This window comes from Lithobates pipiens, unplaced genomic scaffold (assembly GCF_037356315.1).
Source record: "Lithobates pipiens isolate NorthernLeopardFrog02 unplaced genomic scaffold, aLitPip1_a1.2 Scaffold_18, whole genome shotgun sequence".
Classification (NCBI taxonomy): Eukaryota; Metazoa; Chordata; class Amphibia; order Anura; family Ranidae; genus Lithobates; species Lithobates pipiens.
This window is the reverse complement of record NW_027507758.1, coordinates 135,223,786-135,367,964: the sequence shown is the minus strand read 5'-3', so window position 1 is coordinate 135,367,964 and position 144,179 is coordinate 135,223,786. Positions and strand designations below refer to the sequence as shown.

General features: G+C 42.6%; 1 protein-coding gene across 1 annotated transcript in view; it reads right to left on the bottom strand.

The window, feature by feature from the left end:
• Positions 1-142,273: 142,273 nt before the first annotated feature.
• Positions 142,274-144,179, bottom strand: part of DLL1 (delta like canonical Notch ligand 1) — a 10,556-nt gene continuing 8,650 nt past the window's right edge. Inside the window, exon 11 of the mRNA XM_077486158.1 lies at positions 142,274-143,019. Coding sequence (XP_077342284.1) covers positions 143,014-143,019 — 6 coding nt within the window. The 3' untranslated portion in view covers positions 142,274-143,013. The remainder of the gene's footprint in view (positions 143,020-144,179) is intronic.

Sequence of the window (144,179 nt, the reverse complement as noted above, 5' to 3'; positions counted from 1 at the left end):
ACTGCATTTCCCCATAGTAAAATATCTATAGAGGAATTGGGATTGGGTAAGGAGCCTAGAGAAAATGGAAGGAGGGATGTTAGTGAAGGATAGGGGAAGGTGCTCCCAGCAGGAGTGTGCAGGTGGCAACTGGCAAGAGGGAAATGAATGCTCAGCAGTCACAATGATGTTGTTGCAGAGGAGGCCCACAGTCCTATACAATTCACCCATCACATCACCATAAGATAAACAGAGGAAGGGTATTAACATTTGTTTGAATTAGTGCACATAAATTCCATCCAGTAAAACCATGTATTTCTGAATTTGGGGTGTGCGTTCTTTAATGAACAAGTAAGACTCTTCATCTCCCTGATATCCTTAACCTGTTTGATTCATTGCTGGACAGGCGACTGTTGAGTAGATTTCCATAGTGCCAGTATGCAGGAGCATGCTGCATTGACCAGGCAGTAAAGTATACATTTTTTAGCAATTGAGTTATGATGTTGGAGGAAAAAATCAGGTGTTTTGGGAAGTGCCTGGTCTGTGAATTGTTGGGAGATCTCATAGACGTGTGTACAGCAATTGTCATGAGAGGGGCAGGACCAGAACACATGTAGCATATCTCTCCGCCCATATCCACATCTCCAGCAGGTATTGGTACGGTGGGATATATAGAATGTAGCAGGGCAGGGGTATGATACCATCATGTAACTATTTTGTACCCTGATCCCTGGTCTAATGGAGGATCCAAAGCCAATTTTTAGCCTGCAAAAATTAAATTGGGTAGCTCATCTCACAGTACTGCTAGGGGGATAACAATTTCAACTAACATTCTATCTCCGAATAAATATTTCTAAAGTTTTCCCAAACCTTTCTTTTTAGGTGCAATCAGTTTGAAATATCTGGGGACACAGGGACTAAAGTATGTTCATAAGCACTAGGCACCCAGTTAGTAATGATTAGTGATGATCTCTGATTATATAGTAGATTTTTGGAAATTGTGAACCAGAATTAGTTATTTTAATGTATGCCTGTGATAAAAGAAATACAGACTGCTGTTACTGATCTTATGAAAATGTTAGTTTGTGTTTTTTTTGCCAACTTACTGATTTGAAAACCCTGACTGGATGCAGGTCAGGAAATTCAGAGAAAAGTCTTAAGTACCCATTCACTTGTTTGAAGAACAGTAACTCTATGTATTGAAGAAAGAAAGAATTTTCAGAAGACAGGACAGCAATGAGGGCCCCTGTGCAGAGTAGGGCTAGCACAGGGGAAACTGAGCCAGTCACCTCGGGTGCTGTGGTGGGAGCTTCTCCTGGCTTTACATCAGCCCAGTTGTCTCCTACACTGTGCAGGACTGTGCTGTCAAATGACAATCCAGCCCTGCTGGTTACACTGCAGATCCTCACTTGAAGTTTAATCAGTGGGCCATGCTGTCAATTTTTAGTGTCTTTACAACAGGGAAAATTGTAGAATAAAATGTCAATTTTTAATGAGTTATAAACTCTTAATTCCTAAATTGTATACATTTTATTTATCATTAGCTATGATTCTAAAGCTTAATTTTTTGTTTTTATTGTTTAAATAACAAACATGTTATACTTACAAAGCCATTGCACAGAGCAGCCCCAATCCTCTACTTCTTGGATCCCCTGCCGCCGCTCCTGGCTACTCCCCCCTGACCAGTGCCCTCATAGCAAGCCACTTGCTATAGGGGCACTGGTGCCTGCTCACTCCTGAACCCTGCTCTATGCATCCATGTGACACATAGAGCTGCGGCTCGGCCCAGCCCCCCACTCTCTCCTCATTGGCTCACTGGATTTGACTGACAGCAGTGAGAGCCAATGGCTCCCACTGCTTTGTCTCAGCCAATGAGGAGAGAGAGTAGGGTCTAGTCTAGGCTGCAGGGGGGGCAGCACCCAGAAAGTTTTTTTACCTTTATGCATGGAATCATGGTCATTATGACTTAATCCAACTAGTTTAACCATGTTGTATTAGTTTGTTATGCCTCCATTTTTTCATGGACCAAAAGGTGATAACTATATGGCCAGAGCTAGTGGCTATCAGATTTTATAGCACTAGTTAAGTGTGAAATGCGTCACCTTTTCTGTGTCCTTTGTCTTGGTGGCAGTTATGTTGACATGGATTAATCAATAAATCAACATTGGATCGATGGTGGTATGAAGCCGTATCTTTCTTTTTCCTTACTTTGGTGGCGAGCTGGGGCTTGCACCCAGCCCATTCTGATCCATCGGATCGCAATCACCTGGAGCAGCATTACCTTTCTCTGGATATCATTTCTGCCCCCCATTCCAGCTTGGACATGCTAGCTCCATTGTTCCATTGCTCCATTCTTCTCATCTGGGGTGACTGAGGGAAGCCTCACTAGAATCTTAGCCTTGGGTGCTCAAGGAACTTGTCCAGCACAATCGACAATTTTCACCTGACAGGTTTCTAATAAGACATTTTTAGTTACTGTGGTCAGTTTCTTGTGATTGTTTATATAATTTGTGCTGAAAGAAAATTGGTGAAAATTCCATGTGCACAACATACCCAATCTAAAAAAACAATAAAAAAATATACAAACTAACTAGCTAATTGTTTTACTTATGGCTTTCAAAGATTACCACTTTGGAAAATGTTGTTGAATCTAACTGTAGACCTAGAAATATTTGCCAAATTAAATCAGTGTTTATGTTGTGCCTTATACTGTGAACGTAAAACAGCGAAAGACACCTATAGTTGAGATCCCTGTAGACTGGAAAAATGTCACTGAAAGGGACAGAATTATAGACAGAGTGAGTTAAGTGCTGTGTAAATTTAGAACATATGGTCTTCATTAATTGCGTCCTTGGCCTCATGCCATCATAGTAACTTGCACTATGTCACTTCTTTGCATCTTAAATTTTGTTCCATCACTTACCCTTTATTAGCTGCCTCCTCCCCCTTTATCCTTGTTTCAAGGAGACTGGGAACTAATAATTTTTTTTTTTGGGAGGGGGGGGTTGTTTATTGTTTTTCATTCCAGTTACTGAGTGTGACATTGTGTGTGGGTTTTCTTTTTCTTTCCCAGGCCATTCCATTTTCTTTCCTTTTTGACCAATAACAACTTAAACAAGATCAAGACCAATCAAAACAGCTCCACAAAGGTCACATAAGAGAGGACAGGAGCCCATCCTTTGTGCCGTATGGCAGGTGACCACTTTAAACAAAAGCTGGGTCAGGCCTGAAGACAATCCCTTTTTCTCAGGCCCCTTGTACTGCACTCCTCACAATCTGTCCAAATTCTACTGGCCATTGAGGTGCTAAGATGAAGAAAACTGCTTTATGCTCACTAACCCAAGCAGAAACTTTGTTAAAACACAGACAGCACCTCAAAAGCATGATAACTCCAAGACATTCATAAATAATTAAATCATTTGCCTTTACTATAGTATATATGTATATATATATATATATATATATATATATAACATTTTGACTTAGCAATAGGTATAAAGACAAAATTTATAACCATCTTAAACAATCTTCAAGCTGTTAACAACAGCTCCAGTCTTTGTCTTGTCATGCTAATTCAGATTAAGGAGTAAAATCTATCCCTTTGGTTCAGAGCAAGTCAATTGATTTCAGCTGAGTCTTTCTATCTGTACTGTAGAATGCCTAAATGGCCCCTGCATTAAAAAGTAAAATAGGATGTATTTGTGAGCTTGGTCTTTTAACCCCATTGCACACCCATAAAAGAGATGTATTCCCAGTTCTCCGAATGGGTGTTGAGAGAACAGAGGAGATTCACAGGATGTTGCCTATCCTTGAAATCACTGTGACAAGTATAAAAAGGTATCAACAGACAGATGTATAACATCAGAGACCCATAAAAACATAGACTAATAAGAAATCACTTACGATATCGCAAGCATGACCACGTCTTTGTGAAATTTGTATAAGTAAAAGTCGCAGTAGGCATATTTTTGCATTTGTTACGTTGTTAAGTGCTTAAGTTCAAAAATAGTGCCATAGGCTTATTTAGTAATGGATCGCAAAGAGCAATAATTTGCAAAAATGCTTTATGTGTACGACAACGAGAATTCAACTTTTATCAATTTATGTGCATTTTATTTCATTTTATAAAAGACAAGTAAAGGAGAAAAAAGAAACACTCAGGACATTATACATGCAACAAGCCAAGGATGTATATGAAGATGTTCATAGGAAGCTATCATAAAGTCACAGTTGTTTTATTTATTTATATATATATAAATATATATATAAATATATTTATTTATAAAATATTTATATATATATATATATATATATATATATATATATATATATATAAATAAAACAACTGTGACTTTATGATATGTATGTATGCATATATATATATATCATCCAAAAACATTACATTTAAACAATACCATTGTGCAGTATTTTACTGCAAGTAGTTACAAATTTATTAGCTATTAGATCTGAAGTTAAAGGGAGACAGGAGGATGTGGAAATGATAGAGGGGGTTATTTACTAAAGGAAAATCCACTTTGCACTGCAAGTGCACTTGGAAGTAAAGTTGCTGTAGATCTGAGGGGGACATGCAAGGAAAATAAAAAACAGAATTTTAGCTTGCACATGATTGGATGATAAAATCAGCAGAGCTTCCACTCATTTCAGATCTACCCCTTAGTTTTAGAGCAACTGCACTTCCAAGTGCACTTACAGTGCAAAGTAGATTTGCCTTTCGTAAATAACCCCCAGATTGTAGTACTATATCTAGAAGGGTGAGGAGGGTATAGGAATAGTGTGGGAGAAGGAGGGGAAAAGATGAAAACAACGGGAAGGGGGAATGAATATTTATGTTATGCTTCAAATTCATTCCTTGGCAATGCCTGGAAAGGACTTACAATGCTTCCAGTGAGGCCAAATCCTTTGATATTGGTTGCATTTGTCTTTCTTCCTAGAGCAACATCCTGTCAAGTTGATCAATTGAGTTAATTTCACAAACCCACTCTGCCACTGAAATGGGGGTTCACATGATCTCTAGTGTCTAAGCCCTTGTACACACGGTCGGACATTCTGACGTAAAATGTCCGATCGGACCATGTTGTCGGATAATCCGACTGTGTGTGGGCTCCATCGGACTATTTCCGTCGGAATATCCGACCGACAAAGTTTTAGAGCTGGGCTATAAAATTTTCCGACAACATGATCCGATCGGACATTGTCCGATCGTTTGTAGAGAATTCCAATCGGACGAAGTGCCACGCATGCTCAGATCAAATTCCTAGACCAAAGCTATTGGCTACTAGCCTGAACGTAGTCCCGTCGTAATGAAATAACGTCATCACGTTCTGAATGATCAGATTTTCCGACAACTTTGTCCGACCGTGTGTATGCAACACCAGTTTCGGACAAAATCCGACGGATTTGGTTGTCGGAATGTCCAACCATGTGTACAAGGGCTAAGAGATGATGGTATGGGCTGCAGCCAATAAATGGCATAATGGACTAATATGCATATATTTAAATTATTCAGGTATAGATAGTTTATCTCCGCATTTCAGCATGTGCTTTTCATTTATAAATAGGAATATCTGTATTCCAGAAAGGTTGGAAAAGTGGGTCGTCTGCTGGATATATAATGTTTGTGTGAGAAAGCAAAGGCTTTGTCCCAGTTTGCAAGGATTATAGTAATGTGGGGTTCCTTTCATAGGTTCATAATATAGGCTGGCTTGTCAGGAATATTGAATAAAGGAAGGGTGACCCCTGGAAGTTGCACAAGGAGACAAGGGGGGGGGGCGGGTTTCATCTAGTGCAGTGATGGCGAACCTTGGCACCCCAGATGTTTTAGAACTACATTTCCCATGATGCTCATGCACTCTGCAGTGTAGCTGAGCATCATGGGAAATGTAGTTCCAAAACATCTGGGGTGCCAAGGTTCGCCATCACTGTTCTAGTGTGTCAAAAATCCTTGCACCAGCCCTGGCTCCATCATCTAGGGTGGGGCAGTCTAATGCAGGAAGCGTGTTACTGACCAAATCACCAAGTGAAAACAGAGGGGAAAATCCTAAAATGAGAACTAATGCAGCTACCAGACCCAAGGATTGGTTAGCTGGAATATATTACATTTTTGGTTTTGAGTTTATTATTGCTTTAACTAAATGATGAAACCTTGCTCATATTAACTTTTTAATTATCTGTATGGTGACTTATACAAGGTATGCTCCTCTATTTTACTGCATGTTACAGCAATGCGCGTTAACACACTGAAGTTTTCTATTGTGTGTTTTGGTGGGATTCAATGCAATGGCACCCAACACACACAACTGCAGAAGTGTGAAATGCACCCACATGCCATGTGTTGTAGTGCATTTCATTACAAAGAGGGTTTTTGTAGGTGTGTTTTAGGTAAGTTGGCAGCACATTCAGAAATGAATGGGTGACCTTAAAGCGGGAGTTCCGTCGTTTTTTTTTTTAAAAGCCAGCAGCTACAAATACTGCAGCTTTTTAAATAAGGACACTTACCTGCCCAGCGCGCCCGCAATGTCGGCACCCGAAGCCGATCTCTCGATCATCTCTCGGGTGCTGCCGCCGCCATCTTGGGTATGGGAATCAGGAAGTGGAACCTTGCGGCTTCATTTCCCAGTTCCCTACTGTGCATGCACGAGTCGCGCTGCGCAATAAGGATGGTCCCCGCTGTCTCTGGGATCCGTGTGTTTCCCAGCAGACAGCGGGGGACCCGCAGGAAGTGGCGTAAATATCCGCAGATTCTGCGGATATCTATGCCGGAACAGTACAGGTATCTGCACCCCCCTCCCCCCTGAAAGGTGCCAATTGTGGCGCCAGGGGTGGGAGGGTTCCAATGAGCGGAAGTTCCACTTTAGGGTAGAGCTCCGCTTTAATTAATGCAACACACATTTATGTGTCAAATACATTATATTAAGGCACATACAGTCTGAAGGGTGACAAAAGGAATCAGCAAGTCAATACTGTACATACAATTCTATGCATTCTATATCAAACAAAATAAATACAATAAATAATCCTAAGTAAAGAACCTTTTCTTTATAATTAGGTAAGAAAACACTCTTTGAAAATTCTCTTTGGAATAGTTCTAGTAGGGACAAGGGAATATAAGCAATCAACAACCTGAACTCTTTCCAAAGTTTTGAATATCATAAACACCGAAGTATAATACAAGAGACGCCACATAAGATATAAAAGCTTCCAAGTTGTATCAAATAACAATCCCTGTGGCATCAATACAAGAACTTACTTACTGTAGTAAACGTCCAATATTATATTTAATAAATAATTGAGTTTCATCATTGCCATTGTATATCTTATTTAAAGTGGTAGCAAAGTCATATTAACAAAGACCACTGACAGGCAGGGTTTTTTTTTTATAACAGAAGAGATCCTAGTTGTCTCTTCCGTCATAAATGTCCCTCCTGTCTGTCAGTGGTAATGTGATCTCAGCCATGCATGCACAGCTCTAACCACATTTACGGCCCCCACTGTGTTCCATAGAGATGTGAATCCCATATGCATGCGCTGTAGTGACATTACCTTGGCACAAGATACAGAACCCGGAACGAAGATTGAAGAGCCAGGAAGTAGGAGGAACTAGGTACCCAGACTTCAAAAAATATATTTAAAGCTTAGGGCAGCCATTTTCAACCAGGGTGCTGTAGAACCCAAGGGTTCCTTCAGAAATTGCTATGGCTGTTACTGATAGATGCCTGGTGCCTGCATAGTTCTGGTACCAACGCCAATTGCCAAAGCCAGCAGCATGACACCAGTTATTGTTTTAGCTGTATTTAAGGGTGCCATTCTGAACGCCACTGTAAATATTGCATTCTTTCTCATGACCACCAATGTAAAGGTCATTTTCCCCATCCTTGATGAATTGGTTTTACTAAGGTAAAGTATGTAAGCAGAGACCAGTATCAACATCTACATGAGTTATGGCACCAACATCCCGTATATATAAGTGTAAACATTTGAAATATGTGCGACCGCCGCACACAGATGTACATCGGCACAATTGCACAGGCAGGAAATTTGGGCGTAGAGGTACATCAATTTGCATGCCCGCTACAAGCCAAGGGAGCGTGCCCATGTGTTCTGGGAACTCGATATTCTACGACGGCCCCCGATTGTGGTGTGGAGAGGTGGAACTGGGAAGTGCCATAAACAAGGCATTTCCCTGTTCTGCCTTGTGTCATGGCAGAGATGCTCTGCTCCTTGTAATTGGGAGCAGTGATCGCTGTCGTGTCTTATGTAGCCCCTCCCCCCACAGTTAGAATCACTCTCTAGGACACACTTAACCCCTTCATCACCCCTTATTGGTTAACCCTTTCCCAGCCAGTGTCATTTACACAGTAATCGGCGCATTTTTATAGCACTGATCGCTGTAGAAATGAAAAATGGTCCCAAAATAGTGTCAAAGGTGTCCGATGTGTCCGCCGTAATGTCGCAGTCATGATAAAAATTGCAGATCGCCGAGATTACTAATAAAAAAAATTATAATAAAAATGCCATAAAACTATCCCCTATTTTGTAGATACTATAACTTTTGTGCAAACAAATCAATATACGCTTATTGCTAATTTTTTTTAACAAAAATATGTATAAGAATATGTATCGACCTAAACTGAGGAAAAAAAATGTTTTTTATATATTTTTGGGGGATATTTATTATAGAAAAAAAGTAAAAAAAATTAGTTTTTTTCAAAATTGTCGCTCTTTTTTTGTTTATAGTGCAAAAAATAAAAACTGCAGAGATGATCAAATATCACCGTAAAAAAAACTCTATTTGTGGGGAAAAAAGGACATCAATTTTGTTTGGGTACAACGTCACACGACAGTGCAATGGTCAGTTAAAGCGACGCAGTGCCAAATCGCAAAAAGTGCTCTGGTCAGGAAGGGGGTAAAATCTTCCAGGGCTGAAGTGGTTAAAGGTGCAAAGCCACAAAGTATGAATCAACAATATATAAAAATATATATATATATATATATATACAATTTTTATTAAATGAACATTTAATAAAAATTGTATATATATTTTTTTTTATATATTGTTGATTCATACTTTGTAGCTTTGCACCTTTAACCACTTGCTTACTGGGCACCCCCCTCCTGCCCAGACCAATTTTCAGCTTTCGGCGCTGACACACTTTGAATGACAATTGCGCAGTCATACAACACTGTACCCAAATTAAATTGATATCATTTTTTTCCCACAAATAGAGCTTTCTTTTGGTGGTATTTAATCACAGCTGTTTTTTTTTTTTTTTTGCTAAGCAAACAAAATAAGATGGAAAATTTAGAAAAAAAAAAATCATGTTTGTTCGTTTGTTATAAAATTTTGCAAACAGGTAATTTTTCTGCTTCATTGATATGCGCTGATGAGGTGGCACTGGTGGGCACTGATAGGCTGCACTGGTGGGCACTGATAGGCTGCACTGGTGGGCACTGATAGGCTGCACTGATGGGCACTAATAGGCACAGTTAAGGTGGCACTGATAGGCACAGATAAGGTGGCACTGATGGGGACAAACAAGTCAGTACTGATGGGCACAGATAAGGCAGCACTGATGGACACTGATAAGATGGCACTGATGGGCCCTGATGGGTGGCACGGAATAAATAATTATATTTAAAAACAAAAAGACAACTTTGCATTGCATATAAACTGTGACGAGCGCATCAAGCACAACAATTATACAAAACAATTGCATGTGAGTGAAGGGCACTCAGTCAGGCTCACTCTACTAGCTGAAGTCTAATATGGGGTAAATATAAGCTTCTGTGCCCATCACTTTTTGTTTTTTAGTTGAAAAGGTGGAAATGACAGAGAAGGAGAAAAAGGGAAGGAGAGAGAGAGATGGATGAGAGAGAGAGAGAGAAAATAAAGGGGGGACACACAAGGGAGGGGTGGCTGGATCACCCCCAGGGAGCCAAGATCGACAGCATTAAACCAGCAATGGAGATCCTAAACATGGTGGAACTCGTCAGAGAAGCAAAAGAGACCCCAATAGAACCATATGGACCTATGTTCCTCTGACTTATCTCACAAAGCAGAGGTCAGATCTTCCATTGGCTCAATGTCCTTCACTCTTGCGATCCGTTGGGCTACCATTGGTGCTGACTGTTGCTTCCAAAGAGGTGGGATGCTTGCCTGTGGAGCATTTAGGAGATGCTTGAGAAGGGATTTATGATAATGTTTCCTTGAAAGGGGGTAAGGTTAAGGAGGACCGCAGCTGGGTTATCATGTAGGGAGATGTCTGTGAGTTTCTGCATGAGCTTAGGTGCTCAAAACAGTTTGGAGCACAGGGCAATAAGGGGTATTCTCTAAATGTTAGCAGGAATATCTCCTTTCTTAAAGAGATGTCTGTAGAATATTATTAAGGTAAGTATTTGCAAAAAGTATTTCTTTTGAAGAAATCACAGATATCTATCATGCTGAAAAGCAACACATCCTCCAAGATCCATCCGATGCCTCTTGGAGTAGGGTGGGTATTGCATGACATAACAGCATGTCGGTCCTGAATGAAGCAGAGCACTAAGAAGATATCCACAGCAACAGTTGTATAAATATAACAGAGCATGAAAAGCTTATTGCATTTCAGTTGAGGTCACTGGGTGATCAACATGACAATGTGCAGTCATGCTTGATAAATCCATGTGGAGCATGTGGAGCTTGGGCACACCGTTCCATATTGTAAATGTACCTGACTTCTAATTGGTTTTGTACTATTGAGAGCTATCAATCTTCTCACTAATCTCAAATGACATTTGATAGTGGAGGAACACATTTATATCAAGATTAGAATCAGACATCAAAAAACGCATGTTCAATTAATTCTACAAAACACCATAAATGCACTGGACAATGGATCATAGCAATTTCAAGCATATTACATGATAGACAAAGCACATCATTACACCTTTTAGAAGTGCGTAGTCATTTGCTTTTAGGTTGTTTTTTGGGTTACAAAGACAGGTACATATTTACAAAGGTTCCACTTAGACCACCAAGCTTGATCCAAAGGTTGTGTGAACCTGGGCCTCTAGAGGTGATGAGTGCATTAACCCACTGTATCTATGGATAAAGCTTTTTAGAAGGACTAAAAAGAGCCTTTCATTTAAAATAATTTTCTTCATTGAAGCCCAGCATGGGGCTGACTGCAGGGAGTTTTTGTGCGAGTGCCTGTCAGCTTACATCTCGAAGACAGTGAAATTCAACTAATTGTGAGCGTGCATTGTTCTCATCTAGGACGCACACTGCCATGCACACTTCTGGCTTGCCTGAAACAAAAAGGCTCATCATTTATTTTGTTGACTACTTTCTCCAAAATAGTATGGAGCATAGTCTTTGCAAAATGAATTGAATATTGTTTTCCAAAAAGATCTCTAAATTTATTTCAGTTCATGCTAGTCTCAACAAGAATGCACATAGACATTTTTTGCAAAACAGAGTACTAAAACCAGCCAGAGATGGATCAAAATGCAACCAGTTCAGCAGGGACCAGACAAATGTTGAACCAACGTTGGCCCCATATTAGATTTTCTGCAGATTTTTGTCTTCAGATTTACCAAAACCATCTAGTGCAAGGGCCTGCCTGATTGCATACAAATTGAAACTCTTATGCCCTCTACACACGTTCGGAAATTTCTGACGGAAAAGGTCCGATTGGATTAAATTGTCGGAAAATCCGATTGTGTGTGGGCTCTATCGGACTTTTTCTGTAAGAAAAAATTTGAGACCACTAAATCTGATCGTTTGTAGAGATTTCCGATCTGACCAAGTGCCACGCATGCTCAGATCAAATTACGAGACCAAAGCTATTGGCTACTAGCCGCAATGTAGTCCCGGCGCAACGAACGAATGTCATCACTTTCCGCACGATCAGATTTTCAGACAACTTTGTCCGTTTGTATGCAACATCAGTTTCGAACAAAATCCGTCGGGAAAAAATCAGACGGATTTTGTTGTCGGAATGTCCGACTGTGTGTATGGGGGCTAAAGGTTTGACCTCCATATTATATGGTTTTGGTAAATCTGAAGACAAAAATCTGCAGAAAATCTAATAGTGTGTACGGGGTCTTATGGGTAAGCTGGTTGTACAGAAGGCCATCTCTGTACAACCAGCTTGTTGCTGTTTTTTTTTTTTGCCCAATCAGTGCCACTGTCTCTAGCTGGAAACACTGATCATTGTATTCTGCCAGCTGGGAATACAATGGCACAGTGGGAAGAGTTCCCCCATCTACATCAAATGTGCGAATCGGGGAATCTGCACATTTTTTTGTTGATGTTTGTTCAACCTACTGGTTGAACAAAAAAATGCATAATGTATGGCCTGCCTCAGGATTAGAATTCCTGTATGAAGGCTACAATCGTATACTGGTATTAGTGGTCATAAATAAGTAATACAGTTCTGAGAACACCCAAGACAGATTCTTTGATTTTAAAACGTAACATCCTTCTTAATTTACACATGAAAATAAACTGAACTATTATAATGTACTAGAACCCACGATAATGTTGATACAAGTATTAGGTTTATGTAAACCTAAATTTTAAAACTTTGGGATTTTTCCAATATAAGTAGAAGCCATATTAAATACCTAGCAACTCTGCTGGTCTCCTTCTTAATGATGTGCTTTCTCTTGGCTTCTGACCTGACCACAACACGATAGAACACCTTTGGGATGAATTAGAGCAGAGACTGAGAGCCAGGCTTTCTCGTCCAACATCAGTGCCTGACCTCACAAATGTGCTTCTGGAATAATGGTCAAACATTCCAATAGACACACTCCTAAACCTTGTGGACAGCCTTCCCAGAAGAGTTGAATCTGTTATAGCTGCAAAGGGTGGGCCAACACAATATTGAACCCTATGAACTAAGACTGGGATGCTATTAAAGTTCATGTGCGTGTAAAGGCAGGTGTACCAATTCTTTTGACAATATAATGGATCTTATTTTAATTTTCCTCCCCATTCCTCTCATGGTGGCCATTTTCACTAAGGGCAGATGAATCCATCTCCCTTTACTTCCTGGAACTCTGCATAGAACACTAGGCCTGCCTCCTGGAACATGTGATGGATACTTTCCAGGATGAAGCCATAAGGCCATAGTGCCCTCACCAGAAGAACCAAGAAACAAGTACTTGTATATAAAAGTAAAAAATTTTAGTTTAACCACTTAGCGCAAATCACCATCATTGTACGTCGGTACTTTGACGCTAAATACCGTTGTTATGGCAGCAGCTAGCCCAGTATTTTCAACAATGGTGAGCGGCTGGCTTTCAGATAAAAGTGGTCTCTGCGGCGTATTCGCCTCAAGATCACATTTATCATGGGAGGCCCCCCCCCTCCCATCGCGTTACGGTCATCTCTGCCGTTTTCTAGAGCCATCAATAGCGGCGGTGACGATCGTGTCCTTCCGCCTCTGAAACATGGAGCCGAGTGAGGGAAAGATTTTTTTTTTATTGCATTTTAGTGTAAATGTTAGATCTGAGGTCTTTTTGACCCCAGATTTCACATTTAAGAAGTCATGTCATGCTTTTTTTTCCATTACAAGGGGTGTTTACATGCCTTATAATAGGAATAAAAGTGAACCAATTTTTTTTTAAAAGCACAGTGTAAAAATAAAAAATAAAAAGTAAAATAAATAAGAAAAAAAATTAAAAATTTAAAGCGCCAGTCCTGCTAAACGTAATTCGCACCCGCATATGAAAACGGTGTTCAAATTACACATGTGAGGTATCGCCACGATCGTTAGAGTGAGAGCAATAATTCTACCACACCTCCTCTGTAACTCAAAACATGTAACCTGTAGAAAATTTTAAACATTGCCTATGGAGATTTTTAAGGGTAAAGATTTGTCGCTATTCCACAAGTGGGCGCAATTTTGACAATATAATAATAATAATATTTGGTAATGCTGACATGACATGACTTGTTAATTAGTCAAAAGTGTAAATTCTAACGACAGGTCTATATTAAAATTCAAATTAATTCACAATATTAAAGTATATATTAACCTTTTCTGTTTTAAAAAGTTATTAAAGTGACAGTAAATATGCAACGGTCAGTGGTCAGGCTCGGGGGGCAGTAGCTATAGCAATAGAGATGCTCCCAATGACCAGCTGGATAAGTGAACAAGCAGGTCATCCTGGAGGATGATGCAGGCTCACCCGCGGTGCGAGGTCTAAGCACTATCCAATGTTTACTAGAGCTCCTGATGGTGGAGATATTCCAGATCACGGTCTTCGCAAGCCAGGGTCCAGTAGCAAATTAGCAGGTAGGGATAAAGCAGAAGCATAGTCAGTAAACAAGCCAAAGTTTGGGAACAAGTGGTTGCAGGTTGGGATCCAGCAGAAGCATAGTTGAGGAACAAGTCAAAGATCAGTAACAAGTGGTAATGTAGATACAGATGGGAGCAGTGACAATTATTAGCATGACATGTTGGGTATCAATTTACTCGGCTTAACATTATCTTTCACAATATGAAAAAAATGGGCTAACTTTACTGTTGTCTAATTTTTTAAGTCAAAGTGTATTTTTCCCCAAAAAATTTGTTTGTAAGGCCGCTGCGCAAATACGGTGTGACATAAAGTATTGCAATGACCGCCATTTTATTCTCTAGGGTGTCTGAAAAAAATATATATAATATTTGGAGGTTCTAATTTTTTTTTGGTAATTTTCTAGCAAAAAGAACTGATTTCAACTTGTAAACAACAAGTGTAAAAAGAAGCTTGATCCTTAAGTGGTTAACTAATGAATATAAGATGATTTCATATCAGCTTACAGAGCTGTATGTTGCTGTCATTTTTAGTGATAGGGGAAAAGATCCACTTTAAATAGTGAATGTGTATGGATTATTTTGGAGAATAAGGATATCATTTTGTCAGGGCCTGGACCTAGGACCTGTGCTGTGTCTGGCAGTAACTCTTCTCACTCAGCCATCTAAGATGCTGGACAGCTCCTTGCGTGATTGCTTGGACATCCTTGCCTTATGCCTTGCTTTTTGTGAACTCTTCTGCTCCTTCCATGAACCTCCTGATTTAAACCATGTCTCTGCATTGCCTGTGAGCCAGATTATTGTGCTCTCTCCGCCAGTATCTCGCTCTTGTTACTCCTGTTGCCATCTGTATCTTCATTACCACTCGTTACCGATATTTGACTTGTTCCTCAACTACGCTTCTGCTGGATCCCAACCTGCAACCACTTGTTCCCGATCTTTGGCTTGTTTACTGACTATGCTTCTGCTTTATCCCTACCTGCTATATTTGCTACTGGACCCTGGCTTGCGAAGACCGTGATCTGGAATATCTCCACCATCAGCAGCTCTAGTAAACATTGGATAGTGCTTAGACCTCGCACCGCGGGTGAGCCCGCATCATCCTCCAGGGTGACCTGCTTGTTCATTTATCCAGCTGGTCATTGGGGGCATCTCTATTGCTATAGCTACTGGCCCCTGAGCCTGACCACTGACCGTGGCATATTTACTGTCACTTTAATAACTTTTTTAAAACAGAAAAGGTTAATATATACTTTAATATTGTGAATTAATTTGAATTTTAATATAGACCTGTCGTTAGAATTTACACTTTTGACTAATTAACAAGGCTATGTCAGCATTACCAAATATTATTATTATTATTATTATTATTATTATTACTACTACAAAAAATAGAGTACCACTTTGGCAAAAAATCAAAAATTGTTTTGTTATGTGATCTAAAGCCTAGAGAGCTTCAGCAGCCCAAATTATTTTATATTGATGTAAAGTGCTATATTGTCAAATCAAATCCAATTCATAGAGCTCACTGTCTCTGGTTAGGCTGCTCTTATTACCCAGTGAACCTTCTTCCGAGTGGCCATCTCCAGTGGTTGGCACAGGATGACATCACTCCAGCACATGCACAGGAGTGCAGTCTTCCCGGCACACAGGCTCTGTGCCAGCATGTAAACTGTGTTGCACTTGCGCAGCTCAGTGTACATTCCAAATTAGACTATGAGCAGGCAGGTAGGTAGGTTTCCTATATTGCAGAAGAGACATTGCATCTCTGTTTTTGGAATGAGCCTGTAGTTTACTTTAAAGTTTTTGTAAATGCAGAAAGTTTTTTTAACTTAAAGTGGTTGTAAAGTCTCGTTTTTTTAAAAATAACAAACATGTTATACTTACCTCCTCTTTGCAGTTGGTTTTGCACAGAGCAGCCCCAATCCTCTTCTCGAGTCCCCCTTTGCTGCTCCTGGCCCCTCCCTCGTATAGAGGGGGAGGCCAGCAGATTCCTATGGGGACACCCAAGCCAAGTCATAGCTCGGTGTATCCATTCAGACACGAAGCCCCGGCCAGGCCCCGTCCCCTCTCTCCCCCAATTGGCTGACTGAATTTGATTGACAACCACAGGAGCCAATGGCGCGGCTGCTGTGTCTCAGGAAGTCAGGAGGAGTGTCCCGGAAGGCTTAGGCTTCGGTGCCCCCATAGCAAGCTGCTTTCTGTAGGATCACTCAACAGGAGGGAGGGGCCAGGAGTGCCGAAGAGGCACCGAGAAGAGGAGGATTGGGGCTGCTCTGTGCAAAAAACAAGACTTTAGTATAACTTTAAAGTGTTACTAAACCTAAAAACATTTTTAACTTAATGCATTGTTTGCATTAAGGTAAAAAAAACTTGTTCAGTCTACCTGAAGAAGAGGAGGATCGGGGTCACGTATAACAGGTTTATTATTTTAATTTAAAAAAAATGACTTTAGTAACACTTTAATTTTGCTCAAAGTGTTTAGGTGAATTTACTTGTAAAAAAAAAATAAAAATAAAAAATTACAGTGCTCAGCCTTTTTCATTTTTTATTTAGAGTGCATGGTTTTTAGGTGTTGCATTTAGGGTATCTCGTTCCATTAAAAGAAAAAAATATGTAAAGAGGGCTAATTCTTGGCACAAGAACAGATGCAGTATAACCGAAATAAGTTTCTAGTAACCTCAGGCACCGTGTTTAGTTCTTTGCTTCCTAAAAATCCACCAGACACCACCTTCATTTCACCTTACCTGTTGGGTCTTTTGTATTTTGATAAAATAGAGAAATTTTACTGAAACCTCCTGATCTTCACCAAGATTTTGCGGAGATAAAAAACACTAATGCAGCGTACACACGAGCGGAATGTCCGACAGAAAAAGTCCAACGCAAGATTTTCATCGCATATTCCGATCGTATGTATGCCTCATCGAACTTTTTTTTACGGAAATTCTGACGGACCTAGAAATAGTACATGTTCTAAATATTTCCGACGGAACCAATTCCTATTAGGAAAACCGCTTGTCTGTGTGCTGTTCCAACGGACTAAAAACGATGCATGCTTTGAAGCAAGTACGAGACGGAAGCTATTGGCTACTGGCTATTGAACGTCCTTTTTCTAGTAACATTTGTACGTGCTGTACATCACCACGTTCTTAACGATCAGACTTTGGTGTGATCGTGTGTACGCAAGACAGTTTCAGCGGAACTCCGTCGGAAAAAATCTCTGCAGTTTATTCCAACAGGAAAACCGGTGTGTGTACGCGGCATTAAATTTGCACATCCCTTAATTGAACCTTACAAGCAGCGGTCCCACTTTGGCAGTGCGTAATAGTTCAATAAGGCTGTATACTCCGCACTTCCTTTGTACTCGACATAACTGACAACCTGATGTAGAAAGGACCCAGACATTCTTATTCAGCTGACTTCCCCTGCCCTCATTTTCACACAGTGTCATGTTAACTGGTTTCACATTACAATACTTCCCATATACTGACAGGGAACACCCTCTTATATAATTCAATCTTCTCTCATAATGACAGGGACTTTTTCTCACAGACTGATCAGGTGTTCTCCTACTCTCGGTCTCTGACATTGCATCTGCTTGAAGGATACCTGTTGTGTTTTTTAAATCCAACAACAAACTTTCTTACTTAACCACTTGCTTACTGGGAATGTAAACCCCCTTCCTGCCCAGACCAATTTTCAGCTTTTAGCGCTCTCGCACTTTGAATGACAATTGCGCGGTCATACAACACTGTACTCAAATGACATTTTTATAATTTTTTTTCACACAAATAGAGCTTTCTTTTGGTGGTATTTAATCACCATTTGGGTTTTTATTTTTTGCTAAGCAAACAAAAAAAATACATTTTATATGTATATATATATATATATATATATATATATATATATATGTTTCATAGTTGTAAAATTTTGCAAACGGGTAATTTTTCTCCTTCATTGATATTCGCTGCTGAGGCTGTATTGATGGGCACTGATGGGCTGCACTGATGGGTATAGATAAGGTGACAAGATGGCACTGATGGGCACAGATAAGATGGCACTGATGGGCCCTGATGGGTGGCACTGAGGGGTGACACTGACAGATGGCACTGATGAGCAATGATAGGTGGCACTGATGGGCACTGGTGGGTGGCACTGAAGGGCACTGGTAGGTGGCACTGGTAGTTGCTATTGATAAGCAGCACTGGTAATGACGCACTCATCAATTTATAGGCGGCACTGTGGGCACTGAAAGGTGGCACTGTGGGCACTGATTGGTGGCACTGTGAGGTGACATTGTGGGCACTGATGGGTGGTACTGTGTGCAGTGGTAGGTGGCACTGGTGGGCACTGGTGGGCAATGGTAGGTACCTTCACGATTGGGACCTACGTCCCTTTCACAGCCGCCGTTGATTGGCTATCAGCGTGAGGAGGAAAAATAGCCGATTGCCAGCTCTGTTTACATCACATGATCAGCTGTCATTAGCTGACAGCTGATCACGTGGTAAGGGGTCGGGATCGACCCCTTACTCCGATCTCTGATCAGGCGAGTCTCATAGATTCACAGAGTGCGCCACGTGCGCCCTGCAGGGGGCACGCAGGCCTCTAGAGCATGGGAGGAAGTCCAGGGATGCCCTCCCGACAAATGAAGTCTGCGCTGTAGCCGTCTTTCGGCTATAGCGTGGACGGCAAGTAGTTAAAGAGGACCTTCAGTCGGACCGTCTTCCTTTGGATGATATATGCCAACCCCTCCTCTGCATTTATACCCCAATTTCCCTCATGGGAAAATATGTTTGATTACACTATATCCTACCTATTTCACCCTCCTTATCCCTACAACTTGTATTCCCCCTTCTAGTCCCTCTATGCCCCCCTCCTTTTTACACTTGGAGGCACTCCAGTGCTGACCTCCCCTCCCTCACCTTTGATTATATTTCATCTAATATATACAATGAGATTTCTCTAATGACCCGGATCGAGTCTCCTCTCATATTGCACCACAAAGTTGATGCCTCTCAACCATCCACAGTGTGATCCCATATGGGGTGGATGGCAGCACGGGAGATTTGTTGGGATCCAAAACTATTGCATTGTTCTTTGCTCAGATATCCCTGTTCAATATATTTGTTCTCAATATTTGTTGATCTATAGTGGCCTTCTCCACTCAAATTGTTCCCTTGATTGCTTTTTTACCATTCAATTGATGTACATTGAAATGTATGTTCTTGTGATCTTCTATCATTACTGTTGTACTTTGGTACTCGTACGTACACACTATGCTTGTATTCTATGCTTTTCAATAAACCGTTTTTTTTGAGAAAAAAAAAAAGAGGACCTTCAGTCATTTTTGCAACTTTTCATCTATTAAATCTTCTGCTCTTGTTGTTTTAACTTCAGATAGTAAAATGTTTTTTTTCTGCCAGTAAATACCTTATAAAGCCCACAGCTCTCTCTCTCTCTCTCTTTCTCACTCTCGTAAGAGTTTGCCAGGAAGGGAGGGGGGATGAGTTATGAGAGGGCCAATGTGAGCTGCAGAGCTGGAGGTGTGCCTCTGTGTGTCTGTGTAAATCCAGGAAAGTGAACAGGAAGCAGCTTCAGCTGCCCACAGTTAAAATGGTTGCAGCCAGACTTAGTAGAGGGAGATTTCTGCAGTATATTTGGCAAGTACAGAACTACAGTATATATAAAATAATATGCAAAGTGGTTGGAGGGAAGTTTCAGAATGGCAAAGATGTTTTTATTACAAATTATGTAAGCAGACTACAGCTCCTCTTTAATAGCAAAAGCCACAATGATCCTGCAATTACCTTTATTTTAAAGTGTACGTAAAGTCGAATGTATTTTCTTTTTGTTTTAGATAGTTGCTGTTTATGTCTGGAGAGATTCTATATATCCTGGTGAGCACTGACACTGGCATAGAAAATGGTGGGAAATCCAAAACTTTGGTTGTCATTGGAGCAGAAGTCAATAACAGTTATATAGAAGAAGTCAGTAACAGTTATATAGGAGAAGCCAATAACAGTTATATAGGAGAAATCAATAACAGTTATATAGGAGAAGTCAATAACAGTTATATAGGAGAAGCCAATAACAGTTATATAGGAGAAACCAATAACAGTTATATAGGAGAAGCCAATAACAGTTATATATATAGATGAAGCCAATAACAGTTATATAGGAGAAGTCAATAACAGTTATATAGATGAAGCCAATAACAGTTATATAGGAGAAGTCAATAACAGTTATATAGGAGAAGCCAATAACAGTTATATAGGAGAAGCCAATAACAGTTATATAGGCGAAGCCAATAACAGTTATATAGGAGAAGCCAATAACAGTAATATAGGAGAAGCCAATAACAGTTATATAGGAGAAGCCAATAACAGTTATATAGGAGAAGTCAATAACAGTTATATAGGAGAAGCCAATAACAGTTATATAGGAGAAGTCAATAACAGTTATATAGGAGAAGACTTCCCCTACCTGTGGAGATTTCCTGTTTTGTCTCTAGGATGGAAAGTGAGAGGGAATTTCAGAAAACAAAAAAAAGCATTGACAGAAGTCCTAGGCCCCTTTTACACAGACGCCATAATGCGCATCCGTGTGCTCAGCAGGAGATTTCTACACTGATCCCCGCTGAGCAGGCACATGACAGGTCTGTGTCCGTTCTGCTATGTCAAGTGGACACAGACACAGTCCTGCTGTTCTCTATGTAGCAGTCGGATGGAAACGGGCCTCCTGTCCGATTCCATCCGAATATCATCCAATCTGATCCACCAGACGGATGGGGAATCCATCTGTTTTTGATGGACAGGATTGGATCGGATGCCGGCGGGTGTCAGCGGGTGTCAGCGGACACTCCGTAGAGAACAATGGCTGGCCCGATCGAGCCAGCCTAAGAAACTGACAGGCGGACCTGATCAGACCACCCATGTGAAACAAACCTTAAAGCCCAACTATCAACCAAATACAAAAAAAACCTTGCAATGGGGGCCCCACACTGCAAGCATTACATTCTCATTAGTCTAGGGCAGGGATCTCCAAACTACAACCCTCCAGCTGTTGCGGAAATACACATCCCATGAGGCATTGTAAAACTCTGACATTCACAGACATGACTAGGCATGATGGGAATCGTAGTTCATTATCAACCGGTGGGCCATAGTTTAGAGTCCCCTGATCTACTGATTGCAGAAGAGGCTGTATTACTTACCTAATTCCCTGAGGCTCCATCCATCTTTGAGACTGATCACCCACAGCCTTTCCTGTAAGCTGCTCCCGGCCATGGTTGCTAGCTTGCTCAACCACATACCGTACAGGGTTAATAGAGATGCATTGTATGTGATGACACCCAGACTCCATCCACACATCGGAGCTTTAGGGAGAGGAGGAGAGCGCTAGAGCCTGCTGGAGTGGGTACTCAGGTAAGTAATTTGACCTTTCTGCAACTTCCTAAACCTAATGAACATTTAACCATTGCAGTGTTGGGGGAGGGGGCACTGCAGGGGTTTTTATATGCTGTGCCCCAAGTTAGGCTTTAAAGCAGAGTTCCACCCAAAATTAGAATTTCCGCTCATTTGTCTCCTCCCCCCTCCGGTGCTACATTTTGCACCTTTCTGAGGGGTGGGGGAGCGGATACCCATCTTTGACAGGTATCCTGTCCCCACTTCCAGGAGCCATGGCCATTGATGTCACCGGTCGACTCCCTCCTCCTTCCCCAGCACTGGGCCAGTAAGAGAAAGGCCTCGCGCATGTGCAGTTGGGTTCCCGGTGTGAAGCTGTAAGGCTACACTGCCGGGTTCCCTTACCCACATTGGTGGCGGCAGAACCCGACAGCTGATGGAAACATTGGCTGCAATGCCAACATCGCTGGACTCCAGGACAGGTAAGTGTCCTATTATTAAAAGCCAGCAGCTGCAGTATGTGTAGCTGCTGGCTTTTAATTTTTGCAGCGGTGGGCGGACCTCTGCTTAAACTATTCATTACTCTATTCCAAAAAAAAAGTTGCAGCTTTACATACACTTTAATAATATCCTCTTTCAAGTAAATTTAGCTCCAACTCTAAGCTATGATCTACAACCTGGCAGTGTTATTGGGCTTCTTATGCCTCGTATGCATTATTGGATGCATACCATAGTACATACAATACCATCTGTGTGATGGCATGCTAAGTTATCCCATTATTGTAGGGAATACCTGTTTTTTTTTACATGCAAGCAGTGTAAGCAGAATTTGATATTAGCTTTGTGAAATCCCCCATAGAGCAGAGCTTAGACTGGCAGAGGGAGAAGCAGCCGGTTAGTTGGTCCGTCGTACTTGTGCTAACAAGGAGTATGCTGATAGGGGAAGGGAGCAGAATGATGAACACATCAGTCTACTGATTCTTTTCCATTGTCCAATCACAGGCTGGGGAGAGACAAGACCTGTAATGCCGCGTACACACAACCGGACTTTCCGGCAGACTAGGTCCGAAGGGATTAGTCCATCGGACAATCCAATCGTGTGTGGGCTAGTCCGATTGTTTAAAAAAAAAAAAAAATCAGATGGACCTACAAATAGAACATGTTTCAAATCTATCTGATGGACTCAATTCTGACGGACTAAAATCGGGAAAATCGTTTGCCTGTGTGCTGGTCCGACGGACCAAATACGACGCAAGGAAAGCTATTGGCTACTGGCTATTGAACTTCCTTGTTTAGTCCCGTCTTACGTCATCACATTCAAAATGAATAGAATTTCCAACTGACTTAGCCCGTTCGCGTGTGGCCAAGTCCATTAGCTCGGAAAGTCCATCGGAACTCCGCCAAAAGTCAGTTGGGAAGACTGTGGGACCTAGTCTGCCGGAAAGTCCAGTGGTGTGCACGAGACATAAGGGTTACTAAGCTTCAAAAGTCTTTGCCCTGTCAGAGGGGCTTTTTTGTGTTGCTGTAAATTTCAGAACTGGATGAACAAAAATACTAATTCTTTGCCACTCATGTTTTTATGGTTATTTAGGTTTGTTGTTAGCTGATGTGTATTTATATGCTAATATTTGAGATATTCTTGTGTATTGACAAGGTATGTGAGAGAACCATTTTCATAGAGTTACAGAGAACTGAAAGTGATATTATACATTCAGGTTTTTTCAGGTACTTTCAGAAGTTGATTTAATCACTCGCTAAGTATGCAGCTTCTTTATCTTTTAACCCATGGCTACGTTCCAGTTTAGTCCTCTTGAACGCGGGGCTGTCTAGGAGCAGTGCATCCCTTCCAGTATTTTAGTGCGTCGGAGAGGGACGGGTGCAGTGCCCAGCCTTGTTGCATGCAGCCTGTCAAAGTCTATGGCAGGCAGCAGTTGGATGGGGCTGGATGCTTTATTGAGTGATATCAGCATTTAAGACTCTGCACCTGCAAGGGACACAATGGTCCTTGAAAGCCACATGTGCACAGGGCCTTAATGTGTTACTAAACCCAGGACCCTGCATTCACTATATCTGGTCTCCCACAGTACACAGAACATGGAAATGCAATTATTTTAGTAATTATTTTAGTAATTATAGACTGCTAAATACCTTTTCTTATCACCAGTTTATAGCAGTCTTGTGACGTCTATCAGTGTCTGGTTAAAGCATGTAGGAGGAGTTTTCATTCTACTCTGACCATCCTATGCGGCTGTAGAACCCCTGACCCTCTGTCTGGACAGTGCTGATTGGCTCTGTGCTGATCATGCACCCTCCCAAGAAAATAAAAACTCACTAGCAATACACACCAAAGTGAGCATGTAACCAGTGACTCCAAAGACTCTGTCTTATCAGGAGATGGGTTGGGGAAGTGGAAGAAGGGGAGGATCAGAGAAGACAAGCTCAAACAGCCTTTTTACACAATGCACAGGATTAACCATTAGGTTCCACAGTGAGTATAACAAGCATGCGTTACTGCATATACACACTGGTTTTACTGTTGTGGGTTTAGTAACACTTTAAGCCCTAACTGCTTCAATACAGGGTACTTTCACCCCCTCCCTGCCCAGGCCAATTGCATGGTCATGCAATGCTGTACCCAAATTAAATTTTTATATTTTTCTTCACACAAAGAGAGCTTTCTTTTGGTGGTATTTAATCACTGCTGTTTTTTAAATTTTTCCCAAAAACTTTTGGGGAAAAATTTTTTTTCTTAGTTTCTGTCAGTAAATTTTGTAAATAAGTATTTTTTCTCGTTTACTGATGTGCGCTGATAGGCTGCACTGATGGGCACTGATGACCCGGCACTTATGGGCACAGATCAGGTGGCACTGAAGGGCACTGATAGGTGGCACTGATGGGCAGCACCAATTAACAGGCACTGAAGTGCACTGATTGGCATCACTGATGTGCATTGAATTGTGTCACTGATGGGCACTGATTGGTGTCACTGATGACCACTGATTGGTGTCACTGATGAGCACTGATTGGTGTCACTGATGAGCACTGATTGGTGTCACTGATGTGCATTGATTTGTGTCACTGATAGGCACTGATTGGTGTCACTAATGGGCACTGATTGGTGTCACTGATGGGCACTGCTGGGGCTACATTTCTAATTAGGGTACTGATGACCTGATTACCTGTACAGTCTCTGCTGCGAAGAGATGCCACTGATCGGCTTTCCTCACCTCACACTCTGTCAGTGTATGGCGAGGAGAGCCGACAAACTCCACTTTTGTGTTTATATGTGATCTCCTGTGATTGGACACAACCGATCACATGGTTAAAGAGCCACATCATCGGCTCTATACCCAGATTGGGATTGCACTGTGTCCTAGGAACACTGCACAACCGTGATCACCGCACTGTGCGCCCCCGGTGGCGCTCTAGAGCTGTGACACTGGGGCAACATCGTATGACACTGCCCCAGAATGAGAGAGACTCCTGCCCACCATCATTTTACAATACAGCAGGTGGGAGGTAGTTAAGCTGGTGCCATGACCATGAGCATTGCAGCAGATTTCCTGTTTCAAAATGGCTCTTTTCTCTCACAGAATTCTATAGAGCCACCCTTACATGCAGGGACTAGAGCTGTGTGCCTTTACACTGTGTACATCAAAGAAACACATAACCGCGTAGCCTCCACTATAACCTTACTCCTCCACCCCTATCCTTCTCCAAGCTAACAGACTGTCTGGAGACTGCACTGTCCACTGTTAACCCAATCCGGTGAAGAGCAGAAGTTCAGGGAAGCAGCACTGAGAAAGCAAGAGCAAACAGCATTAAAACTTGCAAGCTGCAAGTGCTTGGGTAAGAATTTTAACAAATAGTTTACTGGGGAATATTTATTTTATTGTGCTCAATGTATTAAGCTAATAAAAAAATGCTGAGGGTTTAATACTACTTTAAATTGCTGTATTTATCGGTGTATAACATGCACTTTTCCCCCCTGAAAATAGAGTGCAAATAATGTGTGTGTGTTATACGCCGATATATATACATTTTTTAAAGCCAATTGGGGGATGGCAACAGTCAGGGCCGATCCTGGTTGGGATCACAGGATGCACCACGCCCAGGCACCACGAGCTGGGGTGGGGGGGCGCCCAGGGCCTGGCCGAGTGGAAGGGAGGCGAGTGCCACCAGATTAAGCAGATCAGGGATCTTCCGCTAACCGGCCGCTGTCATACGAAGTCCTGCCTCCTGGACCAGCTCCTATGATAGACAGCACACTGGTCCAATGCCAGGATGTGTGACGTCTATCATAGGAGCCGGTTCAGGAGGCGGGACTTCGTATGACAGCGACCAGTAATCTGGAGATCTCTACTCTGTGTAATCCGGCGGTTCTCCTCTCTCAAATCCCCACGCTGATGGGCACTGATCATGCTGTATTCATGGACACTGGTGGGGCTGCATTCATGGACACTGTTGATGCTGTACTGATGGGCACTTGTGAGGCTGCATTCATGGGCACTGGTGAGGCTGAGCTGATGGACACTGGTGAGGCTGCATTCATGGGCACTGGTGAGGCTGCCTTCATGGGCACAGGTGAAGCTACATTCCTGGGCGGGACTTCGTATGACAGCGACCAGTAATCTGGAGATCTCCACTCTGTGTAATCCGGCGGTTCTCCTCTCTCAAATCCCCGCACTGATGGGCACTGATCGTGCTGCATTCATGGATACTGGTGGGGCTGCATTCCTGGGCACTGGTGAGGCTGTGCTGATGGGCACTGGTGAGGCTGCATTGATGGCCACTGGTGAGGCTGGATTGATGGCCACTGGTGAGGCTGCATTGATGGCCACTGGTGAGGCTGCACTGATGGGCACTCGTGAGGCTGCATTGATGGGCACTGGTGAGGTTGCAATGGTGGCCACTGCTGAGTCTGCGCTGATGGGCACTTGTGATGCTGCATTGATGGGCACTGGTGAGGCTGCATTGATGGCCACTGGTGAGATTGCGCTGATGGGCACTCATGAGGCTGCATTGCTGAGCTACCCTTATTTTGATTCAACTTTCCTTATTTAAAATTGAAGTTTTTTTCCCTGAAACTTGTTTCTTATAAAAACGTGCGTGTTTTATACGCCGATAAATACGGTATGTTACTTTTATTTTTTATTTTTTTTCGGGGGAAACAATATTTACTAGTATGTTGCATTTAAATATATTTTTAAAGATATAAACACATAATTAGATTGTAAGCTCTTGGGAGCAGGGCCCTCCTAACCCCCTTGTATTGACCTGTATTGTAACAGTTTTTTCTCTTTATATTGTAAAGTGTTGTGCAATTTTTTGGTGCTATATAAATCCTGAATAATAATAATAATAATACATGTATTCAACAAAACCTCTTGTCAGAATTAAACCGGAAGTCCACCCTGGTCCTGCTTGGTTGTAAATAATCCAGTACACAGTTCATCTACAGGATAATACGGCTCTTCCTTACATCAGTGCACATTGCTCATGTTACCCACATAAAGGCTGGCTGCAGTGGCAGCCGGACAAAGTGTGATGTCATGTAACAGTCCCAAACAGTATAAAAAGAGGATCAGGAACTGCTGAGGAAACAGGCAGACAACACTAAAGCATGGGGATTATACACAGACATAGCTGAATGGACAAAAAAATGAATGTAATGTAAATGTCCAGAAAATAACCCAGCCGGGACAAAACATGCAGAAAGTTCATTTTTGCATAATGAAGAAATGTAACAGCTGGATCAATAGAGCTGTCCCAAGACAATACCCTGAGACCACGCAGGGATATACCATTAATCCTTCTCAAGTGAGGACTCACGGGATATGTATGACATTGTCAGAAGAGATGCATCTACTTGTGATATAGCCCTAGGCACGGTGAATTACATGACTAGTTGTAGACATGTAACACCACGGGTATTGTTAACTACTGCATTGACTTGCAACACCTGACCATAGGTGTATCACTGGACAGGAAATGACTTTACAATGCCCCTACTACTATGTCACAGCCAGTAAGATGAGAACATCACAGCTCTTTTTATATCAGAGAAATCTGGTGCATATAAGGTTATTTTTTTCTCTAAACAAAGGTTCTATCAAATATTCTAATACTTTTTCATTTCCGTTTAGTTCATGTACAGCAGCAACAGTAGAACTTAGAATGTAGTTTATATTTAGGATAGTTTATAATATAACTTAGTTTGCTTTTTAACTTACTTTATTACTAGTCACACTAGAATTATTACTAGTCACAGTTGTATGGTATGGATTGAAGGTGCAAATACTGGAATATGAAATTCATGTTTAAAAACATTAATACAAATCATGTAGTCCAAGGTATGTGCTGTTTATGTTTCTTCTTTGGAGGTGTGATCCGTTTGCAGGTACAAGCACGTAGAGTTCCAGTAGAGGCTTAGAAGATGCCTGCTTGGCGTCAGCCCGTGGAAACTCTGGGCTCACGAAACTCAGAGGCTCTCCTCTTTGAAGTGATCATGCTACCAGACCATTCATTTCAGCAACAATCTTGCCATAAGATTACATTTGATGTATTTTATGCATGTTATTTATCTGTATAAATCTAGCTTGTGTAGACATCCAAAACACCTGAGACTGTTCCTGGGCACCACCAACTCGGATCTAATCTCAGCCTCTCCAGCAGCCTCACAGCTATCATTCAATTGACACTCTATAGCAGCATTTCTGTGAAACCCTATAGGGTTCCTCCAGAGGTTAATAGGGGTTCCTTGGGCTGTGTCCTACTTCTGCCTCTCAGATGAGTATCTACTGACATCAGTGCTAGCTATCTGTATGCCCTTGTACACACGGTCGGACATTCTGACTGAAAATGTCCGATAGGACCGTGTTGTCGGATAATTCGACCGTGTGTGGGCTCCATCGGACTGTTTCCGTCGGAATATCCGACCGACAAAGTTTTAGAGCAGGGCTATAAAATTGTTTGTAGAGAATTCCAATTGGAAAAGTGCCACGCATGCTCAGATCAAATTCCTAGACCAAAGCTATTGGCTACTAGCCTGAACGTAGTCCCCGTTGTAATGAAATAACGTCATCACGTTAAGAACGATTGGATTTTCCGACAACTTTGTCCGACCGTGTGTATGCAACACCAGTTTCGGACAAAATCCGACGGATTTTGTTTGTCGGAATGTCCGACCATGTGTACAAGGGCTAAGAGGGGATTTTTCCCAGTGACCACAGATGAGAGGCGCATTTTTCCCAATGACTATTACCAATGTACTCTAAGCTGTAGATATAATATTTTTTATCAGGGGTTCCCTGAACCCAGAACATTGTTTTAAAGTGATTTTAAAGGGTTTTTATTTATTTATTTTTTTTAAATAACAAACATGTTATACTAATGTAGCACCCTCTACCATAGGTAGGTGCTACAGTGAGGATTTTGTAAGGGAAACTGTCAGTGCAGGTAAATTCAGGCAGGCCCATGCTTCAGGCTAGGCCTGTTTGTTTTGGGGGCAGGGAGTGGTTAGTGCAGCAGTGGATGTGACCACCTGTGCTTTAGTTCTGAGACACCTTCCCTGCTTCCAGGAAGAATGATCTGGAAGAGGGGCAGGGTCTAGGACTGGAGTGGCGGGCAGCTCAAGTGAGGAGCTCTGGCCAATCCCCAACTGGAATTGGCAGGGGGCAAGCCTCCCATATAAGCTGGGGTAACAGCTCACTGGGGGGAGAGTTGTCAGCAGGAGATGTGGAGAATGGAGTACTAGGCAGCAGCAGGGGTCCCATCCCCACATGGGGGGGTGCGAGGCCTATCGGAGGAGCCCGGGAGAGCTGGGAGGGAGCTTCATCTTTACATGGTCATGGACAGGCATGTACTGGCCATCGGGACTACCAAGAGTTTCCCGGTGGGCCGATGGCTCAGTGGGCCACTCTGATGTAAGGGGGCTGGTGATGGGACACTCTGATGTAAGGGGGCTGGTGATGGGACACTCTGATGTAAGGGGGCTGGTGATGGGACACTCTGATGTAAGGGGGTGCTGATGGGACACTCTGATGTAAGGGGGTGCTGATGGGACACTCTGTTGTAAGGGGGCTGGTGATGGGACACTCTGATGTAAGGGGGCTGGTAATGGGACACTCTGATGTTAGGTGGTGCTGATGAGACACTCTGTTGTAAGGGGGCTGGTGATGGGACACTCTGATGTAAGGGGGCTGGTGATGGGACACTCTGATGTTAGGTGGTGCTGATGGGACACTCTGTTGTAAGGGGGCTGGTGATGGGACACTCTGATGTAAGGGGGCTGGTGATGGGACACTCTGATGTTAGGTGGTGCTGATGGGACACTCTGTTGTAAGGGGGCTGGTGATGGGACACTCTGATGTAAGGGGGCTGGTGATGGGACACTCTGATGTAAGGGGGTGCTGATGGGACACTCTGATGTAAGGGGGTGCTGATTGGACACTCTGTTGTAAGGGGACTGGTGATGGGACACTCTGATGTAAGGGGACTGGTAATGGGACACTCTGATGTTAGGTGGTGCTGATGGGACACTCTGTTGTAAGGGGGCTGGTGATGGGACACTCTGATGTAAGGGGGCTGGTGATGGGACACTCTGATGTTAGGTGGTGCTGATGGGACACTCTGTTGTAAGGGGGCTGGTGATGGGACACTCTGATGTAAGGGAGTGCTGATGGAACACTCAAAATGTAAGTGGGCCGGTCTGGATGAAGTCCAGGGCCAAATTTCTGTCCCAGTCCAGCCCTGGTCATGGATGAAGTGGTCTTGAACAGAGGGGCTGCCGGAACATATGTCCGGTTAAAGTTCTCCATCATGGACTCAGGGCAGGAGAAGGTCAGTGAGTGGACCACAGTGGAGTTCTGGATGAGGCATGCCAGAGGAGCTGGGTGTGAGGCCAGAGGAGAGATTGTGGGGAAAGTGTCAAATCGCTGCGGCCTGAGAGTGCAGGATTTGCAGGCTCGACTAGCTTGGAGCAGTAGTCCACCAATCAGCACGTTACTAAATAACTAGGCCGCCAGGGAGAGGTACTGCAGACCTCTGGCCTAGTAACAGTGCAACCAATTCTAGCCAGCAACTGAGACTGCTCAGAGTGATCTCTTTTTTCAAAAGAGGATGATGTGACAGGAAGAATAATGATCTACAATGGAAGTTTGTGCAGGAGGGTGGAAGTCCTGAGAGCAACAGTCTGCAGGAGATACGCAGAGGAAGAGAAATAGTCTGCATGGTGTTATGCAGGAGACGTGCCTGTAGATATTATGTGTACATCTGTATTTCACGGGTTAACCTTTTGATATAATTTCCAAATATGATGGCAAAGCAATTGTTGTATGGGCATCCCATATTTCTTTTCCCCCAACCAAGTTATATTCCCCAATAAACAAAACAAAAACAATGCAAAATGACTGTTCATTGTCTCAGAAGTGATAAATGGAGGTCTGGCAGCAGGGTGACATGGTGGATGTTAGTTACTAGTAGAAACCAAGCGCTACACTTACCTGGTCTGTGCAGTGGTTTTGCACAGAGGAGCCCCAATCCTCTTCATTTCTTGTCCCGTTTCTGTGCTTCTGGCCCCTCCCACCGGCAGAGTGCTCCAGAGCAAGAAGCTTGCAATTGGGGAACCCAAGCAGGCTCACTCTCAAGCCGCTGTTCTGTGTTTCCATTCACACACAGAGCCGTGGCTCGGCCCTGCTCCCTCTCTCTTCTCATTGGCTCCCTCTCTCTTCTCATTGGCTCACTAGCTGTGATTGACAGCAGTGGAAACCTATGGCTCCCACTGCTGTCTCAGCCAATGAGGAGGGAGAGTCCATGGAGAGCTGAGGCTCTCGTGCACATTGCTTGATCACAATGGGGTACAGGTAAGTATTAGGGGGGCTGCTTCTAAAATCCATGAAGGTAAAAAATCTTGAGCTTTTAGAACCACTTTAAGGGTCCCTCAGTGTTAAAAAGGTTCATACCCAGCGGCCACATATCAGGTTATGTAGGGAAGTGAGGAAATGGGAGCTAGGCTTCTTTAAGCTTACATGGATATGCTGTGTGGAAGAAAAATTGCTTAAAGCGTTTATATAGCCCAATTTTTTTTTAATAGACTAGAGAATTGTTAAAACTCTTTTCAAGTGATTTTTTTGTCATCTGTATCCGTCTGTATCCAGCTGGATAGATTTCCTGTGCTGGAGATACAACAGGAAATAAAAGAAAATCTTTCCAAAGGGACTTCCAAAAATGATACATAAGCCCTCATTTAAATCCTTAAGTCTTCTCTAAATCCTTAAGGTTTTTTGTTTGTTGCTCATCAACTCGCAGTTTCAGCCCCCTCCATACATTTTCTATAGGATTAAGGTCTGGAGACTGGCTAGGCCACTCCATGACCTTAATGTGCTTCTTCTTGAGCCACTCCTTTGTTGATTTGGCAGTATGTTTTGGGTCATTTTCATGCTGGAAGACCCATCTACAACCCATCTTCAGTGTTCTGGCTGAGAGAAGAAGGTTCTCATCCAAGTTTTTATAATACATGGCTCCGTCCATTGGCCCCTCAATGTGGCAAAGTCGGCCTGTACCTTTAGCAGGGAAACAGCCCAAAGCATGTTTCCACCTCCATGCTTGACTGTATAGATGGTGTTCTTGTGGTCATAGTCAGCATTTTTTTTCCCTCCAAACACGAGTCGATTTAATGCCAAAGACTTACATTTTGGTCTCATCTAACCATAGGGCTTTCTCCCAATCCTTCTCTGAATCATTTGGATGTTCTTTGGCAAACTTCAGATGGGCCTGTACATGTGCCTTCTTGAGGAAGAGGACCTTGCATGCGCTGCCGGATTTCAATCTACGGCGGCGTATTTACCAATGGTTTGTTTGGTGACTGTGGTCCCAACTGCCTTGAGATCATTCACAAGCTCATCCCGTGTAGTTCTGGGCTGATCCCTCACTTTTCTCATGATCATCCTTACCCCATGAGGTGAAATTCTGCATGGAGCTCCAGACCGAAGGCGATTGATGGTTATTTTGTATTTCTTCACCAGGCCAAGCGTTCCTTGCCATGGTGAAGCAAACATGGGCAGGGACAGCAATGCAAACTAGGTACTACATTTACAAAAATGGAAGTCCTAGGCCTATACATCACCTTCTCCCTAGGACATGCAGGAATGCAACAGATTATAGATGCAGTTTGGATTGTGACATCAGCTGTCATAGACTGGAGGTTGTGTTTTGTTTGTAGATGGTATATACAACTATTTTTACACATTTTATTATTCACATATTTGCATTTGGATGCTTGGAAGGCAGGCAGCAGCAAACTGAGGGGGGAAGGAAGTTATATGAACAGGAGGAAGGGCAGGCAGTAAAAAATAGGGCAGCGGTAAAATTCAGAGGCTACCTACCCTTCCTCAAATCTTCCTTCAACAGTTAAAAAAAATTGAAGTTTAACATGTATCCTCACAGGGTGACACTGTGGATGCGCTAGTAACAATGTGCCAATGTCACAATATTAATTGGCAAAAACAACCTAAGAAAATGCAAAGATGGACTTTGTAGTCATACACATAAGATACAAGATATTGAATTTTTTCAATTGGATAAAGTTAAAAAGGTAATATACATAAACATAAAAAAACACACATCATACTATGATAATATAGAAAATATGACCCCAAAGACTCAAGTAACACCTCCAATTATTGTAATCTAATCCAATGGGATAGATATGAATAATAAATAATAATAAAACCAGTAACAATATCCAATAGGAATGGGGTGCCTGGAGCATGATTGGTACTGTGGAAAACTCTGTAAAATGTTTCATAAAAATTATAATATATATCTATCTATCTATACACACACACACATATATATATATATATATATATATATATATATATAAAGTATGCGCTGGAGTTAAGCTTCAATTTGTTAGCTTATTTAAATCTGCTAGTCCATCTAATACTACCACCCCATGCTAACAATGCTGCTGTCCAAATGTGCCCTTTGTGCTCCTTCATCAAGGGTGGGGACACTCTAATACAGGAGGTATGTTACTGGCCAGATCACCAGGTGAAAACAGAAGGTAAAAAGACAAAAAAAAAACTTATGCAGCCACCACTCTAATGATTGTAAAGCTGCAATATATTACATGTTTTGGTTTGGGATTTAATAATGCTTTAATCGAGCAATGAGAGGGTAAGCGCTAGCTCAGAAGAAAGAAGATACTGCAGAGAATACAACAGTTAAAACAGACCAGCAGCAGGACAGTTTTAATCAGGGATAATAGGACTAACCCGTGTATGCCTACATTTTATTTTATCTATGGGAATTGGGGGGGGGGGGTGCAGTGAAGGGGATTGATGTAGTGTGTGGTGGCTTAGCTGCACACTGTTCTTTTTAAAATAATAAAAAAGGAGGAAAAGACCCAAATTAACTGAAAAAGTAGCTAAGGTGTTGACAATTGAAGAGCTAGCTATTAATAAAATATTAGGACACTGGTCCCTAAAAGGATTTTTGGATATTCAGATCTGTGCACACAGGCCCTTAAGAAAAAGTATGCCAACACTGCAATTCATAGTACTTAAGCACAGTTTGTTAATCTAATGATGGAGCATTTCTTTACGGGGATACAAATAAGTAAAAATAGGGTCACAGATAGAATTTAGATTGAAGAACTACCTACTCTATGTAGGGCTAAAAATAAAGTATTAGCTTTACATACACTTTCAAGTAGGAAATAGGCCCCCTTGCCAAGTCTCTAAACCTAAAGTTAAAAGGACAGAACTGAATTGAGTATTAGGCACATTAGGTCTGTAGCTAAAAGTGGCAGAGGCAAAAAGACAGTTTTCCCTGTATAGTTCAGGAAAGGTTATACCATTTGTGTAGACTGTGCAGCTGCAAAAGAGCCTTTAAGAGATCACGGAGTCCATGTATATTTGACGGGTGTTGGGCAGATGCTGGGACTACTCCAGCTGTCACTGAAACCTAAAGAATGTTTACTTCTATGGTACTTTTGAGAAGCGGATACCCTTCATGGCCTAACCAGGCTCCTCATTTGTGTAGCACCCAACCTGACCCCTGGAGACATGGTGGCACATTCAAACGCAGGGGTGTGACAGCATTTCATCCCAGGGTTGAGTCCATGACTAAGATTAGTGGACTCAAAGAACATTGGGCACCAGTCACTTTCATTTTTTTTTAGGAGTTGTATTGGACAACACACACAAGAAGGTGAGGGATAGGAGTCATAGATACCCAAGCAGATCACTTACAGACTCTTCCAGATCTATCTCCAGTTTCACAGTGTAAGCCAGCCTAGCAACACTGTAGGCAGCATCCTTGATAGTTCACAAACGTATCCATTTTCTAGGCTCCGTACAGCCTCCCTAAGCCCCATTAGGCCCTTCTAAGAAACCAGCTTTCATCCTGATTTTCTCCAGCAAGGTCTGATGTTTGTACCCCTCTTTGACTGACAGGACAGTTCCAGGACCACTTTAGGCCTATCTCCACATCCAGAGAACATGTCAGGCCCCACTCAGACCATGGGCCTAATAGCATATCTTAACCCAGCAGCACCTCCCCAGGCCTCAGCCTGGGATAAGAAAACAATCACAAGCCCTGCCCTAAATATTTATTCCCTCCTAGCATGCACCAGTGGCTTGAACCTCTTACTGGGATGGCTGAAAGAAGTATAAATATTCATAACTAAGTCCCCAATCACACTAAATCTGACTTTGACTTCACTTCACTTGAAGTTTTAAAGCCGCAGGTCAGTGCGCCTTCAGGTGTGACTTGGCTGACATCTGTGCACCTTCATGCACAGGTGTCTATGCAAGTCGCAACTGAAATCGCAAAAAATACTGCAGGAACTTTTTTTTCAAATCAGTGCAGCACCGCAAAGTCGGAGTAGCACCAATTGGAACAATTTCTACAATAGGGTGAGATTTGTCATGCGATTTGGACCTGTCAAATTGCATGACAAGTTTCCCCGGTGTGAAGTCTTGTTATAAAATCTCATACTATTGTCAGTGGTACCAGTAACACAAGCTGGCATCAGTGAGAAATCACAACCCTACTGAGCTTAGGGAAAGAGCAAGTGAAAAACTATACAAATAAGGCTGGACAGACTACTACCCAGCCAAAAACTAAATGTGGGTAGTTGTTCCTGTTTAAGACAGGGTGATACATTTGTAATATGCAAATGGTCCCAGGCTGAGAGCACTTTTGCTTGATAGGCACTAAACAATGCAGAATACTTCTCTCATTTCCTCCTGGCACAATTTGGACTGGAAGTGAAGGAAATAGTGACAGTCTGGTTCTAGTTGCACATTGAGAGAGTCCAGGATACCACAAAGGCTACTCTTTATATCTATCTATCTATCTATCTATCTATCTATCTATCTATCTATCTATCTATCTATCTATCTACAGGGATTTAGAGCCTTGACCTTGGCAGTATCTGAATTCCCATCATCAGAAGAATTACAACCATATCATGAAAGTTTATTTACACATATTCATAATACTGTAAGCCATGTTAGGACTGGGAAAACAAAAAAAAATGTTCTGTGTGAAAGCCATGAACCTAGCAGAGTGGTGCTTTGCAGGTTGTGTGCCTAGAGGCTCCAGTTATAGAAATCTGACCCTGGCAAAGGATAACCCACCCTAGATCAATGAATAGTGAATGCTTCATTCTACACATAAAAAAATTGAAAAAATATTCTCACTTCTAATCAACCATTTTTTCTGTATTCTTTCTGTACAGGATTATGTTTTGCTTGAATGCTGTTTATTTAAGTAATTGTCAGCGCTTTTCCTGTCCTTCCGTAACCTCAGGAAGTAACTTTATTTAAATACGTTTCCATTCTGGGACAGCGCTTATCATCTCAATCTCCCTGCATGCACTTCCTTAGAAAGACCCGAAAGGGAGTGTACAAGACAAATCCAAAGGTTCTACATATTTGTGGACTGATTCGTACTCATATTTTATCTTAAACTGTTTATAGCTTATTGTGCAGATTGCAAGCTCTCTACAGAACAATAACCAGTGATACAAGCAAGGGAAATGAGCAAGAAATTACATTGTTAAAACTGAAGGTCCTGCATCTATTAAAAGATAAGTTCTCCAAAAATTGAATTTTCAAATTTACTTAAAGTTAATGTATTATTAAATCACAACTTATTTCTTTAAAAGTCCTAATAATAAGTCTTGTGCTGTCCTGTCTGCCACTACTACTATTCTAAGTTCTATTTCAAAAATTAATCCTTGCAGCTCCAGATTCTTATTACAATATAAGGTACATTAGGCAAAATCAGCTTACTATTTTGTGTGATATCATTGATGGATCCTAGGTATCACTCTAGTGATTATTTCTCGCCTTGACTACTGCAACTCCCTCCTCATTGGCTTACCTTTAAATAGGCTATCCCCTATTCAGTCTATCATGAATGCTGCTGCCAGACTCATCCACCTTACAAACTACTCAGTGTCTGCTACCCCTCTCTGCCAATCCCTACTCAACTCACACAGGCAATTCAATTCTAAATACTAACAATAACTTACAAAGCCATCCGCAACTTGGCCCCTAGCTACATCACTAACCTAGTCTCAAGATACCAACCAAATTGTTCTCTTTGTTTCTACCAAGACCTCCTGCTCTCTAATTCCCTTGTCACCTCCTCCCATGTTAGCCTCTAACTTTTCCCGAGCCTCTCCCATCCTTTGGAATTCCCTGCCCCTTTTTATCTGATTATCTCCAATTCTATCAATTTTTAGGCAATCCCTAAAAACTTTTCTCTTCAGAGAAGCCTATCCTGCCTCCACCTAACAACGGTACTTTTATTTTCTCTGTAGCAGGGAGCTGGCTATCTTACCTGCAATATCAGAAGACACTCTGCAACAATGTTGCAGTGAGACTGTTTCCCTCTAGTGCCAGCTGAGACTCTGTGTCATTACATCCTGTCAGCAGTGATTACCACCAGGGAGAAAAGTATACAGGGAATTGTAGTCCCAGGACTCAAGTTTCACACTAAGATTAACCTGTATGGAACTACAAGAGCCAGCATGCTCTGGAGAAAGAGGAACTAGAGACTCCATCTTGCTGATCTGAGGAGATTTCTCAGACTACACGAGGCAGAAAAGGAGATTAGACCTAGGGAGAGAGGCTGCCTCCCAGGTCAGTCCACTGCATGATTTCAGGCATCCACAGCCAGTTGGGATATCCAGCCTAAGAGAGGGGTACATATCCAGATGCACCTGCACCAACGGTGTGAAGTATTTCAGTGTGAGGCCCCTAAGGCCCCTTTCACACTGAGGCACTTCTATACTTCCAGTAAAACATTTGAGCGCTTTTGAAGAGTTTTTCCGGAGCTTTTCAGGCACTTTTGAAGAGCTTTCCATTAATTTCAATGGAGAGGTGAGTTTTTTCCCTGCCCTGCCAGCCCACTGCCCCAGTGTGAAAGCATTCATTGATTTTAATAGAAATAGGTTTTCTTGAGCTTTTCTGGCTTTTTTTTTTTTTAGTGTGAAAGCACTTGAGCAGCACCTCAGTGTGAAAGGAGTCTAAAAGAGCCTGCCTGATCCAGTACGTTAGCTTGGGTTTTTTTTTTTTTTTTAATCTTTATTTAAATTTTTTCCATACAAAAAGTATAAAACATAGTATACATATACATATGCATCCTACTACCCCCCCCCCCCCCCCCTATAGCCCTACTACCTCTTCATATTTCTTCGTTGATTTAAACAGTTTCCATAGCTTCCATTTCTTTCGAAATTTCTTTTCCCCGCTCTCCTCATCCTCTTCCCATCCCTCCATTCTATACATGTCCTCTACTTTTCCTATCCATTCCCTCAATTTTGGGGCTTCCACCTGTCTCCAGTTTTTTGGTATCAAGCTCTTTGTTACGTTTATTAGGTTTCCTATGAGGCCTTCTTTGTACTTTTGAGTTGGGGTGTCTGTACCATGGAAAAGACATGTCCATGGGTTTTCTAGTACCTGAGTTCCTGTTATTATTTTTATTAAAGTTAATGTTTCTCTCCAGTAATTTCTAATTTTTGGGCATTCCCACCAGATATGTGCCGCACTCCCTTGCTGTCCACACCCTCTCCAGCACATCCCGAGTTGCTCTTCCTGGTATCTCCTCATCTTGTCTGGTGTCCTATACCATCTAGCGAGGCTTTTATAATTCATTTCTATTGTATTAAGATTTTTCGATGTCCCGTGTGTTAAGTGTAAGATTTTTTCTATATTCTGTTTCTCCCCTCGTGGCCCTATTTCTTCTTCCCATTTTTTTATGTATATAGTTAGCTTGGGTTTTGACCGCAGGATTGGGTGAGAGGGCTTTTGCCCATTTGCAGGAAACACTGACACTGCACACAGATAGAGTTGTATGGACACTGTATAGAGACATCATTGCTCTTAGTCACCTTGGAGTTTAAGTGCGCTAACGAGAGTGGCTAGCTAAAGATACAAAGCCTCATCTTTCTTCAAAGGGACTGAAGCTACTAGTGCCATATGGGCACAGTTTATCTGGGACGCTAATCCATTTAATGTTGATTTGAATACAGTGTTTGTAGTTGGGCCTGTGGTGTCAGGAAACAGAAGAGAGGCCTGACATTACGAAGGTCAGTCTTCTTCTTTACTCTTTCCTGAACTCATAGAGCCACATTTGAGTAGAGGTAAACAATCCAATATAAAGTGTCATATTGTGATTTATTTGCCATTTAAGTGTGCCTCTGCTCTTGGGGTAATTATAAGTTTGGAATTCCCTGAAAGCAGCCTGAATATAGTATTGAGCTATATTGCTCTTAATCACAGTTATTGCTCTTCAATTGCTTACTTGAATATATACTGTTACTGTCTGGTACTCTTCCACATAAATATTGCAGTAAAGACAATTGCTGTATTTTATCATAACGTTTGTGTTTCTCATTGGTCATTGCACTTACACTATTACCAGATGTGCCAAGAGGGGCAGAGGCTGTTATTGAGGTTGAGAGGCAGAGTACGCAACAAACATACTTACGTGGCTCCTGCAGGGGTAGCGCTACATCTCCATCAGCTCATCCCTCGCCTTTTATTACCTTTTGTATAACTTGATCCTCCCTTTAAGATTGTAAGCTTTAATGAGCAGGGTCCTCTGATTCCTCCTATATTGAATTGTATTGTAACTGTACTGTCTGCCCGTATGTTGTAAAGAGCTGCCCAAACTTGCGGTGCTATGTAAATCCTTTATAATAAAATAATAGTGATTGATGTGTTCATTCTAATATCTGATTCCATAAAATGATAACATTTCAGTTATACTTAAAATTACAATGTATTATTCTGAATCCACTATTTAGCCAGGTACACTATAAGCCTAAAATTATAAGGCCACCCTTCGAAATGATAAAGTTCAGGTGCAAAAATCCAATCCAAGTTCATAAAGACTAGGGATAAGCCGAACCCGCCCCACCTTCGTTCAGTTCGCCCCAGAACTTGTGAACATGCAAAAAAATTGTGCAACAATGCGAACACCATTAAAATCTATGGGACACGGACATGAAAAATTGAAAGTGCTAATTTTAAATGTTTATATGCAAGTTATTACCATAAAAAGTGTTTGGGGATAGCCCCCCCCCCAAGTCCATTACCAGGCCCTTTGGGTCTGGTATGAATATTAAGGGGGGACCCCGCACCAAAATGTTAAAAAAAATGGTGTGGGGGACCCCCTCATAATCCATACCAGACCCTTATCCAAGCACACGACCTGGCAGGTGATAAGAGAGCAGCTCCCCTCCTGAACCATACCAGGCCACATGCCCTCAACATGGAGAGGGTGTTTTTTGGTTCCCCCCAAAACACCTTGTCCTCATGTTGATGGGGACAATGGCCTCTTCCCCGCAACCCTTGTCCGGTGGTTGTGGGGGTCTGCAGGCAGGGGGCTTATCGGAATCTGGAAGTCCCTTTAACAAGGGGACCCCCAGATCCTGTCCCCCCATGTGAATGGGTATTGGGTAAACATTCACCAAAAAAAGTGTCAAAAAAGTCAAAATGACAGCAGGCAGTTTTTGACAATTCCTTTATTAAAAAAAAAAAAAAAAAGGCCGGCAATGTAAAAAGTCCCTTCAATCACAGCACTGGTGACCCAAGAAAAAAAAAACGGAAAAGCTCTGCTTCAATGTCCCATAATGTCAGAGGAGGCTGGGTCACACCTTTACATCACCGGGTGGCCCGCCCTCAGCTATATAACAGCTGTCACCGCAAAAAGCCTGCAGACCTGGGAACGCCTCTCATCGACACAGAGTTTCTTTCATTTTCTTTTTTTTTATCGGTCTGTCGGCGCTTTGACCAAAGATGAATGGGCATCGTGGGCCATTTTTAAAAAAATGCCCGTTTATATGGGGGGCTCGGATCTGGGGGTCCCCTTATTAAAGGGGGCTTCCAGATTCCGATAAGTCCCCTGCCCGCAGACCCCCACAACCACCGGGCAAGGGTTGTGGGGTTGAGGTCCTTGTCTCCATCAACAAAAACAAGGTATTTTGGGGGACCCCAAAACACCTTCCCCATCCTGGGGGCATGTGGCCTGATATGGCTCAGGAGGGGGGGCGGTCTCTTGTCCCCCCTTTTTCCTGTGGCCTGCCAAAGGGCCTGGTAATGCACTGGGGGGTTACACATGACGTTTTGTTCAATGATTTTTATCTATATTGTCCGAATCCGGCAATACATTACAGCCGTGAACAGTTTTAAATTAAATTTTTTCCTTTACAAATGTCATTTTATTGCTCTCATTCATAAAACTATGTTCAGCTGCCGTGTAAGCAGCATTGCAAAGTGTGAGGCATGGACTTAGCCCCCTGAGCAGCAGAGCATGCTGTGATTGGCCAAAGCATTTGGGTCAGATGCGATCTCGCAGTGCATTGACAGTCTCATCGTTCATTATGGAGCTTTCCACAGGCGCTCAAATTACCAACGAACGCCCCATAATGTTCTAAATTCGGCACCCGTTTGAGTTGAACTTCCGTTCAACTCAAGCATTGGGCTCATCCCTAATAAAGACACAGTTTGATAGGTTGGGTGTAGAGGAACTCAAGAAGCCTGTGCAGAGCCATGAATTCTACCCTATTGTCTTTGGGATAAATTGGAACACTAGTTGCAAGCCACATCTTCTCATTCAACATCAGTACCTGTCTTCACAAATGCTCTTTTGACTGAATGTGCACAAATTCCCACAAATACACTCCAAAATCTTGCGGAAATCCTTCCCTGAAGAGTGAAAGCTGTTTTAGCTGCAAAGGGGGACCAACATCATACAACATATTATTGCCGATGTTTTTGAAATGGGTTTGTATATAGGCGTGATGGTCAGCTATCCACAATCTTTTGGGCTATAATGTATATGTGGAAGGGAACCTAAATATAGATATATAAATATGCTACAGAGCAGTTTGCAGATTGTTCATACAGATGAGTAGAGATACAGATGTAAGATGTAGTAGGAACTAACCTCCAATACAGGAGTGGGTTAGGTTAAGGGAAACGTATATGCTTGTTCTCCCTCTTACTTTTACGTTGTACTAGGTCCCTATTTTACCCACTATATCATAAAATGCTTCTATGCTCACGTGTGAGAATTATTTATTAAAATATTTTTATTATTATAATTATTTATTATATTATTTAGAATAATTTACATTTCATTACTCCATTTTATTTCTTAATCACTTGTAGACGCTGGTTTATATTCCTGAAATTACTACCTTGAAGGCCTTAGATTAAAGCCTAGTACACACTACTATTTTTTTTTTATTCAACCCAGCAGGGCTGAACAAAAAAAAAGTGACAGCTCAGGGGGAGCCGCTGTATTAACTATGCAATGTTAGTACAACAATCTCCCTCGCTGTGCTATTGTGTTCTGATGGGGGAGACACCCCCCCGCCAGAACACTCCAGGCAGTGCCCATTCGTTGAGAAAGCTGATTTGAAGCCAATCAGCAGACCATTTTTGGTCATGCCTCTTCTGAAGTACACACTGGCCGAATGTCGGCCGGTTTCTATTGAACCATCGCCCGACATTCGGGCTGTGCGTATTAGGCTTAAGGTTGCTTTCACACTGAAAGTGTCGGCCACTTTAGCACTGTTTAAGCGGTGCTTTTTCGCAACTTTTCACCAGCTAGCGGGGAGCTTTTTACCCAAAAGAAGGGTCAAAGGTTCAGTTTTGCAGTGCTTTCAAAGTGCTTTTAAGGTGCTTTAAAAGCGCTGCCCATTAATTCCAGGGCATTTTGGGAGCACTAAATACAACCCTCCCAACCAGCCCCAAAGATGCTACTTGCAGGACTTTTCAGGACATCCCGCAAGTGCACCGCCCCACTGTGTAAAGACACACTGTAATGAATGAGAGACGGTTTTCAGCAGAGGCTATTTCCAGCACTAAAGTGCCTGAAAACCTCCCCAGTGTGAAGCTGGTTTTAAGGTTATCTCTACATTTCCTCAATATTATATACAATTATAATAAATACAAAACTAAAGTTTACTAACTAGTGTTTGGTGAGCAGCTAGGGTTTCTGGTGGAGGAGATCACAATGTGGACACACAGATCGGAGTAACATGATCACTGTTTCTTGGATAAACTTTGCTTGCACAGGGATTTTGTTGTACGTGCTTTCTGCCCTCGCCCCACATCAGCTGGTAAAATGCAAGAGCACCAGAATAGTCAGATCCATAGAAATAAAATCAAAGGAGCTCATGTATTAGTACTTATTATTATTAATAGTAGTATCACAATAGTTTTTTATAATGATAAACTTTATACGTTTTCCCTTGTACGTCTTTTTAATTAGTTTTTAGCCAATATGCTGGTCTAGCAAATTACTGTTGATTTTATATAGAATAGGAAATGAACTAAAAAAAGAAATGTTGGCCAGGGTGCTTTATTTTCAGGATTAGCAGTTAGCACAACACTGTTTGGTTAAGATACTATTTTAATCCAATGGGATTTTATTCAGTTCACTGGTAGGGTTTGGAGACATCAGTTAGGGATAGAAAAGGCTAATATAAATCAAAAAAGAGGCAAACCAAACCTTGATGATTAGGTACTGACTGATGAAATGCTGTTGCACAGGATGAAGAGACAAAAGAAAGGGTATTGGGACTGTCTCCTGGTATTATTCAACTCAGCAAAATAGCCATTGTCTGACCCGAAAACAAAGTTAAGTTAAAGTTGACAGCTTAGTGTTTGAAAGCAACCACTCAACCATTGTTTAACACGGCCTCCTATGTAATGTCATTTTACCCTCTTTTTCTACACAAGTTCAACTTACTTCTTTTTTTTTTCAAAGGTCAAACGAAATAATGAAGCCCCTACATTTGCACTTGATATATTTGATATTAAAGTTTTGTTTCTTGTTTTAATTTTTATCCTAGAAAATACAAACAGGTTTGCTACATTGGTGATTTTTGAATTAGAGAGGTTTAAAAAGTGTATTAGTGATTATTGATGGATTTGAAAATGGTAATGACAGGGGGGGTGCAGACCAATGGTTGTGAGATTTTCTTTATTAAAGGTTTTATTAAACTTGAATGATCAGTTAAAGTACAGTCAAGAGAGAAAACTCACCTTGTACCTACATAACAGTTTCAGTGTGATGTGTTAGCATGTTTGACAGATTGTGCTGCCACATTCACAAAGTCATATAATTAGGGCTTTAGCCTTCACATATTGATATGACTGCAGTGGCAGAAAGACAATTATGGAAGACTTCCTGATGTGTTATGAACTTTGGAAAATAAAGTTAAATATCACAGGGTCTATATTATTTGACACAAGTTCTGTAAAAGATTAATGAAATGTCTAATAATGTTTAATTTTTATATATATGTGTAATAACTTTGTACTCCCCCTTTAGATCAAAGACACAGGCTGTTCACTATGCAAGAGGACTTTCTCTCATCCAATCATGTGCAAGTAAAAATTGTGGGGTTTTTTTCCTTACAAGTGGCACATTCTTTGCAAAGTGAATTTTTACCCCATTTATCAAATTTTGCAAAGTGAACAGGCAGCTTATTTGTTTTTAGTAAATTAACACCACTCAGCTGCAGGTCAAACTTCCAACTGAATATCAAATCCAAAAAAACTGCACTTTCCATTTAATGGCCATCATCAGGGGTACACACTCACTACGTATAACCACTCACAGGTTAGTCATATAGCACTTATGTAAGACTCCTTAACCTGCTTCTCAACCTTGCATACCACCACTTTGGTTTTACTGTTGCTCTCCTCTGAAAGGTCACCTTGTGCTGCCTTTTAGAGATGTCAGTTTTAGGCTCTCTTTTACCTGTCTGTGGCCAGAAGCTGGCTAATATTGCCTGTATCTTCAGGAGACACTCTGCAATATTGCTACAGTGTGGCTGTTTTTTTCCTAGGGCCCAGCCTGGACACTATGTCATCATATGCTGCAGTCAGTGGGAATAAGAACTAAGAATAGAGCAATGCATCTTGGGATGTGTAGTTCAAAGATCCAAGTTCTATATTGTTATGGACTACAAATCCCAGATGGCTGGGGAAGTAGAACAGAATGCTGGGAGAGGAAATAAAAAGCCTTTGGGGGGTTAGAATCATTCTCTTGGGACCACAGCCTGGATCTGCAAGCAGTAACTTAGTGTAAGACAGTGCTGCGGCCGAGTTGCAGCTTCTACAACTGGGAGAAGGACAGTAATCACAGGCGGGTGCGGGAGCATACGCTGCCATCCACTTATGGTTGTTCAGCAGCAGCTAAAAGGCCACTCTCATCACATTCACGCCAGATTCAGCTGGGCTACAGCACCAGGCAACATGAGGTCAAACTCCATCCTCGAACCAGCCTCTACAGAGGCCTACTGTTGAAACCCTCATGCCACTCTTCATTAATGAAGGTCACTGGGATTGGTGAGCGGGCACTTGCCCAACCTCCTATAACAAAGGACACTGCTTGCAGACACTATTGTCTTGTTTCCCTGACTAATCTGTAGAACTTTGTACTACACTTAATCTTTGCTGAGCAGCGACAGGGTTCTTGCCAGAACTACGCAAGCATACTTTGCATCACCCTGTTTGCCAGGGCACCATAAACATACTTTATTCCACCCTGCTTGTCAGAACACCTCAAGTGCACCACCAAAGAGCTAGCTGAAGATGCAAGATCTTCCTTTCTTCTGAGAGACTACATCCTATCCCCCCCACATGGGATTAAATCCATTGGTGTCATAAGGGCCCATACTTTCACCCAGCAATCTATTTACTAAACAAGCGGGTCTAAAGATTTAAAGGTTAAATTGTTTGAACTAAACTAAATACAGTGCTGTTACAGTTCTTTGGGACTGTGGTTTTGGGGATTATAAGGGAGTGGTTTGACGCAAATTTGGTCATTCCTCTGCCCTCCTCCTGCCTAAACCCATAGAGCTCAATCCAAGCAGAGTTTGTTGGTTCAATATACTGGCATGTGCTTGTTTTACATTTCTTTCAACTGTTATTCTTTGACTTTTTCTGCTGTCAGGGTTATTTGTCAGAGGTGTTGGAGGACTTGCAAGGTCAGGGCAACCATTGGAGTACAGATCTTTCAAGTGGCCCTCATGAGGGTAGCACTACATTTCGATGGGTCCTTTTCGTGGAATCTTCTTCTGTCCAACTACGCAACGGGGTACATACATGGAGCATTTAACACGTAAAATAAATAAATGTGTAAAATCTTTTGTTAACGCAACACCATCAAAGTAAAAAAAGTTCAAATAAAGGTGCCGTGCTACCATGTGTCTTATCTTCCTGCGCAGCATACAAGGCCTTGTAGCATGACCAACCTGTGCCAACCCATGTGTGGTTATAAGAAGTAAGTTAGTACCCTGTATGGGTGTTTGGTGCTGATCACTGAACATGGAGCGTTCGTATTTCAGATTTTTTACATATGTCCTTGTTTTGGTCCATGCTTTTAGTTCCATGACTTTTAACTTAAGAATACTTTTTGACCACGAATCTGATGTCATGTTTTCACATTCTTTTTCACATTCTTTTTCACCTATTAGCAACACTATATGGAAATTACACTAGTCCTGTTACATAGGAAGAACTGGAAGAACTTTGTAACACAACCAGAGAAAAGATAACTAAATCCTATTAAAAGTATTCCACAGAATTTCATAAACCCATCAATATCAGATGCCGCAGTTAAAGCTAAACATTTGACATTGCCCTTCCTTTGTCTTAATGTCTGAGTACATGTAGGCCAAAGAACAACTTCTTTATGAAAAAAGAGCTGTACCCACCTGACACATCTGATGTGCTAAAATGTAAAAGGTGAAGTGTTCTGTATAAAGGTAAAAAAAAATATTTGCATTGGAACACTTCTTAACCCCCGGAAGAATTTCCCCCCTTCCTGACCAGAGAACTTTTTGTGATACGGCACTGTGTCGTTTAACTGACAACTGCGCAGTCATGCAACGTTGTACCCAAACAAAATTGACGTCTTTTTTTCCCCACAAATAGAGCTTTCTTTTGGTAGTATTTGATCACCTCTGCGTTTTTTATTTGTTGTGCTATAAACGAAAAAAGAGCGACAATTTTGAAAACTATAATAAATATCCCCAAAAAATATATAAAAAAAATGTCTTTCTTAGTTTAGGCCGATATGTATTCTTCTACATATTTTTGATTAAAAAAAAAACACAATAAGCGTATATTGATTGAGCATATCCAAAATAGGGGACAGATTAATGGCATTTTAATTATTCATTTTTTTATTAGTAATGGCGGCGATCTGCGGTTTTTATCATGACTGAGACATTGCGGCCGACACATCGGACACTTTTGGCACTATTTTGGGACCAGTGACATTTATACAGCGATCAGTGCTATAAAAATGCACTAACTGTGTAAATGACACTGGCAGGGAAGGGGTTAAATACTAGGGGGGATCAAGGGGTTAAGTGTGTCCTGGGGAGTGATTCTAACTGTGGGGGGATGGGCTCACTACAACATGACAGAGACCACTGCTCCCGATGACAGGGAGCAGTAGATCCCTGTATCGTTGTTTGGCAGAACAGGGAAAGGCCTTGTTTACATAAGCATCTCCCTGTTCTGCTGCTCCATGTCACGATCGTGGACCCCTGGCAGACATCCAGTCTGTTGGGCCTGCGGGCACACTCACAGAGTACGCGGTGGGCATGCACGCGCCCACTAAGCCACGTCTTAAAGGGGACATACAGGTACCCCCATTTGCCCAACCGTGCCATTGTGCCGACGTACATCGCCATGCGCTGGTTGGCAACCAGTGAATTTTGCCATGAAAAGTAATTCTCATGCAAAAAAAATGTGAAAATGAGTAATACTGCAAGCTAACTTTTTTATTTTATTTTATGGGCAAACCATATGAAAATGAACACTAATGATGTGTACACACGGCCGGAATTTCTGATGGAAACAGTCCGATGGGAGCTTTTCTTCAGATTTTCATTGGGTATGCCCATCGGTCTTTTTCTGTCGGCATTTCCGACGGTCTTTAGATTGAGAGCTTGTTCTTAATTTTTCCGACGGAAAACCTTTCTTTCTGATTATTCAATCGTGTGTATGCAATTCCGACACGCAAAATTCCAACGCATGTTTGGAAACAATTCGACGCATGCTCGGAAGCATTAAACTTCCCTTTTATAGTGCCATCAAACGTGTTGTATGTCACGGTGTGTTATTGACCGTCGGAATTTGGTGTGACTGTGTGTAGGCAAGACAGTTTGAGCAAAATTCAGCCGGAATTCCAATAGGAAAACCATCAGAGCTTTTTCCAACGAGAATGCCGATCGTGTGTACGATGAGAGGGTTATGCTCTGTCTGTAGTGTTCAGTCTATCCATGGAACTAGCACTAAGAGAATCCAATGTTATTTGAATCTATTTAATCTATCTTTTTTACATTTATAAAAGACATAGTGGTTCCCTCCACTTTCCAAAGGCTACCAGCTACTTGTCAGCACTGGAGAAGTGTAGTGTTAGGCATTCCAAAGAAAGTAACTACCACTCAGACCACCATCACCCACTACCAAAAGGTAATTTGCTTCTTAGCACTCTTATGCCATGTACACTCGGTCGGACTTTCCTGCAGAAAAAGTCAGACGGAATAATTTCATCGGATATTCCAATCGTACGTGGGCTCGAAAGTTCTGACAGACCTAGAAATAGAACATGTTTTAAATCTTTCCGACGGAATCAATTTCTATCGGGAAACCGTCCGTCTTTATGCTGTTCTGATGGACCAAAAACGACGCAAGGGCAGCTATTTTCCTTTCTTCCTTTTTCTAGTCCTATCATATGTGTTGTACGTCACCGCGTTCTAAACGATCGGACTTTGGTGTAATCGTGTGTAGGCAAGTCCGTTTCAGCGGAACTCCGTCGGAAATCCGTCGGAAATCCGTCAGAATTTATTCTGATGGAAAAAAAACGGTCGTGTGTAGGCGGCATTAGAATTGATGAGGAAGTGTCAGCACTGAGCTGTTTGCAATACTCCTGCCAAGTGAACTGACTGAGATCCTTTAGATGGCTGTAGCTATGTAGTTGCCACTAATAACAAACAATCCACCAATTCACCCCACTGCCTGACTTCATACATCACTTCCAGAGACAATGAGCAGTCTTTTGCTGGTTTTGGGATGCCCAAATAATCACTTATTTGCCATCATCTTTTAAAGATTATCTTCTTAGAACAAAGTTAGAGCCAAAAGAGTGATGTGCATGTGTATTAAGTATAATTCTCCTCCTACATCTCCATAGTTGCCAACTGTCCCGAATTTCCCGGTACATTCCCGGGATTAGGACATTTGTCCCGAATGAATTTTGTCCCGGGAAATGTCCCGGGAAATTCGGTTTGTCCCAGGAAATTGAATTTCCCGTTTTTTTGCCGCCGGCCGCCGACCTCTAGCCAATGGTATGTCGGGGTCCAGTCTGTGGATGTCGGGGGCCAATCTGTGGATGTGGGGGCCAGTCTGTGGATGTGGGGGCCAGTGGTATGTCGGGGGGCCAGTGGTATGTCAGGGGGGCAAGTCTGTGGCTGTCGGGGGGCCAGTCTGTGGCTGTCGGGGGGCCAGTGGTATGTCGGGGCCAGTGGTATGTCAGGGGCCAGTCTGTGGATGTCGGGGGCCAGTCTGTGGATGTCAGGGGCCAATCTGTGGATGTGGGGGCCAGTCTGTGAATGTGGGGGCCAGTGGTATGTCGGGGGGCCAGTCTGTGGCTGTCGGGAGGCCAGTCTGTGGCTGTGGGGGGGCCAGTGGTATGTCAGGGGCCAGTGGGATGTCGGGGGCCAGTCTGTGGCTGTCGGGGGCCAGTCTGTGGATGTAGGGGGCCAGTCTGTGGATGTCTGGGGCCAGTCTGTGGATGTCGGAAGGCCAGTGGTATGTCGGGGGCCAGTCTGTGGAGTATGTGGGGGCAGGTCTGTGCAGGATGTGGGGGGGGCCAGTCTGTGCAGGATGTGGGGGGGCGGTCTGTGCAGGATGTGGGGAGGGCCGGCCTGTGGATGTCAGAGGTAGTGATGGCCGAACGGTTCGCCCGGCGGTCGTTTCGCGGCGAATTTCCGACATTCGCGGTCCGCACGTTCGAACGCCTTTTTCCGTCGTTCGCCGCGGCGGACTTACGTGTTTAATGTATACAAGAACTTTAACCTTTGGTGACACGTTTATCATGTGATACAGGACAGCCAATTGAGACATGACAGCACATGGACACTTGTACATTCCCCCTAACCTATAAATACACCCGATCCGGTGGCCATTTTACATTCTTTCTTCTGTTACGATAGGGACAGGTTCCTGTGTGGAGTAGGGAGAGATAAACCACTAGCTATTTGGTACACAAAAGTTCTTTTCAGGACTGGTATAGGTGTTAGGTGTTGATAGGTTTGCTGTGCTGCTGATTCTTGCAGCAGCCTGAGTGTCTTTTGTTAGTTTAGAGAAAGGGAAAGGACGGTGTATGCTACAGGGACAGCCAGATTAGTCTTTCATCATCATCATCATCATCATCATCATTAGCTGTTACTATCAAGGTCCACAAAAGAGCTGTTCCAGTAACCACTAATCGTTCTCTTTTTTTGCCAATTTGTATAGGGACAGGAAGGAAGCAGTGTTGTCAGGCAGTGAGGGTAATTTTAAAGACTTGCTGTTATTATTAGTTCCACAAAGGTTCTTTTCAGGACTGGTATCAGTGGTACAGTAATAGGCTTGTACATGTATAATATTCTTTCTTCCAAATATAGAAAGGATATTATACTTGACTGCTGCCCTTCTGCTGCAGTCTGCTAAACATTCACAACTCACTTGTTCCACAAAAGTTCTTATAAGGACTGGTAACTTGGTATAGGGTGCTACGGTACATAGGCTTGAGTGCGGTACAGTCTGCTGTTCTGTAAGGACCGCTATCGGTCCACAATAGATAGGGTTGACGTGCACCACTGCTGACCGCTGCCCTATACTGCAGCAGTCCTTCAGCGGTATAGGGACTGACGTACAGTCTGCTAATCACTAACACACAACCTGCTTGTTCCACAAAAGTTCTTATAAGGACTGGTAACTTGGTATAGGGTGCTACGGTACATAGGCTTGAGTGCGGTACAGTCTGCTGTTCTGTAAGGACCGCTATCGGTCCACAATAGATAGGGTTGACGTGCACCACTGCTGACCGCTGCCCTATACTGCAGCAGTCCTTCAGCGGTATAGGGACTGACGTACAGTCTGCTAAACACTAATACACAACCTGCTTGGTCCACAAAAGTTCTTATAAGGACTGGTAACTTGGTATAGGGTGCTACGGTACATAGGCTTGAGTGCGGTACAGTCTGCTGTTCTGTAAGGACCGCTATCGGTCCACAATAGATAGGGTTGACGTGCACCACTGCTGACCGCTGCCCTATACTGCAGCAGTCCTTCAGCGGTATAGGGACTGACGTACAGTCTGCTAATCACTAACACACAACCTGCTTGTTCCACAAAAGTTCTTATAAGGACTGGTAACTTGGTATAGGGTGCTACGGTACATAGGCTTGAGTGCGGTACAGTCTGCTGTTCTGTAAGGACCGCTATCGGTCCACAATAGATAGGGTTGACGTGCACCACTGCTGACCGCTGCCCTATACTGCAGCAGTCCTTCAGCGGTATAGGGACTGACGTACAGTCTGCTAAACACTAATACACAACCTGCTTGGTCCACAAAAGTTCTTATAAGGACTGGTAACTTGGTATAGGGTGCTACGGTACATAGGCTTGAGTGCGGTACAGTCTGCTGTTCTGTAAGGACCGCTATCGGTCCACAATAGATAGGGTTGACGTGCACCACTGCTGACCGCTGCCCTATACTGCAGCAGTCCTTCAGCGGTATAGGGACTGACGTACAGTCTGCTAATCACTAACACACAACCTGCTTGTTCCACAAAAGTTCTTATAAGGACTGGTAACTTGGTATAGGGTGCTACGGTACATAGGCTTGAGTGCGGTACAGTCTGCTGTTCTGTAAGGACCGCTATCGGTCCACAATAGATAGGGTTGACGTGCACCACTGCTGACCGCTGCCCTATACTGCAGCAGTCCTTCAGCGGTATAGGGACTGACGTACAGTCTGCTAAACACTAATACACAACCTGCTTGGTCCACAAAAGTTCTTATAAGGACTGGTAACTTGGTATAGGGTGCTACGGTACATAGGCTTGAGTGCGGTACAGTCTGCTGTTCTGTAAGGACCGCTATCGGTCCACAATAGATAGGGTTGACGTGCACCACTGCTGACCGCTGCCCTATACTGCAGCAGTCCTTCAGCGGTATAGGGACTGACGTACAGTCTGCTAATCACTAACACACAACCTGCTTGTTCCACAAAAGTTCTTATAAGGACTGGTAACTTGGTATAGGGTGCTACGGTACATAGGCTTGAGTGCGGTACAGTCTGCTGTTCTGTAAGGACCGCTATCGGTCCACAATAGATAGGGTTGACGTGCACCACTGCTGACCGCTGCCCTATACTGCAGCAGTCCTTCAGCGGTATAGGGACTGACGTACAGTCTGCTAAACACTAATACACAACCTGCTTGGTCCACAAAAGTTCTTATAAGGACTGGTAACTTGGTATAGGGTGCTACGGTACATAGGCTTGAGTGCGGTACAGTCTGCTGTTCTGTAAGGACCGCTATCGGTCCACAATAGATAGGGTTGACGTGCACCACTGCTGACCGCTGCCCTATACTGCAGCAGTCCTTCAGCGGTATAGGGACTGACGTACAGTCTGCTAATCACTAACACACAACCTGCTTGTTCCACAAAAGTTCTTATAAGGACTGGTAACTTGGTATAGGGTGCTACGGTACATAGGCTTGAGTGCGGTACAGTCTGCTGTTCTGTAAGGACCGCTATCGGTCCACAATAGATAGGGTTGACGTGCACCACTGCTGACCGCTGCCCTATACTGCAGCAGTCCTTCAGCGGTATAGGGACTGACGTACAGTCTGCTAAACACTAATACACAACCTGCTTGGTCCACAAAAGTTCTTATAAGGACTGGTAACTTGGTATAGGGTGCTACGGTACATAGGCTTGAGTGCGGTACAGTCTGCTGTTCTGTAAGGACCGCTATCGGTCCACAATAGATAGGGTTGACGTGCACCACTGCTGACCGCTGCCCTATACTGCAGCAGTCCTTCAGCGGTATAGGGACTGACGTACAGTCTGCTAATCACTAACACACAACCTGCTTGTTCCACAAAAGTTCTTATAAGGACTGGTAACTTGGTATAGGGTGCTACGGTACATAGGCTTGAGTGCGGTACAGTCTGCTGTTCTGTAAGGACCGCTATCGGTCCACAATAGATAGGGTTGACGTGCACCACTGCTGACCGCTGCCCTATACTGCAGCAGTCCTTCAGCGGTATAGGGACTGACGTACAGTCTGCTAAACACTAATACACAACCTGCTTGGTCCACAAAAGTTCTTATAAGGACTGGTAACTTGGTATAGGGTGCTACGGTACATAGGCTTGAGTGCGGTACAGTCTGCTGTTCTGTAAGGACCGCTATCGGTCCACAATAGATAGGGTTGACGTGCACCACTGCTGACCGCTCACCTATACTGCAGCAGTCCTTCAGCGGTATAGGGACTGACGTACAGTCTGCTAATCACTAACACACAACCTGCTTGTTCCACAAAAGTTCTTATAAGGACTGGTAACTTGGTATAGGGTGCTACGGTACATAGGCTTGAGTGCGGTACAGTCTGCTGTTCTGTAAGGACCGCTATCGGTCCACAATAGATAGGGTTGACGTGCACCACTGCTGACCGCTGCCCTATACTGCAGCAGTCCTTCAGCGGTATAGGGACTGACGTACAGTCTGCTAAACACTAATACACAACCTGCTTGGTCCACAAAAGTTCTTATAAGGACTGGTAACTTGGTATAGGGTGCTACGGTACATAGGCTTGAGTGCGGTACAGTCTGCTGTTCTGTAAGGACCGCTATCGGTCCACAATAGATAGGGTTGACGTGCACCACTGCTGACCGCTGCCCTATACTGCAGCAGTCCTTCAGCGGTATAGGGACTGACGTACAGTCTGCTAATCACTAACACACAACCTGCTTGTTCCACAAAAGTTCTTATAAGGACTGGTAACTTGGTATAGGGTGCTACGGTACATAGGCTTGAGTGCGGTACAGTCTGCTGTTCTGTAAGGACCGCTATCGGTCCACAATAGATAGGGTTGACGTGCACCACTGCTGACCGCTGCCCTATACTGCAGCAGTCCTTCAGCGGTATAGGGACTGACGTACAGTCTGCTAAACACTAATACACAACCTGCTTGGTCCACAAAAGTTCTTATAAGGACTGGTAACTTGGTATAGGGTGCTACGGTACATAGGCTTGAGTGCGGTACAGTCTGCTGTTCTGTAAGGACCGCTATCGGTCCACAATAGATAGGGTTGACGTGCACCACTGCTGACCGCTGCCCTATACTGCAGCAGTCCTTCATCGGTATAGGGACTAAGAGTTTTGTCACAGGGTCATTTAAAAAATGACAGGCAGAGGAAGAGGCAGGCCCTTCCGCAGGGGTGGTAGGGGTAGGGCAGGAGCAACAGGCTTGAGCCAAAGTGGGAAGTTGCAGAAGGTGCGTTCAATTACTTTAAAGGATGCACCAGACTTGGTTGAGTGGCTCGCTCAGCCTTACTCTTCTGCACCCTCCTCATCCTCTCGATCTGCACCCTCTTCTTCACTCTCTGCTATGTGCACCCCCAAAGACACTACCACCAACAACACGACCACCACCACCACCACCACATACCTTCCGCTTGAGTCACTGGAATTATTTTCCGATCCATATCAAGAGGACATTTCTGATGCGCAGCCACTCTTGGTATTGGATCAGGAAGAGGAGGTAGCAACAAGCGCTACTCAGCAGTCTGACGCCAGTACCCAGATCAGCCCAAGGAGGAGGTTGGTCCCCGGTGTTGCTGCCTACTCCGAGATCTCTACTTATAGCGGTGGGGAAGGTGACGTTGATGATGACGTGTCTAGTGATGTCACGTGGGTGCCCACAAGAGAGGAAGAGGAGGGGAGTTCAGAGGGAGATATGGACCAGCAGATAGGGAGGAGAAGCAGCAATGACTTACATTGCACAGCAGGGACAAAGCAGACTGCAAATGTATCAGGAGCGAGTCATCGACCATGTACGGTCACATCTGGCGCTCCCAGGACACCGGCACATGGCTCCGCAGTGTGGGCTTTTTTTAACGTGTCCGCTGCTGACAATAGCGTTGCCATCTGCAATCTTTGCAGTCAACGCGTTAGTCGCGGTAAGCCCAATACTCACCTAGGGACGACCGCCTTAAGAAGGCACATGAGCAGCCATCACCGAGCCCAGTGGGAGCAACGGAACACACAAAGCCACACTGCAGGCTCTCACCGTCCAGCCTCGTCTTCTACTTCTCCTTCTCCTCTCTCCTCACAATTGTCCTCCACTCCACCTTCCATCACGCCAAGCTCACATTTTTCTGCAAAAAGGCAGGCTTCCGTGGGCCTAATGTTTGAGCGTAAAAAAATGATGACGCCGGATAACCCTCTTGCCCAACGGTTGGCGGCTGGCTTGTCAGAACTCATAGCCCGCCAACTACTGCCATATAAACTGGTGGACTCGGAGGCCTTTCGCAAATTTGTGGCCATTGGAACACCACAATGGAAGGTCCCAGGAAGGAAGTATTTCTCAGAGAAGGGCATCCCAGAGCTATATGGCCATGTTCAGCGGCAAGTGAATGTATCTCTGGCACACAGTGTCGGTGCCAAGATACATCTGACCACAGACACGTGGTCTAGCAAACACGGGCAGGGAAGGTATATCAGTTTTACTGCCCACTGGGTGAACCTTCTGACGGCCGTCAAGCATGTAACCCGTGGCACCCGTGTAGATTTGGTTTTACCGCCACGGATTGCATGCAGGCCTGACTCTTCTTCTCCTCCTCCTACTCCATCCTCCTCCCTCTCCTCCTCAGCTGCCTCCTCCTTTTCCGCTGCTAGCGTCTCTTCCACTGCACCGCCCAAGCTCCCCAGAACCTATTCCACATGCCAGGTGAGACGTTGCCATGCCGTGCTGCGTCTGTTGTGCCTGGAAGCAAAGAGCCACACTGGCCCGGCACTCCTTTCAGCTTTGCGTTCACAGGCAGATGAGTGGCTAACACCGCTCAATTTGACAGTTGGTAAAGTGGTGTGTGACAACGGTGCCAATCTGCTTAGCGCATTGAAACAGGGCAAAATCACGCACGTGCCGTGCATGGCACACGTCTTAAACTTGGTCGTGCAGCGATTCCTTGTCAAATACCCTGGGGTCCAGGACATCTTGCGGCAGGCAAGGAAAATCTCGGCCCATTTCAGAAGATCTTACACAGCCATGGCTCGCCTTGCTGACATTCAGCGGCGACACCATCTGCCGGTCAGACGTCTTATTTGCGATTGCCCGACGCGATGGAACTCAACCTTCTATATGCTTGATAGGCTGCTCCAGCAGAAACGTGCAGTTAACGTCTACCTGTATGAACTCTGCGAAAGAAACGGTTCTGGGGAGCTGGGTTTTTTTTCACCGCGCCAGTGGCTGCTCATGCGCGACACATGCAGACTTCTGCGGCCATTTGAGGAGATCACCAAACTGGTCAGTCGCAGCCATGGCGCCATCAGTGACATGGTACCTTATGCCTTCTTTCTGGAGCGTGCATTGCGTCGTGTCATTGATCAGGCTGTGGAGGAGCAGGAGCGGGAAGATGAGGAAGTCGCAATGCTGGATGAATTCCCAGGGGGGGCTACTCTATCTGAGACAAGTCAACAACAGGAGTCTGATGAGGAGTCAGAGGAGGATGGTGCCGGGGCGGATGAGCAGGAGCAAGAAGAGCATGCTTTAAACCTTTCTGGGATCCCTGTTGTGCGAGGATGGGGAGAGGAGAATGAAGAGGACGACATTATCCTGGATGATGAGCAGGAGCCAGGCCACCACACCGCTTCCACTTTAGTGCAAATGGGGGCCTTCATGCTCCAGTGTTTTAATAGGGACCCCCGTATAAAAAGCATGAGGGTCAAGGACCAGTACTGGGTGGCAACGTACTTAGACCCCCGGTACAAACACAAAATGGCGGAAATGTTACCGCCGTCGCAGAGGGCTGTCAGAATGCAGCACTTCCAGGCCTTGCTTCGAGAAATGCTGCATTCTGCTTTTGCGTGCGCTGGCAGAGGAGCAATTCCCACTCCCAGAGAAGGATTTGCGGGTACCAATCCAACAGCGCCTGCAAGAAGAGGCCGGTTTGAAGATGTGTTGGTGACTTCGGATATGAGGTCATTCTTTCAGCCGACCCATCGACAGGTGTCATCCGGATCCAGCATCAGGGAACGCCTAGACCGTCAGGTGTCCGACTACATTGGGTTAACGGCCGATGTGGACGCTCTGAGGAGTGATGAACCCCTAGACTACTGGGTGGGCAGGCTTGACCTCTGGCCAGAGCTTGCCCAATTTGCAATCGAACTGTTGGCTTGCCCCTCATCCAGTGTCCTGTCCGAAAGGACGTTCAGCGCAGCAGGGGGGATTGTGACCGATAAGCGTACTCGCCTAGCTCACCACAGTGTTAACTACCTCACATTTCTAAAAATGAATGAGGCATGGATCTCGGAGGAATTCAACACATGTGACCAGTAGACCATGTATATGTCTATAAACTATTTTTTTAATCAAGCACACAGACCTTCTTAATTCATTTGGCTCACTTCCTTGACCCAAAAAAGCACACCGTACTATATGCCCCTACCCTCCTCTTTGAAGAGGTTGAGCGGTGTCATATTTCTACTGGGGCTGCTTATGATATCCCTGTGCTGTGCTGACTTCCTCCTGGGGGTTCTTATTATGAAGGGATCACACTATCCCTGTGCTGTGCTGACTTCCTCCTGGGGGTTCTTATTATGAGGGGATCACACCATCCCTGTGCTGTGCTGACTTCCTCCTGGGGCTGCTTACGGTGCTGCTGTCAGCGCTGTATGTCACGGTGCTGCTGTCAGCGCTGTATGTCACGGTGCTGCTGTCAGCGCTGTATGTCACGGTGCTGCTGTCAGCGCTGTATGTCACGGTGCTGCTGTCAGCGCTGTATGTCACGGTGCTGCTGTCAGCGCTGTATGTCACGGTGCTGCTGTCAGCGCTGTATGTCACGGTGCTGCTGTCAGCGCTGTATGTCACGGTGCTGCTGTCAGCGCTGTATGTCACGGTGCTGCTGTCAGTGCTCTGTATTACGGTGCTGCTGTCAGATGCCTCTATCACGGTGCATGTGTCATTCCGGTATGTCACGCTGCTGGTGATCATCTCCTGCACCCTCTTCTTTGCCTACCCTGGTCCCTGACCTTCCCTCTCCTCCATTGCCTTCATTAGCTCCATAGTCCTGAATTGTTAGAACAATTTCCCAAATAAAATAAAAATGCTTGTAGTTATCGATCCCAAATTCACCTCATACATGTATTATGTCATTGTCCAGATGGTGGGACTACGTTTTACCCCCTAATAATTACCACGTGGCCGCAAATTCGACATGAAGGTTTGCAAAGTTCGCCTCCCATTGAAGTCAATGGGGCCCGCGGCGAACGTTCGGTTTCGCGAACGTTTGGGTCCGTTCGCATTTCGCGTTCGCGAAACGTCCCGTCGGAAGTTCGTCCATCACTAGTCAGAGGGGCACCAGATGTAAGGAGGGGCACCGCTGATGGACACAGATGTGAGGAAGGTACCTCTGATAGGGCACCTTATGTAAGGACAGACTCCGCTTGGGACACCTGATGGCATCTGGTGGCAGGCAACGTGGCTAGTGACGCGCTCATGTCTCCCACTGATTCTGCATTATGGTGAGTTGAATGATTTAATTTCATATTACAATGTAATAATAGAAATAATGCGCTTCAATCATCCTGACACCATAACAATCATGGCGCCGGGATGATTGAAGCGCCAACACCAGGCATTTGGAGTATCTTTTATCTGCTGATTGTCAAACTCTGGAAAACACATATTGCTATTGTGGTGTAGGATCGGGGGGCTGCTGTCCCTCCTTTCCCTCTCCCCCCCTCCTTTCCCTCTCTCCATCCCCCTCCTTTCCCTCTCTCCATCCCACATTCATCTCAGACTCTAACCACACCCCTTTGAGCCACGCCCCATGTAAGCCACACCCACTATTTAACGTAAACCACGCTGATATTTCGCCATGCCGTATTTTTTCCTTTTCTTATGCCACACCTATAAACGCATGCCCCACCCCTAATTATATATTGACTCCGCCTACTACTAAAAAAGTGTCCCGATTTTTTTTTTTACAATGTTGGCAACTATGCATCTCCCTGAAGACTGTTGCTCTTGCTCTGCTCAACTCCAGCAGACTATTCCGTCTAAGATTTCCCCATCCATTACTGTGTAAGGGGTGAGGACATCACTACTGACTGTGTAGGAACTTCTCCTCTCCTGCCCAAAACTTCTTTCCTTCTGCACAAAACTTCTTGAAGTGAAAAAATGTCACATCCTCTTCTATTAAGCAATAGGAACCCCCTCTGAATGAGTTCCTGAGCAGGCTCTGGTTGCTCGCTGCTACTGGGCCTGAGGCCTGCAGTACCTCTCCCCTAGGCCCAGTAGTTTAAACACATATTAGTTGGTGAATGGTGGACTACTGTTCCCAGCCAGCCCATCTTGCAAATCCTGTGCCCTCAAGCTACATCGATTTGACAAACATCCCCACAGTCTCTCCCCTGATCGAGGACTCTTCATCATTCACCGTGTGAATGACAAAGACTTTGCTAGTGACCATGTACAGGCAGTCCCCGGGTTACAAACAAGATGGGGACTGTAGGTTTGTTCTTAAGTTAAATCTGTTTGTAAGTTGGAACAGGTCAATTTTTTAACTGTAGCTCTAGCCAAAAAATCTATTTATAAGCTTTTTGGATAGCATAGGGAAGGGTTATCACCCATGTAACGTTTGTTTTGCTGTCTGTGCACATCTTCAGAAGATTTTATCTCACTTTCTGTCCCAATGACAATTGGATTTTGAAAATTTTGGGCCGTTAGGGAAACATGGACTGGTTATAAAGCATCAATGGAGACACCCTTTTCCCATATTAACTCTTACAGGAGTGAATTTCCCTTCCTAGGGGTAGATTTCCCCTCACTTCCTGTTGTCTCCCTCCATTTGTAAGTAGGAGTCGTTTGTAAGTCGGATGTTTGTAAGTAGGGGACCGCCTGTAGAAGCAAAGTTCCCTCACAGATTTCCTGGCACCTCCAGCCCTTCACTGTGGTTTCACTCACAGACCTGAGTCCTCGATGAGGAACTTGACCGGACCATACATTCCGACAGCTTCACATGCCCACTCTGCTCCAGGAGTTCTTTATCACCAACCGTGTGGTAACAAAGACATTGCCAATGACCGTGTAGAGGCAAAGTTCCCTCACAGATTCTCCCCCAGGCCTCCTCCTGCAATCAGCGACAACCCCCCCCCCCCCCCCCAGGTGCCCTCCTGCTGCTGCCTAGTATTTCATTCCTCACTTCACTCAGTTGACATCTCCCCCCAGTGGCATATCACCTCAGCTTATATAGGAGGCCCACCCCCTGCCAATACCACTTGGGGAATGGTCAGGGCTCCCACATGAGCTGCCTGCCACTCCAGTTCAAGGCCCAGCCCTTCTTCCAGAATCTTCTCCATGGAAGCAAGGGAGGCGCCTCAGAACTAGAGCACAGGTGGTCACACCCACTGCTACTCTGACCACTCCCAGCCCCCAGATCAAAACAGACAGGCCTAGCTTGCAGCATAGGCCTGCCTCAATTTGCCTGTGCTGACAGTTCCTAGTGAAAGAAAACCATTACTAGCACCTACCTATTGGTAGAGGGTGCTACCTGGTGCAGAAGAATTCTTTAATCAACTAAAAAAATATATTTTTGTAATCCCAAATTGGCATTACTGAAAATAGAAGGTGGAAGGAGCCTGCTCTCATTGGTTTCTACCTAGCCAGGGCTTTGAGAAATAAAACATTCCTGTTTTAATAATCAAATCAAATTAGATTTTATTTGCAGTTTCATTAAAATAATTGCTGTCTTATGCCAAACAACTGTCCTGCTTATGTCTACCTCTTTTCTATTAGCACTATTGTTTTCTATGAACATTATTTATTTTTGCCATTGTATGGTGTATTACACATTAGGCAGCCCATTCATTTTAAGTAGGATGCCAATGCATGACAATGGTTCATATTTATGCAGTCTGGTGGGCTTATAGAAGTGTGTTGTTTGTTTAATTACACATACTTTGCAATGCTGCAGTTATGATTCTTCATGATAAATGCAGATTCATTTACTTTCCTTTGATTATTATGCAAAAAGTAGAGTATTGATAACAGGTTTCATAAGACAGTTCACATTACAATTTTGTCTTAGGTATTCTTAAAGTGGGTATAGATTCAGATATACATTTTTATTTTCATAAGTGATTGTAAACGATCATCTTGTAAAACAACCCATTCAGTCGAAATAGAAATGAAAGGCAAAACATTTGTGTAAACATTAGATATTAAACATGATAAATTCCTTTTTTTCCCTTTGTTATAAGTGATTACAATCCCTCTGTTTTTAGCGCCACAAGAGCTGGGGGAGGAGAAGCAACAGTACACTAGTCTTCCCAGTGAATGGCTGTATAGGGGGATGTCAGGACAAGTCTGATCATTGGTGGAGAGCAGGCTGAGTTCCCAGCACAACTAGAGAGCTGACCATGGCGTGTTCTCCTGATTAGTGTGGTCAGTTTTTAATAAGAAAGCAGAGTGACTGGCGGGAACACCAGGGATTTTACTCAAATGAAGCAATACAAAGAGAACAGGATACTTTCTGATACGCGTACATGATACAGCAGGTACATATCAAGAAACATGAAATGTTGGGTTTACATATACTTTAAGTGCTTGCATACTGATTAATGTGTAACACATATAGTCATTTATTACCTCTCACAGAGATTATAGTGCTTCCACTGCAATACCTTCATTTTCTTTTCTCACAAGAAGGACTGTTCTATCTTTGTACCAGCATCTACTTCCTTGATTGAGATGTTGGCATAGAGAGATATGAGCAGTTCATGGCTGTGTGCAGAAGCCTCTTGCCTTGTTACTTGCTACATTGTAGTCTGAACATGAGCAAATGAAGACTAAAGCTGGCCCAACATGGATCAAGATTTGTCTGATTCAGCAGAGACCAGATGAATTTTGATCCATGTTTGGCCACTGGAGTTGAACAATACTTGATCTACCGATCTTCTGTTAATACGCCTTGTTGCAACACATAAATGGCCATAAATTGGCCAAAAATAGTCCGTCCGACAGGAACCGGACAACTTTTCGCCCATGTGAGAGTTCCCTGTTCGACAGAAGCCAAGCTCACAACCAGCTTCTGTGAAACGAGCATCTCCCCCCGTCTCCCCCGACGGGGGGAGACGGCCCACCCTCCGGGGCCCGGCACGGGGCCACCCCACCCTCTCCGACTCAGACCTCAGATCAGACGCGGCGACCCGCTGAATTTAAGCATATTACACTGGAAAACCAGCATTCAATCAGTGCAAACCCCTGTCAGAACACAATAGCTCAGGGAGGAGATTGTTGCACCGATATCATTTGTGTTAGTACAGCAACTTGAATGTATATTTTTTGTTCAGCCAGCTGGGTTTAAACAAAAAAAAATTATATTGTGTACCCTACATAAGTCCTTAGCCTGGAATTCATGTATTGGTTTTTAATAAGAAATGTGCAGCTTTTTTGAAAAGTTTTACTCTTGCCTTATATGGTGAAACGTCAGGAATTTATTCATGCAGACTTGTAAAGTTTTAAATAAAATAACTGATAAACTGTTCTAAAAGTTCACTTTAACACCAAACATTGTACTGGATATTAAGAAATGTAGCTCAGTTTTCTAATGCAGCCATATAACTGTTTAAAAAGACATTCTGTTTTGACGGCAGCATTAATTGAATATAGTAAATTTATGGTCCTACAGTATAGAAAGAACATGGGCCAGTATGTGAGCATCGCAACTGTCAAATTTACTGTACACAGATAGTATCTCTGCTTATTGAATGTCACTCTGGGAGCAAGAAGATAATTGTTTGGAAGCTCACTCAGTAAGATTAAAGCGTTCAAAGTTCAGGCCATTTAAAGGACACGATACAATAAGTGACATGTGACATGCTGACTGTCATGTGGATTAGTAGTATTAGTGTAGCAGAGCGCTCAGTTACTCACCATGCTCAAATGCAAACAAGAGACCCTTTAACTCCATTTCACTCAATTTCCTTGTCTCCTCAGCTCCCTTCCCCCAGCAGCTCAGAGGGGCCACACCTGATGATGCGGAAGCAGATGGGCAAGTGGTTTTCAACCAGGTCAGTGGCCCTCTACTGTCAGAACAACTGTGTAGACAGCCAGGTCCAATAACACACAGCTTCTCCAAAAGGCCCAGCTACTGTGGGTAGCCCTTCCCTGATTGCTACCAGAGTACTTCAGTTCCAGAGATGTGGCCCTTTGTCTTTGGGACTTGCATCCCTTAAAGAGGAAGTAAACCCTGATGAGTTTACTTCCTCTTTCATTCCCTGCAAAGGTAAAGCATAATGGACTACTATGCATCGCATAGTAGTCCATTATGTGTCACTTACCTGACACAGGAGCCAGCGATGTCACCGCTGTCCCCTGTAGTCCGGCGCATCCATCTTCTCGGTGGGTCTCGCTGCTCTGCCGCTGTCATTCGGCAAAGCCGCGATGACGTCACTCCCGCGCAATGCGCACGGGAGCCGCCATGTGCGGCATATCGCCGTTGACGGGTGCCGCGCTCACTGCGCCTGCGCGCCGCTGTCTACGGTGCATGCGTCGTAGACAGCGGTGCCTGTCTTTTGGCAAATATACACGGTTTAGGAGATATTTCTTGGACCTACAGGTAAGCCTTAATCTAGGCTTACCTGTAGGTGAAGGTGTGTTGTAAGGGTTTACAACCACTTTAAGCTGTTCACCTGAGTTACCTGAGCTATAATTCGTGGAATTCATTGTGAGGGAATATAAGTAGCTGTGTTCTGCACTGTACTGAAGCAGTGATTCTCAACTTGACTGTTTGTGGTTGTTCAGTCTCATAGAAACTATGCTATGCACCCACATAGTACCCTAATTGATTCACACAGATATTGCTGTGAAATAGTTATGTTTGTACAGCTTTCATATGTGTGTGTGTATGCATTTTTTTGTCATCTTGAATCTGGTTTGCATAATTTCTTTGATCTTTTTACCTGTTTAGTAAGTTACAGTTACTCCCTGTATGATCATTTGGCCAATTACCTATCCTGATAAACTTGGCTTCTATGAACAGGATTGGCCATGTCAAACAATGATGATAGGAGTGGAGCAAAAGCAGTGCTCGGGAGTACTACCCCAGAAGGAAGCAGGTAACCTATTGCCTCTGCTATGACCTCCTAATTTCTATCAGTATTCCTGCCATAACAATTACCCAATGGAAAGGACAAGGATAGGACTTGGGTAATTGGGCCAGAGATTGTGAGGCCTGATCTGATCATGTGGGACCCCATCCACGCAGCAGGTCGAAGTTGAATTAGCTATTAATGTTCTAGTGGAGGATAGAGTAAGGTTAATCCTGCCCCTCCCAGCTTAAAACCAGGATTCACTTGACGGGGTGCATAGTCAAGTGGTAACATTAGGGACACTTCGTCAGCAGAAAGCAAAGAGTGGGATAATCCATTCCACAATATGTACTAGACTTGTGCACAACGGAAAATTTTGTTTAGTTTCGGTTCGTTGTCATTCGTAAAATACATAATTTAGTTCTGTTATATTCGTTATGTTACATGAATACTTTTTCGGATAATTCGTTATTATTCGTAGAGTGTCGAATTCATTTGTTCGTATTCGTTGAAATTCGCTATTTATGTATGTATAGACATTTGTGATAATGATTCGTAGTTTGGAAAGTCGTTTGTTTATTGAATCTTTTAACACACACAATGACAACGTCTCTTCTCCTCTGCTCAAATACAATACAACACTCTTCTAACTCAGTTCTCAGGAATGCACTTTGCCAGTAATCCATCCTCCGACACAAAATTAATTAGCTGATTGGACTATAAGATTTACTTTGATCTGACCTTTTCTTTCATTAGATCTTTAAAGAATTACCGAATCATGTCGAATTCATTCGAATTCATTTGTTATATTTCTTTCGTATTCGTTGTAATTCGTTATTTTTTTATTCGGACATTCGGATGCATCCGAATGTCCGAAAGATGCAAAATTCGGCCGAATTTCGATTCGTTACGAAACGAATTGCACAAGCCTAATATGTACTAGAATGTGAAGATATGGCAGCAAAGATATGTGCAGTAAAAGGGGCCGAGTAGGATAGCCTGGCTTGAGCAATGTGGATGGATGACTGAAGAAAATATTTGTAAATGGCTGTTGTCCAATAGGGTCAGAGAAACCTTGCAAGAGAAAAATGGAAACAATCCTAATTTGAAGTTCTATGAATGGTTAGAAGTGGCCATAGTGTGTCAGGAGTAGAGATGTACAGGTTCAGAAGTACTCATGGCCATTGTAGGTGGAAAATCAACAGATCCACTGGAAACCAAATAGATGGCTTCATAGGAGATGGCTCTGTGAAATTGACAGAAGAGATAGCTTACAGTACCTCCAGACAGAGCTATTCGCATTGAAACAGAGACATAAATACTCCTTCAAAAGCAAGGAGGGGGCAATCCTTGTGGAAAAGGCAAACACAGCTTTGGAGGCAATCAAGGTGGGGCTGTCAAGTTCTGGGCCATTGCCAGAGAGACTGCCCCAAATGTACACAGATGAAACAGAGCTATCTGAAATAAATCTGCTATAAAGGTGTACCACATCCCCAAAAAGATAGAAAAATTGAGAAACCCCCTAGATGTGGGAATTTATAGGTACTACCATATTCACATACATAGGAAAATATGTAAAAAGTTTTTATTATACAAAGAAATACATAGTTACAATATCACAGGAACATATAAATAATCAAGGATGCATAACAATACACAAAAAATCATGGATAGGTGTAATGGAGTAACCCAAACCCAACGACGTTTCAGAGATGAGTCGTATTCTCCTTCATCAGGGTTTTTTTCAGGTAACACCATATCTAAAAGATTTAGACAAGGGAATCAGCCAAAAAAGATGTGTATATATATATATATATATATATATATATATATATATATATATATATATATATGTTAAATCCCCAAATGGGAAAAATACAGCAAATAATATGGCCGGATGTATATGCATGCAGCATAACACATCCACAATGAGTGAGAGATCCATCCATCCCAAGGGACACCGATGTCCACACAACAAACAAAAAGGAATACCTGCACAGACTGGGCTGGTGGTTAAGTGGGGGAATGCAATATTATTCCCTTGCCTTCTCCAATTTCCCTTTTTTTTACCATCTATATACTCTTTAAAGAATATCTGGTTGGACGGGATTCGGATTGGCCCCTGCGTCACGATGTCTCTTCTGCATTTATTTTAAAATTGTTTTGGATGCTTAAATGTACCTATCTAGTGATTAGGATGTAAGTATATGTATTGTACTATCAAATGGCATTACAATAATCTTAGTTGTGATTTTTTTGGCTGATTCCCTTGTCTAAATCTTTTAGATATGGTGTTACCTGAAAAAACCCCTGATGAAGGAAAATACGACTCATCTCTCAAATGTCGTTGGGTTTGGGTTACTCCATTACACCTATCCATGTTTTTTTGTGTATTGTTATGCATCCTTCATTATTTATATGTTCCTGTGATATTGTAACTATGTATTTCTTTGTATAATAAAAACTTTTTACATATTTCCCTACGTATGTGAATATGGTAGTACCTATAAAGTCCCACATCTAGGGGGTTTCTCCATTTTTCCAAGTGTACACTGAGGACGCTGTTAAACTAGAATTCCCCACTGACAAGAGTCAAGTAGTAAGGCAGCAAAGTAGAATAATTCCCCATCTGAAAACCAAAGATATGACGACCAACTGTCATGTTGTGCATTGATGCTTAGGAGGCCAAGAGATTGAGTGTCTCTTAAAAACCAGCTCACAAATCATAACTTTGCAAGAACTGTTGTTCCAGCTATAATTTCCTCAGAAGAAGATAAGCCCAGGCACGTTGAGGCTCTCATTGACAGCTGTCAATGGGCTCCTAAAAGAAAACCTCAGGATTACGTTGATGAAAATGGAGCCATGGGGGCAGGATCTTGGCCAGAAAGGGGTAGTAATCATACGTACTTCCAGCATGGGGCAGCTGTAGGTGCTAGAGGGCATGAATTTCATCCATAAGCCCTGCTGAGGTGTGGATGAAGATGATGTAGAGATAGAAATCCATGACTTGATTGAAGGAAGGCCTAGGAAAAAGCCTCAGGTGAACCTCATCCATGTACCTGGAGAGTATAACTGAGCAGAGACACAGAGAGAGGATCCAGTGGTTGCCCTTCTAGTAAAGGTAATACAGTTATGGCAGTGGCTCAGTCTTAAACAAAAAATAAAGGCTACTACCAGAAACCAACAAATTCTTGAGTGATTGTCCAATATCATCCTGAAAGATGGTGTACTGTACAAAGAGCAGAACTGACATAACTATAATGTACCCTGATTAGGGGGTACTATGTGGTTATATACATTCTGTTCTTTGTTCACTCACTGTATTAAGGAGTTTAGGTGGAGGTCAAGGTTACTTTCACCCCTGCAGTGTTGAAATTGGATAATCAAAGCACCATATCTTTTTCAATGTGGACTATATATTGACTTATGCGTGCTGTGATTTATGTAGATTAATATTAACACAGATTTTATGAATATTAGTATAACTCAAGAATTGTGAATTTACAAAAGTAGTGGTAACGATAGTTGCAGATGAAACAAAATGCCTTGACTTTCACTTTAAATAATCAGGCCACAACTGTTTAAAAAACAACACAGATCATTTATTATTAAATAAGATTTATATAATCTGTATACTGTAAAATAACTTTTTTAAATAATAAGTCACTGAAAAGACATGACCAGAAAGCTTTTTATGGCCGTTCAATTAAGCAAGCAGAATGAGAACACCAAGTATAAGAGAAGACTATTAAAAATTTACCAGAATGTTTAATTGACCGCATGATCAGACAGAGCATAACTGTAAGTTAGAAGCAACAATGCAGAACAGGTTAAAGATGGCAACAAAAAAAACATGCATACACTGCAGTATAATGAAAACTGCATATACATGGACTCTTCACAGTAATATCTGTAACTCAATCAGGGTAACAGGTGCATGCATGCATAGCATAGTCTCTATAAGACTCTATAACAACAGAAAGTCAAGCTGAGAGTCACTACTTCAGTAAAACAGTACAGAACACAGCTACTTGCAATTATCCTAATAGACAGTGTTCCTCACAGTGAAGTCCATGTAGCTCTAGTAACATAGATGAACAGCTTAAAGGGATCCAATGCCCAAGGATGAAGTGCCACCCCACTGGAACTGAGTATTCTGCTTTCAGGGATGTGCCCCCTCCCACCACACACACACAGAAGGGTCTTTTGGAGAAGCTTTGTGCTATGACGCTCTCGTCTGGCTCTCAGCAATCCACTTCTAAGAGTGGAGGGCCTTTCACCTGGCTGCAGATCACTTGCCCAATTACCCGTTTCATCAGGTGTCTCTGCTGAGGGAGGGAAGCAGAGAAACATAACTTTTCCAAGTGTGTCCAGGAACCAAGTGAATGGTGGGGAAAAAGTTAAAGTGGTCTGCACCTGCATCTGAGGAGCAGAACTAAGCAAATTTTTAGATTGTAAGCTCTGATGAGCAGGGCCCTCTGATTCCTCTTGTACCAAATTGTAATGTAACTGTAATGTCTGCCTTTATTTTGTTAAGCTCTGCGCAAACTGTTGGCACTAATCCTGTATAATTATAATAATAATATAATAATAATGACTCATTTGGCAACCTACCACACCTTACTCCACAGAGGACAAGTAGAAGCTTGGTTTGTTAAGTGCCTAGTCACTTTTCTAACTCTCATGTCTTTTAGCACATAATAAACAGTGGCCAACAGACCAACATTGACCACCATACACTGGTTGGGGCTGATTTACTTAGAAGGTAAGTACACTTTAAAACAAAGTGCATTTATCCTTTTTGCCCCTTTCCCTAGACCTAACCCAGCCTAACCCTCCTGCAAAATTACCCTAATCTGAGGGTCGTGGTTTTGCTGTTTGTTTACATCCTGAGATGAAAGACTTCTGTGCTGGTCATTCCTGCACATTTGTGTCCTATGGATTTGTATGAGTGTTATGAGGCAGGAAATTGTCCCATAGAAGACAATGGGGCTGCAATGCATAGGTGTGGCCAGGATAGAGCATGTTCACTTTTCTAAGTGAATTTTTATCTAGCTTAGTAAATGAGGATAAAGAGGCCCTTCACTTTTTGTAGCTAAAATTTTATTTTTATTCCTTGGTAGTTGTTCCTGTATGTAAATTTCTAGATTGTAAGCAGGGCCCTCTGATTCCTCCTGTATTGATTTGTATTGTAAGTGTACTGTCTGCCCTCATATTGTAAAGCGCTGCGCAAACTGTTGGTGCTATATAAATTCTGAATAATAATAATAATAATAATAATAATAATAATAATAAATGAAAAAATAGATACTTTCTAGTTTAGTGCTACCACCATAGGTGCCGCTTGGTTGATTGGGTTTTCTGTTCCTCTGCCTCTGAGAACAACCTTGGCCCCTCTGATAGACCAGGGCAAGCAAATGGATACTGCACTGCAACTGGGAGCACAAATATAAATATCCCGCACACAACTAAGGTTAGGTATCAAAACACAAACATCAGACCTGCTTAGTGGTAAATTAACTTAAAGTGGTGTTTCCACCCAAAAAAAAAAAAAATATGAGTAAAATTTCCCCCCCCCCCCCCAAAAAAAAAGGAATTTTTTTTTAACTCGCCCTAAATGCCTGTTGCTAGGGAATCCCTCGTAGTCTGCCTCCTTCAGTGCCCGGGCACCCGACGTAACTTCACCTCGGCGCAGTCAGTCATCTGGGACACGTGACAGGTCCCAGATGACTGGGCTTCGTTCCCCCCGCATCGCTGGACCCTGGGACATGTTAGTGTCCGATTATTAAAAGTCAGCAGCTGCAGTATTTGTAGCTGCTGACTTTTAATTTTTTTTTTTTAAGGGGCACCCCACTTTAACCACTTTCAGACCGGACCATTTTGCTGGTAAATGACCAGAGGTCTTTTTACACTTTGGCACTGCGCTGCTTTAACTGGTAATTGCGCGGTCATGCAATGTTGTACCCAAACAAAATTTGCGTCCTTTTCTTCCCACAAATAGAGCTTTCTTTTGATGGTATTTGATTGCCTCTGCGATTTTTATTTTTTGCGATATAAACGTAAAAAGACCGCAAATTTTGAAAAAAAATGATATTTTCTACTTTTTGTTATTAGAAAAATCCAATAAACTCAATTTTAGTCATACATTTAGGCCAAAATGTATTCAGCCACATGTCTTTGGTAAAAAAAAAGTCAATAATTGTATATTTATTGGTTTGCGCAAAAGTTGTCACATCTACAAACTAAGGTACGTTTTCTGGAATTTACGCAGCTTTTAGTTTACGACTGCCTATCTCATTTCTTGAGGTGCTAAAATGGCAGGGCAGTACAAAACCCCCCCAAATGACCCCATTTTGGAAAGTAGACCCCCTAAGGAAATTGATAAGAGGCATGTTGAGCCCATTGAATATTTTATTTTTTTGCCTCAAGCGATTGAATAATGACAAAAAAAAATTTTTTTTTTTTTTTTTACACAAAGTTGTCACTAAATGATATATTGCTCACACATGCTATGGGCGTATGTGAAATGACACCCCAAAATAAATTCTGCTGCTTCTCCTGAGTACGGGGATACCACATATGTGGGACTTTTTGGGAGTTCACTTCTCACTACCTATTACAGTTTTGAAGGCCATAAAATGCCAAGATGGCACAAAACCCCCACAAATGACCCCATTTTAGAAAGTAGACACCCCAAGCTATTTGCTGAGAGGCATGTTGAGTTCATGGAATATTTTATATTTTGCCACAAGTTGCGGGAAAATTACAAACTTTTTTTTTTTTTTTTTTTTTTTCACAAAGTTGTCACTAAATGATATATTGCTCACACATGCCATGGGCATATGTGAAATGACACCCCAAAATAAATTCTGCTGCTTCTCCTGAGTACGGGGATACCACATATGTGGGACTTTTTGGGAGCCTAGCCGCGTACGGGGCCCCGAAAACCAAGCACCGCCTTCAGGCTTTCTAAGGGCGTAAATATTTGACTTCACTCCTCACTACCTATTACAGTTTTGAAGGCCATAAAATGCCAAGATGGCACAAAACCCCCACAAATGACCCCATTTTAGAAAGTAGACACCCCAAGCTATTTGCTGAGAGGCATGTTGAGTCCATGGAATATTTTATATTTTGCCACAAGTTGCGGGAAAATTACAAACTTTTTTTTTTTTTTTTCACAAAGTTGTCACTAAATGATATATTGCTCACGCATGCCATGGGCATATGTGAAATGATACCCCAAAATAAATTCTGCTGCTTCTCCTGATTACGGGGATACCACATATGTGGGACTTTTTGGGAGCCTAGCCGCGTACGGGGCCCCGAAAACCAAGCACCGCCTTCAGGCTTTCTAAGGGCGTTACAGTTTTGAAGGCCATAAAATGCCAAGATGGCACAAACCCCCCCCAAATGACCCCATTTTGGAAAGTAGACACCCCTAAATTTAGGGGTACACTAGTGAGACTAGGTAATAAATGGCGGGTGCCCTGAAACTATAAAAAAATAACTAACCAACCAGCGTCACCTGTAACAGTTATATGGTGATCACTGGTGAAAGGGTTAACTAGGGGGCAATCAGGGGGCTTTATGCGGTAGTATATGGGGGTCCCTGGCGCTATAAAAAGCTGCGGCGAACCTAAATACCTACCTGCCTAACTAGCGTCACCTGTGACACTAATACAGCGATCAGAAAAACGATCGCTTATTAGGCTGGGTTCACACTGGAGCGATGCGGGAACGCCACGAATGCGCGGCGGGTTCCCGCATCGCATGCCTCCCGGCGGCAGTTCACACTGCCCTATGCGAACTGCTGGGAGTGTCAGTGAAATGTTACTGACACCCCCAGATCAGTTCGCATATCGCAGTGCGATCTGCAAACTCGGATCGCATGGTGTGAACACCCATGCGATCCGATTCTGCTGCGGGCCAAAAAAAGGGTCCCGTGCGAATTTGCGGCGGGTGCGGCGGGTGTGGCGGGTGCGGCGGGTGCGGCGAATGGCTGAACTCGAATCGCACAGAGATCGGATGTGATTTGCACTGCAGTGCGGTGCGAATCACATCCGTTCTCAAACCGCTGCAATCTGAACCCAGCCTTAGTGACACTGGCGACGGGGGGTGATCACGGGGTTAAACCTTTATTGGGGGGGTTAGGGGGGTACCTTAGAACTAAAGGGGGCTAACCCTAACTGCCCTAACAGTTATTAGTCACAAATGACACCCGCCGGGTGATCAGTGGGTTAAACCTTTATTAGGTAATAAATGGCGGGTGCCCTGAAACTATAAAAAAATAACTAACCAACCAGCGTCACCTGTAACAGTTATATGGTGATCACTGGTGAAAGGGTTAACTAGGGGGCAATCAGGGGGCTTTATGCGGTAGTATATGGGGGTCCCTGGCGCTATAAAAAGCTGCGGCGAACCTAAATACCTACCTGCCTAACTAGCGTCACCTGTGACACTAATACGGCGATCAGAAAAATGATCGCTTATTAGGCTGGGTTCACACTGGAGCGATGCGGAAACGCCGCAAATCCGCGGCGGGTTCCCGCATCGCATGCCTCCCGGCGGCAGTTCACACTGCCCTATGCGAACTGCTGGGAGTGTCAGTGAAATGTTACTGACACCCCCAGATCAGTTCGCATATCGCAGTGCGATCTGCAAACTCGGATCGCATGGTGTGAACACCCATGCGATCCGATTCTGCTGCGGGCCAAAAAAAGGGTCCCGTGCGAATTTGCGGCGGGTGCGGCGGGTGCGGCGAATGGCTGAACTCGAATCGCACAGAGATCGGATGTGATTTGCACTGCAGTGCGGTGCGAATCACATTCGTTCTCATAAACCGCTGCAATGTGAACCCAGCCTTAGTGACACTGGCGACGGGGGGTGATCACGGGGTTAAACCTTTATTGGGGGGGTTAGGGGGGTACATTAGAACTAAAGGGGGCTAACTCTAACTGCCCTAACAGTTATTACAGTCACAAATGACACCAATGCAAAAAAAAAAAAAAAAAAATGACATTGGTGTCACTGTGACTGGGGGGCAGGGGTAATTGGGGGGGTGATCGGGGGGTAAAGGGGGGGTGTGAGTGTGCCTGGCATGTTCTACTGTGTGTGTAGAGTGTTGGTGCAACTCACCGATCCGCTCTCCTCCGTGTCGGAACGGAAAATACCGACACGGAGGAGAGAATACATCACTTCCTCTCCTGTGTTTACATTACAGGAGAGGAAGTGATGTCACCGGGGATTTCCATTCGTCGAGAGCGATCGCGAGGGGGTGGCCATGAATGAATGGCCGCCCCCTCATCCCGGATCGCTCTCGAAGAAATGCCGACCGCCGCAGGCACCGGGGGGGGGGCCCGATCGGGCCCCCCACCCGCGGGCAGGCAGGGACTTATATATACGCCCATATGCCTGCCCGTGCCATTCTGCCGACGTATATCGTCGTGCGGCGGTCGGCAAGTGGTTAATATATCATCACGATTTGCAGTAAATGAGTAAGTAAAGGAATAGGTCAATCACAGTTGGGTAGACAATATATTCAGTGGGCTATAGCAGCATTGAATGGAGTTCTATGCAGCTAAATTAGAGAAAACCTTGTAATCCACAAAATCAGCAATAAGTAATGGCAATAGAAAACCGTAGCAGCAATGATAATCAATACTGCGATAATTCATCTGTAAACAGTAGGCTATATCCACTTTGAGTGCACTCTGTATATGAATGGCAGCAATAAAATGTAGGACTCCCTAAAGAGGTACCTCTTACTATGGACAATAGTCAACGTTCTTGTGAAGCAGCTGAGTGAGCAGTCTTTAGCCCAAGTTCTTCAGCCGGCTAGCAGTTTATAAAGGGGTGTACATAAGTACAGCCCCAGTAAAGTCTGCATGCAGTAAAGAATGCTGCTAGTTAGATAGTCAGTAACTACAGTGGTGTGAAAAAGTGTTTGCCCCCTTCCTCATTTCCTGTTCCTTTGCATGTTTGTCACACTTAAGTGTTTCGGAACATCAAACCAATTTAAACAATAGTCAAGGACAACACAAGTAAACACAAAATGCAATTTGTAAATGAAGGTGTTTATTATTAAAAGGTGAAAAAAAATCCAAACCATCATGGCCCTGTGTGAAAAAGTGATTGCCCCCCTTGTTAAAACATACTATAACTGTGGTTGTCCACACCTGAGTTCAATTTCTCTAGCCACACCCAGGCCTGATTATTGCCACACCTGTTCACAATCAAGGCATCACTTAAATAGGAGCTGCTTGACACAGTAAGGTCCACCAGAAGATCCTTAAAAGCTACACATCATGTCGAGACCCAAAGAAATTCAGGAACAATTGAGAAAGAAAGTAATTGAGATCTATCAGTCTGGAAAGGGTTATAAAGCCATTTCCAAAGCTTTGGGAATCCAAAGAACCACAGTGAGAGCCATTATCCACAAATGGCGAAGACATGGAACAGTGGTGAACCTTCCCAGGAGTGGCCGGCCGCCCAAAATTACCCCAAGAGCGCAGCGACAACTCATCCAAGAGGTCACAAAAGACCCCACAACAACGTCCAAGGAACTGCAGGCCTCACTTGCCTCAGTTAAGGTCAGCGTTTATGCCTCCACCATCAGGAAAAGACTGGGCAAAAATGGCCTGCATGGCAGAGTTCCAAGGAGAAAACCACTGCTGAGCAAAAAGAACATCAAAACTCGTCTCAATTTCTCCACAACACATCTTGATGATCCCCAAGACTTTTGGGACAACATTCTGTGGACCGATGAGACAAAAGTGGAACTCTTTGGAAGGTGTGTGTCCAAGTATATCTGGCGTAGAAGGAACACTGCATTTCATAAAAAGAACATTATACCAACAGTAAAATATGGTGGTGGTAGTGTGATGGTCTGGGGCTGTTTTGCTGCTTCAGGACCTGGAAGACTTGCCGTGATAAAAGGAACTATGAATTCTGCTGTCTACCAAGAGATCCTGAAGGAGAATGTCTGACCATCTGTTCGTGTACTCAAGCTGAAACGAACTTGGGTTCTGCAGCAGGACAATGATCCTAAACACACCAGCAAGTCCACCACCGAATGGCTGAAGAAAAACAAAATGAAGACTTTGGAGTGGCCTAGCCAGAGTCCTGACCTGAATCCTATTGAGATGTTGTGGTATGACCTTAGGGCCGTTCATGCTCGAAAACCCTCTAATGTAACTGAATTAGGACAATTCTGCAAAGATGAGTGGGCCAAAATTCCTCCAGGATGCTGTAAAAGCCTCATTGCACGTTATCGCAAACGCTTGGTTGCAGTTGTTGCTGCTAAGGGTGGCCCAACCAGTTATTAGGTTTAGGGGGCAATCACTTTTTCACACAGGGCCATGATGGTTTGGATTTTTTTTCACCTTTAATAATAAACACCTTCATTTACAAATTGCATTTTGTGTTTACTTGTGTTGTCCTTGACTATTGTTTAAATTGGTTTGATGTTCCGAAACACTTAAGCGTGACAAACATGCAAAGGAACAGGAAATGAGGAAGGGGGCAAACACTTTTTCACACCACTGTATATGCTCAGTCTTTGTGTCCTCTCACCAGTTCCAGTGGTATAGCAACAGGTATCTCATTGTTCAGATGTCAATACAGGAGCAATGATGTGCACAACTTGGCCACCTTGAAGCAAAGAAATAGTTCTTCATTATTCAGCCTGAGAAACTGCAACTCTCTCCCCCCTGGTACCCAGCTCACATTGGGTATTGCAGTCCAATGCTCTTTAGACTGCCACAGTAAAGTTTCTTTCCTGAACTTCATCTCACATGATTCCATGCTGCCAACCATCATATTGAGCTCCTTTTGCTGGTCAGCTCCCCTTGGTGGATGGAGATGAGGAAGTGGTAACCCATTCAGCTGAAGTCCATTGGAAGCAAAGAGATCACTGCAGCACAGTGTCCTAAATCGCTCTCTGTCTCTAGCCAAGTACCTGGCTACACTAGTTTATGACACAGACCCATGGTGTGTTTACACATGTGCTGGGGTATAGCAAATTACAGCATGGGTCTCTGCCAGGGCGTGGGGAATGAGTCAGAAGAGAGGAAATGCTTTTCAAGGTGAAGGTCAGCTTTAAGTTAAGTGAAAAAAGTATACATGCGCTACTCCTTTACGAAATCAACCTCACTGTCTTACATTGACCTGCACAACAGTTGCTGCTGACCATGCCCATCCCTTTATGACTACAATGTACCCATCGTCTGATGGCTACTTCCAGCAGGATAATGCACCATGTAACAAAGATTAAATCATCTCAAACTGGTTTCTTAAACATGACAATGAGTTCACTGTACTGCAATGGCCTCCACAGTTACCAGATGTCAATTCAATAGAGTACCTTTGGGATGTGCTGGAATGGGAGATTCGCATCATGGATGTGCAGCCGACAAATCTGCAGCAGCTGCATGATGCTATCATGTCAATATGGACCAAAATCTCTGAGGAATGTTTCTAAGACCTTGTTGAATTTATGCCATTAACAATTAAGGCAGTTCTGAAGGCAAAAGGGGGTCCAACCCAGTACTAGCAAGGTGTAGCTAATAAAGTGGCCAGTGAGTGTGTACTACAGATTTTTGCTGTTGATAACTTCTAAGAAAGCAGCGATCACAGGGACCTGTTGTGTCACTAGCACCTGTTAACACCACCAGTAATCCCCACCAATGTTAGTAAAGGGTCCAGGATGGCAGCTATATCATTGCTCAAATATGGTTACTGGTCAAATATGACTATGGCTATATTTGGTCAATGATGTTACTACTATCCCTACCCCTTCCCTTATACACCAGATGACAGCTCAGGAAACTATTATCCAGCAAGCAATACTATCAGGATCAGTCATGCTGTGTCCTTTAAGTTTTTAATTTCTTCGAGTCAGCAGGGTTAGGCATCGTGATTGGCAATGGACTTACAAGGGACATTTTTTTTTGGGGGATTTTTTAATAAAGGACTTATCAAACGTTTGTGTGCCAGAGTTGTGGGGATGAGACCATTGTCCTCATCAACATGAGACAAGCTGCTTTGCCAAAGGGCTAGCCTTATTAGGACTGTCTTTCTTTACTAGACTTTGGGAGCATGAAAAATTTAGCCTTCAACATGTCCAATTTAGGTTAATTAAAAAAACATTATGAGATACAGAATGACCCCCCAATGTTTTGTATAAAGAGGCCGAAAACCCAACTGGGTCCAAACATTTGTGTATTTTCTCTTTCAACAGAATTTTATTAATTTTTTTTTTCTTCTCAAGAAAAAAGGTGCAAAAGTACAGAATTACAAAGTTACAGAATGAGTTGGGAGACATGTCTGAAAGCCAAAGTGAAGAATGGGAGTGTAATCTGCTGTACAAGCAGCACATATATAACATTCAAAAACGAGGCTTATTGGTCCTGTAGTTACTTTTAGATGAGGAATCAACCATGAGAACCATAGCACCATGTGAAAGAAATGTAAAGACATACATAAACACTGACAGAAGGCAGTTAAGTATGGTAGGATTGTCAGTTGGCAACTATATTCTCAATATTAAACCATAGCATTCCTGGTCTTACATTATGACATTTCAGGTCAAGGACATTTGTGTATTTTCAACTCCTTTATAGTTTGAAGGACCTCGTCAATGGAATGTAAGCTCCAAGCGTATCACATTGGCCATCATTGATTGTAGACAATGACGCTTCACTCAAAAAAAAGACTGGTCCACCTAACTGAGAAGAAACATGATCCCTAAAATGAATATTGTGCCCGGATATTGTAACACTTTTAGACTCTCCCTTTTCACATTCCTTCAGCTTTTCTAAACACATTACGTAGGAAATTCCTACAACTTGGGCACACGCCCATTTTAGAATATTGTACAAATACCTTTCTATGACTAGATTGAAAAAGAACCTTGCCCTTTCCAGACCCCTTGAAATACTATCAAGTGGCACACCTGGCAATAGTGATAGCTTGGCATAGGGATTATGACCATAAAAAATGGAAAACAACTTCACACTATAATTCCTCCCCAATGTCTCCCCTGGATCAAACAATAAATACTAAAGCCCTGGTAAACTATCTGAAAATAGGTCCAATATTATACACCCAATCAACCATGACTCAGAATTCAGATCCTGACAATGCTACCACTATAATAACCTCAGTTAAATGTTCTTCCAGGTATCACTGACAGATCATTTGGTTCTTTTGTCCATATTAATACCTTCAAACTGAAAGACTTTTTTAAAGTGTAAGTAAACCCCCCTATCGTTTTCAGCCAAGGAAGCTGCCATCTTTGCCTTTGTTTAATATAAAACTACCATGATGCTGCACATGTGATCAGTCATTGGATGGTTTAACAGTTTGATTGAAAGCACTACCAATGGGAGTGTTACATTTCCAGCGTGCCCTGGAAATGAAACTGTTTTAAGGATGGGTTTACTTCCGCTTTAAGGAAACAGAACTGAAAACCCTCCCAGATATACAATGCATGCTGAAATTTTTATTTTCTTCTTTTCGGTAGGATGAAGACATATTATGCCTTATAAGAGATCCTGAATCAGCTTGCTGCACTTTAGTGTGTTCTATGTCTGTAAAAATGTTGCATGCAACATGTCTATAACCTGTTTGTATTAAAAAGCTTTAAAAAAAAAGAGAATTAAAAAAAAATATTGGGAGTCACCTGAGAGTGTCTTTTGGATGTACAGTAATTTCAACATAGCAAAATCTGCACAATCCTAAAGATCACAATTATATAAAAAAAAAAATGCATCAGTAAAACACTTAAAATGCATTCAAAGGCAGTAGGGTAAGTATTACTATAGCAGACAATGCAATTGCTATGGATCCTAGAAGAACAGGGGGTTCACAGCTGTCTGGCTACATATAAACAGCAAAAGGGTTGGGGGAAAAAACATTTGGAAAAAAATGTTCAGTATAGGGTATAGTGTTTTAATTGTGAGATTAAGGATAGAAAGAAAGAGGGTCCCATTATACATTTAGGGGTTGATTTACTAAAACTGGAGAGTGCAAAATCTGGTGCAGCACTGCAAAGAAACCAATCAGCTTCCAGTTTTAAATTTTTTTCAAAGCTTAATTGAACAAGCTGAAGTTAGGGGCTAATTGGTTACCATGAACAGATGCACCATATTTAGCACTCTCCGGTTTTAGAAAATCAACCTCATAGTTTAAGCTCTAAATCCAGTATGTATGAAAGCTCCATGTAAATGTAGGAATTGACAGACTAACTGTGAACTTTAATCAATTACCTGCTAAAAAATTGCATTTTTTTTTTTACTTTTGTTTGTTATGTATCTGTTCCTGTTTGGTATATGATTTCTTCCGATTGTTTTTCATATAGAGAAAGAGGCTAAATTGTGTGGGCCTCTTTCTCTATATGAAAAATATTCTGAAGAATTCAAAGCTGGCCACTGCATACAATTAGACTAGCTGTACATCGCATCGCTGTACATCTGTAACCACAGTGACGGTGTCAAGTTAGTTTCTGCTAATAAAGATGTTTGAAAAGAAGGACAGTTAGTCCATTTGTTCCTGCCTTCCAAGGGTGCCTAGACCTAATAAATATCTGGGGAAAAACAATAACAAATGGTCAAAAACTCTCTATCCTGGCTGATTGACACTTCACCCGAGATGGCTTGTTCCCCAATCCAATCATAAATGACTGGTTTCTGCAGATGTTCTATGACATGTCTGTTAGTAGCTTTACGTGATTAGGATATTAATGTAGTTGAGGATGTTGGTCACAAGAAAGGTGATATGGAGGGCACAGATAGATGCATATTTTTAACTCATCTGCACTGAGAACCATCCTTCTGGTATAAGAATGTGGTGGTTTTAATCATTCATGCCAAAAACAAGCATTTTGGTCGATTATGTTTCACAATAGACATTAAGATCATTTTTAAAATATTAGTTTAGTTTTAAATAGCCTAAAGCTAAAAGTTTTAGCTTTACATATAGCTTCATTTTTGAAGCCACTGACTTACCCATACAGCAGAACCATGAATCTGCATAATGCCCATGACCTTTAGCAAAGCATTGCCTTGAGTAAAAGCTATTATCACCACACATTAATTCTATACATATGTTAGCACATTCTATGTATAGAATTAATGAACATCTTCACACATGAGAAAACGTCCACAAAAATCTCCTTTTATAATATCTCTGCATACCAGAAGACCCTGAGTTATATGGTAAGTGTTACAATTAGATTTTTGTCTAAGGTTTAGCATAAAAAATTGTTAAATTAAAAAAAAAACGACCACTATAGTAAATTCCAAATATATCATGACATTTATTGAATACCTAATGGAACAGGGATTTCGGGAAAAAAAAAGAGACATTTGCTTTTCTAAAAGAAAACCAATTAAATCAGACGAGTCACGATTCAAGAACAGCTGTCAGGAGCACCTGTTCTACAGCCCAACCATTAACATTAAGCTTCTCCTACATCTCCAAAGAAATCAGGGTCACCTGACTCCTAAGTTAATTATTCGTGTTCGCCTCTTCTGTCTAATGATAGAACAAATAATGCAAAAATATGTATTTAACTTGAGTAAAGTGCTAAGAACTAAGAGAGAAATGTTACTTATTTAGCTATTATATATTGAAGGGAAAGTGTAAATTCTCTGTAAAGTAGCTATCTGTAAAAAAAAAAAAGTTCAGCGAATAGCAATACTAAAATAAAATGCAAAGTCAGTTTACCATGTAGTTGGTGGGCCTGATCTACTAAATGTTGAGGTATGGATTATATCCATTTACTATGCTCTTGCAAAGGGCACACAGGTGACCAAGCTCCAGGATACATACTCATTTATTTAATTGTGCCGTTCTCATATCCAGTGGTGATGTCACAGTCTCTGCCTTATCCAATTAGAGAACATTTTTCATTCTTTCTGAAATTGCAAAGCATTCTCTGAATGGTGCCAGTCCTAAGCCGCTGACCCCTTGTGTTCAGAATTCAGCCAGGCAGCTGCTTGGCGTGGGACCTGAAAGCTAGTGGAGATCACTGGAGTAGCGGTGTCTACTTTGGTGATTTTCAGCATCCAAGGACATTGGCCAGGTATGGTATATACTTAATAAATTGGTCCAAGCTTGATCAATGTACCTATGTATAAAATATGCATACCCAGAATTTCTCTTTAATGCTGAATAAAAGCAAGCAGCTAAATACACAGGTGAAATACATATATTTTAGCTGATGTGCTTGTCAAGAATTTGTATTTATGCCCATTCAGTTCTGCGATTTATACAGCTTTACCATTCTGCATTTTACAGGTCTTTTCCCTCCTTCATCCTCTTATGATAAAGTGCAAATAAAAGCAAAAAAACTGATAAGCTAATTTCCCTTAAACTCTGCTCTCTCTTCCTTTCAGCATGTTCCTTGTTAGTACATCAGAACTGTAGGACAACTGGCTGACTGCTTGTGCAGATTTTCCCTTTTCCTCCATTCTGCAATACAGTGGCTTGCAAGAAGCTGATACAAAGACAAATTCAGGTACTTACACTGCTTTTCTTTAAAAAATAATATTTAATTATGTATTCATTAATACAAATCTGCATGAAAGCAGATCTGCATTAAAACAAGGTTTAACAGGTATTATGGCAACAACAAGCTCTTTGTGTGGTGTGTTGGTGTGCCATTCATTATACAGTAGAGGCCAATGCAAACTATTTATTAGCACCGTTCACCAAGCATTGTACTGCGCAATGATACTTTGGAAAACGCAGGGTCATGTCCAATAATTGAGGTATGTTGGCAGCACATTCATAAATAATCTCATAATTAATAAAGCTTAAAGGATGATACTACAGCACCGTGCAATAACATTTACTTGCAAGATCTGGGCTACTTGGCAATCCCCAGGATCATGCTTAAAAAACACTGACATCACCCTTGTCTAAACACTGCAGGTGGAGCGGGGGTAAAGTCATTAAACTACGTCAATATATATTTTTTTGTGTATAGAGTTAAGATAAGAAAAGGGGCCATCGTTACGGTCCACTTTAAGGCTTTTGATGAACCCAATTTATCAACGGCTCCCTAAAATGAGTTTGCTGTGGAAAGGAGTCAAGCAACTGATCTATACAATAAGAAGACATTTATTCTGATCATCATATTAAAATTGATACAACTCGGCCAACAAAGGCAAACAAACTCTGTAGACTCTGGGTGCAGCTGAGGCACCCTGATGTTATTGAAAATGATGAAGATACTTAACTGTGATCAAAGTTACTGATTGCTTTAAAGTAACAAAGCCTAGTTAACTAGAGAAACTCTAGTTAGTTATAATTCTGTTTGCCTGACACAGCTGTGTGAATCCTTCACTTCTGAAAAAAAAAAACTTGAAAAGCTTAGTCAAGCATTCTGATTTCCAATAAATTAAGGTGAAAGCTTGCTGACAAGATAAAGTACAAAGAAAATCAAAATAAAAAAAAAAAAAAAAAAAAAACAGATGGTCTAAGACTAAGAAAACAGCTGTGTGCCATCACTTGAGATCTCACCATGAAAAAGCAAACAAATACGGTAGCATTACACTTTTCCCTCTGGCATTGCGGCACGTGTAACTCATATTTATAGGACTGTGAAAATAAGAGGCATAACAGCAGCTAAGAAGGATATGTAGTCTTGTTGAAGACTATTAGTTCATTTGCTGCAGGAGGTTACTGAAGAATTCACTGATAGCCTCAAGATATTAAATGATCAAAATAACTAAAACATTATATGTGTTTAGGAGTAATTCTAAACTGCAATCTGTAAATAATATACCTAACAAATCAGACAGGTCTATAAAATATAAATATTTTAAACACAGATGCAAAAAGAATCTCAGCACTTATGCCGCGTACAGACGATCGGAATTTCCGACAAGAATTGTTCGATGTGAGCTTGTTGTCGGAAATTCTGAACGTGTGTAGGCTCCATTGGACATTTTTTGACGGAATTTCCGACCAACAAAACTTGAGAGCTGGTTCTCAAATTTTACAACAACAAAATCCATTGTCGTAAATTCCGAGTGTCTGTACACAATTCCGACGCACAAAATTACAAGACGGAAGCGCTCGGACTGATAAAACTAGCATTTGTAATGAAGATAGCACATTCGTCACGCTGCAAAGTTTTTAATCTTTTAATGCAGCGCATTCTCTTCTTCTTTAGAATGCTAGAATAATGAAGTTGTTTTGCTGCTGATATTCACGCAGAGTTCTGACAAACTGATTTCTTTATTATTTTTCGTGAGCTCATGAATAATCTTCTTTTTTTTTTGGCAGATGTCCAGAATAATGTTTTATTTATTTTTATAGTGATCTACTTTATTTTTATTTTTTATCAAGATCTCCTGTTTTTTTTTCTTTTATAGTGATCTCCATAATATTTTTTCTCGTTTTGGCTCGTTTTCTCCTTTCACTATATGCTTTGGTGAATTCATCCATAACTATGACCACAAAATAGGTAGGTATAGTGTGTATGGGTTTGGCAAAGTCTGCAGAGTATTGGTATTGGCTGACTAAGCAGTTGGGGGGAGGGAGGGTTCCAAATGAGTTTGGGCCCCCCCAAAAAAAGTCTCTTGCACTCTGCCTGAATTTAAGGACAACAATAACATTTTTACACATTTTAGGGGGTGTTTAGGGTAAAACAGTACAATGGAGCTGACAAAATACATTGTTAAGTGACTAGGCTTTGTGTGTATGGGCCCAGGATAGCATGCTGAGGAGGTTAGTGAAGGCAAATATGCATGAAGGACAAAAAAGGACCATAAAAAAATGCAAGCATGCATGAGGACAAAGGGGACATTCACAGCATATTACATTCATGGTAATTAGGGAATAATGAAATAAATATAATACATTAGCAAACATTAAATACATAAAATGTGATGTTAAAGGATAAAGCTTACCCTAATATGGTGCTTCTACAGGACCTGAATAATGGCAGAACAGGTCTCTGGAATAATGATCCCCAGAGCCTGAGGGAGATGCCTGTAGAGAACTTGATGTCCTGCAGACTTCTCCCCGTTGCCAAGTACCACAAGGTGGCGACTAGCCTCTGTTCGGGAGTGATGGCTTGCCGCATGCAGGTGTCCTGCTTGGTAATACAAGGGGACAGCAAAGCCAACAGATGGTGAAAAACGGGGTCCATCATCTGGAGATAATTCCTGATATCATCAGGATTATTCTCATGGCTCCCCTGCAACAAAGGTATGTGTGAGAATTGGTCACGCTGGAGCAACCAATTCTTCATCCAAGAACTCCTTCTCCCCCTGTTCATGGACTGGGCTTGGGTCAAAGTAAGAACCCCAACACCAAGCCCCTGCATAGCAAGAACTCTATGATGAGTACGTAACCGCATCATGGCTTCAAAACGGTTGGCTGGTCAGAACGAACTAACAGAATGCACTGAAAATCAGAAAGAACCTGAGAGGAACGAGCCGAAAATCAGAAACGAGCAGACAAGAATGCACTGGAAATCAGATATGCACTAGAAATAGCACGCACTGAAAACCACATGCAAACTGACTACACAAACTGAAAACCAGATACGAACTCACAAGCACAAACTGAAGAGTGGTAACTAACGGAAAAGCATGAGTCTGAAAAGTGCGAATGGTCTCTCACCAAACTTCTACTAACATGAGATTAGCAGAAGGAACCTAAAGTGTGGCACACTGGCTATTGAACTTCCTTTTCCGTCATACGTCATACGTGTTGTACGTCACTGCGTTCTAGCCGATCAGAATTTCAGAAAACATTTGTGCAACATTGTGTATGCAAGATAAGTTTCAGCCAACATCAATTGGAATTAAATCCACGGTTTAGGTGTCAGAAATTCCGATCGTCTGTACGCAGCATAAGAGTTGAACTCCAGCCAGATGTAAAAGGCACAAAGTGATGAAGCTTTGCATTCATTAATAAATCATTAAATGCATTTTTAATTCACTCAATGTAAGTACATGAATTTGGCTTGGTATCAACTGCTTCCTGTTCTTTATACAGCAGAGCTTAGAGAGGATGGAGGAAAAGTAGCACAAGGAGCCAATCACATGTGCTGCAGTGCAATGTGCATGCTGATCGGATTTCAGAGATATTTACACTACCTATAGGTAAGCCCTATTACTATTGTTACTGATTGAACTTTACTTCTACTTTAGTATTGTATTGTAATGTATGTAGGCCCCATACACACTATTAGATTTGCTGCAGATTTTTGTCTTCAGATTTACCAAAACCATATAATATGAGGTCAAACCTTAAGAGTTTTAATTTGTATGCAATCAGCCTGGTTTTGGTAAATCTGAAAACAAAAATCTGCAGAAAAGCTAATAGTGTGTATGGGGCTTTAGGCTGGATTCATACTGGTACGACACGACAGTCATATCACTTTGGATCCGACTTTGCCCTGCGACTTGAAGTCTGACTTCAATGAACAGGGATCATACTTTGATTCCCCACAATACCAGGCACTGTGTCTGGTATGAATCTTTAGGGGGAACTCCACGTACATTGTAAAAAAAAAAACAGCATGGGTTCCCCCTCAAAGATCATGCCAAGCCCTTCGGTCTGGTATGGATTTTAAGGGGAACCCCCACATCGTTTTTTCAGTGTGGGGGTTCCCCCTAATAGCCATACCAGCCCCCTATCTGAGCACACAGGCCAGCAGGTCAGGAAAGGGGGTGGTTACGAGTGAGTGCCCCCTCCCTCCTGAACCGTACCAGGCTGCAACATGTGGGGGGTGGGTGCTTTGGGGCAGGGGGGACCTGTGCCCCCCCACCCCATAGAACCTTGTCCCCATATTGATGAGGACAAGGGCCTCTTCCTGACAACCCTGGCCGTTGGTTGTCGGGGTCTGCGGGTGGGGGGCTTATCGAAATCTGGAAGCCCCCTTTAACAAGGGGGCCCCCAGATCCCGGGCCCCCTATGTGAATGAGTATGGGGTTCATTGTACCCCTACTCATTCACCTAAAAAAAAAGTGTCAAAAATAAAACGCAGTACACAGGTTTTTAAAGTAATTTATTATGGCAGCTCCGGCGTCTCTTTCAACTTCTTCTCCCCTCTCCGGGTCTTCTCCGCTCTCTCTCTGGTTCTTCTCCCTCTTCCGGGTCTTCCCTGCTGTCTTTTCGCTCTTTTGCTGGGTCTTCTTGCTCTTTTGCTGGGTCTTCTCGCCTGTCTTCTGCCTCTGTTCTTCTTCCGATGTTGACTCAATGCTCTCTCCCGCTCTAATGCTGGGTGCGTGGTGTGCCCTTCTTATATCAGCATGGGGCGGGGTCACCGGAGGCCCTCATCATGCCCCGGGAGGTGACATCATAAGGGGTGGATGACATCACCTAATGACTCCGCTCATACCAATATAGGTAGGGGCACACTGCGCACCCAGCATTAGAGCGGGAGAGAGCGTTGAGTCAACATCGGAAGAAGAACAGAGGCAGAAGACAGGCGAGAAAATCCAGCAAAAGAGCGAGAAGACCCAGCAAAAGAGCAAGAAAACAGTGGAGAAGAACCAGCAGAGGCAGAAGACATCAGTGGAGGTTTCAGAAGAGCCAGAGAGGGGACAAGAGATCAGAAGAGCTGTCTTAATAAATTACTTTTAAAACATGTGTAATGTGTTTTATTTTTTACACTTTTTTTAAGGTGAATGGGTAGGGGTACAATGTAGCCCATACTCATTCACATAGGATGGGGGTGAAAATCTGGGGGCGAAAATCTGGGGGCCCCCTTGTTAAAGGGGTCTTCCAGATTCTGACACGCTTCCTGCCCACAGACCTCGGCAACCAAAGACCAGGGTTGTCGGGAAGAGGCCCTTGTCCTCATCAACATGGGGACAAGGTGCTTGGGGGGGGGCACAGGGCCCCCCTGCCCCCAAAGCACCCACCCCCCCATGTTAAGGGCATGTGGCCGGGTACGATTCAGGGGGGGCTCGCTCGTCCCCACCCCCTTTCTTGACCTCTAGGGCTGTGTGCTCAGATAAGGGTCTGCTGTGGATTCTGGGGGGGAACCCCATGCCGTTTTTATTTTGGCGTGGGGGTTCCCCTTATAATCCATACCAGACCTGGTATGCTCTTGGAGGGGGAATCCATGCAGTTTTTTAAAAAATTTTATTTGTCATGGAATTCCCCTTCAAGATCATCAGACCACAAGTCGCATGCCAAAGTCGGATCACTTAGGACGGCGTTCTGACTTTGATCCAACTTCAGTGATATTTAATGTGCTGAAGTAGGATCAAAGTCAGACCAAAGTAGCGCAGGGAGCATTTTCAAAGTCAGACCAACTTGTGTCGGACCAGTTAAGACGGCTCCCATAGGGAAACATTGATTTTCACATGTCATGCGACATGGGCTCCCAATGTCAGAGCGTTTGTCGTACCAGTGTGAACCCGGCCTCAGAGAGATGAGTTCATCAGTCTGCTGCTTCTTTGATTGTCTACTCACAGGCTGGGGATGGGGGGGAGACCGCAAGCAGATAAAAATCAGGTCTCCTGCTCTGCGCTGTGTGATAGGGATACATTATTTTCAGAACTGAATGGATAGAAATATTTGTCAGGTAAAATCATACCCATACTGTATGTGTATTTCATCTGTGTATTTAGCTGTTTGCCTGGAGTTAGGCTTTAAAACCCTTTTCTACAAAAAAGGTTACAATGCAATATCCACAATCAGTTTTCCTTCCAACATATACTAGGACAGTGGTAAGAAACCTAAATATCCATATAACGCAAAATAGGCCGAGCATACAGAAATGATATAGCTGATGCACTAAAGTGATAATTCTTGGAATTTTAGCATCATAAATAGGTAGAAAACAATGCCTAGTATACAAGAACTCATTGTCAGTTGAAAGTCTAATGACAAAAATATTGGACAAATGATCCTCCATTTTTTTTTTTTTTGCATGCTATATCAAAAAACAATAGGTTACTAAAGTTACGAAAATCCTTGTATGACAGAATACAAATTCGGAAGTGGCTTAAAGTGGTTGTAAACCGATGGACTTTTTATTTTCTTCTTACCCTGCAAGGTAATGTCATAATGTGCTAGTGTGCATTGCATACTAGCACATTATATGAAACTTACCTTAAACTTACCTTAAAACGAAGCTCTTCCAGTGCCGAGATGTCAGCGCTGCAGGGGTTTCCATCATCACCATTCTTGCTTCCGGTTTCACGGACTCTGGCTCTGTCAATAGCCCGGAGCCACAATGACATAACTCATAGGGCTCTGTAGGGGCAGCACAGGTGGCTGTTCCTTCAGAGCGCATGTGCCAGTGCCCGTTTAGGAGATATTTACACTACCTATAGGTAAGCACTATTACTATAGTTACTGATCAAACTTTGCTTCCACTCTAGTGTTTTGTATTGTGTTGTAATGTATTCTTTATTCGTTTTCGAGCCAGCGTGGTCTTGGTCACACAATATTTTTGTACAAATACTATGCTAATTGCACGAAAATAGTGTAATAAGAGTTTGTTCTGTTATCATAAGAGAAAAATTTCCATATGAACTGTTGTGATCGACTCTGGAAAGCTGTACACTAATGATCAGATTATCAGACGATAGCACCAAAAGTAGATTTTTCATCCGAATTTTTCATCTGATTTTTTCATCGTGTGTACTAGGCAAAACGTTAAGATCTCAAGTATATGAGGTTTGCTTTCCTGTGTTTGACATGTTTGGATCACACTTGACAGTTCTTTAAATGCAGCAAGTATTATTGGGATCCATTTTAGTTGCAGGCAAAGCATGTCAAATGCAGTCCTTGTATGTAATTGAAAAGGGATTCTATTAGGGACATAGGAAGATAGATAAGGAGTAGCTCTAGGGTGAAAAATGGGGTCGGAAGAGTCACATGGGATCTTTGCAACATGTCCCCAGAATAGTAATTAAAGCACAAATGTAAGCAACAAGAGTGAATATGTGAACAGGCAAAGAACGCTATCACATATACACTATATTACCAAAAGTATTGGGATGCCTGCCTTTACACACACATGAACTTTAATTTAATCCCAGTCTTAGTCTTAGGGTTCAATATCGCGTTGGCCCACCCTTTGCAGCTATAACAACTTCAACTCTTCTGGGAAGGCTGTCCACAAGGTTTAGGAGTGTGTCTATGGGAATGTTTGACCATTCTTCCAGAAGCGCATTTGTGAGGTCAGGCACTGATATGGATGAGAAGACCTGGCTCAAAGGCTCACCTATAATTCATTCCAAAGGTGTTCTATTGGGTTGAGGTCAGGCCAGTCACATTCTACAGAACCCTGGTTGAAAAAGGCTAGATTGAACTAAAAAGTACAATGATACTTAAACTTTTTTAAGAGTTAATTGTTTGCAGATCTTTCTTAGCAAATTCTGATTAACCAGAAAAATGTTTTGGTTTACGTACATGGGAGAAAACAAGAACAACCTCCAACTTGAAAATCCTGATTATTAATAACTTGAAAAAAGTTGACAAATATATTTTATGTGTAAAGTTTAAGTCTAGTCAAAATGATATTTTAGTTTTGAATAGAGTGGGGAAGGATTAGAACCATTGTTTTGATCTAACTGCTGCCTAGAGTTTCAAAGAGACATCTACTCTGTCACAATGACAACAGGTTAACCAGACAGGTACAATAGCTCAACCTTTCGTTACTTTACAAAAAAAAATATTTCTGTTTTGCTATTGTAATTTTTCCATCACATTCAGTCTGGTGAAACTGTTGTCACCAGGAGAGATTTCGATCTAACCAAGCCCTAGATAGCAGTACAAAACTCAGCTGGGCCTCTAATCCTTCTCTACTCTATCCAAAACCATTAAAAATGGTTTGGCTGGACATAGACTTGAAATGAAATGAAACAGTATACTACAACAAAAACAAACTGAAATATGTAGAGTATTAAAAAAAATATATTATCACAATAGCACCATTCCTCCATAATAGTGTTGTTTCTTTCCCCTACATCTCATGTCATTCCTTGAACATTTTCAAAAGATGTCTAGCCACAACAAAATTCAAGAAGCATGTGAGTTTCAAAATCCGTGCAACTGACAAGGAACAATCCATATTGATTGCCGTTATACATGTTAGGGCATTTGCATCCTACAGCCTGTCGACAGGCCTCATGGGGCCCGGAAAAACAGATATGACTAAAAAGCAGAGAACTATTTAAAGTGATAGTAAAGGCTTTTTTGACTAAAATAAAAAAAAAAAAGATGTTATAGCTACCTGCTCTGTACAACCCTATTGCACAAATTGGTGCCTTTCCTCCTTTTTGGTGGTTCTGTATGCTCCTCCCCTCCTCTAGGTGCCCCCTCAGCAAGCACAGTGTTATGCCATGTACACACGACTGGACTTTTCGACTGCAAAGGTCCGACAGAGCGAATCCGTCGGACAATTCGATCGTGTGTGGGCTCCATCAGACCTATGCTGTCCAAAAATCTGACGGAGTTTAGAAATTAAACATATTTCAAATTTTTTTTCGCCGGAACTCTGCCGTACCCAGTTCCTATCGAGAAATCCGCTCGTGTGTATGCTAGTCCGACGGATAAAAACTGACGCTAGGGCAGCTATTGGCTACTGGCTATGAACTTCCTTATTCTAGTCCGGTCGTACGTCATCACGCTCAAATCCGTCAGACTTTGGTGTGATTGTGTGTGGCCAAGTCTGTTCATTCGGAAAGTCCGTCGGAACTCCGCCAAAAGTCAGTCGGAAAGACCGTCGGACCTAGTCCGTCGAAAAGTATGCTCGTGTGTACGTGGCATTAAGGTGCGGGGGCACTCCAGAGCTCAGCTGTGTGCCTCTAAAGAAAGCTGAGAATGCTTTGAGGTAAAAAAGCATTTAGACTAAAAGGATAGTTTACCTTTACAAAAAACCTGCCTATGTAGGTAAGAGAGGTTTGTAGATTAAAACAAACTGCGCAGCTCTGACTAAAGATAAATAATACACTTGCTATAGGTGTAGGCCATTTACATATCTTATGAAGCCTGACAGGAATACTCCCAGGACATTACTAAGTAGTCCCAGGACATTGCTAAGTAGTCCCAGGACGTTGCTAAGTAGTCCCAGGACATTGCTAAGTAGTCCCAGGATGTTGCTAAGTACTCCCAGGACATTGCTAAGTGAGGCCTAGTCATCACTACCCACCTCCACCATCATAGGAGTGAGCTCTTTCTCTGATTTAAACCCCCTCACATCTTCTTTCTTTCTCCTGAGGCAGTAGCTCTGAGCTCAGCATTTGAGAGCTCACTCCTGTGATGGTGGAGGTGAGCAGTGACGACTAGGCCTCACGTAGCAGCGTCCTGGGACTATTTATTATTATACAGGATTTATATAGCGCCGACAGTTTACGCAGCTCTTTACAACTTGAGGGTAGACCATACATATACAATACACTTTAATGCAGTAGGGATCAAAGGGCCCTGCTCGTTAGAGATTATTTAGCAAGGGCCTGGAAGTATTCCAGTCAGCTTCATAAGGTATGTAAATGGCCTACACCTATAGCAAGGTCTTTATTCAACTTTAGTCAGAGCTGCACAGTTTGTTTTTATTTACAAATGTCCATTATCTGCATATGCAGTTTTGTGGAAAAGGTGAACTATCCTTTTAAGAATCACTTTAACTGTACTTCTATATATCCCTAGAAATAGTTTCTGTAAGACACAATTATAGAGAGAGATAATATCATAGAAAACTATTCTTAAAGTGGTTGTAAACCCTTACAACACACTTTTTTGCTACAGATAAGCCTATAATAAGGCTTATCTGTAGCTACCCTGAATATTCAGGTTTAGGAGATATCCCCTGTATTTTTGTATGTGCCGATGTCATTGGCACATGTGCACTGAAGCAAACTGAAGCAATGGCACGTATGCGCCGTCGCTTCAGTTAGAGTGTGCTGTTACTGGCGGCTCCCGCGTCATCACGGCTCCGGCCAATCACAGCACTGGAGCCCGCGATACTCGGAAGTAATTTCCAGAGTGGTGTCGCTGGTCAGAGCGGTGAATGAGGACCACTGTGGGGGCTTCGATCTAAGGTAAGTAATACATAACGAGCTAGTATGCTATGGGGGTTTACAGCCACTTTAAAGTAGATCTAAACCCAATCAGTAAGAATATTATAAAAAAGCTGAAGGCTGCTACTGTAATTTTGCAATTTTTGTCTTTTTAAATCTGTAACTTTCATTAAAATAATACACGATGATCCCACCATTGCTTGGACAATTCCTGTTTCGGGGTGACACCTGTCCCCTAATCAAGGCTAGATCTAGCAGCAATGTGCTGAGGTGATATTCCCCCCACCCCAAGATTTCAGTTGTGCCCCTACCACAAATCCCATCTCCCTCCCCTTCCCACCTTTACCTTGGACACTGTGCCTAGCTGCTGAGCCCACAGGGAGGGTAATTGAAGTAGAAAGGGGGAGAGGGGTACAATTACAGAACCAATCCTCTGTATGGCTCCCTCTGCAGCAGCTGAAAGCTGGATTATCCCCTCCTCATTCTTGCCAGCTTTCAGCTACTGCAGAGAGAGCCACACAGAGGATCGGTTCTTTAATTACCCCTCCCCCTGTACCACCCTTATCACCCTCCCTGTGCACTATCCTCTTCCTCCTGCCCCCCACCCTCTGCAGTGCTGATGGTTTACCTCCTCTCCCGCCGGCTGCTGAAGGCACATAGGAGGATATTTCAGGGTGGAGAACGGGAAAAAAGGCTGGTAAATATTTTATATTTGCCAACCCCTTCCTTTCCTGTACCGATTACTCACTGGTTTCATTTATAGCTGAAGCTTTCGTTTGTGAATGAACAGAAGCTTCTGTACAGAGCACTTTCTGTTCATTCACTCTCCAGTGCAGCTGAGGCGGCAAAGAAATGGATTGAGGAAGTTATGTCCTCAGTCCCTTTATATGTCTCAAAAGTGAGACATCAGGGGTCTGATTAGACCCCTAATATTTCACCAAAGCCCCCTATCCCCCAAAAAAAATTGTAAAAAACATAATAAAGAAAATTGTACAAAATAATAAAAAAAAATGGAGGGCTCATTTACACGCGTACTCTGGCTCACAAAGTATGAATGAGGATCTGGTCCTGCAGGTGTTACTAAGTGGCTCCGAATGCACACTGTGTACCGGGCGATACACCTGCATCCACGCACTTGTCAAATTAGGATCTCAGGCTGTGTTTCACATTACAGATGCATTGTGGGAATAAACAGTATTTTATTTTTTGGTCCTCTAAAAACGTACACTGTAATGCCGCGTACACACGGTCGGAATTTCTGACAACAAGAAACCTACTGCAAGAAGCAAACTCCTCTGAGACACAAAGATATTGGCTAGTAGCCTCAACGTAGTCCTGTCATATCAAATGAACGTCATAACGTTCCAAACGATCGGAAAAATCGGATTTTGTTGTCGGAATGTTCGACCGTGTGTACAAGGTATATCTCTTATTTAGCAAGAAATCCAGGATCATCCCTGATTGTGCAGTCATTAAAAGTTGGTATAAAAAAGATACTGATCACAGCATGGCCCCAACATCTTGGCAGACCTCCTCAAAGGGTGTCAGATCCCTCAATAAACTGTGAGGTTTAGGTAGGAAGTGCAGAAAATGTACAGGCACGCAGCCCCTAGTTTTTCAAGATGTGTTAGTATTTCCTCTCCAGCACTTACATAGGATGCATCTTTTACAGCCTTTATGCCACAGGGCAAGTGGCACCTTAATTTGCTTTTGCAATAACTGGAAATTTTTGACCCTGGTTACCATACTAGTCTCTTCCAAGATCAAAGTTAGCTTGGGCATGGACCTACCAACCTGCTTTTTTTAATCTTTTAGTCTGTAAAAAAAAGCACTCTAGGTGTGGATTTTATTGCATAGGTATATTGGTCAAGCTTTGACCAATGTAAGTATATATTTGCTTTACCTGTGGGACCACTGTGGAAGCAGAGAAACACTGTAGTAATCACCACTACTGCAGTGAACACCACTTTTGTCTAAGTCCCATGCCGAGCAACAACTGCCCTGCCGTATGGTAAACATGCGGGATCACTGATTTGACAGGGGTGCATATTTACATAACACCTTCCACTTTTTGTAATTAATGTTTTCTGATTGGACGAAGTGAAGATTGTGACATCACCGCCCTGCCTTTCTACCTTGTCCAATCAGAAAATGCCTTCCATTGATTGAGAATAATGCAAGGAGCTCTGTGTCCATGAAAAGCGAGGGACCCCCTATGTTTACAATGCAGTAAGGCAACCACTCAGCATGGGAGCCAAAAAAGATGATCGCTATAATAGAAGAGCCTTCTTCAGTGATTCTCCTCTTAGACAGCCATCCCATGCTGGCACATGCATACTTTTATTGTTCCGAGCTGGACCAATGTAACTATGGCATAAAATACTTGAAGTTCAGATTTAAAGGCCCACTCCAGGATAAAATCTGCCTGGCATTGACACTTACTAGTGGATGGGCTGCAGCAGGGTCCTGTCAAAAGGGAAAAGAGGATGACATAATCAGAAGGGGGTGACAGAGTATCAGTGATCGCAGTGGGGCATCACAGCGCTGAATCAGTGGTACCCCCTCCCAAAAACAGTGGCAGTCTGGAACCTGGCTGTGAGTAATTAGGTGAATATATCAGACTTCACAAAGTAAGGCTCGCCATAGATGAATCCGTTTTTTTCCCTTGTTCAACCAGCAGGTTGAATGAAAAAAACGAACACGAACATGTGGATGGAGGAATCCTCCTCGCTGTGTCTTTGTACTCTTACAATGGGTAGATTTCCCTGCTGTCAGAATACACTGATCAGCACTGCAGTCTATAACCTGAAGCACTGATTGAGTGGAAATTTTCCAACAGGACAGTTGCCAATCGATAGATCGACTTCTGTTTGACCACAGTGGCCATGCATAGATCAAAATTAGCCCAGTTCCTGCTGAACCGGACAAAGATCGATCCATGTACAGCCGGTTCAAGGGGCAAAAAAAAAGATAAAGTGGTTCTAAACGCTCAAGGCTTTTTACCTTGTTGCGTTCTATGCATGAAGGTAAAAAACCTTCTTTGTGCAGCAGCTCCCCAGCCAACCTAATACTTACCTGAGCCCCATCACGATCCAATGATGTGCACGAGAGCCTCGGCTCTCCAGGAACTCCCCCTTCTCTTTGGCTGAGGCATTGGCTCCCACTGCTGCCAATCACCGCCAGTGAGCCAATGAGAAGAGAGAGGGGCGGGCAAAGCCACATCTCTGTGTGTGAATGGACACATAGAGCAGCAGCTCGGGGGTGAGTCAGCTTGGGTGCCCCCATTGCATGCTACTTGCTCTGGGAGCAGTCAGCAGGAAGAAGGGGCCAGGAGCAATGGCAGGGAATCCAAGAAGAGGAGGGTCAGGGCTTCTCTGTGCAAAACCACTGCACAGAGCAGATAAGTATGACATGTTTTTTGTTAAAAAAAAATAATAATAATTGCCTTTAATATCACTAATAGAATGGGTTAGAAGTGGATGGGAGAGAGGGCCAATTAAAAAAAAAAAGTTTTTGCCCAGAGTGGGGCTTTAAATTTGGAATGGACTATACCTTTATTTTAAAAACGAAAATAATATTATTATCTGCATGCTTGTACCTAACTCGGAATCTTTAACATAAAATGCTTTGAAACTTATAGGTCTATCCATGTAAGTTTTCATACAAGATTCATACAGCCTTCACCCAGGACTGACACGTTCTTCCTATGGAAGTAGAAAAATGTGTGAACCTTGAGAGAAAGCTGTGTGAATTTTGGGTAAAAAACATTTATAAATAGACCCCCTAGTATGAATATATCATAATGCACTGACAGCTGCAGCCTCTAATTCACTAAGTACATGACCCTTTCCCGGATAATGTACAGGGTACCAGGCTACAACGCAAATGCTTTCCGTCTAAAGGGTCTGTACATACAGTAAGTAAGGGAATTGTTGACAATATTTTATGTAATACTAGCAGCTGTGTATATCTAACATTTAAATGCATATCTAAGATTTTAAAAGTATATCTAAATAATAGTTTTTTGTGGTCAGGGCTTGTTTTATCATTACATCAAGAACCATTCCTTCTGTTTTGACATGTAATATCCTTCAGAAAGCTTGGAAGAGCCCAGCTGTTCCTTTATGCTGATTCTGTGGAATTCTGTCAGCCCCTTAAAAATGTGCACTGTTATAATGATACAGGGCTTCCTCTACGTCTTATATTTAGTGCTAGAAAAAAATCAGTACTTACACATGGCTGGGAAGAACAGATAAAAATGTGTAATAAAATGCAAACAGTACTAGATTAGCCATTAGTCTCTTCTGTATAAAATAAATGTTGATGATTCATTCCTGTTTGCTTGAATAACATATGTCTGACAGATCTTCATGATACAAAACACAAAGCATAAATTTGTAAGGGGGCAGGGTGGTGATTGTTTGTCACGTCCTCCATGTTTCCCTCGTCATTGGGCACCAAGCAAGGGTTGCATGAGAGGCATACCCCAGGATGGGTTCTTCTGGGCTACACACACGTATGGGGTACCTCTATTTTTACAGATGAATGTACACCATGCATAACAACTGTTCTCCAGTCAACCCTTGGTTTTCTGAGTCAATGTACACCTTCTCCTTAACTTGCATTTTGGAGGGACATGCTGAGCCAATGTCCACATCCAATGTCCAGTGTTTTCCACTACAATTCCTAGTAGCGAAGTGGGTCCCGCCATGCACTCTGCGCGGGCTACAGACATACTACTCAACTCTTGAACCTTCTGTACCTCTGTACAGGGTGTGGAACCTCTGCAGTGCAATCCGCTCCCATTGCTATGGGAGACAGAGCACTAGCGGAATGGGTACTGACAACATCTCCCTTGCTGCTAGAGATCATGCCACCTATAATGGGTGCAAGCTGTCGACAGGATGCTTGTTAAGCTTCCGTTACTATAAATAACTACTTGTGTTCTTCACATCACTCTATTCTATACCAATGTCTTAATACCCCAATGTGTAAGACCCACTGTTTGCCTGTGTATGTGTGTATGTGTTTAATACTTCAGACCAGGCTTGGTCAACACTTCAGTACATTACTTAGGAAAAATGCATAAATAGATATTTCACAGTCCAACAGGCAAAACATGATGCTTTCCTAGTACCTAACTATGGCTACAGGTTTGCGTGCTGTCCTAACATAGCTGCAAAGACATAGTCCACTAATTATAGTCCTTCAGAGGCATTCTCCAGCAGTGGTGTCTTCAGGGTGAACCCCAAGGTAAGAGTCTCTATGAGCAGGCCATGATGAGCGACATCCTCCTACTCCTGTATTGATTGGTATAAATTTACTTTAATGACACAGCAAGACTCAAATATCATTAAAACATAAATATTTTATTAAATATACACAAAATAGTTAAAAATGCTTCATGTTTCAACATACAAAAATGTATTTATTGTAAGCACCTCTGTGCACTGGACCACTGATCCAATTTATATGTCACAGGACAACTGGGCCGGACCCAGAGCAGAACTCACAAAAAAGCCCAGAGAACCGAGAAAGGCATTAACTCTTACCCTCCCAGTTGGGGCAGCACCTATCTAACTGTTTCAAGCTGCCCAACATTGTATTTATTAAAAATATTAATGATTATTCAATAATGAAAAGAAAACTAGGAATAGTATAATAACCAATACCAATCAGATTTCATCTTGATTGGTTGACAACAGTTCTCTTTAAAACTTATTTAAACTCAAAAACAAAAATTCAAAGCCCAGATTAAAGCGTTAGTTCACCTAAAAAAAAATAATAATTACCGTACGTAGTTCTTCCCATACCTGTAGACCATTTGTGCATGAAGTGAACTCCACAAATGCTTCTGATAGCTTTCACAGCGCCGTCCTGTCCTCTTCTCTAGGACAGACAAGGCATTACAATGATTGCCCCCTAATGGTACATAAGCAAATTCCATCCTTCTGAGCCCCGCACATGCGATGCACCCTAGTTTACCTCAACTGCTGCAAAGTTCTCTCTCCTGTCGCAGCCGTGAGCTCATTTGCTTAGCGGAGAATACAATGCGTAGATGAGGATCAGAAGAAGGATGGTGCTTGCTCTTGTATTTCTAGGGTTCGCATATCCTAATGGCTTTTCCATCCAGGAGGAAAGGAGAGGACAGAGCTGTTAGGGGCAGGCTTCAATCCTACAGGTATGGGGAGGGCATAAATGCATTTTTGTAAAATCAAATTAGTTTAAATATATGAAATGATGTTTGTAGACTGCATAGAGAATGTTTATGAAGGTAAACTAACTCTTTATTACATTCCAGGTGCATAAAAACAAAAGTCTTTAAATTTCTAATAATCAATTTTTTTATTTTTTAAAGCAGACACAGCCTGAGTATAAAAGCTTGTTCCCTGCCAGAAGCTGCAGATTGGGACCCTTGCTCTTTGTGGGGATACTGTTGTTCCATTCTTGCCTCCTGTTGAGTCATACCTATAACTCTGCAATCAGCAAAGCTCAAGCACCCTGTTCATTGGAAAGCTATAGCTCTGACTCAGCAGGGGGTGTGCTGGACCCCTGCGAAGAGATCATTGCTTACCTACAAAGAGCAAGGATCCTACTCTCTAGCTGCTGACAAAGGACAGGCTTTTCTACCCAGTCTGTGGCTGCTGTAAGGCCTCCTAAATATGGGCAATTACATGCATATATCGAATTCCAGCAGCAAGAATCTGAGGTTTCTCGCAGTTAAAACGACAGGTGTATGCAAACAGCGGTGGTGCTCAGCCTGTACAAAGCTGCACGTATCTGCACAACCAGTGGTTACATGTTGTTAGAAGGTCTGTGCCTGGATACATTTGTCTGAGTCGTCCATCAGTCCCTAATCACATGTATCTGTTGAGTGTGCTGATACATACAAAGAGTGACAGCTCTTCTCAGCCTGTCATTAACTTGTAATGGCAGAGCAGACACCATTGTTCACATACACCTGTCATTCCAGCTGCAAGTCCTTAGATTTCTAGTTCCAAAACAGCTGGACACTCACAATTTGGGATACCTGCTCTAGAACAGCCAGTCTCAACCAGGGTTCCATGGAACCCTACATTCCCCCAGAGGTTGCTAGGGGTCCCCTGAGCTGTGGCTGACTGATCTCCGAACTGATTGTGCCTGCATAATTCAAGGACCAGCTCCACTTGGTGCAGCCAGCAATGTGACACCAGTTATCTTTTTAGCTGTCTGCAAGGGAGGCATTCTTCCCACTGACCACCAATGTAAGAGGCATTCTTCCCACTGACCACCAATGTAAGAGGCATTCTTCCCACTGGCCACCAATGTAAGAGGCATTCTTCCCACTGACCACCAATGTAAGAGGCATTCTTCCCACTGGCCACCAATGTAAGAGGCATTCTGCCCACTTGCCACCAATGTAAGAGGCATTCTTCCCACTTGCCACCAATGTAAGAGGCATTCTTCCCACTTGCCACCAATGTAAGAGGCATTCTTCCTACTGGCCACCAGTGTAAGAGACATTCTTCCCAATGACTACCAATGTAAAAGGCATTCTTCGCACTGGCCATCAATGTAAGAGGCATTCTTCCCACTGGCCACCAATGTAGGAGGCATTTTTCCCAATGGCCACCAATGTAAGAGGAATTCTTCTCACTGGCCACCAATGTAAGAGGCATTTTTCCCAATGGCCAACAATGTAAAGGGGCATTCGTCCCACTGACCACCAATGTAAAGGTTTCTCAAAGACCTCCTCTGATTTTTTTATTTATTTTTTTAGCTAGGATTCCCTGAGACCTCAAATATATTTAAGAGAAAGAAAAAATGTAAACTGCGCTAGGATAAATAGTGTGAAATTGACAAAACTAACAAAAATAGGCAGCAGCAATAAATGTGATATGACACCCAACAGTAATAAAGAATATACAAAGCCACGCCAACCCTCCCTTACATATATAATATGAATACAAATTAAAAATAAAGACTAGTACAATTAAGTAATAGGTTTCAAAAAATGTGAAAGTGACCCAAAAAAGCCAAAAATGGCATAAAAATAAAAATACAAAGTCCAATTAAAGAAAAGTTCACAGGTGAATCCAAATGGCGGACATAAGTGTTCTTAAATGACAGCACCACAGTGGTTCAGCACTTTCCTAGGCGCGTGAGATACCCGTCACCATATATTAAATGCGCTTACCAGAAAATATATGGAATGAAGCATATATAAATGATAAATGGATGACGTCCAAGTTAACCTTCCTCAGCTGGGTCAGCACTCCATCCCTTAGCGGTGATTCCAAGGTAATAATCTGTTCAGTGGTCTCGATATGAAACGCTCAGAGGCCCACAGAAAAGAAAGGGACTGACATAGCGTAATAACGTAGGAACAGTTTAATGAATAAAAGTAATGCACTTACAGGTTTGTAGATAAAATACAGCATAAAGGAGCAAATATAAAAAGCCGGCCGGCAAACAGGAGCCCGTCCTCCTCTCCTACAATGTGGTGGCGTCACTGCGTGCCTTCCCAGACGCGTTTCGTCATACCAGACGTTGTCAGTGGGGAACGGGCAGCGCAGTGACGCTCCGCCTAATATAGCAAACGAAGGGAGCCAAGCCTCGTATTGAGATACGAGGCTCAGTAACGCTCCGCCTAATAGAACTAACGAAGGGAACCAGGCCTCGTTTTGAGATGCAAGACTTAGTCAACCAACGCCATTGCAAAAAATGGCAAGTAACCCAAATACGAGCGCTGTCTGTCCGAAGTTAAAATGTTATAATAACCCGCAACAAACACACCTAACATCCATTAAACGGAACATCGTGAATGTAAATTCCGTCCAATAGATGTATTACGTGTTTAAAAAAGGAAACAAAAATAATAGATAAATATGCTAATTTAGCACAAATAAAAAGTTGGAAATATATAAATCACATAGCACTTCTTAGTCGCATATCTCTCCGTGAAGCGCGAACGAAAAGTTAGTTAAGTCGTGAAAACGAAGGAATTACATCCAGTCCTTATGACGTGATTGGCGCGAAAAAAGGCGTCTGCATAAATGGTGTCATATGTCTAATAGTATACTGATAATGTGAAAAATTGCATACCCTTCGCAGTATACGAAAAGGATAGAAAATTCAAAGTAAGTAAATAAAATAGGATCATTGGAAAAAATATATATGAGTTGGATCCCCGTGCATGAGCCGGACCCCATAGCAACATAGAGAATAAAATAAAATAAAAGTAAAAATAAAATTAAAAACAGCCTAATTCTTACGAACAATAGACCGTCTATAGTACAAAAGTCCCTATATACAAAATAAAATACTGTATATGCCTAAAATGTATATTCCAAAAATGGGGCACGCAAAAATTGCATGGACCAGTCTAGCATCTCACAGCAGGCAAGGCCAAAAGGATATTATGTATATAAAGCAAGTATAACATCCAAAGTACAAAAAATACATAGATTAAATGTATAAAAAAATATATAAAAATAAAGAGTCAAACCCAAACAGACAAGAAAAGAGGTTAAACTAAGAGTTATCAATGAAAGCATTGACATCAGTATCAATATTAAGCCCAAAAGGGGTATAGGTTTTGAGACGGTGGACCCAAGACATTTCTAGTTTAGAAATTTATCTTACTAAAGAGCTGCCCCGCCAATTCAAGAATTTTTAAAAGGTTCTGCGATTTTTCCAGATAATCTATACTTCCTCTCACAGAGGACAGCTTATTTTGAATTTCTTTTATTTCGTCATCCAATTTGGATAGCTTGGAGTTTTTCCTATTGACCAAAAATTGCAAAAAAGAGTCACCTGCCTCATTAAAATATTTAAACCACTCCTCTAAGTTGATGTCCCCTTTCTGGGGTGCTACCTCCCACCTTAAGCTTCTCGGAACCATACCATAGTTAATGTAGGTTTCAAGGTAGGCTATATCCCACTATAGACGGTCTATTGTTCGTAAGAATTAGGCTGTTTTTAATTTTATTTTTACTTTTATTTTATTTTATTCTCTATGTTGCTATGGGGTCCGGCTCATGCGCGGGGATCCAACTCATATATATTTTTTCCAATGATCCTATTTTATTTACTTACTTTGAATTTTCTATCCTTTTCGTATACTGCGAAGGGTATGCAATTTTTCACATTATCAGTATACTATTAGACATATGACACCATTTATGCAGACGCCTTTTTTCGCGCCAATCACGTCATAAGGACTGGATGTAATTCCTTCGTTTTCACGACTTAACTAACTTTTCGTTCGCGCTTCACGGAGAGATATGCGACTAAGAAGTGCTATGTGATTTATATATTTCCAACTTTTTATTTGTGCTAAATTAGCATATTTATCTATTATTTTTGTTTCCTTTTTTAAACACGTAATACATCTATTGGACGGAATTTACATTCACGATGTTCCGTTTAATGGATGTTAGGTGTGTTTGTTGCGGGTTATTATAACATTTTAACTTCGGACAGACAGCGCTCGTATTTGGGTTACTTGCCATTTTTTGCAATGGCGTTGGTTGACTAAGTCTTGCATCTCAAAACGAGGCCTGGTTCCCTTCGTTAGTTCTATTAGGCGGAGCGTTACTGAGCCTCGTATCTCAATACGAGGCTTGGCTCCCTTCGTTTGCTATATTAGGCGGAGCGTCACTGCGCTGCCCGTTCCCCATTGACAACGTCTGGTATGACGAAACGCGTCTGGGAAGGCACGCAGTGACGCCACCATGTTGTAGGAGAGGAGGACGGGCTCCTGTTTGCCGGCCGGCTTTTTATATTTGCTCCTTTATGCTGTATTTTATCTACAAACCTGTAAGTGCATTACTTTTATTCATTAAACTGTTCCTACGTTATTACGCTATGTCAGTCCCTTTCTTTTCTGTGGGCCTCTGAGCGTTTCATATCGAGACCACTGAACAGATTATTACCTTGGAATCACCGCTAAGGGATGGAGTGCTGACCCAGCTGAGGAAGGTTAACTTGGACGTCATCCATTTATCATTTATATATGCTTCATTCCATATATTTTCTGGTAAGCGCATTTAATATATGGTGACGGGTATCTCACGCGCCTAGGAAAGTGCTGAACCACTGTGGTGCTGTCATTTAAGAACACTTATGTCCGCCATTTGGATTCACCTGTGAACTTTTCTTTAATTGGACTTTGCCATTTTTGGCTTTTTTGGGTCACTTTCACATTTTTTGAAACCTATTACTTAATTGTACTAGTCTTTATTTTTAATTTGTATTCATATTATATATGTAAGGGAGGGTTGGCGCGGCTTTGTATATTCTATATTTAAGAGAAAGGCTGCTCTGAACTGACCAAACACGGACTCGTGTATCATGCCTGCAAGCTGCCAAAAGTCACATATTGCTACCCAAACACTAAACTAAAATAATTCCCAGTTCAGAGAAATTCTACTTATTCCAGAAGCTCCAAGATAATTTGTCTATTTCAAAATCTGAATTTACTATCTCTGAGGTCTATGATACTATGTAAACATATCCAGAGACATAAGATAGCAGTCTGAAGAAATGCTTTGTTTGTTTGCCTAAAAAAAGATTGCTTATAGGAAAGATCTTTGGACAAAGATCACTAGAAAAAAATCAATATATAGAGCTTGGATTTTTTTTATCCAAAATATTTTGAACAGATTATGTTTTCACATTTTTATTTTTTATTTCAAAGGAAAAGTTCTTTTTTTTCCAAACATGTAATAAATATACACATTACCACCTTTTACCCACTTTTTCTGGAATTTTTTGTTTACATGTAAAAATCATTTATTTTTTTTAGAAACCCTCAAAGCAAAGGCCCTAGAGAATAAATTGGTGGGTTTTGCAATTTTTTATGTCACACGGTATGTGCACAGTGGTTTTTCAAACACAATTTTTTGAGATAAAATACACTTTGTTTAATTTTAATGCAATACACCACAATACATAACCACATTTTTTAATAATAAAAGATGATGTTATGCCGAGTAAATAGATACCAAACATGTCATACTTTAAAATTGCGCACACCTGTGCAGTGGTGACAAACAACATAAAAATTACTATTCATGGGTGATGCTTTAAAAGCCTTTAATCTGTATATCTACCACTTTAGATATACAGTGGGGGTCTTACTGCCCATGATCTGATGTTCACTGTGACACTTTACATGTGTGGGACAATCGCTGTTTGCGTGCATGCAAGACTGGTGAATGCATTCTCCTGTGTGCACAAGCATGGAAGGCGGGGCACTTACATTTTTTTTTTAAATTATTAATTTATTAATTTTCTTTTATTTTTACACTCTAGCTTTCATTTTTTTCTCCTTTTTTTTATCACTTTTATTGCTGTCACAAGGAATGTAAACCTCCTTGTGACAGCAATAGACATGTGACAGGTACTCTTATGGAGCACTTAAAAGCATTCAAAACAGAAAGATCAGTGTTTTTGAATACTTTCGATTTTTTGAAAATCATTGCTTCTGGGTCGTCGCTTCCAGGATACCATAGCGGAGACCAGTTCAAAGCCAATCTCAGCTTTATTTGGATGTCCAACTAGCCAGTGGATGTGCCGGTTGGTAGCTCGGGTCTCCCGGTGGGACGAGAGAGACAGAGAAAGCTGCAGAAGGCAATGCACTGGTTCATTCTGCCATTCCCCAGCTCCACAACTGTACAGAGGTCAATTTCTTGATTGTGTTTTTTAAGATACATACTAAATTCGAAATTCAGTCTGGGCAGTATTCCCCAATTGGCCCCATTATCTATATTACAGCATATTTCAAATTCAATTCATTAATTAACACAACCCCCCCCCCCTTTATACTCCCCCCAGCAACCCCCCTCTCCTCTCCAACCCCCCCCCCTTCCTGTCCTACCATCCATCACTTTCCCCGTTCCTAATTGTACTCCAATTTTTTCGGCAAAACTTCTTGTTTGTTTGTATTTTAACCAGTCTCTCCATTTCATTTCGAACCCTTCTTCTCCTACCTCCCCACTAAACCTTAAAAAAACCTTAAAAATTCAAAATTTTATATTTTGTTTATTTTACAAAACCAACTCCTCAGGGTCAGACTCTCTGGGTCCTGCCACTGTCTGGGTATTAAAGCGGAGGTCCACCCTAAAATGGACCTTCCGCTCATCGGATTCCTCCCCCCCTCCGGCGCCACAATTGGCACCTTTCAGGGGGGAGGGGGGTGCAGTTACCTGGATAATCCAGGTAAATGCACCCACTTCCGGGCTAGCTCTCTGCGGAAAGGGGCGTACATTACGCCCCTTTCCGCAAGTGCCCGCCCCCTTCCGCAAGTGCCCCGCTGCCTGCTGGGAAACACACAGATCCCAGAGGCAGCGGGGACCGTCCTCATTGCGCAGCGCGGCTCGCGCATGCGCAGTAGGGAACCGGGAAATGAAGCCGAAAGGCTCCATTTCCTGATTCCCATACCCAAGATGGCGGCGGCAGCACTCGAGTGTCGATCTAGAGATCGGCTTCGGGTGCCGACATCGCGGGCGCGCTGGACAGGTAAGTGTCACTATTTTAAAAGTCAGCAGCTGCAGTATTTGTAGCTGCTGACTTTAAAAAAAAAAAAAAAATGCGGAGTCCCGGCGGACTCCCGCTTTAAGCTTTTTGCAGCATTTAGCAATTGAGGCACCAGTGTTCTCGTGTACTGTTTACTTGGCATTCTAACCCATGGAATAAACATACCCATGGCTCCTCTAAAATTTTGGTGCACATCATTTCCTGTATTGTTACTATTACCTCTTTCCAATGTTTATGTTTATTTTAGGACATGTCCACCATATATGGGACATGGTTCCTATTTCTAGGCAGCCCCTCCAACATAATTTTGAGGTCTCTTTTCAGTAATAGTGTACTATATCTGGGGTTATGTACCATTGTGCTAAGCACTTATAATTCATTTCTAATGTATTAGTCGGTTGACATAACCTGTGTCAGCTGTAATATTTTCCTACATCCATGTCTGTTTCTCCTATTCCCAACACTTCTACCTACTTTTCTATATAAGGGAGAGGCCCTGTTGCTTTTAATCCATTCAGTATTTTGTAAATCCTGGAGATACCCCTCCACCCTCCTGCCACTGAACACAACCTTTCAAATGGGAGCAGGTTATCTTCAGACCTAATTGGTTGGGGCAGTGACTCCACAAAGTGCTTCAACTGAGCATACCTCCACCTATCTAACACCAATACATATTTTTTGTTAACTAAATCCTGGAAAGTGTGCATTTTTCCTTTCAACGTTATATCCTTTAGCTGTGCATCTTTTTTTTTTATCCGCATACCAAACATACCCTCTTTCCCAGGTGCAAAATAATTTGTGTCTCTTATCATGGGGGAGTTGAATCCCCATTTTTCTTATTTGTGCACTGTGTCCCAGATTGTCATTGATGTCCGTGTAACAATGTGCGTATTCTCGGATTCCAAATTATTTCCCCCAGTGAAACCTTACTAATAGCACTTTCCATTTTAACCCACCTTTTTTCTTTATTCTTTTTAACCCATTCTACCACCTGTGGCATTAGAATAGCATTATAGTAGTTCTTAATATCCCCAGACCCCCTTGACCCTTATCTCTCATTAGTACCGCCTAACTTATACGGGGCTTTTTATTCTGCCCGATATATCTTCGAAGTAACGTATTTAATGTATTCAAATATTCTTTTGGGAGTAATATCGGTAACATTAGTATTTTATACTTTATCTTAGGGAGGATTATCATTTTGAAACTGTTTATCCTTCCTATCCATGACCTTTGTCTGGATGTGATTTTTTTCAATTCTATTTTAATTTTATTTAGTAACGGAATAAAGTTTTGTTGGTAGATGGTTTCGCAGGAAGGTGTTATTTTAACTCCTAGGTATTTTAATTCAGTATCTCGCCATACAAATGGGAACTCCTGTTGGTATAACCGTTCCTCCTGTGCCTTGACACTTATATTAAGTATCTCCGATTTTGAAGGGTTAATTTTAAAGTTTGCTAAGTCTCTGTATATTTATAAAGATTTCAATAAATTGGGTAGGGTTATCCTTGGGCTGGTGATATAGAACAGAATATCACCGGCAAATGTCGTTATTTTATGTTCCTCATCATCTAACTTTATCCCCTTAATATCAGGGTTCTGTCTAATCCCTACGGTTATATAGGGCGTTTATCCAGCAGGTCATCTTAGGGCCCACTCCAAATGCCTCCAGTGTGTTCTGCATGAATCCCCAGTCTACTCTGTCAAACGCTTTTTCGGCATCTATTGACAAAAGCAGTCCTGGGGATTTACTCTCTTTAATATTTTGCACCAATAGGAGCGTTCTAATTCTGTTGTCCCTACTTTCCCTTTCTGGAATAAAACCTACTTGGTCTGTGTGTACCAGATCATTTATTACTGTCTTCAGTCTACCTGGTATTCAGTAGTGAGATGAGTCTATAAGTTGAACACATTGAGGCATCCTTTCCTTCTTTTGGGATAATGGTGATTGCTGCCTCTAATTCTTACCGTCATAACTCCCATTTAGCTCCAATCCCATTCATATAGGAACACATCTTGGGGACTAAGATGTCACTGAACTTCTTAAAATATACTGTCATCAGCTCGTCCTGGGCAGGGCTTTTCCTAGCTGGTGACTCTTTTAAGATTTTTATAATCTCTGCTTCTGTTACAGGGGCCTCAAGGGTACTAAGTTTCTCCAGTGTGATGTTTTTTAGTCCTAAATCTTTAAAAAAAAAAAAAACTTTTGTGTTGTCTAACCTCTCTTTTACCTTGTCTGGGGTATCCTTTTTTAACATTTTCGCTAAGTATTTTGCGGACATATCTCCCCATTGATACCATTCTTTCTTAAGTCTATATCCCTTCTATTCTCCTGTTCAATAAGTTCTTTTAATTCTTCTCTTTTCAATGGGACTGACCGTTCTAATTCATGTTCTCCTGGGTTTTTTTTACGTTGCTGTTTGAGGTCATAGATTTCTTTGTGTAGCACAACTCCTTTCCTCCTTCTCTCCTTTTTCGTCTCTGCTCCTATTGTGATCAGGATATCCCTTATATAGACCTTGTGGGCCTCCCATACTGTGGCTTCGGATATTTCTTCTGAACTATTTATTTTAAATTACTGCTCTAGCTCTTTTTTAATCCTCTCCACTACTACTGCGTCCTGTATCAGTTCTTCATTAAGTCTCCAGATGTTGTTCCTATTTTGAACCCCCTCCATTTTTAATTTTATTGTTACTGGGACGTGGTCGGAGAAGGTAACAATTTCTATATTTGAGCCAATCACCGCCTCTAACATTCTGTGCTCTACCAGAAATAGATCAATTCTTGAGTACGTCCCATGAACAGCAGAGCGGAACGTGTAATCACGTATTTTAGGGTGTTGTATTCTCTATACATCCATCAGCTGATGTTGGTATAATTTCCTTTAAAGAGACTTCCACTGTGCGTTCGATGTCCACTGTACCCAGGATGTACAGTACACTTCCGAGTCTAAACACAGATTGATATCCCCAGCCATGATGGCTCCGTCTGTCTTGAACTCCATGAACTTCTCTACAACACCTTTAAGAAATTTTATTGGATTCTTATTAGGTCCATAAATATTTGCTATGGAGTATTCTACTTCATCAATTCTACCCCATAGGAGCAAATAGCACCCTTCCAGGTATACCATTCACTCTTCCGGGGAGAACCTTACTCCTCTAGCAAATCCTATAGGGACTCCCTTTGCACGTTAGGTTGGGGAGTCCCCATAATACCATATTGGGAAGTCATATGATAGAATTTTGAGATCGGGATCCTGCGAGATATGCATCTCCTGTACTAAGACTACGTCGGCTTTGAAGTACTTTAACTCTCTTAAAATGTAAAACCATTTGCTGGGGGTATTAAGCCCATGTACATTGTACAAAACAATTTTTAACATAAACATCCTGTCTCTCGGTGCTCGCCCTCCCCACTCCCAATTTTATATTTCCTGCATGTGATTTTGACCCCCTCAATATGTTTTATCTTGGACTGGCACTCAATAGATCGTGGAATTAAGACCCCAATACTATCCCCTTTCGTACAGGTTGGAGAGAAAGCTAAATCCCACGTTCCCTCTCTCCTTGCCACCCTCCTCCTGCCCTCATCCCTCTCCCCTCTTCCCCCTCTCCCCAATGGGGGACATTGTCCATCCCCTGGCCCCAGGATCCTCGCGCCCTCCAGCTCCAACCTACCCACCAGATCCCCCCCTAAGAGGTTTAGCTCCTACTGTGGTACCCACACAAACCACTGTCCCCTTTATCAGGAGAACCCCTTGCCCACCCTACCCCCCCAATCCTGCAGCAGTCAACCCCTTCTCGTTCCTTCCCCCACTTCCCCCGTCCCTCATGTCTGAACCACATTTCCTCTTAAGGTTTCTTCTTAGTTAGTTTTGTCTTCTTTGTTATTGGGTGCCAATGCTGTTGTTCCACCAGGTTGGATGATTTATCCTGTGCTTCCCGCCGGCCTGGGATCTCAACTGGGAGGATAGCTCTGCATCACCTCCATCTTTTCTTAAGCTCTACTATGGCAGCCACCTGAGAATCCAACTTTTCTTCCGATTCCTCTCCTCTATTTAGAACCTGACTCAGGTCACCGTGCAAAGACGCCATTTCTCCCTTTATAGACTTTTCAAGCCGTGCAAACATCTCCAACATCTCATCTTTAGTTAGTAACAGTTTTTTTCTGTCTTAATTCTATTTCACTGCCATCAGCTGTATCATCATTAACATGGATTGAGATGTCAGTGACTACTCTGTGACTTCTCAGCCCAGTTTTGGGTGTAGTTTCTGGTGCTTTGCTGTTAGAACCGGGCTGTTTTCCCGGGCTATCTTTGCTGTTTTCCGATGTCAGGTATTTCTTAATAGTACCTGGGCTAGTGCTTATTTTGGGGGGGATTAGCCCCAGCACCTTTCCCTGGCCTGCCCCTCATATTGTCTTAATATTGCGTTAGTCTTAGGTACTCGTCTGGCCTGCAAAATGGCAGTTGAGGTCCAAAAAACAAAACAAAAGGAGAAAAGGAAGCAGAAAGAAAAATGGTTCTCCAATGGGCAATATCACACCTACCACTTCCCAATGACCCCCTGTTGCTGCCAGAGAGTTTAAAACTGAACTATTTATTCTCCACCAAGCCAGTCGTCCCCTTTTCTTTTGGGGTCTCCACCTCCTGGCCGGTTAGCCAGTAAACACAATATTCTTTGTCACCAGTTCATCCACAGTTCAGTTCAAGCATCTTGGTAAAAAAAATAATAACATTTTCCGAGTCCAGTACCACTTTTCCTTTAGGTTCTAGATAACCACCCTTATGCAAGTATATCATCTCCCAGTTGAAAGCCACTTTCCCAGTGTCTCTGAGTACTTTAAACATCTCTATTTGCCATAGGAACATGCCATAGGAACATGCCAACAAACAGTCCTTTTAACAGCCCTTTTATCATCTACTTTTTCCTCTTCACTTTAAGCTTATACTTTGTTTACCTCTAGGTATCCCTAGTGGTTCTGGCATACTCCATGCACTTAACTCAGTCCAGGATGAGTTATGCCACACGGGGGACCCTGCTGTTTAGATGGCAGGCTCTCGCCTCTAAAAGATGGTATGGGTCTTGGTGGTAGGTATATGGTAGGCAGATGGACACACACAAAAAACTGGAAAAAAGAAAGAAACTCCCCAGTCTGACTATCTCGGGAAGGCAGGCAGGCACTTTTCTCTGTGTGGCAGTGTCCACCCCACTCCTCCATTCACAGCTCTCGTTTGCCTGCTGCAAAGCTGTCTGGCTGTGTGCCTGCAAGTGTTAGTGGCGTGCCTTGTTCTCATGAGGGATGGAAAGCCAATAGACCGTCAACCTAGGACTGCCCCTCTCAGTAGCTTCTCGCTTGATAGTCAGCAGCTACAGTATTTGTAACTGCTTACTTGCAATTTTTTTAAAACAAGAATTAAGATTTTATTTAAATAACTTTTGCTAAAGGCAGTTATGATTTTCTAGATTTATTCACAACATGATATCTAACATGAAAAGTCTACTTGATGTATACAATTTCATATATATATATATATATATATATATATATATATATATATGCAATTATTATGCTTTCATATACAATTATTTTTTATGGCCACATAGCAGTTTTCTGTCTATATACAAACATTTGGAATCCTTATAATATACAGAGTATAAGAAGCACAAATATAGAATATGCTTTTAATTGAATTTGATTCAATATTTAAGCAAAGAGAAAATACAATTGGAGTAGAGTAAGAAAATAGTAATAATTCTAACAACTGACCCATTGAATAAGCTCCAAAAAATTGATTAATCTTAACAGCTTGATCTGTAAAACCACTATGGCTTGTTACAACAATTATGCCGACTTGACAAGAAATGAAATGCAACTTATTTTGTAAATGAGACTTAACCTTACACACATTATTAGGACAGATTTATCTTACTTAGACCAAATTGACTAATGACACTGGTCCAGTTGCAAATGTCCACGCTGTGTCCCTAAGCACAGCTTTTATCATCATGACCCTGCTCTCAACCTGTAGCCTGAAGGCCAAAAAGGCCTTGCAGTGGTCAGCACACCATCTGCCCATGTTAATGTAATTATTTTTCTTTTCCTGATCTGAAGGCAAATTTATTTGAGAAAAATAAAATTCTACCATTAACAAATAAGTGATAATATATTTTATAGGCTCACATGTTATTAACGCCACAATTTTCAATAGCACTAACATTTCACATCAGTCCAATATTCCCATTCTCTGCTTGCTAATCTCATACAGTTAAAGTATAATTAAACCCAAGTAAAAAATAAATATATTTTTATATCTCACAAAAGTGAGTACACCCCTCACATTTTTGTAGATATTTTATTATATCTTTTCATGTGACAACACTGAAGAAATTACACTTTTCTACAATGTAAAGTAGTGAGTGTACAGCTTGTATAACAGTGTAAATTTGCTGTCCCCTCAAAATAACTCAACACACAGCCATTAATGTCTAAACCACTGGCAACAAAAGTGAGTACACCCCTAAGTGAAAATGTCCAAATTGGGCCTAAAGTATCAATAATTTGTGTGGCCACCATTATTTTCCAGCACTGCCTTAACCCTCTTGGGCAGGGAGTTCACCAGATGCTTAATAGGGTTTAGGTCTGGAGACATACTTGACCAGTCCATCACCTTTACCCTCAGAGGGGTGATGGGTGTACTCACTTTTGTGAGATACTGTATATATATATATATATATATATATATATATATATATATATATATATATATATATATATATATATATATAGATATATATATATAGATAGATAGATAGATAGATAGAGAGAGAGATAGATAGATAGATAGATAGATAGATAGATAGATAGATAGATAGATAGATAGATAGATAGATAGATAGATAAAATAAGATAAACATTTAATATGGTATAGGGTTTTTTCTTCCCTTGCAAACGTAGTCTTCTTTTATTTTAAATTATTGTGTTCTGCATGGTTCTGGTCTCTTGAGACTGGACTTCTGATTCATACACCTGCATCAATACATCAGCAAGTGCATGGCAGAATGTGATAACATGGACAGGTATACATCAATGGAGCTGGGCAGTCCAGATGTTGTGGATGCATTAGAAAGGCCACAAATATGTCCAGCACATCAGCATTCATCCTAAGTTGACAACGTTGGGCCTCCGTAGACCAGGTCCAAAGAAAAGAAAAAGAAGCCTTTACTGAAAAAGGTGGAGATCCAAAGATAAGGAGACCCCTTATCTCTACCATCAGATTTTTTTTTTTAATTTAGGGGTTTATATACACTTGAATATGATTTGCTTTCTAATATGGACTGTTTATCCCTGGAAGAATTATTACAATTGTCATTGCCTTGTGGCCTATACTGTAAGGGCTTGTTCATAGCGGAGGCATTGTCTTGTATTGTGGAATAATTTTCAAGACACCGATGATCAGCTGATAGACTCCCATGGCTTCCACTACCATTTATATGCCGATGACACCCAAATCTATCTCTCTGCCCCTCAGCTCACCCCATCAGTCTCCTCACGCATAACTGATTTACTAACAGACATATCAGCCTGCATGTCAAACCACTTCCTCAAACTGAATCTATTTAAAACTAAGCTCTTAATATTTCCTCCTCCACATGCCCCTTCCCTTGACTTCTCTGTCAAGATCAATGGCACATCTATCACATGCCAGGGTGCTAGGGGTAACCTTAGACTCTGAACTGTTCTTTCAGGCCCACATCAAATCCTTGTCCAAATCATGCCGCCAATTTTCAGAATACGCCACTTTTTAACTAATGACACCACCAAGCTTCTAATTTTCTCCCTGGTTATCTCTCACCTTGACTACTGTATCTCCCTCCTCATTGGATTACCTTTACATAGACTACCCCCCCCCCCCCTTTCGGTCCATGATGAATGTCGCTGCAAAACACATCCACCTTACCAACCATTCAGTATCCTCCACCCCTCTCTAAAAAAAAACTATCATGCTTCTAACTAATACACTGTTTTACTTCCTATATCAGCTCCTCCCCCACAGATATTACCTTTTGTATCAATTGACCCTTCCTTTTTAGATTGTAAGCTCTAATTAGGCCCTCTGATTCCTCTTGTACCAAATTGTATTGTAAATGTAATGTCTGCCTTTATTTTGTTAAGCGCTGCGCAAAGTGTTGGCACTTCATAAATCCTGTATAATAATAATAATAATTTATTAGCTATATGGTCTATTCACATTAATATGTTACAGTGTACACAGTATTTCGCTGTGTGTTATATTGATATATTCAAATAATGTATTTCATTATTTGCATTACTGGAAGGTAGTGAGATCAATGTTTATATTACAAACTATCAGAAAAAGTCAAAAAAATTTGGGTTGTTCAAAAAGTTCTCCATGCAGTTTTGATTAGTGCATTGTTCTGTATTTAGTTACTTAAGTCAATCAAGTCCTTTTGGTTATTTCTGTTAAGGTACATTCAGTGCACAGCACATTAAAGTCATAAAGCCATGGCAGTACTATTGACCATCAGTCAGACACTTTTGTTTTTGATTCTCCATAAGGCTGCTCTGACCCAGAAGAATTAGTCTTGATTGCTAGTTTTGATATCAGATACTTAATAGTTATATTAAAAAAAAAATTATACATTGGGGATGGAAATTTTAACATATTATTCATTTATTTGCCTTTTTTTTTCATGTTTTATATATGTCATCATTATATTCGCTATGATCGAAATGGGGAGAGCAACAAGGGTGGAACTTTACATGAAGTGCGTGAGTGCAATAAAGTAGAATTTGGTGGACAATTGGGAAAATGTTATTAATTGGTTCATAAAAATGAATATATAAACAGTATACATAAGATACTACTACCAATTCCATGTAAGAATAGCTATTCACGGGGGCGTGGCCTGGACCGGCATGGCGTGAGGAGCATTGTGAGTGAGCTCCGCTGGATTGTTATCCGTGTACTTCTATCCTGAGGCTATTTCTCGATATTACTCACGCTATCACGAAGCCCTGTACACCCCGGACACACAGGGGACATGTCTCCGTCTAAAGCGAAGCTAGAAGCGGCGGCCAAGCTGGCTAAATTCCGCCACGCGGAGAAAGGCAACATGGCGGCGGAGGGCGCTTCTCCTCCTTCCTCCTCCGCCGCACCTGACCCTGACGCACGAGTTCTGGAAGCTATCCTGGATTGCAAGAGTGCCCTCATGGGGAAAATTGAGGAGGTAAAGGTGGATGTCTCCCTCCTTCGGCAGGATGTGCAGAAACTACGGGAGCGGGTGACTGAAACGGAGACAAGAATCAGCCGCGTGGAGGATGACCTGCCCCCGCTCCAGACGATCACTGAACGCCTACAGCACCAGCTCTCCACGGTCCTGGCGAAACAAGATGATATGGAGAACCGCTTAAGAAGGTGCAACCTACGCTTCGTCGGCCTGCCCGAGGGTGAGGAGGGCAACGATCCTCCCGCGTTTCTGGAGCACCTACTTACCTCCTCCTTTGGCCGTGCAGAGTTCTCTTCATCTTTCGCGGTGGAAAGGGCCCACCGTATGCCTGCAAAACCTCCTCCGCAAGGGGCTCCCCCCAGGACCTTCATCGCGAAGTTTTTGAACTTTCGGGATAGAGATGCCATCCTGCGTTTGGTGCGATTGAAGGGCAACATTCCTTACCACAACACCGAAATCAAGGTCTTCCCGGATTTCTCGGCCGAGGTTCAAAAGAAGAGAGCTCTCTTCACTGAAGCCAAGCGCCAGCTGCGCATACGCAATTACTCCTATGCCATGCTCTTCCCGGCTCGGCTCCGGGTTGCGGGAGAGGACAGGGCCCATTTCTTTGATACCCCGGAGGCGGTGTTCGGCTGGCTGGAGAATCGGGCGGCACCGCGGCGAGATGCGGCTTAGCTCCTTGCGTTGTTGTTGGCTGACGGGGCGATGTGTGTAATGGAGAGCTAGGGGGGTGAAGTGACATGGATCCTGCTCCTGGACTACGTTTGCTCTTTGGCAAGGTACTGTATTGTATTGCCGCCCCACTGTTCGCGGTGGCGGGATGCCCTGGTCCGGGGATTTGTTATGCTGATAGACTAGAGACCCCTTCCCCCTCCGGTTCCCACCCCGCACCCCTGGTGCTTCTCCCCAGACTCTCTCCTGGGCCCCTTCTCCCCCGCGGCCCCCCTTTGCATGTCCCTTCCCACCTCCATGTTGCAATGGCCGCTCCCTTCCAAGTTTATTGGTCTGTATGTCCCAGGGGATCCTTTAACTGTATGCCTACTGACTGTTTTGTATCCATCCAGCGGACTCTGAGTCTCCATGGTACCCCAGACGGGCGAGGGACGGTGGCCTGCAAGGTGCCCTCCGCGGCCGTCTGACCACCCGTGGCTGCACCCGGTGACCATGCTCCTCGCGGTGTTGCTGGGTCTTCAGAGTTTAACCGTCACGATAGTTTTACATCTAATTGGGCCCTACACAGGGTTCCGGGACCCGCAGGTTTGCGGGCTCGGGTTTGAAGCTTGGTTTCCCCGGGCCGGGCGGAGTCGGCCCCAGGCTTTGACCTCTTGGTCGGGCTGGGGCCGCGCCGAACGGCCCGGTGCATGTTATTTTAATTCTGTACCTATGCTTAGTTGGTTAAGTTCTCTATGGTGGTATGATTTTTGCTATTTTAAGACAATCAAATGTTGGTCATCATGTATAAGTGACAGTGGGCTGGGTAATCTGCTGACTCCCCGTTGGGCGGTGGGTGGCGGGGGGGGGCGCTGGCTCCTATATCATGGCAAGTATGTGAGTTTTCCGCAATGGGTGATCTGAAATGCCTTACTTGGAATGTTAGGGGGATCAGGGCGAAACAGAAGCGCAGCGCGGTCCTGACCTATCTCAGGGCCCAGAAGGCAGACATAATTGTCTTGGTGGAGACCCATCTTACTGGCCACCTACTACTTACACTTAAGAAGCCCTGGGTGGGCTGGGTATACCAGGCCCCATTCTCTGCTTACTCCAGGGGGGTGGCGCTGATGGTATCCAAGTCAGTGCAATTCATGCTTCTCCTGCTCAAGTCTGATCCTGAGGGGAGGTTTCTCTTTTTACATGCCCGGGTTAATGGCAAAGAACTTCTTCTTTTGGCTATATATGTTCCTCCCCCCTTTCAGTTCACTGTCCTCAATGAGGGAATGGCGTTTATGGCCCAATTCCCTACTGTCCCGGCGGTATGGATGGGGGACTTCAACAATGTTGCGCATAGAGAACTGGATAGACTTGTGTTGACTCCCCCACCTATACTGTCGCCGGGGCTTACTAGGTTTGGCAGGTTTTTTCTGGAGCTAGCTCTGGTGGACACCTGGCGGCATAGTTTCCCCACGGCTCAACAATATTCCTGTTTTTCGGCGTCGCATTCTACTATGTCTAGGATTGACTTTATTTTTATTTCCCGCCCCCTTCTTCCCTATCTGGAGGAAGTGGGATTCAACCCACGGGTGCTCTCGGACCACGCCCCATATTGGGTCGTGCTCCGTCTCCCGGGTCCCCCGCAATCCTACTCTTGGAAATTAAACCCTTTTTGGTTGGGGGTGACCCCCGGATTGGAGGAGGCGGGGTCAGAGTGGGACTTATTTTTTGCTGCGAACCGAGGTACGGCCCCTTTCACGATGGTCTGGGACTCGTTTAAAACACATGCCCGGTCGTTTATGGCGCACCAAATTTCGCAATATCGTCGTTCGTCTGCGGAGGCGTTGCTTCGGGCGGAGCACCAGTTGTCTATTGCTGAACGTGAATTTGCTGAGGACCCATCCCCGAGTAGGGCTGATTTTCTCAGGCTGCAATCCAGAGTGGTGAATGGCTTGCATATTGAGCGGGCGGAGAGGAACATGTTTCATGTCAAGCAGAGGGTGTATGAATGTGGGGAACGTGCTGGTCGCCTGTTGGCCTACTTGGCGCACATGGATCAACGGCCTCCCACGGTGGTCTCCTTGCGGGGCTCTAACGGCACGCTGATTACTGACCCTGCTGCGGTGGCGGAGGAGTTTAAAACATTTTATGCATCATTGTACTCCTCGACGACCAACGCCACTGGAGACGAGGTGGACGGGCTTCTTGAAACCCTTGACCTGCCCACAATTACGCCGGCCCAAGTGGCCCTTTTAGAGGCCCCTATTAGTACTGATGATATCGCGGAGGCGATGTCCCTGCTGAACAAGTCCAAAGCTCCTGGTTCGGACGGGCTCCCCCTTGAATTCTACCTACATTATGCTGATACCCTGACCCCTAGGTTGCAAGAATTATTCTCCCATATATTCGAGTCAGAATCTCTCCCCCCTTCAATGTGTGAGGCTTATATAGTCCTAATCCCCAAGCCCGGGAAAGACTTGGAGCTCCCTGAGTCTTATCGGCCCATTTCCTTACTCCAGTTGGACATCAAGATCCTGGCCAAGGTCCTGGCTACCCGTCTGAACGCGGTTATCCTAGATCTGATCCATCCCGACCAGACGGGGTTTATGCCATCCAAAAACACGGCTTACAATTTGCGTCGGCTGCACATGAATCTGCAAGCGGATCACGATCTGATAGGAACTAGAGCGGTGGTGTCTCTGGACGCAGCCAAGGCGTTCGATTCAGTGGAGTGGAGGTATTTGTGGAGCTGTCTTCGGCGCCTTGGCTTCGGACCTCGCTTTATAAAATGGATACGCCTTCTGTACAGCGGCCCTTGTGCCAGGATCTTGGTTAATGGGCGGGTGTCGTCCCCTTTCCCTCTTTCCCGGGGTACCAGACAGGGCTGCCCCTTGTCCCCATTGTTGTATGCCATAGCGGTGGAACCGCTCGCGGCGGCCCTCAGGGGACACTCCGGTATTAGGGGGCTTAGATGTGGCAGCCTGGAGGAGAGGATTAGCCTGTATGCGGATGATATGCTGTTGTATCTGGCGGATACAGGCCCCTCCCTCCGGGCAGCTCTTGAAACGATCCAACGATTTGGAGCATACTCAGGGCTCAAGATCAACTGGGAGAAATCCCAAATTTTGCCCATGGATCTGGGGGTCCCCTCCGAGGTGGAGGCATCCGCTCCCCTCCTGAGGGTGAGTAAGATAAAATATCTAGGTATTTATGTCACCAGAACCCCTGAGGACTACACCAGGCTAAATATAGATCCCCTGGTGGCATCCCTTAAGGTTAGAATCAAGGCGTGGGCCAAGCTCCCTCTGGGCGTTCTGGGGCGAATAAACCTTGTAAAAATGATTATTCTACCCGGGTTTCTATATGTGTTTTGGCACTCCCCTGTTTATTTACCTCTACGACTGTTCAAATCCATAGAAGCCCTACTCAACTCCTTTATTTGGGGCTCACAGCGACATAAATTATCATGGCAAGCATTGAAGTGCCCCGGGGATCTGGGGGGGGCGGCCCTGCCGGACTTTGCCTTGTACTACCTGGCGGCACAGGTGTCCCACTTTTACCACCTAGATAAACAGGACAGGGATAAGTACTCAACACTTCTCTGCCCCAGGCGTGGATATTCCATTACCCATCCATTCCAGGTGATATTTAGAGCCTGCGCCTCAGCGGCATTTCGGGGGAACCGCAGGGGACTCCTTTATGCACACTGCAGGGTCTGGGAGGTGGTTGGAAGGAAGCTAGCTTTTCCTGAGACCCACTCCCACACCCCGCTTTGGGATAACCCCGGTTTGGACGAACTGCGTCTACTCCCGGGATATTCGATTTGGCTCATACATGGAGTTAGATTCCTTTCCGATTTATATCGAGGTCGGGTCTTGAAATCGTTTCAGGAGCTCAAGGAGGAGTTTGCACTCCCGAATTCAATGTTCTACAGGTACCTCCAGCTTCGCCATGCTCTCCAGACACAATTCGGGCAATCATCGCCTAGGGTGGGCAGCCTGGCGGTGGTGGACGTGCTTTTGGGGCAAGATCCGCGTAAATTAATTTCCAGTATATACACCCTTTTGATCAGACCTCCAGCGGTTGTTATGACAGAGGCCCTTAGGGGGAGATGGTTAGAGGATGTTGGAGACCTTGAGGATGATGAGTGGGAGGAAGCCCTGGATGCTGGGAAAAAGGTCTCGCCTAAACTCTCGGATCGCTTCACTCACCTCAACATCTTACATAGAACCTATTTGACACCGGCACGAATTGCTAAATATAAACCAGAGTACAGCCCCCTCTGCCCCAGGTGTGGTAGTTTACAAAGCACTTTTTTTCATATCCTGTGGTCTTGCCCGGTGATCCAGTGTTTCTGGTCCCAAATTGTTGGATTTATCCATGATAAAATGGGGTCTCCTTTGACGCTGTGCCCCAAGCAATGTCTTTTGGGAATTTTCCCTGATCCGGACTCGGACAAGTACCACAAGATTTTTCTACATGAGTCTTTGCTTCTGGCTAGGCTACTGGTGGCGAGAAGGTGGCTACAAGTCCAGCCCCCCACGTTTCAGGAATGGGTGGCTGCGGTTAATCAGGTACTCCCATACAAGAAAGAACTGTATGCCCATAGGGGCTGTCATGCAAAATATGCTAAAGTCTGGGATGTATGGTTGAATGAGGCTGCTACCTGTGATGAGCTTCCCTGATAGGGATGGGTGCTCCTGTGTACCTGGCCTGGGGGGGGCCGGTGCCGCGCTGTGCAATGATGATTTCACAATGCTGCTATTTGTGATCCCCTGCTGAAGTGTCTCCTGGAATTCGCCTTCTGGACTGGGTCTTATGGCTATGTATGTTTGCACTTTTTTGGTTTTATATTTTATTTTTTTTAGCTCATTGCTCATTTTGATGTGCTTGGGACCTGCGCGTCCCCCCTGCCGCACACACTGCACATGTTCCTACTATCCCACTGTCGTGATCATTGTACTGACCAATGTCTGTATATTACCTCTTTGTTCTTCTTGTATTCTCAATAAACCACCATGTTGTTTGTAAAAAAAAAAGAATAGCTATTCACAGTAAACATAATAAAACAACAATACATAATAATATGAACACAAGAATATTCCACAGTACACCAAATTGATATTGATATAAAACCGTACAATATAAGATAGTGCCTACATGACAAATGGCTTGGATATCCTGTGGGGTAGACATTAAATGACAATTATGGAAAGTTGGGTAGAGTTTTTAAAGAACACAACATTGGTAGCTCTACACGTTTTGTGGCTGAGGTACCACTCATCAGGAGAAAAAGCGCATGTCTTGTCTAGAATAAAAAATATATAGTATAAGAATGGTCTGTTGATTACAGACATAAGGCAGAGGTGGGGTGGTAAGAAAAGACCCCACCCGAGATACATGCTTATGCATTATGGTTCAACTGATGGTGGCTGAAAGTCGGGCGCCGCCGGCCATTCGGAGGCACCACCCACGGGAGTTGAAGTGGACCGATCAGCGGAGATAACCCACAAGGCATCATCCACGGTTGGCATAAACTCACGAGGCAGGTCTGCGTGTAAAGTGAGATTGTATAAGTGAAATTACAAAACAAGAAGTGCCGCCAAAGAGTGGACTAAAGTGAATGGGTGAGCTATGTGAGTGTGGTGGTGATGGGAAGAAAATAGGAAAAGAATAGAACGTGTGGAGAAAAGGGGGAAAGGGAGTGCGGCCGTAGCTGGAGTAACTCTGGAGGGAATACAAATAAAATGCTAAAGCAGAAAAAAAGAGAATACCAAATGCCAATGAAAAACGTGAGAGGGAATGGAGGGGGGTGAGGGAAAAAAAGAAGTAGGACAGTGAATGTACCTGGTGTGTGGAGTGAACCGACAATCCCCAAGCATATAGAATACAGTGTGATGGGAGCTTCGAGAGCCAGCACCACCAAAGTTCCGCCTTTGTTGCCATATCTTTGTATTTGACTGAGACCTTTAATAAACTTTATTAAACCGTTTTATTAAAAAGTCGTAAAGCCAAAACTTTTTTTTTTCTAATTTTGGAAAGAGCAGGGAAGTGTTTAAGTTAGGTTTATACTATGTATTGTTAGGTTTATGCTATGTATGCCTGTTGGGGGGATTCACCTTCTCTTTCAAGATAAAATAGCAAAATCTTTAGCAAAACTATATAAATAAATTGAGTTAGATAGATTTTCAGGTCATAAAAATGGGTAAAGCAGATCTTCACTCTGAAAATTACATTTCATCCTCTCAAACCCCACCCATCTCCCCATCATACATATACATATCTATTTCTTTTACCCTTTTCTTTTCATGTACAGGTTTCGGTTACACCGGCATCTTCCCTTCTTGCCTAGGCGAATGACAAGCAGCGCTCTCAGTAGTTTCTGGATATGCACGTCACATATCCCAGAAGGCATAGTCTTCCATTTATAAAAAGAGGAGGAGGCAGGCCAAGAGGCACACCATCAGGAGGAGTTGGCCTGAGCACAGAAAAGATGGCAGCCTCCTAATGACGTCACACAAGAACATGGCAGTATGGGACCTGAATGGTGGCCAAAGTAAATCTCAGCAGGACAATGCTAGTTCTGCTGGGCGGTTGAGTATCTGAATTGTACACAGACCATCATTAGGTAAGCAGTGATTTAAAAAAAATGGAAAGGAGGGTGAAGTTCCTCTAAGCTTTTCATAAAAATCAATTTACCATATAAAAAGTGGTGAAAAGAATTGTGGGAAAAATTCTAAATAAAGGCAGATATCATGCTTAGATCAATAGAAAATGAGCGATTCAAGAGAATCGTTGGCAAAGCAAATTGAAGCAAATTAGCTTATTTCTAATATTTTCTGAGTTAAATGCACAGGCTGACTGTGAAGAGGAATAGGCATTTCAGACCTATGGTATCATAGATCATTTTATCATCTTTCATACTAAGCTGCCTTCATATGCTACTGAGTTTTCTAAAACCTAAGGTAGAATTAGACCCTAACAGAATGACATATGGGGGTTATTTATGAAAGGCAACTCCACTTTGCACTGCAAGTGCACTTGGAAGTGCAGTCACTCTAAATCTAAGGGGTAGATCTGAAATGAGGGGAAGCTCTGCTAATTTTATCATCCAATCGTGTACAAGCTAAAATGCTGTTTTTTATTTTCCTTGCATGTCCCCCTCGGATCTACAGTGACTTTACTTCCAAGCAGGGGCGGACTGACAACTCATGGGGCCCCCGGGCAATAGGAGATGATTATGGGGCCCCCGGGCAATAGGAGATTATGGGGCCCCCAGGCAATAGGAGATGATTATGGGGCCCCCGGGCAATAGGAGATTATGGGGCCCCAAAGGCAATAGGAGATTATGGAGCCCCCAGGCAATAGATTATGGGGCCACACAGTATACACACACACACACACACACACACACACACACACACATACAGTATACACACACAGAATACACAAACACACACTGAAAAGGTACTGGAGAGGCCGGGCAGCTATAATCTTGGGATTTTAAAAACAAATGATTTTTTTTTTACACGCTGTCCCTGGTTTTATTGAGGCAGGCAACCCCGATGGGGCCCCTTAGTGGCATGGGGCCCTCGGGTAGTGCCCGAGTGCCCGAATGGTAAGTCCGCCCCTGCTTCCAAGTGAACTTTCAGTGCAAAGTGGATTTTCCTTTAGTAAATAACCCCCATAGTTTGCTAAACCACGTTGAATTATAAATAAATACCTTTTTTAATAAAAAATAAAATTTTAACCTTCATTTGATACATTTTTCATCTCATTGCTGCTGATCTGCTGCCTCTTTGCATCCACTTTATGTCTAAATGCATTCACTGAATTGATGGCTACAGGGTATTTTTCAGGGCAGCTTTCTTGAAGGCAATACCAGTGGGCCAATATCTGTGTAATATATGATGAAACAGGCACTTGTAATTGGGAGCCCGTGTAATAGGGTGACAACACAGAAGCACAACTAGGAGACAGGGACAGAGCATTGTCACCTCATAGCAGAAAGTACCTGATCAAGGACCTTCATGACATAATCACCAGTTATAATTTTAATAAAAGCTGCAAATTTAAATTTATTTAAACTGCCTTTTTGAAAATAAATTAACATCCCAACTTTATATGATATTTTAATAAGTACACTTTGATGGTAAATAGGTGTGTAAAGGATTGGTGGTTCTTTAAGCCCATAGCATGCCATAGCTATTTTGGCAGTGAAACAGTCTACTTTACTTAATCACAATTTTTTTCTCCCATTGTTCTCCTTAGCACTTGCCTACCCAAGACATTTGAAAGAGGTAAAGTGTGAATGTATGCATGAGAAAGTGGTGTTCCGGAAGCCGTGGCTACTAAAAATAATCCCTCGTTGTAATGCATTTTCATCCTGGCTTTAATCCAACTGAGAAATCTTCTCTAAGTGTTGCTCTGCTTAAGAATACATGCAAACTAATACAGGAGTCTCCCTGTTAAATCATTTCAACTTGCAGCTGAGGTTTAGCTACTGTGCTGGAAATATATTGTTAGATAATAATTAATATTGAAGGTAATTTATGAAGGATGACTACTTCTGTAAGTGTCTTTCAGTAAAAGTGCATTTCCATGTGGCCTCATACTGCATGGTCTGGTTCTAGGACAGTTACATAATAAATCCTAGATAGCTGTTCCTCTTCTTACACCTATGTATTATCTGTATTTTTACATACGTACTTGTTGCAATTATTCCACACCTGAGCCTGACCTACTAAAAGGAAATGCACAGTAGTAGGACAAAATCACTATGAAGTGATATGCTTGTGTTGCATTGCAGGTCCGCATGTATGCATGTTAAGGTTCTGCGGTGTGACAATTTAATTCCAAACAACAACTCAGCAGGTAGGGTATTCCAAATATCTTAGAGAACTAACCACAGATCTTCCGTGGATGTAGGCTGCCTAAAAACCTTCTGAGTCTCCATGCAATCCCAGACAGCCTCAATATAATGTTCAGATCAGGGCTCTATGGGGGCCAACCCATCACTTCCAGGGCCCCTTGTTCTTCTTTACATTGAAGATAGTTCTTAATGACATTGGCTGTATCTTTGTGGTTATTGTCCTGCTGCAGAATTAATTGGGGCCAAGCACATGCCTCCCTGATAGTATGGCATGATGGATAATTATCTGTCAGTAATGCTCAGCATCGAGCACACCACAGGACTAATTAAGTGTATAATGTTTAACCACTTATCGACCGGCTGCCCGTAATGTACTGTGGATAAGCTGCCACTGTAGGCAAATCAATGTACCCATACGTCACTGCCTGCTAATCAAAGTGACTAAAGAATTATTTCAAATCTTTGGTTACATATTGAGGGGGCAATTCAAAAGATTTTGGAGAAACTGTCCACGTTTTTGACATACCTCCAGGGGCGGACTGACCATTGGGCCACTCGGACACTGCCGGAGGGCCCCGTGCCACTAGAGGGGCCCCATCAGGGTTGCCAGCCTCAGTAAAACCAGGGAAAGTATGTAAAAATCTGTGTTTTTTTTACATCTGTCTCTAAAATGTCCCTTACCAACATCCTTTTGGTCTAAAAATCCTTAGATTATAGCTACCCCACCTCTCCAGTACATTCTCAGGCAATAGAAACATATCTGTGTATACTGTGTGTGTGTGTTTGTGTATACTGTATGGCCCCATAATGTCTGATTGCCTGGGGGCCCCATAATCTCCTATTACCCGGGGCCCCCATGAGTTGTCAGTCCGCCCCTGCATACCTCTCCAATTTATTTGAATACCCTGGATCAGGGATAGACAACGTTTGAGGGGTGGAGATCTACCTGAACATCATGAAAGGGAACAAAAGATCACCAGGGTTCAATGCCCTTTAAAAAATAAAAAATAAAAATTAGCAAGGCCTAGCTAAATAGTAAGGAAAACTTAGAAAAATATAATTTAAAAAAATGTCACTGTAAAAATATAAACTTAACCTACCTTAAAAATGGACAGCGTCAGTCAGGGAGCAGCATTTACAGAAACTGATCCACTCCATTTTTCTCCTGTAGCCGCTGTATGCCAGTGGGAAGGAGAGGAGGAGAAGCAGGCTTTCAGCAGCTGCAGGAGGAAAATGCAGATCAGTTCCTTACATGCCACCCCCGCTGCCCCTTCTGTCTAGGTGAGAATTTGTGTGACAGGGAGGCTGCAAGGGCCCGCTGGAGCATGGGGCTGGGTTGCCATCACGACCTCTGCGACCCCTGATGCTATGCCAGTGTCTGATAGTAATATGCTGTATGTAGTCAATAGTATACATTTTACATTTATATCATTATTTGTTATTTTTCATTGACAAAGATATGTTTTAGACTTTCACACTGGCATGTATTTTCTGCACGGAATGCAGTTTCTTGCTGACAGAGCTAGCAAAAGATCCTGTGTAAAATATATGCCTAAAGTGCTTATGTTTAAACATGTTTAGCTGCGGACAGCATTTAGATGCATATGATTCTTCTAATGGCTTAGGTGTCATTCACCCGGGTGTACCTATGCATGCACCCATGTGAAGGGCCATCTTCGCCCAGACAGGATTCACAGGTGTTTCTGCAAGTCAATGTGCAGGCAGTCCCAATCATGTCTATTGGGGCGCAGTGGTTGCACAGGTATAGCCACTGATCCACATTTGACATCCGTGTGGGTGCAGGTGCATGTCCCGGAACATGCACAGTTCAGCTCTGGATGCGAGCTGAGTCCTACTTTAGTAGACACAGCTCTGCATATATGCATACAAAACTGTAAGCTGTGCGTATCTAAGTGTTGTGTTTTAGATGCCCATGTGAATGAGCCCATAACAAGAAAATGCACAGTGAATATATTATTGTATTAAATTTTGATTCTGATTTGCGCTTCAAATCTCTTTGGAAGTCATCTACAAATATAGGCTTTGTTCCAAGTGAAAATTACCCATTCCTTTCCCGACAAGCTGAGAGTCAGTTGTAAGACTCTCCTGCACCTTCTCCGCTTCAGATTCCCAGAGTGTAACTTCACCCCCGGCAGCTGTCATAATGAAACCCTCTTGGAGTGTTCACAAGCCTAATAGTATGGTTCGTGTGTTTGTTTGTTTCTGAATTATGTGTGTCTGTGTAATAGATACTGTTTTCATTCATAAATCATCTACAAGTCATGACTGTGCCAATTCTCTGCTTCAGAAAGATAATGTGATGTGCTTGCCAATGATCTACTCTGAATTCAGGCTAGACAAATAAAATAAAAAAAATCCATCTATTTAGCCCCATTTATATTTATTAATAGCTGGTCTATATTTTCTGCAAATATTCCTGCAAATATTTTCTAATTTTTACATTTTTTAAACTGTATGTATTGCCTAAACTGTTTTCTTTTTAGTTTTGGATAAAGTAGCAAAGAGTTAGGACCCCTGTCATTTTTTTTAAATTGCTTGAAAAGACTATTCCTCTATTCAATTCCCGTATTTTCTGATCAGCTGTCATAGGGGGGATTTACTAAGACTGGAGCAGACAAGATCGGCTTCTATCAGCCAAGCCAATCAGCTTCTATCTTTCATAAATGAATCAAGCTGAAGTTAGAAGCTGATTAATTAATTTAAACAGCTTCTTCAGGTGTTGTCTGCTCTAGTTTTAAAAAATAATGTAAATGAGCAACTAACCTCTCTCTTTATACAGGCATACCCCACTTTTAAGTACACAATGGGGTTTATTTACTAAAGCTGGAAAGTGCAAAATCATGCTCACTTCTGCATAGAAACCAATGAGCTTCCAGGTTTCATGACCAAAGCTTAAATGAACAAGCCGGGGTTAGAAGCTCATTGGTTTCTATGCAGAAGTGAGCCGGATTTTGCAATTTCCAGCTTTAGTAAATAAACCCCATTGTGTACTTAAAAGTGGGGTATGCCTGTATATTGCCATCTGTGTCCCTGCTACGTAAAATCGACCCTCTCTCTTTGTACTGGTGACCACTAAGACAGAAATTGATGAGAAATCTACAATTATACAGTTGTCACCAAAATAGGAAGTAAAGCTAAATCTTGCAATCTTGTTTCAGTGACAAGTAAGAGGGGAATTCTCTTTACTTTGTATAGATTACATCTAGCTTCTTGTTGCCCCATTTATTCCTCTATTTCCATAGCTGCAATTAAATATATGCAATGTGCTTTATTAAAAGAAAAAATATCAGACAGCCTTAGAGCATGAGGCAATTGTTTTTCCCACAAAGGCAGTAGGGGTGAACAGGTTCTACAGACCGAAGTGGTGGTTGGGCCGCAACATGCAGGGAACGTCCGCCTTTTCTTTGTGAAATTGATCATGCTATACAGCCAAATCATCTGCTGGAAGTAGTTGAGTAGCTGACAAAGCCTCCTCTTCTTCCTCACCCAGATACAGAGCAGCCAGTTGTCTATAAGTGCTGCTATTGGGCCTTTTTTTTCCTGCTTCCTCCTTTTCTGCTAATCCCGCCATAGCTCCACCAACTGGAAATGAGGAGTTGGCAAAACTATTTAATCACATGATCACAGCATTCCTCCTAGTGCTTACCGAGGATTAGAAACATAGCGCCATGATCATATAAGAAGGGGACATCAGGCAGGGAGAAGAAAGATGCGGCAATGTTCCAGCAGCTGCAGCTTACTAGTAAGTGGGCTTCAGCAGTGAGGAGGGGTGAATGATGCGGTGGCAGAATGTTCCAGGGTGCCACCAACTGGAGAGTGGGCAAGTTCTGAGGGAAAGGCAGGACAGCAGCAAAGCCCATGCTTCTCCACCTCCTACTTGTTTTTTCACTTTCCAGCCCCCCCCCCCCCCCAATAATATTCTCCTCCTGTATTCACCCCAATATCTGGGGCCTATAGTGAAAGTGACAGAAGTCTCACAAGGGGTTTCCGAGGTAATACACTAACTACGCTAAGCAGGGAAGAGGGTCATGGAACCTCACTGAGAAGGGTCAAATGGAGGCTTGAACCTCTGAACAATTCTACACCCACACTACCTTCAGCAGCATTGTTCCCAGAGCAGTAGTTAGTTTCCTCCACAGCTGTTGGAGTGGTAGATAAAATGTCCCAAAATCACCCCCAGTGTATTAATGCTAGTTTGGTTAAACATTTGGCTTTGCAATTGTTCTTATTCCAACTTGTGGATTCAGTCCCTTTCTGTGAGTTTATGGCTTGGGATATAACACAGTGGCAGGTACCAAGGCACAATTATGTTGTCCAGAAAGCCACCCCTGTCCACCACCAGCATGTGTAATGTAATGGGTCACTGGACAACTCTGTCAATGGCAGGGTACACATTACCATGGACATGTGGTCCAGTAAGCATGGGCTGGGAAGCTACATATTCTTCAAAGCGCACTGGTTAAATTTTCTGGTGGCTGGGGAGGATTGGGGCACACTGTTGTAGCTGGTGGTGCCACTACCTGTCCTGTGCAATGGTGCAGTCATCTGTACCCACTCCTCCTCACTGGCTTCATCCTTTGACTCATGAGAACCAGCAATCCCCCACCCAAGCACTATAAAGTATATGCAACATCCCAGGCTAAACACTGCCAAGATGTATTGCAGCTGGGCCAAAGCTACTGTCAGGTCTCCAAGCATAAACTATATTCAGCCAGACAAGGTCATGACAAGGGCACTAACCTGCTGAATGCCCTTTGAGTTGGAAAAATCACACATGTACCTTGCCTGGCACTTGTACTCAATATGGTGGTGCAGCAGTTCATCATGAGGTTCCCTGGCTTCCAAGAAGTCCTTTCCCAAGTCAGAAGGGTTTGTGCCAATTTTAGGGAGTCAAATCCAGCCATGGCTCCGCTGGTAGAATCTCGGTGCTAACATGAGCTGCCTACTAACTTCCTCATGTGTTACACCCCCATGGCAGGGAACGCAATGTTGGCCAGGCAGAGGATGTTCGATGAGGATAAGCACATGTGCAATTATGGTACAAGGACGGGCTCTGGAGAGTTGGGTTCTTTTCACCACATCAAACGCTCATTATCCAGGATGCATGCACACTTTGAAAAGACAACCAAAAGCCTGTGGTTATCTATAAGTATCTGTAGATTGCCATTAATAAACAGTGCCTTTGTTGTAGTATTTATGATAAGGGCGAAGTTCCTCTGGGCCCTTATCATACAATAGAGTATCTCTGTCCTCACACTTACCTTCTAGGCCCCCACTCCTATAAATTTAAGCCCAACCAAGGCTGTGCTTTCTGTAACTAGCCTACTCATCAATAGAGCTATAACTAGCCAACTCATCAATAGAGCTGGGACAAGAGGAGGCAGGAGGGGTACCTGTCCCATGCACAGTGTTTTTATGTGGAGATGGGGGTGCTGGGAGCTTGCCAACTTTACATTCTCCAGCTGCCTGAATGACAGGAGTGACACTGCCATCACTCCTGTCATTCAGGCAGCTGGAGAATAGAGCAACCTACTGTGGGCAGAAGAGAGCAGGCAGATGGGGCATCTTCTAGCAAAAGACCTCTGGGTCAGCATGTGTGCCTGCCAGGGAGTGAGGACAGACTGCCCTTCTTCCTGTCGCCTCTTGTTGTGTAACATATCACATGAACAGAGAAGCGAAGGAATAGCTCCCTTTATTCCCAGGTGGGCGTGATGATGAGAAGGGGGTCTGAACTGTGTGTATACAGAGGGTGGGGTAGCAACTTAGCCCCAGATGTCCCTTCTATCTCGTAGCCACCTTACCTTCCTGAGAGCCCTTTGGCTCCCTTCCTTCCCTCCCCTAGAGCCCTCATGGGACCCCTTAGTTAAATTTACTCCACATTGCCCCTTTATGGCTAAGGACAAAAAGAAAACAAAGAGAATTATTAGGAAAAAAAAAAGTAATGAGTGTACCACGTTAAGAGGTCAAGAGAGAGACTGACATTTCAAGATAAAATTGTCAGAGAAGACACTGACTCCAACCAGACATTATTCTGCACAGGAGCAGTAAATCCACAAAGAAGAATCCAACTAGCAGCCACACAGAGACCTGTCAGAGTCATCACAAAATATCTGTGGAATTCAGAGACACTGAGGGAGTTTAAATAGCCCATTTGGTGGGTGACATCACCACATGAACCAGGCCTTACTACTTACACACGAAGAGAAAGTGAAAGCATCCCACCAAAACTATCTGCCTTAAGCCACTGTGGAATTCAGGAAGTGCTCCAGTGGCTATGCAGGCTGCACTAGACAAACGGAAGCAAGAGGGCAATGAATGCACCAATCACCGGGATGATCCCACATATCCAGAGGGCAAAAAAAGGTATATAAGCATGAAAAAATTAAAGATAATGAAAGAAAGCTTAGAATTGGAAAGCCATGGTATCACCCCTGGATATATCCCTGCTATTTAGCCTGGAACAACCAAATGCCAGCCAAAGGAAGCCACGTCAACAGTCTCCTTTGAGGTTTAGAGGGTGCTCACCTGGTGAGTAACAGGCAGATCCCTGCAACTTTGTTCCAACAAGGTAAGGGTAGCTGGTTGCACAGTACATTTTGCTTGGTCCCATAATAAGGACAAAAAAAGAATGTATGGTCTAGGCAAGCCTCAGATTTAGGGAAGTGGGGTCCTATGAGGTAGGAGTGAAGACAGAGATACCTAATCACATGCTGGGGGTTAATAAGGGAAAATTAAATTTTGGTCATGGGTTTGGATATGCTTTAAGGCTCACAGATGTAGTACCTGCAATAAAGCAGACAGATAGTTGGCCTTAAAGTGTTACTAAAGCCAGGACCCTGCATTCACTATATCTGGTTTCCCATAGTACACAGAACATGGAAATTGTTTTAGTAAATATAAACTACTAAATACCTTTTCTTGTCAGCAGTATATAGCAGACTTGTGACTTCTATCGCTGTCTGGGTAAAACTTGTAGGAGGAGTTTTCATTCTATTTGGACTGTCCTATGAGCCTGCGGGACCCCTGACCCTCTGTCTGGACAGTGCCGATTGACCCTGTGCTGATCACACGCACACTCCCAAGAAAAAAAACTGCATGTGCAGAGTGCCCCCAAGGCTCTGTACTATCGGGAGATGGTTTGGGGGCTATGGGAAAAAGGGGAGGATCAGAGAAGACAGGATCAAACAGCCTTTCTACACAATGCAGAGGATTAACCCCTTAGGTTCCACAGTGAGTACAACAAGCATGCTTTACTGCATATACAGACAGATTTTACTGTTGTGCGTTTAGTAACATTTTAAAGTCTGCTCATATACCTTTCAGCGCTGGCAGCAGCATGTTTTCAGGGAACTAACTAAGTGAAGTTAGAATCAAGATAACAAACTTTAACCATGTACCTGACTCACTTTTCCCTTGTCAGTGTCTCTTCTGCTACTAAAAACTGGAATTCTAGTAATGCATTCAAGATCCATTTCAACCAGTGCTGTCATCATCTCTCAGGGTGATGTCAAAACTCTGCCACTAGAGTCTCCACAACCTGTGAGGACCCAGAGGGAGTTAAGGGTATTGTTTGTTGGGGAAATCCCTAGTCAGCACCCAAAAGTAAATTATAATTTTCTCCAAAATACATGTTCAGCAATTGCTTCAGCTAGGCTGCTTCCTACGGGAGTTATACTGCAAGAAAATCAGCAGTCTAAAAAAAAGTCTTTATAATTTTCTTTCAGCTGTGCTGTTCCTAGTTATCCATATGTAAAGTAAAACCAAGCGATTTACATTTTTTAAGTCATACTGGTAACTAATACAACTAATGGTGATGATGATGATTTTGATTGTCTAGTCTACCGGGCCATACTGGGCAATCCAAAGGGAAAATGGGCAATCACCAAAAGGTTAATAAATATTGCTCTAAAAGATTAAGATAGAAGTCTGGGATTAAATATATGTATATAGATATATCTATATATTAGGACTGTGGAAATTAAAGATTAATTCCTCGATTAATCGATACTTTTTTTGATCGATCAAAATTCCTTTGATCGGTAATCACCTCTCCGCTGGCTTCGGGTTTTCAGAGAGTTCAGTCAGAGATCCGGTGACGTCACAGACATCAACGTCACCTAACTCCTCCCCCCTTCCCCAAGTGCCTCCGTCTGCTGACGAAGGGAAGGGGGGAGGAGTCCGGTGACGTTGAAGTTCTGATTGAATGTAACGCATATGGGGGAGGAGCTACGCATGACGTCACCCGCTGCTGTCCTACGGAACCAACATTATTGTCGACTTTACATGCTGTGTTTTTATCATCTTTATGTGAGTAGTTTGTGTTTGAACACAAAAATTAAATCTTATACTTAAGCGGTGAACACTTAGATCTTTTCTTTCTACCCATGACCTGGCGTCCTTGCTGAGATCTAAGGAGATGTGAGAGAAGTTTATGGTCCATGGTAACCTTTTTGATACCCCGCTTGCATGACCACCTGTTTGAACAAGGGTCCATGCCATAAGGTGAGAGTGATTAGTTAGACCGGAGGTGGAGGGATTGTCACGCTACTGTGGAAAAAAAAAAGACTTACATCAGTGCTACAGTTTGAATTTAAAACGTATTTGTGTGTACTGTGAAGTTAAGTCATGCATTGTGGAAACTAACTAGTGTCGGGTGATTGTATATAGTGTATACCACATTTACCACTGACTAATGCAGAGTTACAATTCAAGGACATCAGCTAAAAGTAGTTGGACCTGTATGTGCGTTATAATTAATCGAAATTAGTCGATTAATCGATTTTAAAAAAAAATCAATTAATCGAACAAGAACATTTTAATCAGTAACAGCCCTACTATATATATATCTATATATAGAGATATATATAGATATACATATATATAGATATTTATATACATATACATACTGATATAGATATATATATATATATATATATATATATATCAGTATATATATATATAAATATATATATATATATATATCATTATATATATATATATATATATATATATATTCAGCTAGGTGAATGCAGCATCGATCTGATACTGCATCTGTCCCCCACAGCTTCTAAGACTGAGAACTGAGTGATCAAAGACTGATGAGCGCTTGGTTCTCAGTTTTCAGTGAGCAGAGAGGCGGTGATCGTCAGATCGTCTTCTCCGCCGGTCTATGTAGGTATTGGGGGCAGAAGTGGCTGGCTCAGGATCTCTGTAGCTTGTTGAGAGGCTGAGCCTGTTGCTGGTCCAGACATCTGGGTGGATCCTGACCATATTGTTGGTATTTTTCAGAGCCTGGACCAGCTCTGTGACATCAGCCGACAGCGGGCTTTAGCTGAGCATCGGTCACAACAGTGCAGAACTAAGTGCACTCCTGTAATCTATAGTAGAAATAGGGCAAAAAAAGTGTTGGCCCTACTTCTCTAACTTTTTGTTTTTCATGAGCCGTAATGCCAAATATTCCCAGAAGTGATGCAAAAAATGTTTGCCCTATCTCACAAAATTATATTTATATTTTTCATGTGCCCTGACAGCTGTTTGGAGGGGTGAAACTATAAAATTTAAGGTGAAGGGCTAATTGTCTCTAGTCCCAAAGCTCAGAGTTCTGCAGTCCATGGTACAATGTCACTAACGTGCTACTAAAAAAATTACTCCTGCAGATATGGATGAGAACAGGCCCTCTCCAAATGCATTGCTGCAGAGAATTTGGGATTTTTATGCGTTTAGATGGATTTTCATAAAGGGGGGGGGGAAGGTACTCAAATTGGAACACTCAGAATCTGGTGCAGCTATGCATGGTAGCCAATCAGCTTCTAACTTCCGCTTGTTCAGTTATGTCTGTACAAGAATGTGAGATACAGACATCAATGGGACAGGAAGACACAGACAGCAGTAAAAACATTGTTAGGAGTTTTAACCATTTCCTAATCACTAAAATGTTTTTTTTTTCCCATGTTTCTGTTATGAAGATTTCTTGCTGCCATTTTTTCTTATGAGAAATGAGGGAAAATCTCTCCAAAAGGGACACAGACATCAAAAAGAACCCAAATGGAGGCTATAACCCTTAGCCAATTTATCCAAAAACAAATGAAAGGCATTTTTCCCTGTCCTGCCTCCTCTGGAAAGTGCAAAACGCAGTAAACCACATTAAAGTGATTGTCTGGCCAAATTTAGTTTTTTCAATTAGGGAAGCATTATAAACCTTATCGGGCCTTTAAGGCTCTGGTGACAATGGTTTCACTAGACAGGAAGTGAGGAAAAGTCAGCAACAGGTATGCAGAAAGAAATTAAAGCTGACAGAGATTCTAGCCTTAAGCCTAGCACACATGGGCCAAATGTTGGGCGACATCGGCTGGTTCAATAGAAACTGGCCAACATTCGCCACAAGTGTATGATGGGCAGTGTTCCATCAGAATCAGCGACCCGTCAGATTGGGTAATGGAAGTGACGTTCCGTCAGTACACCGAAACGGCCATCTTGGTACACCCTGCACTCGGCCATAGTAAGCCTGCAGCCAGAAGGCGGCAACTGAGATATTTTTACACCCACCCAAGTCTTGCATTTCACACTTATTTTTACCATAAACTGAGCTTATCTAGTGAAATACAGTATTTTGAAATGCATCAGACTGTTTTAATGTTGAATTTTAAAAGCAGCGGCAAGCCTCCTGATCTCACAGGTTTTCTAATCTGACAGAACACCGCTGATTTTAAAATTCAACATCAAAACAGTCTGACGGATTTCACTGTATAAGCTTAGTTTACTGGTAAAAATAAGTGTGAAATGCAAGACTTGGGTGCGTGTAAAAAGATGTCCGCTGCTGCCTTCTGACTGCAGGCTTACAGCAGACGAGTGCGGGGTGTAGCAAGATGGTGTTGTGACAGAATGTCGCTTCCGTTACCTATTCTGATGGGTTGCCGATTCTGATGGAACACCGGTCCGACAGAAGCCAGCTGTTCAGCTGGCCAGCTTTTGTGGAAGGGTCATGACCGAAAACGGTCTGCGGGGGTGACCCCTGTCAAAATACAATAGTACAGGGGAAATTGCAGTACTAACATCTGATTGTTAGTACAGTGACTCCAAACTGAGCTTCTTATTTGTTCAGCCCACTGGGTTGAACGAAAAAAAAAAAAAACATTAGGGTGTACTAAGCTTTACCCTACCCTGCTAAAAAAAAAAAAATGTATTGCTGCTCGTGTTGTTGTTGCAGATTTTCTCTCACTTCCTTTCTGGTGGAACCGCTGTCACCATGACAATAAACAAGGGAAAAACTCTTGGTTAGTGTATCGGTTAGCAGTAAAACTCAACAGGGGCTCCAATTTAAAAAAATCCAAATAATATCCCAAAAAAATGTTTTGGGAGAATAGACAGCATTGTCAGGCCTAAGGGATTGTAGAAAAAAAAAAAAATTTTGGTCTACTTGGTCATATGGCACCAGATTAGCTGGCATAAGTATAAACAGGCCTGTTGGCGCAATATGAGGATAATCACAGTGTACGGATCTCATCGTTTTCTTTTCTGCTGTGTCCTAAAATCGGACCTGTTATAAATTACTCCGGACTTGTCTGTTTATCTTAGAGGAAGTCCCATGGGATCTGTTATCTGGAAACCAGTCATCCAGAACGTTCCACATTACAGAAAGGCAACAAATACATTAGTGAAAAAATATTAATGTTAATGCATGATGAATGATGATTTTTTTAGTTACTGGCATTGGTGAGAATATTAATACTGCCTTTTCAAAAGCCATATCACTATGTTATTTAGCTATTAAAGTGTATGCAGCGCCAAAACTTTTTTTTGTTTTGGATAGAATAGGGAACTTTTGTCAGTCTATTATTTGCTGTTTGTGTGCTACTGGGGAAATCATCCTCTATTCTGTTCAAGAAATACAACTGAGTAAAGGAAATCTCCCAAAATGAAGAGGGTTAAGAGAGCTGTCCCCAGAAATTGTGTTCCTATTATCCCTTGTACACACGCTTAGATATTCCGATGGACAATGTCCGATCGGACCGTGTTGTCGGATAATCCAGCAGTGTGTGGGCCCCGTCGGTCTGTTTCCGTCTGAATATCCGACAGACCAAGTTTTAGAGCTGGGCTATAAAACTTTCCGACAACATGATCAGATCGGACTTTGTCCGATCATGTGTAGAGAATTCCGATTGGACAAAGTGCCACGCATGCTCAGATCAAATTCCTAGACTAAAGCTATTACCTACTAGCCTGAATGTAGTTCCATCGTAACGAAATAACGTCATCACGTTCTGAACAATCGGATTTTCCGACAACTTTGTCCGACCGTGTGTGCAACACAAGTTTCGGACAAAATCGGATTTTGTTGTCGAAATGTCCGACCGTGTGTACAAGGGCTTAGAAGAATTCCCTTTACATTTTGTTCTGAAGACAACTCTTAAATGTAGGATCTTCCCTCACTTTCTGTCTTTATGACCAGGGCCGGTGCTAACACTAGGCAAACAAGGCAGCCGCCTAGGGCGCCCAGCCACTAATGTTCCTACTCTCTTCTGTCTGCAGCAAGCAACTACTGTAAGTCTCAGCATCAGCAGGCAGCCACCGCTCCATTCGCACATAGTGTCAGAGGCGCAGTGTCGGCGGGGGACTATGTCTGTGTCCTGACTCCTGAATGAGTGGAAGCAAGCAAACATTCATTGATGGGTGCTAGTAGGCTTGCATTGATTGGCGCTGGTAGGCTGCATTGATGGACACTGGTAGGCTGCATTTGATGGGCGCTGGTGAGGCTGCATTGATGGGCACTGGTGAGGCTGTATTTGATGGGCGCTGGTAGGCTGTATTTGATGGGCGCTGGTAGGCTGTATTGATTGGCACTGGTAGGTTGCATTTGATGGGTGCTGGTGAGGTTGCATTTGATGGGTGCTGGTGAGGCTGCATTTGATGGGCGCTGGAGAAGCTGCATTGATACACGTTGATAGGCTGCATTGATGGGCACTGGTGAGGCTGCATTTGATGGGTGCTGGTTAGGCAGAATTCGATGGACTCTTCATTAAAAAGGTGGGGCATACAAGGGCACTGCAAAAGGGGTGGAGTTAGGGGTGGAGCCAAGGGGGAGACGGCAAAATGAGGTTTCGCCTAGCCCTGTTTGTGACAGTAGTCATCATGGCAAACAGGTAGGTAAATCCTACCAGTGTGGACACAGACAGTAAATATAAGTTGATAGATCCAACCCTTCACTACATCAACCTAATTAAAAAATAAAAATTTTACCTAGAAATACTTAGAAAATTAAGTAAACTTAACAGAAGAGAGTTGTCTTTATAAAGAAATCATTTTCAGACTTGATGAAGTGAACCTGCCTTTGTTTCAAAATCTGGTCATGCCAAAAGGCCGTTTTTTTAAATTCCCCTGCACATGAATGGATGTTTAAGGCAAATTCAGGTTCACATTACCAAGGGTTAAAATTACACTTTAGAAAGTAAACCGCAAGCTATTTCATATACATTAATTACTTATCTAAGTGTTTTGTTCCTTTTAAACAGATCTCTCAATGTTGGTTCTCCGTGCATTTGGGTGGCAAAAACACAAATGCAATCTATAAACTGGGGGGAGAGCCTCTGGGGGAATCTAGGATGGAAAAGGACCTGTGGGTCCTAGTAGATGATAGGCTCAGCAATGACATGCAAAGCCAAGCTGCTGCAAGCAAAGCCAATAGAATATTGGCATGCATTAAAAAAGGGATTAACTCCAGAGATAAAACGATAATTCTCTCACTCTGCAGGACTCTGGTCCGGCCGCACCTGGAGTATGCTGTCCAATTCTGGGCAGCAGACCTCAGGAGGGATGTACTGGAACTGGAGAGAGTCCAGAGAAGGGCAACAAGGGGCCAAGAGGATCTTAGTTATGAGGAAAGATTACTAGCACTCTAGCACTGAACATATTCTTTCTAGAGAAGAGATGCTTGAGAGGGGATATCATTTCAATGTACAAATACCAGACTGGTGACACCACAATAGGGATAAAACTTTTTTGCGATAGGGCATTTAAAAAGACTCGCGGCCATTCACTAAAATTAGAAGAAAAGCAGTTTAACCTTAAACTACGTAGCGGGTTCTTTACTGTAAGAGCGGTAAGAATGATGAATTCTCTTCCACAAGCAGTGGTTTCAGCAGGGAGCATCAATAATTTCAGAAAATTATTAGATCGGCACTTGAACAACCACAACATACAGGGATATACAATGTAATACTGACATAACTAACTATGTAAACATGAAGGGGTTGATTTACTAAAACTGTAAAGTGCAAAATCCTGTCCAGCTGTGCAAGGTAGCCGATCAGCTTCTAACTTCAGCTTGTTCAATTAAGCTTTGACAAAAAAAAAAAAAAAAATATGGAAGATGATTGGTTTCTATGCAGAGCTGCACCAAATTTTGCACACTCCTGTTTTATTAAATTAAGTGAAAGATCTTGCTAAAGGGACACCGACAGAAAAAGAAAAACTTAACAGTCTATCATCCCTACTCAAAACTAAAAGTTTTGACCATAGATATATTTTAATATACAGTTACATATGAGGTTCAGGAAATACTAAGGTTTGTCATAGACGGATCGAAATTTTGATCAGTGTATGGCAGTCCCTGTCCAACAGATGTCAATTGTTAAGCTGGCCATATGTTATGCAATTTTCTTGTTCAATTTCCTTTAAATTTACCTTCAACTATGTAGTGCAAAGGCCTGCCTGATTGCATACAAATATAAAGTGTTTATTTGACCTCATATTATATGGTTTTGGTAAATCTAAAGGAAAATTGTACAAGAAAATTGTATAAAGTATAGCCAGCCTTGAATCGACTTCTGTTGAACAGGCAAGCTTGAAAAAAATTTTGATCAGCGACTGCAGCCAATTGGCTACAGCTGCTGATCAGTGTATTCTGACAGTCGGAACACAATGTCCCAGGGTGGAGGTAGTTTTCCACCCACCTTGAACCAACTATGGTGAGCTTAACTGTAATGTCCTATAAGGTTCATGTAGACAGGCATTCATTTCCTGTGTTTGATGCGCACTTTAAACATTGGTTTGCAGATTTTTTTATTTCTACTTTAATAATATAGTGTAGGTAACTGTTTCAGGCTGTGTGATTGAAATTCTGCCAATTTGGCATGTGATTTGACATGTCAAATCACATGTCAAATTGCTTAAATGTGAACCAGGGCTTAAGGTTACCATGCTGCACGTAGTAATAACACAACTGACAAAAACATAACTTTCAACTTAAAAGTGTATGGGGGAGATTTACTAAAACTGGAGCACCCAGAATCTGCTGCAGCTGTGCATGGTCGAGCGTCTAACTTCACCTTGTTCAAGCTTTGACAAGAAAACCTGGAACCTGGTTTCTATGCAGATTTTGCACTCTCCGGTTTTAGTAAATCAAAATACAAAAGATTTTTTTACATTTTCGAAGGTGTAGAAATGTTTTTTTTTTTTAACCTGTTCCATTGTGGTGATTTCGCTTTACTACCTGTCCTATAGGCACAACAGACCACAGACCACCTCTATATCTGTTGTGATATCTGAGGGATTTGGATTTTCACATCGCTTTTTCGAAATTGGTCACCAGAACAAATGAAGAGAATAAATATCCCCAATGACCCAGACAGCCATAAAAAAAAACCTGCAGGATGTTCTAACTCATGGGTGCTCAACCTGTGGCGCTCCAGCTGTTACCGAACTACAAGTCCTACTAGGCATTGCAACCTGATGGTTACAAGCATGACTCCCAAAGGCAGAGGCATGATGGGAATTGTAGTTCGGTAACATCTGGAGTGCAATAGGTTGCGCAGCTATGTTCTAACCTAACTGATCACCACACCATCCAAAAAAAGAACGTATTGGCTTCAGATACACATTAATGGGGTTGGTTTACAAACGAAATAGAGGCTGTTTACTTACCAGGTAAAATGTTCACTTTGCAAAATGTATGCTTACTTTCCAAAGTGAATGATAGTAAATAGGTGAACCTGTGTTTACGTTAAATACCCAATCATGTGCAAGGAAAGTTTTAAATAAAAAGTGGATTGTTGCTACCCCACGACTGGTTGCTTAACGTGAACACAGCTTCATCATATTAGCTAACTTCTTCAGAACTATAGACAAAACTTTCTTTTTCCTTTGGATAGAGTAAAGGAGGGTTATAACCCTTGTCAGGCATTGACAAGGGTTATAACCCCATTGCGGAGATTTCCCTTCACTTCCTGTCCCATAGCCAAACGGGAATTGAGAGGAAACCCCTGCAAATTCAGGGAATTCCTTGATGACCTCCAGCTCACCAGAACTAGTATCTCCATTGGAAGACATACCAAATTGTAGGATTTTCTTTTACTTTCACTTTCAATGATAATAGTAAACAGGGTAAATAGAGAGGGTGAATCTCCCTAACAGGGGCACAGATAGCAATAAAAAATTACAGGGGTTCGAATCCTTCCCACTCTATCCAAAACAAAAAAAAAATGTGCCTTTATTTATTTCTTAATTTACATTTATATTTAATTTACAGTTCAGAGTTTTCCCTTTGCTTCCTGTCCCATAGCCAAACAGGAAGTGAGAGGAAACCCCTGCAAATTCGGGGAATTCCTTGAGGACCCCCAGCTTACCAGAACTAGTATCTCCATTGGAAGATTTCCCCTCTATTACTTTTCTGGGGACAACCCAAATTGTAGGATTTTCTTTTACTTTCACTTTCAATGATAATGGTAAACAAGATAAATAGAGAGGGTGAATCTCCCTCACAGGGGCACAGATAGCAATAAAAAATTACAGGGGTTCGAATGCTTCTCCATTCTATCCAAAACGAAAAAAAAAAAATTGCCTTTATTTATTTATTCATTTACATCTATATTTAATTTGCAGGTCTGAGCTTTCCCTATGCTTTCTTTCCCATAGCCAAACAGGAAGTGAGAGGAAATCCTTGCAAACTAGGGGAATTCCTTGGGTACCCCCAGTTCTCCAGAACTAGTGTCCCCATTGGATGATACCACCTCTATTACTTTTCTGCGGACAACCCAAAATGTAGGAGTTTCTTTTACTTTCACTTTCAGTGATAATGGTAAACAGGACAAATAGAGAGGGTGAATCTCCCTAACAGGAACACAGAGAGTAATAAAAAATGACAGGGGTTCGAATCCCTCTCCACTCTATCCAAAACTATTTAAAAAAAAATTATAATTTAGTTATTCCCTAATTTGCATCTATATTTAATTTATAGTTTTGAAACATTCACTTTGCAAAGTGAACACTCATTGCTTCTTTAGTAAATCGAACCTTAGTGGCTCCCAACATGACTCAACAGTATATAACAAAACTCCAAATAGTATCATTCATAATATTTTATTTTGGAAAAATAGTTTAAAAATGAATTCCTTCATTAACAAAAAAAGTAGAAAAAATCAAATATCATTTGCACAATATTCCATAAATACATATATATACAAAAAAATATAGTCACATAGACCCGAAGTGCCTTTTTACATATTTACCATTTTTTTTAAATTATAAAAAATGAACATCACAAATACTCAAGCTTTACAAATATCGTAAAAATAGTTTTACAAGTTCAAAAAATAACACACATTTTTTGACCTAGTGAAAAACACCTTTCAGTATAAAAAAGACTAAGGAAGGCAGTGTCTGGAGTTTAGCAACGGAGTGGCTCATAGAATTCAACTATACACCTCAGGCAGTGCATTCATCTTCTGCAGACTCATAGAAGTCCATTCATTAAATATATATATTTATATATTTATATATATATATTTTATAATAATTATTTAAAAAAAGACCAAAAAAAAAAAAAGCAACTGTCCATAGTGCAATGAAGAAGAACTGAAAAACGGCAGTGCAACAGTTTTGTGTCTGGACACAGAGGCTAGCTTGTAGTGTCCATTTTGTTTTGCAGTCATTTTTGCTAACTTCAGTAGAGAACCAGCTCGGTCTGAATTTAGTGTCTCAGCAGCAGTCAACAAAGGGATGTCCCTCTCCTCTATTATCAGCAGCATTCACATGGGCGTCACCTCTGAATATGACAAGAATGTGTTGTACAGCTTCCGTATTACACCTGTAGAAACATACAGAAGGGATAAGCTTAGACACCTGTTAGCAAATCACAACTTAATATAAGTTTCCTCATTCACAGCATTTTGCATACTTAAATCCCAATGGAAATCTCACACTTTGCTATCTTTATATAGTCCCATATCCGCACACGTTATGATTTGTGACTGATAGTTACTTAAAAAATGCCTTTAAACGAACATGAAGCATCCTGTCCTTTTCCAGGTCTTTTTTTCCTGAGCTCTGATTACAGAGTGCACTAGGTCCGATTGGTATCAGACTTCATAGTCATATTTAGACACCCTGTACAACTGCTGTAACAGGAAAGTGGAAATAAGACTATCAATACAATGGGGTTGATTTACTAAAACCGGAGAGTGCAAAATCTGGTGCAGCTGTGCATGGTTGTCAATCAGTTTCGTCACCAGTAACGTCAGCTTGTTCAATCAGTTTCGTCATCAGTAACGTCAGCTTGTTCAATTAAAGTGATTGTAAAGTCTCGCTTTTATTTTTTTTTAAATAACAAACATGTTATACTTACCTCCTCTGTGCAGTTGGTTTTGCACAGAGCAGCCCCGATCCTCTTCTTCCTGAGTCCCTCTTTGCTGCTCCTGGCCCCTCCCTCCTATCGAGTGCCCCAACAGTCAGCAGATTCCTATGGGGGCACTAGAGCTGAGTCCCAGCTCCACATGTCCATTCAGACACAGAGCCCCACCCCATTTCTCCCCTGACTGGCTGACTGACTTTGATTGACACCCGCAGGTGTCAATGACGCCGCTGCTGTGTCTCAGCTAATCAGGAGGAGTGTCCCGGACGGATAAGACATTCGTGAACATCGCTGGAGAGAGATGGGGCTCAGGTAAGAAATTAGGGAGGTGCAGAAAATGCATTAAGATGAAAAAAAAAAAACTTCTGCCTTTACAACTCCTTTAGGCTTTGATGAAAAACTTGGAAGCTGGTTGGTTTCTATGCAGAGCTGCACCAGATTTTGCACTCTCAAGTTTTAGTAAATCAACCCCAATGTCTATCTTGTGACTTTAGATAACCTTTAAAAGCTACAACCACTGATCACCTTTGATCCAATACCCATTATACGTAGCTTTGTTTTTATATTACTCCTGACCATCAACTGTTTTTAGTTTAAGTATTATAAAAGTATGCAAT